The sequence below is a fragment of the Nelumbo nucifera genome, chromosome 8 (genome assembly GCF_055504915.1).
Source record: "Nelumbo nucifera cultivar China Antique chromosome 8, China Antique-T2T, whole genome shotgun sequence".
Lineage (NCBI taxonomy): Eukaryota > Viridiplantae > Streptophyta > Magnoliopsida > Proteales > Nelumbonaceae > Nelumbo > Nelumbo nucifera.
The window spans coordinates 26,237,407-26,350,488 of record NC_142656.1 but is presented as its reverse complement, the minus strand read 5'-3'; the positions used below and the strand labels follow the sequence as shown (position 1 = coordinate 26,350,488).

At 37.4% G+C, this 113,082-nt stretch overlaps 1 protein-coding gene and 1 non-coding gene across 8 annotated transcripts; both read right to left on the bottom strand.

Moving 5' to 3' along the window:
- Positions 1-6,639: 6,639 nt before the first annotated feature.
- Positions 6,640-92,242, bottom strand: UBP26 (ubiquitin-specific protease 26). 7 transcript variants are annotated; one of them, XM_010270136.3, is made up of 18 exons: positions 91,943-92,240; positions 89,764-89,788; positions 89,550-89,684; positions 88,864-89,460; positions 83,197-83,452; positions 73,458-74,182; positions 61,332-61,440; positions 54,337-54,518; positions 42,879-43,163; positions 42,594-42,801; positions 42,163-42,234; positions 24,772-25,005; positions 23,892-24,155; positions 12,934-13,075; positions 12,556-12,641; positions 12,418-12,468; positions 7,057-7,144; positions 6,640-6,875 (listed from the first exon to the last, which is right to left on the bottom strand). In XM_010270136.3, exons 3-16 carry the CDS (start codon positions 89,627-89,629, stop codon positions 12,448-12,450), a joined length of 3,261 nt encoding a protein of 1,086 aa, XP_010268438.1. In that variant the 5' UTR covers positions 89,630-89,684; positions 89,764-89,788; positions 91,943-92,240; the 3' UTR covers positions 6,640-6,875; positions 7,057-7,144; positions 12,418-12,447. The 7 variants fall into 7 exon arrangements, with proteins under 7 accessions (XP_010268438.1, XP_088748869.1, XP_010268437.1 ...); XM_088892743.1 differs by having other exon boundaries at positions 89,550-89,788; XM_010270135.3 differs by lacking the exon at positions 89,764-89,788.
- LOC148789784 (5S ribosomal RNA) lies at positions 61,585-61,703 on the bottom strand. Its single transcript, XR_016079986.1, has one exon. It is a non-coding gene; the product is annotated as a 5S ribosomal RNA (ribosomal RNA).
- Positions 92,243-113,082: the final 20,840 nt, after the last annotated feature.

Below are 113,082 nucleotides of genomic sequence, written 5' to 3'. Positions count from 1 at the left end.
AAAGAGAAAACAGTTGTGAAGAGTGACGACCAGTTGGTTGGAAGCAACCAGAGAATATGGAGAAGAGGTTAATTAGAATAAGCACTTATTTTAGGCCAGAATCACACCAATAAGCATTTATTTGTGTTTGGGAACTAAATGCCTATTCCTAAAAATAAGAACTTATTCAAAAAGTTCATATTTTGAACTTATTTTTAAGTGCTTATTATTTGGACCATTTGGTCTGCCAAATCATTTTTAAAATACCTATATTACCCTTGTTTAATATAAGTGCTTTTTTACTAAATACTCATGAACACTTATTAAGATTAACACTTATTTATCAAATAATCACTTTCAAACAAGCCCTTACTGTGGCGTGTAATAAGTAGGAAGCAAAGAGAGGGATTAGATGAACCGACAACCACCGTTCTCCGGTTCCTACCATGGACAAATAACAAATTACATCAGCAGCTGACCTCCAGTGTTTCAGATGGCCACAAAGGTGCAATATTTGCTAATTTTTTTTTTTTTTTTTTGTACTATACATATTTATATTTATACTCCTTCCAAACTGACCCTATAAAGAAAATAACTAAAAATTACAATAGAGTTTGTTACAGAAGGTAGCTAGTCAAGAAGATGATGCCATCATCCTTCACGACGAGCCTTCAGAAGAGCTTTATACATAGCCATTTATCTGTCACTCCATCTGAAGAAAAAACGTCGCCCACACTAACCCAAATAAGAAAGATCATTATAATAACAAACTAGCAGAGGGGCCCTGCTTCGCAGGGGCTGGAATCGAATCTCCGATCGATCCAGTCCTTAGTAAAAAATTATTGAATCGGCCAATGACCCATTAACCTATGCAGTCAAACCATTGACTCGTTGACCAGTTCAATGATTTTTGGCCATTTTTTAATTTTTTAATCGAAAACCATCCAGGCAACCGGTTTTGTTTTATCCTAATCTTGGTTCCTAGCCAAAAATCATTGAGACGGTCAATAACCCATTGATCCGGGTGGTTGAACCATTGACCCATTCAATGGTTTTTGGTCATTTTTTTAGTTTTTTAATTTTTATTTTCAGAATGGGCCATCCGTTCGAACTGAATAGTCTAACCGTTGACCCGAAAACCGGTGGCCATAACGATTCCATTTTCAGGTTGTATGAGTCACACGCTCAAATGACATAGCACGTATGGTACTGCTTAATGGACCTCACACACTCAATTTTCTGTCTGTAATTTTTGTTGTCATAATGGGTTGTCCATTTTTTTATTTTTTTTAATTGGGAACCGTCCAGGCAACCAATTCCGTTTTACCTCAATCCCAGTCCCTAGCCAAAAACCGTTGAATCGGTCAATGACCCATTGACTTAAGTGGTCGAATCGTCAACCTGTTGACCTGTTCAATGGTTTTTGGCTTTTTTTTATATTTTTTTAATTTTTGTTGTAAGAATGGGTCATCCATTCGAACCAGATAGTCAAATCGTCGACCCAAAAACTGGTGGCCAGAACGGTTCCATTTTCAGGTCGTATGAGTCACACGCTCGAATGACATAACATGTATGATACTGCTCAATGGACCTCATACACTCAATATTTTGTCTGTAATTTTTATTGTTAGAATGGGTCGTCCATTCAAACCGGACGATTGAACCATCGGCCTGAAAACCAATGGCCAGAATGGTTCTGTAAATTTTTTCTTATAATTTTTTATTGTCAGAACGGTCCGCCCATTCGAACCGAACAGTCAAACTATCGATCCAAAAACCGGTGGCCAGAATGGTTCCATTTTTGGGTCGTATGAGTCACATACTCGAATGGCATAACACGTGTGATACAACTTAATGGACCTCACAAACTCAATTTTTTGCCTATAATTTTTGTTGTTAGAACGGACTGTCCGTTCGAACCATCGACACGAAAACCGATGGCCAGAATGGTTTCGTAATTTTTTGCTTGTAATTTTTGTTGCCAAAACGAGCCATCTGTCCGAATCGATGGTCGAACCGTCGGTTGTCAGAACGTTATTAACAACATTTATCAATAATAGTAAGTAACTATACTATTTAATTAAATAATCATTAATGATAGTTTTAATAATATTACTTAGTTATTTTTAATATAACAGTAATTATTAAATTTATGAATGTGATTTATTAACAATACTCATTAAACTAATAATTACCAAAATTAAATTAAAATTAATAGTATTTAGCAGTAATAGTCAGTAATTATAATATTTTATTAAATAATCAATAACAATACTTTTAATAACATTTTAAATTATTTTTAATATAACAATAATTACTAAATTTATTAAAAGTATTTATAATTTTAATTTAAAGTAAATATCTTTTTATTAACTATATTTATAATAACAGTAATTTTTAATTATAATCACTAATTATATATTTATTAAATTACTATAATAATCAGTAATTATTAAAACCAGGTTACTAAATTTATTAATAGTATTTTTTAATAACAATATTTATAATTTTAGTATCATTAATGATAGTTTTAATAATATTACTTAGTTATTTTTAATATAGCAGTAATTATTAAATTTATGAATGTGATTTATTAACAATACTCATTAAATTAAAATTAATAGTATTTAGCAGTAATAGTCAGTAATTATAATATTTTATCAAATAATCAATAACAATACTTTTAATAACATTTTAAATTATTTTTAATATAACAATAATTACTAAATTTATTAAAAGTATTTATAATTTTAATTTAAAGTAAAATTAAAGTAAATATCTTTTTATTAACTATATTTATAATAACAGTAATTGTTAATTATAATCACTAATTATATATTTATTAAATTACTATAATAATCAATAATTATTAAAACCAGGTTTCTAAATTTATTAATAGTAATTTTTAATAACAATATTTATAATTTCAATTTAAAGTAAAATTGAAATAAGTATCTAATTATTAACAATATATAACAGTAGTTATTAATTATAATCACTAATTATATTAATTACTGTAATAATCAATAATTATTATTACAGTAGTTATAATTATTATTATCTATAAGAAATGGGTGCCCGCATGGGATCTACTCGCACAAGTAGATTCCATATCCTGGATGCAGAGAGCACCCATTATATATATATATATATAAAAGATTAAACCATAAAGCTTATATTAGAAGAGATCGTTGTGTTTGGTTGTTCTGGGAATCATAACAGATTGATCATTCAGTTCAATGGATTTTACGGTTGACAGAAATCCCAAACACAACGATTCCCAGAACCATTCCACCATATGTTACACTGCATTTGATCAACTGTCTGATCATATTTTGGGGGAACTGAGCAATTAATTCCCATAAAATGTGAAAGGGTAGCTTGAATAATGGACTGAATTTGTCTTCCTACTACCGAAAGAGCAGAAGCTTTGCAATGACTGAGTTTAGTTTCAAAATTATTTATATTTCTGTTGCAACACAAAGAATTCCCAAATACTAGGTTTGGGATCATGATTTCCCATATGTAATTCTCTTAGGACCTATTTGGTTTGTAAGAATAAAGGTCTGGAATCAGAATCAAAATGGGTCATTTCAATTCAACTGTTTTGTTAGACGAAATCAGAATCTCATTCCTATTCTTGGTGGAATGATATTGCCCATTTGAGGGAATGGCCATTCCCTCTACCTCGGGAATGAAATCCCATCCAAACTAGTTTCAATTCCCATTCCAATCCCTTTTAGACCAAACAGTCTATAGGGATAGATCATTCCAATTCCAACTCCAATTCTAATTGCAAACCAAACAGACCCTTAAACATGTGTTTATGGTAGGACGGGTATTTCTACTGAATAAAATTCCAGATTTCTAATAGTCAATTGGATAAAGATTCCCCAAGGTTACGTAGACACCTTATGTATGCAATGCAATGTCATTCATGCACCTTATAACAATCTAGTGTAACCTGAAACAACAAAGTGTGGGATACCTTATAATAGTTAAGCTCATTGGCAGATTGGAAATCTCGCATCTGTGTTTGTAAAGTGTATTTCCAAACGTCTCTTAAAATTATATTTTCAATACACCTTCCGTTTTCGATACTTTGAACCTTGATTGGAATATTATTTGCATGAGCACATTTGTGTTGGATATTGAGCAATGTTAAAAATCAATCATTTTCACTTGCTTTTGTAGGAAAAAAGGGAAATTTATGGTCTTACTTACACTCAAAGTTTTGTTACTTTTTCTGGTTTTCTAAATGTTTTGTTTCAAACTCCACCTATGCTACACCAAAGGTTCAAAGTATCGGACCATATCGGTCAATACGTATCATATCAAGAGCTTCTTGGTACGCCCCTATAGAGGGTGTATTGGGGTTTCGACCGGTTCAGGGGGTGGACGAGACCTTAAACCAGCCCCTTTGAACCAGATTTAAAAAAAAAAACTAAAAAAAAAGTTATCGATACTGCCCAATACGCCTCTACGGGTGTATTAGGCATATCAATATTTTGAACCTTGTCTATAGCACCCCCCTTGAATTATGGTGATTCCCCCACCTACCACATACGGGTGGATTTAAGCCTCGCCAATAAACCATCAAGCTCAAGCTCGAGGACTTGAGTTCGAATTTGACTCAAGTCAAAAGCTCACAAGTTCAAGCTCGATTGTGAACCAAAAGCTCACAAAACGGGCTGCTTGTTCGAACTAAACGATCAAACTATCAACCTAGAAACCGATGGCCAAAATAATTCCAATTCTGGGTCATTTTTTAAAACATTGTTTTTTGTTATGTATAGGGATGCAAATGGATCATATTGAATTCGAATTAGGGTATATTCGAATCCGATCATACACTGTTCATGATAGATCCGATCCAATCCAATTGAAGATTCGATCGGATCTAAAAGGCAAGGATCTAAATTCAAATCTGATCGGGAAGTTAGATCTCCGGATCTGATTTGATCCGATTCGATTTGTTTTCTTTAAAAATTAATAAATTATTAAAAGAAAAAATATACCAATTTAAATAAAGAAAAACAAAAATTACAAGTATTTTTTAATTATTTTCATCATACATATACATGTTTTTTATAAAAAGTAAATAATATAACAAATTTACAAAAATACAATATAAATAATATATTTATAAATAAATAACATGCATATATGTATTATATGTATATTTATATAAATAACTATACAACATATATCAAATCGGATAGGGGGTGTTCCAAATCCGATCCTAAGATCCGAATATAGGTGATCCAAATTCGACCAAATAGGATCGAAACTCAGATTGAATCATGATCTGATATATTTGCACCCCTAATTATGTATATTATTACAAAATAAAATATTATTTCTTTCATGTTATATAATATTTAATGTTATGTACATTTTTTAATTCAACATGTGTATATTAAATTTTAATTAAATATGTATATATTTTATTAGTTATCTTTTTCATATAAAATTAGTACTCTTGGCAACCTAATTTTTTTTTATTTCTATAAAATAAAATTTTATTTTTCCTTATTAACACCCAAAAATCCAAGGCCCATCCAAGTGACCCAACATTCAATCATTCAATCATTCTGGATTTGAATGTTGTATTTATATAATCAGATCCGATTCAAATTTAACCCCATTCGTATCTAATTAAATTGTAATATTTATTAATTTAAATATATAAATTTTATATAATTATATTTAAAATTATGAAAATATACTATATTATATTATATTATATTATAAAATGAATTTATATATAATAAATTTAGCATGTTATATTTACATTAATTTATTATATATAAAAGTTGAAAAATAATTAACTTTTTTAATTCTCGTACTTTAAAATTTTAAAACAAATATGCATATTATAGGTGAGATGCATGGTCTGGAATCAAAACACATGGTAAGGACTGAAATACACCACACCTTCTAGAACGCCTATAAGGTGTAGTGTAGTTCAATCCACAGTTTAGAACAACTACCTCATTAGGGTGTGAATGTGTGATGTGTTCTCATCCACCTTTTAAAACACCCCATTAATCATTGCTCATCAGGGAAGTTTGATTAACACCAACTTCAAAAATGATTAAATTTATAAGTTTTCATAAAATCCAAAATTGTTAGGGAGAATGACGGTTCAGCCTAGGGTCAGAATTTGTAGGCCTAAAATACTGTTGGGATAGGTGCCAACTCGGAATTGATGACAATTCACGGGCGGGCGTTGGTGCATAGAATGGGTTGTTGACATTATAAATATTTATAGCTTTTGCATTAAAAATCAAAAATCTGCAGTGGGCCTGTTGTCCGTACTTCTCCGAAAATATTATGGGTTATGGGCAGATATTATTGAGGGGATCGTAATCATCGTATCTTCTATTTTACCGTCCTCGCATTCAAGTGACAAGGGTTTTCATGTCACCACACACTTCTGTTTATATACTTGAAACAAGACAATGATCATCCAACTGCCTGTGGTAATCGTAAATAGTTGCACCATCTCTATGCGAGCAAATTAAAAGCTTAGAAGAAACACAGTACTATTGGGCTGAATTTTTGCTTATAATATGTTTGTTGGATTTACTAAAGTCACTCCCCACTTTCCCACACTACCATGATACCAACCTATGCATGATGCGTAACACTGGTTACTGCTAGTTAACAAACGAAGGATTGGAATTTATGTTTCTTGACTATCAGGATACTAAATTAAAAGAAACAACTTTATATGACATAGCTTTCTTATAGTTATTTTCCCCTTTCAAAGGGCAATAAATCCAGTGGGGTTGGAGGAGTGGTTGTTGGGAACTAGTATGGGAACATCCCGTTAATAAGCAACTTCTCAAAAAAAAAAAAACACCCAGAACCAAAAAATGAAGGAAGACCACCTGCAAAAACAAAACAGAAATTTAACATTAAAGAAATGCTGCACTATACTGTGGGGCTGTGGCAAAGAAAACAAGTGATCTGGAACCATAATATCAGCTAGCTAGTTCAAGAAACCCATGCCTTGTATCCAGGCTGCAGCATTTATATATTCTTTCTCAGAATATAGAAGCAGGGCCTTACCAACTACATGTGAAGTATACTGTGTTCCAGATCCCATGCCACAGAAGGATAGATATATCAGCAAAAATTGTGCCTTCTGTCCTGTTCACTGTATACCATGCAGAGTTAGAAAACGTTTGGAATACCAAAGAAGAGATGGTTATTATAGCAATACAATAATATCGAAGATTTGGTCTTAAGTTAGAATTAGAACTCTGCAAATTCTGTATGCTAAAAGAAATTGCAAATGTGAAACTGCAGCAGATGTAAAATTAAACCCACTGGACAGACATTCTCAGGAGAAACAACTGTTACTGGTTCACAATCCATATTGAATTTATCAGTCCAAAGTACTTAAAAGGTGAGCAACACCTATTTTATAGAACCTACCCACACGAAGTGCAAGTCCTACCCATTAATCAATAATCTAGGATATCCTAATTTTTAATCTAAAATATATTGCCTTCAAAGTGAAAATGCCATAAAGAAAATAAATGGAGTTGTCTGGACAAGTTAGGTTCACCTGGTCATTGGGACTACCTCACATGTAAGTTCTACCATGTTAGTCTTATCTCTTATGCCTCAGTTAATGGATAGCAAACAAGCATGTAAATTTGGCCTATTAAGGATGCTAAGCAATGAAAGATATATAAGGAGGAAATGTGATCGTTAAAGAGATAACCAGTGGGATCAAAAGAATAATACGGTGATGCCCCGGATAAGAAAGAATTTCATGTGAACATATACAGGTTGTGAAATCTGGGAACAAGCTAAGGCAACTTATACTGAAGTCTGAACAGAGACTGCACAAATTTCTTAACTTCAAGCCGAGTCATCTGCATATTACTCAACTCTTACCTCTGTCTAGAAGGAGCTAGGCCATTATCAAAGCATTGATTGGAAGAGTGATGAAAATGCTAAAGCTTCATATATGAGCCCCTTCGTTAAGTAGTGAACTTCCCTCAGTTCAGCTGTATGCTCTAGTCCAGTTTGAAAGGAGCTTGATCAATTCTTCTAAAGGGGGGCAGACAATTGCTTTAGCTGGAGGTAGTTTTGGAGCAAAGAAAAGTGGATCTATGAAAGATGATGATAAATATAAACTATGGTGTACACATTGCCACATGATAAGGACACTTCTTGAGAGTTAACTGGGAAGCCTAAATGGGCAGCTAAGAATCAAGATTCTACTAAGAAACCTACTCAGAAGAAGTATAATTTAACAAATGTGGCCTCTCAAGAATCTCAGAATAATAGCTTGACTATTGGTATTTCCCAAGAGCATCCGTCTAGTTCTAACTCTAAGGAGGATATTAACTCTTTCCGTGATCACCTAGACCTGTATGGTAGGACTCTTCAACAAATAAATAACATGGTTCCTACACCTACCTCCTTTGCATCTACATCAGGTAAAAGTTTTGCATTTCATGTGTCTACCCCAGCTCCTGACTCCCCCTTGGATTATTGACTCAGGGACCTCTACTCACCCATATGACAGGTAAGTCTAACTTGTTCCATCTTATACTCTCCTCTCTAGTAGGGATAAAGTGCGATCGACATATGGATATTTTTCCACCATTGTTGGTCAAGGATCCATCTCCCTTCCCTAGGGTCAATCAAATGAGTTAAGTTCATTTGTGGCATACTAGGTTACTTCTCATTTGAGTCTCTAAAATTTTAATTTCCAAGTTATATAATATAAATATGTTTGTCACAGATTTGAAATGTTACACGTCTATTAAGTAAGCATATAGAACAACTTTTCCTCCAAAAAATAAAAGATCCATTTTGCCTTTCCACATTCTGTGTTCTTTGGGAGCCTGTGACTATACCTACTAAATGTGGGCATAAATACTTTATTAGTTTTGTTGACGACTATCAAAGGTATACGTGGAGATAATGCCAAAGAATACTTCAGCCGTGATCTCCCTGATTTCTTTCCTTCTAGCAGGTCTCTTCATTAAAGCTCTAGTGATAGAACACCACAACAAAATAACCAACATCTTGTTGAAGTTGCTCATAGTATGATGCTACATATGAATGTCACAAAGTGGTTTTGGGTTGATGTCTGATTTCCTCTAATTTTTAGGCAACAAACTCTAGGAAGATCAAACGAGACTGATACCTTCATTGAAAATCCCAAAAAATCAGGCAACAACACTGGAAATGATTAGCTTCTTCAACCATTCATGATTTGTTTTATAAACAGAACTAATTTATTAAGGAAAAGAAAGAAAAAACAGGTACCCAAAGGAAATGATAAAATTACAACAAAGTCCAAAACATTTGATTCTTTCCCATCCCTTCTTTGGCAAATGCATTTGAAAAAGAGTTAGCACACCTTTTGGCCAACTGCAACCTCACTTCCATATCCCGAGTCATCTACTTAAAACTTTTTCTTTCATTTATGCAACTCTACACGCCATCATCCTCCTTTTCTAGCCAGCCTATTACCAGTTTTGAATCTCCATCAATTCAATGACCAATCCACTAATGTTTAGCTCCTTAGCCCTTTTTGCACCTTCTAGAACAGCCATAATTTCAGCCTGGAGGACTCCAATTGGGCCTGAAATGACAAGTGACCTAGAATATTCTAGAAGGCCTTATCAGAATGTCTGAACTGTCAAGACCGTAGGGAGGATATTTTCCTAAGGTCAAGTACTAACTTGCCGGGGCCCGTTAGAGAGGAATATTCTTGTAACCACCAAATGATTTGCTTTTGTCTTTGGAACCAAATGGAAGAGCCAGAGCGTTCGGAGGAGGTTTCAGACCTAATGACCCCGGACAAAGAATTAGACCAATTAACAAGACTGGGGGCCCTTGGCATTTCACTATAAGCCCTCACAGGGCTTGAGTCATTCCAAACTACAAGGGTTGAAAGGCCAAACCCTGACCATCCTCATTGACAATGGTAGTTCGTTAAACTTCATCAACAAGGACCTAGCTCAACGGATGGAGTTGGTCATTTATGATGGACCTGCATTCAAGGTTCATGTTGCGGATGGGAACAGGCTGCCGTGTGAAGGGATGTGTAAAAGGATGCCAATATGAATCCAAGACCAAATTCACATTGTATCCTATACCCATTTTCCTTCACTGGGGCTGATGTTTTAGGGGTGGCTTGGCTGCGGCAGTTGGGCCCAGTTCTATGTGACTGGGCCAAGATGACCATGGAGTTAAACAAAGATGACCAATTGAAGTTAGTGAGCCACAGAATAGGCCCAACAGGCCCGGAGGCCCTGGGTGCCTTGACTTTTCACAAAAGTCAAGCATACCAACTTCACATCAACTTTCCCAAATGAAAGTTTTTATACTTTATCTATTCAATGTGCTTGGCGCAGTCATGCAAATAGGATTGTGAGCATTGGCTGATGTTTTAGGGGTGGCTTGGCTGCGGCAGTTGGGCCCAGTTCTATGTGACTGGGCCAAGATGACCATGGAGTTAAACAAAGATGACCAATTGAAGTTAGTGAGCAACAGAATAGGCCCAACAGGCCCGGAGGCCCTGGGTGCCTTGACTTTTCACAAAAGTCAAGCATACCAACTTCACATCAACTTTCCCAAATGAAAGTTTTTATACTTTATCTATTCAATGTGCTTGGCGAAGTCATGCAAATAGGATTGTGAGCATTGCAAATGACAAACTTGTCATCAAAATATTCCCATTGTCTTGAGCTTCTGTCTTTATTCTTCTGTGTAGAGGCTTTCTAAGTCATTTTATGCCTTATATGGGGCTTGGCCATGGGTTCTATAGTGGTGGGAGTGAACTACAGTTAGTTTACATTAAGTCGTTTTTGTACATGGTTTCTGGTAATTTCAAATAAATTGGGCCAACCAAACAGGTAACGAAATGAATTAAATATCAATTGGCATTGTTGAGCCTGGGCTTGTTTCACCTCTTAAACCCCAGAAGTTCTAATAGTTCTTCACAATCCTTTTTCCCATTTCTCTCTTGTTTACTGTTTATTCAATAGACATCTAATGTCACTAGAGTTTGCATGGTGGTTCCTCCAAGGTTTACATTTTTTATTTAAAGGAATATTTTAATGCTATAAAATTTCAACCTGATGGAAGCATTACAAATAATAAAACCTCACTGTGGACTTGCAGAAAATGATAGTGTAAAACTAACCATATATAATGAGCAATGCAAGATCAAAAAAGACGGTGCATATGCAGCCATATAGGATACAATGACAAGAAAAGGCAAGCAACTTTTTCATCTAAATTATATAATTATCAAAAATTCGAAATCCCATTGATAGATAATGGGAAATTTCTTCGGACATGTCAGCAAATTTTGCAGATATGGCAACCACAAGTACCACATCTTCTATCTGAGCTTAGAATTCATTGACTTCCAAATAATTAAATTATTTCAACTTTCATAATTTTATAATAGGAAATACTGATAAAGATGAAAATAGAGTGAGTTCCACCAAGTCAGGAAAGATTTTCTTTATTTAGTCTCTTATAAAACCTAACCCACCCAATTACATTCTACCTACAATCTATGCTGACCCTTCTCAAATGAAACCTAGTTTTTACAAATCCTTAAACTCATTATGTCTAACTGTGCTCACTTCCAGTACCAGATCAGCATGGTTGTCAAGGGATCACCTAGGCACCCTTGGTTGGGTGCATGGCCTGACCACCTTGACTTATAGAAACAAGACACATTTAGACAATAAGCACCCCCAGTAGGCAGTAGGCAACAAAAACCACAAACCAGGCGCTTTATTATATACTATATCAATCATCTATGCTTTGTTTTGAAGTTTTGCTATTGAAATTTAAAAGATCCAAGGGATTTTAGAAGAGAAAAAAGAAAGGGATTTTAAAAGATCCAAGGGAGTTTTCTTTTTCTTTTGTTTTTCTATTCTCTCTCTCTCTCTCTAATGTTAAATGAAACAGCAGCTCCACCCTTGTTCCTTCCCTATTTTATTTACTCTCTATCTTAAAATTTTATCATATAAAATTATAACCTTCTTTAGTAGATAATTTGATATGATATTGCTCTATAAAATAACTATTACATCAGTATTATTTTTGAAAATATTGGAAAATAAATATTTAAAACACTATTGTCTTTTAGATAATGACGATTTGCCATTTTTGAGAGGAAACTTAATTTTATTAATAAGGAGAGTTGCTAATTTTATTCAATAAAATGCTTATCACCTAGGCGCCCCACTGTTGCCTAGAATTGCCTGGACGCCTTTACAACTATGCAGCTCAGCATAGTAATGTCCACCCACAAGCCACACATATCATTCTTTGGCCCTTATTCAACTGTGAACTGACTATGCTAAGATGAAGAATGCCTATCAGACACCAAGCTCTATGAAACCACGAGAAAATTAGGAAAAGAAAATGCCATCTGACCTCCATGTATCAGGTTGAAGCTTTAAGAGACTACTTTTCCTGTATCAATAACTAAAAAGAGTTGGATGTTACAGCCAGACTCGTCTCTTCCAATGTAAACCAAAAGAAGACAGAACAGGAACATTCTTCTTAAATGACCTGAGTTGTGATATTTGATGTCAAAAGAGTTCCTCGAAATCCTGCCTCTGTTTGCTCTACCACCATTTTCCCTTCCGAGAGCTCATCTGCAAAAGCTTAACATTAAGCAAGTATATTGACACATCCAGGAAAAACAATTTTACCGCCCCATTCTATACATGAGGTTCTGAACCAAGAAGGTCCAGATCCCATCAAATGGATAGTCTTGTAGTCAGTCCCCACCGCTTACACAAATGTGTAACATAACATGGGCAAAGATGGATTCTCTCCATCCTAATATGACATTAATAAACAACTAGTTACACACTTACAAAAAAAAAAGGAAAAACAAACACCATAACCTTCCCAAATGTTGATTTGCTTGACATTCAAACTTACCAGCAATATCACGATTCTCATGGACTTCTGAATCTGTCACCCACAGGACATCACCAGAAAATATATTCATGTCAGCTAAAGTAGCTGATTCCCCATCAATAACCCTGGAACCTTTATGAAGTATCTGATTCTCCTTGACAACCTGGAGATATTACCAAGTCAATAAGGTCTTAAGAGGGAAATAAAATTATTAACTTTCCATACCATATAAAATAGACCAAAGGGCACAAAATCTGGGTTCAAAAAGGAAGTGAAACAAAATGGTAAGATTGCCAAGGAATGTAGAGAAATCATTCTGGGGTCTGATTCCACAAATTCCATTTAAGTCAAACTGCAGCAGTTGCATTAACATCATAGCTATCAAGGCAACAGGGGGCACCTTGTTGCCTAGATGCCTAGGTGTCACCTAGATGATGAGTTTTTTCTTCTAACTAAAAGGTAAAAATGTTGTACACTAGGGTAATTCCCTGGGTTTCATAGCGACCAGCAACCATCGTTCACTAGTAATTAGTAACATGTTTTTTTATTAGTAGCATGTAACTTTATTGATTTGAGAAAAGAATTGGATATATTTACAAGAATGATAAAGTGCCAAGCACCCCAATCATCCCAAGTAGGGCTGTAATCGGACCGGATTCAGCTACATCCGCATCCGATCAAATTATTGAACCTTTGAATCCAAATCTGAAATGTCAAACTCAGATCGGATTTAATCCACATTCAACTTATTGTGCTTAAATGGCAAAAAAAAATAAAAAAAAATACTTTTAGCTTATACATGTATAATAAATGTATATAAATATAAAATATTAAACTTATCAGTTATAACTTTATATAATTGTAAATAATATCCATATAAATACACAAGTATATACATAAAATAACTTTTAATCGGATCAGATGGAGTTAAATCTGCATCTGACCCAATTATTAATCAGATCGAAATTCTAACATCCAAATCTGGGATAGTAGGAGTCGGTGCCAAATTGGGTATTGGACTTTTGAAGTCCTTTTTGGATTTTTTTTTTTTTTAAAACTGGACTTTTGAATTTTTGAAGTCCATTAACAGCCCTCTTTATATATCCTTTCCATTTGGATCCCCTCTTTAAATATCCTTTCCATTTGGAATTTTTTGAATTAACCCATCTATGTTGTCCAAAATATCTTCCCTGCCGTGAAGGGAGAATTGATTTTTGCGAAGCTGGATCCACTGCAGAGGAAACATTATTGAATGCAGATAAGGTTTAAAAAAATGTGACCATTGGATTTAATAATGTGAAATTTGTTTATTGGATATTGGAGATTTGTAGTTAACTTGAGAACTTTGTCAGCAATATAACATTTTCTAGAAACTTTCTAATTGCATATGAAACAACCATGCATTCCCAAGATGAAAGGAAAAAAGAATTCTATCCTGAATTAATAGTTTTGTGGTCTGAATATCAAGTCAATATGGGATGAAAAAATCCAGCTTGCTGCAATAAAAGTTAAAGATTCATGATGAGAGGAAAGTAATGCAGCTTTGTTAAAAGCTGCATCCAGACAATGGGATGGTCAATGACAAATTTCTTAACAGGGCACCCTTTTGATATGCATACAATTCTTCAGAAGCTAGAAGCCCAGAGCCAACATTCAACCAAATTTAATATATACATCCAAACTATGAAGTGGTCAAATTTTCTTCTTTGTAGTTTGTTTTCTGTTTCTTCCTTCTATAACTTTCTTTTCAATGGATCTTTCATAATGTGCCAAAAACACTAGAGACCTTAAAGAAACCTCTAAAAATAACATAAAAATTGTACAAGTTACATATTTCAATTCAACTAGACAACCCAACTACTAGAAGTAATTTCCAGAAAAATACCTTTTATACCAAATAAGGCTTTGGTATAGAAACTAAGGACACTCAAGATTACAGTTTCATACAAAGTACCATAAGCAGTACGGATTGCTAATCAGCAGCAGATTAGTGACCCGATGATTTTAGGAGACTCCAAGAATGCTATAAATTGGGCCAAGTATAGGGAATCCACCCCGTGGAAGCTATCTCACCTTCTACTTAGAATCCACAACATCTCCTACACATTGAACTGTAGCTTCAGATGGATTCCTAGAGAGCCGAATCAGTTGGCACTTCGCAGATAGTTTAGCTAGATTTGGTTGGGAAGGGATATTTTGTATAGTGCACATACATTGCCATTTTAATTGTTTGGAGCTACTTTTGTTTACATGGCCCTTTCTTTGTACATCTCTCATGTCAAGGTATTGATTATTGACCTTTTCCTTGTTTGTTGCAAAAGCTTTTTAGTACTCATACTTACCCTATCAGAGATGATAGAAGACTGGCTAGGTGGGAAGGATGGGGAGTTTTATGTTAGTTCCTTTTACAACAAGCTGACTAGGAAACAAGACCAGGAGTACCCTATGAGCCTAATCTGGTACAAATACATTCATTCAAAATTTGCCGCCTTCATCCGGTCTACCTATTTTAATAAGATCTCAGCTAAGGGTAGTCTCTTGAATAGAGGTGTGGGAATTGATTCTACAGAATGTGTTGTTATTACATTGTAAACTTTTTTTGATAAGTAAAAAAGAAAAAGCAAATACAACCTAGAGAGGTGTTGAGGCAACACCTCCCAACAAAGCTAAGGAGAAGTAGGCTCCCAAGTGATGCAGTAGGGCTGGAACAAACTAACACAAGACAGAAAGAAAGAGGAAGAGAGAGTAGAGGGTAGAGAAAGAGAAAAGAGAGAGAAATCCCAAGGAATCACTCCAAGGGGTCCTAGAATCACTCTAGGGTTTGTAGGAATCACTCCATACAGCAAGAGAGCTCTTAAGAAATCTTCATTTGTTCATTCGCCTCAAAAGGAAGAGAATGCATCTATTTATAGAGTGACTTGTGTGGCCCGGAACACTGTTCACCATAATTACAAAAAATGCCACTCTTTGTCTTGTGCATCAAGAAACACAATAACTTTCTATCTACTAATGCAAATAAACTGAAAATTGAAAGACAAGCACTACTAAGCTATAGGAACAAGATTCTATAGCCCAAGTCCACACTGGGCTGGTCAAAATGACGAAAATACCCCTGAACAGATCAGTCCAATTCCCAAGAGTCTTCTCCACGCCAAATCAGAACCTGTTTGTTGGTCTTCTTCTTACGAGAATAGGCCTTATAATGCATAGACCGATCCCCATTATCTCTCCCCGACTTGAAAGAACTCGACCCCGGCAAGTCAAAGGCATGATATTGCTCATAAAGTTCTGGATTAAGATGATACAAATCTTCAACTGTAATCCATGAACATTCTGAAAGAGGTAGATTCTTCCACTTTACAAGAAACTTTTGATAACCCCCACTTACTGTAGAAATCAACTTCTCATCAAGGATGTCTTCAGGCACATTAGTAGGTGGAACCAAAGGTAGCTTAGTAAATCGGACTATGGGACAATCACTATGGCCATGATATGCACTTAGGTCTTCAACATTGAAGATTGGGCTAATTCCCATTTCACTTGGCAGCTCTAGGACATAAGCATTAGAACTGATTTTCTTAGTGATCTTATATGGACCTGCATTCTTGGAGTGAAGCTTCTTATAAAAGACCTTAGGAAAGCGTTCAGGACGTATATGCACCATAACCATATCACCCTCCTGAAAATCAGCTAGGCGCCTATGTAAATCAGCTTTGGCTTTGTATGCATCATTGCTAAGAGCAATCTTGCGCCTAACTTCATCATGGATTTCTCTCATGTGGCAAGCAAAACCTTCAGCCTCTATGCTAGTCCTGGCTTCTTGTGGCAAAGACACTAAATCAATAGGCCTCTTAGGCTGAATTCCAATAACTATCTCAAAGGGACTTCTTCCAGTTGACCTGTTAACTGAACTGTTGTAAGCAAATTCAGCAATAGATAGGATGGGATCCCACCTGGAAGTATGGTCACCAAGTAAGCAACATAGCAAATCACCGAGGCTCCTATTAACTACCTCAGTTTGGCCATCAGTCTGAGGATGGAAAGAAGATGAGAACTTCAGCTTTGTATTGAGGAGTTTCCAAAGTGTCTTCCAAAAGTAACTCATAAACTTAGCATCATGATCAGAAACAATAGTAATAGGAACACCATGTAAACGAACAATTTCCCTAAAGAATAGACTTGCCACATGTGAGGCATCTGAGGTCTTACCGCAAGGAATAAAGTGGACCATTTTTGAGAACCTATCTACCACAACATAAATTGAATCATGACCCCTTATTGTCTTGGGCAGACCTAGGACAAAATCCATAGAGAGATCTTGCCAAGGCTCATGTGGAATTCATAAAGGGGTGCACAACCCTGTATTTTTCTCTCCCTTTTGCCAATTGAAAAATTTTGCATTGTTTGATCACACGATCAACATCAGCCTTAAGGCTAGGCCAATAAAAGCGATCTTCTACCATAGCAATGGTCTTGTCCCGACCAAAATGCCCAGCAATTCCACCTGCATGTAACTCCCATATAACATAATCACGTAATGAAGTGTTAGGAACACACAAGACAGTTCCCTTGAACAAATAACCATCATGGGTAGAAAAGCCAAGATATTCAGATTGTTGTCCAACTTGTAAAGAACTATAAATGATGCTGAAATCCTTGCAACTATTATAATCTTTCTTCAAATGATCGAACCCCACAACCTGTACAAACATAGAATGAAGTATATACACCACTCGGCTCAATGCATCGGCTACTCGATTCTCAGCACCAGCTGTATGCTTAATCACAAAGTTATATTCTGCTAAAAATTCAACCCATTTCTAATGTCGACTACTAAGATGCTTCTGAGATTTGAGATATTTGAGTGCCTCATGATGTGAATACAAAACAAACTCTTGGGAAATTAAATAATGACGCCAATGTCAAAGACATTGCACAACAGCATAGAATTCTTTGTCATATGTAGAGTACTTTTGTCTAGCTTCATTAAGTTTTTCACTGTGAAAAGCTAATAGGATGTCCTTCTTGCATAAGCACACCACCTATTCCAACTTGGGAAGCATCACGAAACACCTCAAAGATTTTTGAAAAGTTGGGCAAATGTAACACTGGGGTCTCAGTCATCCTTTGCTTGATAATCTCAAAGGCTTTAGTTGCAACCTTAGACCAAACAAATTCCCCCTTTTTCATAGCTTTTGTAATTGGTGCCATAATAGTGCTGAAATTCCTTATGAAACGCCTATAAAAAGTAGCCAATCCATGAAAGCTTCTCACTTCATGGATGTTAGTGGGAGTGGGCCAACCAAGTATAGCTTTCACCTTGTTAGGATCAGCCTTAACACCTTCAGAGGATATAACAAATCCTAAAAAGATAACAGTAGGTGTCATGAAAGAGCACTTCTTTAAGTTGATGTAGAGCTTTTCCTGGCGTAAAATTCTCATCACTTGACGTAAATGGGCAAAATGATCATCAAGAGTACGACTATATATAAGAATGTCATCAAAGTAAACAACCAAGAAACGACCAATAAAAGGACGAAGTACCTGAGTCATAACTCCATGAAAGTGCTAGGAGCATTAGTTAAGCCAAAAGGCATAACCAGCCACTCATAGAGGTCATCCTTTGTCTTAAAAGCGGTTTTCCATTCATCTCCAAGTCGAATCCTAATTTGGTGATATCCGCTTCTAAGGTCAATCTTAGAGAAAATTGTAGCTCCGCTCATCATATCCAACATGTCATCTAAGCATGGAATAGGGAACCAGTACTTGATTGTAATCTTGTTGACCGCTCTGCTATCAACGCACATCCTCCATGAGCCATCCTTCTTGGGAGTGAGTAGAGCCGATACAACACATGAGCTGAGACTCTCTCTAATGAAGTCGATCCACTTGCCTCTTCAACTCAGCATGTATCCGGTGTGCAGGCAAATTAGGTAGTTGAGACCCAGGAATCAAGTCTATTGCATGTTGGACATCACGTAGAGGTGGTAATTCATCAGGCAACTCTTCTGGGATCAAATCTGAAAAATCAGCCAGCAAGTCTTCAACTTCTTTTGGCACCTTTGAAATAAGGGCATGTGCTGGTTTATTCACTTCTTTCACTATTAGGGCATAAACAAGGCCTGATTCTTTGCTTTCCTCCTCAAATTGCTTCTTGGACAGCAAAAGAGGTTGCTTCTTTTGTTCAACTACTTGTTTTTTGGCTGAAGCTGCCTTTTGAGGGGTCTTAGTTCGCTTCTTAATCTCATCAGGTGACATAGGTTTCATAACAATTCTCTTTCTATTAAATAGAAAGTAATATGTATTCTCTTTCCCACAATGGTATACATCCCTATCGTAAAGCCATGGTCGGCCTAATAGAATATGTGTAACATTCATAGGAACAACATCACACCAAATATCATCAACATAAGACCCATAGGAAATAGAAACAAGAGCTCTTTGTTCTACCTGAAGTGTCATATTGTTTAACCAAGCAATCTTGTATGGTTGAGGATGAGATTGTGCAACTAGATTGAGCCTTTCAACAGTTGTTGCAGAAACCACATTCATGCTGCTACCACCATCAATTATTATCTTGCAAAGCTTGTCTCCGCTCTTGACAAAGGTGAGGAAGATCGCTGTACGAAGCCAATCTTCTTTCTTTTCTTCTTTAGAGGATGCTAAAATGCGTCTAACAACTCCAACAAGATTGCTGTCATCTCCTTCTTCATGTTCAGACCCTGTGTACTCTTCACCAAGGCCTCCATCATCTTCCACTTGTCCTTCTCACACCCTATGTGTAGATTTTTATTAGGGCATTGAAATGCATAGTGGCCCTTTCCACCACACTTGAAACAAATATTTTCTGTTGTTCCCCTTTTATTAGCATCAATCATGATGTTCTTCCCCTTGTTATCAGCTCCCTGATACTTGGAACCATTAGACTTTACTACAACCACATTATGAGATGTAGGTCTAGTGACTTTACCCTCATCTAAACTTTTACGTGCTGCTGCCTCCCCAACTTGAATACCAAACCTCCTACTATTCACTTGCTCCAAGAGAAAAGAGAGAAATCCCAAGGAATCACGCCAAGGGGTCCTAGAATCACTCTAGGGTTTGTAGGAATCACTCCATACAGCAAGAGAGCTCATAAGAAATCTTCATTTGTTCATTAGCCTCAAAAGGAAGAGAATACATCTATTTATAGAGTGACTTGTGTGGCCCGGAACACTGTTCACCATAATTACAAAAAGTGCCACTCTTTGTCTTGTGCATCAAGAAACACTATAACTTTCTATCTACTAATGCAAATAAACTGAAAATTGAAAGACAAACACTACTAAGCTATAGGAACAAGATGCTATAGCCCAAGTCCACATTGGGCTGATCAAATTGACGAAAATACCCCTGAACAGATCAGTCCAATTCCCAAGAGTCTTCTCCACGCCAAATCAGAACCTGTTTGTTGGCCTTCTTACGAGAATAGGCCTTATAATGCATAGTCAGATCCCCATCACCAAGGCCCAAGGGTTGTTTGCCTTGAAGGGTCGTTGCCCAGCATCAATGGAGAGCTTCTTGAAACAGTGACATCTGTAGAGACTGATTTATGTCTCTTACATCTTTCCTTTTTTGGCTCTTGGGACCACTCTTTTATATTGTAACTTATGTACACTATTTTTTGTTTTATCCTTTCTTATAAGAGAAGGGCACAGCTGTCCTTTCCATAACCTTGTACTCTTTATTATATAAATTGATCATTTCTGGGTGTGTGATTCAAGAGAACACACCCTTTCAATTATCAAAAAAAAAAAGAGAACACACCCTTTCATTCCTAGTTCTTCTTCCCTGATTTGAACCAAGTTAACATGGTATCAAAGCCGGTTTTTTCAACCTGTTCTTGATTGAAATCTGTTTAGGCCTGTGAAATTGACCCATCTACTTCAACTTTGGATCTCATAGGTTGCTGTACTGATCAGTACATCTCTGCTGTTCTTTCTCTGGAAGGTCACCATCAGCTATAGTGTTTCTTCTCTTTCTCAGCTACTTCAAACACTGAAACTTCAGATCTGAAGTCGCCCAGGTCAGATTTATATAGATCTATATTTTAGTTCTGGTTCAGTTTGAAAACTTTGCGTGGCTGTTTTTTTATTGGGTTTTGCTTCCTCCTTGTGGTGTCTGATTAGACACACATATTCCATCAAGTTTTGGTTTCTTTTGGACCTTCGGCTGCTCTACTTTCTTAGTTTTTTTGTTTATTCATTGCTGAAATGGCCATGGAGAAAAGGGATATTCTACCAGTAAAGTTCAAAGGGACAAACTATGCCTTCTGGAAATTCCATTTACAGTTCTATGTTGAGGGAAATGGCCTATGGGGATTTGTGGATGTTTCCACAAAACAACCTGATGAATCTGATTCCAAGGGGCTGAAACAGTGGATGATCAATAATGCCAAAGTAGTGTCTTGGCTTCTTGGCTCCGTTGAAACTGAGATTGCTATTCCAATGAGAAGTTATCGAACTGCTAGAGAGATGTTCACCTATATGGAAAAGGTATACCAATAGTCCAACATCTCTCATCAGTATCAAATTGAGACAGATTTTTTTCTTATAGTCAGGGTGAGAAGAAAATACAAGAGTACTATGTTGGCTTTGTGAATTTGTGGACGAAATATGAATTAGTTCACATGGGTGAAAGCACTTCTGCTTGTTGCATCAAAAATCTGAAAGAACATTTTGATAGGAGGAAGAACATGCATTTTCTGATGCATCTATGACCTAATTATGAAATTGTAAGGTCCAACATTCTCAGTAGGGGCACTCCTCCCACACTTGACACAGTTTTGGGGGAGCTTCTCAAGGAGGAAACTAGACTCATTACTCAATCGACCTTGAGATCGGAATCTAATTCCGGAACAGAGAGCCTTTCTGATAAACAAATCCAAGCCCGAGAAGGACTTGTCCCGAGTACAATGTTATGAATGCAAGGAATATGGACATGTTATCTCATACTGTCGGAAGAAAAATTTTTGTACTTACTGCAAACAACATAGGCATATTATTCCTGAATGTCCTACCCGGCCAGCAAAGGGGAATGGTTCAAGTTTTAAGACGAGTCAACGTAAGGCTTTCCAAACAACAATTGAAGGTGCAGATACAAGGAGTACAACTTCAACAGGAATGGATGAAAATTCTGGAACTCTTACAGAAGAAAGAATGTGGCAGCTAGTATCCTTAGCTATTTCCTCTGCATTTTTAGCCATCAGCCTTTCGGGTGAGTCATTCTATTATTGCTCCTCTCCTAGTCACTTATGGATCATTGATTATGGGGCCTCTAACCATATGACAGGGGCACACACTAGTCAATCCGTTAAACCCAAATCTTTGAATAAACATATTATTAATGCCAATGAGAGAAATTGTACATTGTTGGTTGCTATGATTTGTCTTTGACCACATCTGTCAATTCTTGCTTTCATCTACCTAAAACTTTCTTCGTTCCTAAACTTACAACAAATTTGATCTCAATCGATCAGCTAGTTGAGGAATGGTAACATTGTTTCCTTTTTCCCATGATGGTTGTTTGATACAGGACTAGCGCACTAGGACAGTGAAAGGGAAGGGGCGTAGATTGGGTCGGCTATTTGCCTTGGAATTTGAAAATACATCAGGTCCTTCATCCACAACCTGTTTGCTTACTACATACTACTACCCCTAGTACTGAAATTATTTGCAAAAATAATGTATGGCACTTGTGGCATAGGCAACTTGGTCACTCCTATGCAAATAAACTTGAGTCTTTGTTTCGTGATGGCTTTTTGTCTTCTAAGGTGTAGAGACTGATTTATGTCTCTTACATCTTCTTTCCTTTTTTGGCTCTTGGGACCACACTTTTATGTTGTAACTTATATACACTATTTTTTGTTTTATTCTTTCATGTATGAGAAGGGCACAGCTGTCCTTTCCATAACCTTGTACTCTTTATTATATAAGTTAATCATTTTTGGGCATGTGATTCAAGAGAACACACCCTTTCATTCCTAGTTCTTCTCTGGTTTAAACTAAGTTGACAACATCTACAAGATCTGAAAAAAGAGGAAAGGGTATTTGCAAATGATCCCCAGAGTAGTGTAGTGGACTTTATGGCAGGAGAGGAACTCTAGAATTTTTCAGAACAAAGGCAGCCAACTGGAGGATGTGTGGCAAAAAATTGTGGGCAAATTGTTTTCTTGGTCACCACTCATCAGTTCATATTGCAAGTCCCTTTTTGATATGTATATTGTAAGTGCTGATAGGATAGTGGATTAGTTTCTTGTATTATTCTCCCTGTGTACAGCCTCTAGTTGTAGTATATTGATACAACACTGATCAAGGTCATATTGCAATTCCTTTTTTTTTTTGTGAAAAAGGCAAAGTATAGTATATTGATACAACACTGATCAAGGTCCTTTGAACAAAGACAAAACTGTGCAAGACAACCCACTATATACCCCCAAAAAAATCCACCCTCAAAAAAGAAGATGAAAAAGTATCATTTCTAAATACATTATGGACAGACAACTCTTTAAAGAAGCCTACTGCAGCATTGATCACCACTGCTTCTGAACCCACGTTTGCTCACAAATTCTGCTATTTCTCTTAATGAAATCATAATTTACCTATTCTCAAAAAAAATGTTAAGTTATGCTTATACTTACCCATTTAATTCTTAGAGTTAGTGATGCTTTAGTAAGAGAAACTAAAAGGGCTTGAACTGAAACTATCTTAAGGATTGCAACTATTAAAAACTTAAATGTTCCATTTTCAGCATACAATACCTAGATCAATCAACAAATAAATACTTAAACATCATATCAATAAGCAAAGCATTATGAATATTTTTGGCCATATACTTACCTGTTTTCTCACCACAATTTCATATGAAATTGATGATTAGAAAATAAAATCACGAATAATAACAATTGCTATTTTATCCGAAAAAAAGGAAAAAAAACCTACCCCTAAGGATTCCCATATCATCATTTTCAACTGGTAGATTGATGTGGACCCAGAAACCTTCAAATTTACAGAGTTGCCAAAAGGTGTTTTCCGTGATCGTTTGGAGGTCCGACGATCTGAATCAACAAAAGTAGCAGAAGCTTCTAAAATTGATCTTGGAGCTTCCTTACCACGTACAAGGTATACACATATGTTCTCATTACAATAACTAAGTTTCCGCATTAGCTCACAGCTTTCTCTTTCTCCTATGCAATTCTCGCATATCTACCAAACCATGCAGGATTTGAGAATCAGGAACAAGCAGACAAGGTAAAACCACATTAATTTTTCAGTTGTTTAGGACATCCAAGTGATAAAACTAACATCCACTGGCACAGGAAATATAAGTAATCACTGAGATCTTCTAAAGTTATCAGAAACAATGTCCAATTCAAGATAGTGAAATCGCCCAATTATCTATAGATAAATCAATCCAAACTACTAGATGTAAATGATTGATATCATTTTAGTGAAAATGGTGGTTTTCCATTTGTACTTGTTTTAAAGCAATACAATCATCATATTGTGGACTTTCAGCATTACCTCTGGAAGTCTTAATAATAGGAAGACTGGATTCAGCTTCATCACTTGCTTCATCAAGAGGCATGCTCAGATGTTCGTCTAAAACTGGTACATCTTTGCAAGACCCAGGTAATTTGTTTGACACACAGTTAGGGAACTCAATTTTGGCAGATATACCTTTCTCCTCAGCACAGTTCCACTCTTCACAAAAGAATTTACAGTCATCCTCTATTGCTTTAAAACAAGTACAAATAGAAAACCACCATTTTCACTAAAATGATATCAATCATTTACATTTATTGTAGACTTTCAGAATTACCTCTGGAATAGTCTTAATAATAGGAAGACTGGATTCAGCTTCATCATTTGCTTCATCAAGAGATATGCTCAGATGTTCATCTAAAACTGGTACATCTTTGCAAGACCCAGGTAATTTGTTTGACACACAGTTAGGGAACTCAATTTTGGCAGATATACCTTTCTCCTCAGTACAGTTCCACTCTTCACAAAAGAATTTCCAGTCATCCTCTGTAATAATGGTTAAACCATCTGTCTGTAATCAAATAGAAAACAAAGGTCAATAAAAAAGTATCTTGGATCAAAATAGTAACACAAAAGCCACATTGATACAAAAATCAAACAGTAAAATACTAGATATTTTCCAATTAAGACCAATAACCAATACCCTCTTAGGTAAGTGATTATAGAAGCCTCAAAAGGAACAAAACCTCTCTTTGGAGGACAGTATTGATGGAAGGGTTCAACTATGATACCGGCAATACATTATACAGGAAAAACTTGTAATGTAACCAATCAACCAGTATCACAAAAGTGGTAACCAATCAGGTGGTATTTACCAAAATTCACAGAGGTTCTGATTGGTCAAATCTCTTCTAGCATCATGTCTTTCCAGCAACATGGTAGGGATGGTTTTGGTTAGAGGGCAAGTTGTTTCACATAATTTAATTGGAAAATTTTGGGGCTTTGCTAGTTGCTATACCACTGAAGATGAAAGCATTCAAATCATTAGTAGGGATGGTTTTCAAGAATGGACAAGTTAAAAAGGATGGAGATTCCATCCAACATTTGGATGGATGTTTTCAAGAATGGACAAGTTAACAGGTTAAGAGAATTAAACCATGAAATTCAGTGTAGGCCAGGGTCCCCTGGTCAGTGGTTTTTGACTTGTTTTAATTCTCTTAACCTGTTTAGTGCTCCTTAATCTATAAAAATTATGAACGGCCATGCCTTCAAAATTAATATGGATTTGGTCTTAAAAACATTGCAGAGACCTTTTTTTTTAAAGTAAGGTATTGTATTAATAGTATAAAACAAAATGAGGTTAGCTACAAGGCCTGATGTTATAATAGAGGCCTTCAAGGAGTACTCCATGGATGACATATTGTGGGCATGGGGATAAGTGGCAAGTTCCTTCACAATTAAAGAGAATTATAATGGAGTGGAAGCCTTCAGGAAATAATAGGGTAAAGAGGAATTTTGATGGAAGCTCAATTGGAAATCTGGGACCATCAGGGATTGAGGGTGTATTTAGGAATGCACAAGGCAAGGTGGTGGCTTCATTTTCAGGATCAATTGGTTATGCTGATTCCTTGAAGGCTGAAGTATTGGCATTACTACAAGGCCTAAGGTTAGCTAAGCAAATTGAACTGCAGCATGTAGGAGGGGGACTTGAATATGGTCATCTCTTGGATGTGCAGAAACAACTCAGTAACTTGGATTTATAGGCAAACTTCAAGGGAAATTGAGAAGCTAGCAAGGGAAGTTGGTGCAACATTCAGATGGGTTAAGAGAACCGCTAATGGGATGGCAGATTCCTTGGCTAAACAAGGGGTCCATAGGGAACAATATTTCTGGGCAGCATTATAGAAGGTTAAATACAACATATGGATGGGTGGGTCTTCAGTCTCAGCTCTGTTTGTAATTGTAATCATTAACTCAATTATTAATAAGCCTGTTCATTCTGATAAAAAAATATATAAAACAAAATGAGATGCATTTGTAGCGAACTGCTGGTGGCACATGACAGTATCCTAACCTCAGATCACTTGAAATCCAGAGGCTTACAGTTAACAACTGCTGTTATATGTGCAACCGGGAGGAAGAAACAGTTCTGCATTTGTTCTCATGTAGTGTGGCAAATTCTATTTGGAAGTTCTTCTCCTACCTGTTTGGAGAGAATGCATTTCATCCTTTGGTTCCATCAGAGATTTTCTCCAAATGGCCGAAGATCAGAGGAAGTAAGAAAGCTAAAATTCTGTGGAGCTATATCCCATTCACAGTATGCTGGTCCATCTGGAAAGAAAGAAGCAGAAGGGTTTTCAAGGACAAGGAAAAAACATTGTAATTTTGATCTGTTAGAGAATTTATGGGGTACTCTGGAGTTGAATCCTTGTAATTTTGATTCTTTCACAGTTTGATCTGATCTGTATTTGGTTTGTCAACTTGACAATTCAGCTGTAGTGCAGGTCAAGTTTGAGAGAAAAGCCTCAATATAGTGGAGTCTCAAATCTTATGGAGGAGAAAGGAATAGAAGAAGTCTTGAAGCCAATTCAAAAGGCAGTCTAGAGATGAGAAAGGCACCTGTGCTGACATTGGATACCTATTATTGGATTGAATGATGGCCCACCGGTTTTTGATGCACTAAAGGACTAGAGTTTCTTTTGGGAATCAATTCTGGACTATCTTAAATCAATTTGAAGAATCTGAATAAACAAGGTTGAAGAAAAACTGAAGAGAGGAGAGCTGAGAGTTCGGCAACGAGGGTCTGAGAATGAGAGTTTCGAACCTTCTCTCTCTTAGCACCCCAACACTATTTTATTAAGATATATTTGAATAATTACAAGGAGGCCCTTAGCTGGGCAAGAATTTACAAAGAACTTAATATAGACAGGATGGGCCCAGAATAAGGCCCATTACAGAAAAACATAAATAACAATAAAGATTAAACAACCTATCTACACTCCCCCTCAAGCTAAGCATAGATGTCAATCATGCCAAGCTTGCTGGTATCATGTAGAAGTTTTGCCTTGGGAATGCCTTTGGTGAGAAAATCTGCCAACTGTCCTTCAGATGTGATGAAAGGAAGACACACTTCACCCGAAGAGACCCTTTCCCTAATAAAGTGTCGATCAACTTCAATATGCTTGGTTCTATCATGTTGCACTGGGTTGTGAGCAATGTTGATGGCAGCCTGATTATCACAGTACGACATCATTGGCTTGTCATAGTCAACTCCAAGTTCTTCCATCAAAGATTTTAGCCATAATAATTCAGAAACTCCATGTGCCATGGCCCTGTATTCTGCTTCAATAGAAGACCGAGCAACAACCGATTGTTTCTTGCTTCTCCAAGAAACCACATTACCAGCCACCAAGCTGCAATACCCAGAAGTAGATCTTCTGTCATCAATGTTTCCAGCCCAGTCAACATCGGTGTAGGCTTCAAGTTTCATATGACCATGCTTGGCAAACAGAATACCCTTTCCTGGGGAGACCTTCAAATAACATAGGATTCTCTCTAGTGCTGCCATATGAGTGTCTCGGGGAGCATGCATGAATTGGCTAATGCAACTGACTGCATATGCAATATCTGGCCGAGTCAAGCATAGGTACAAAAGTTTCCCAAGAAGTCTCTGAAAGATTCCTTTGTCTTCTAACAATGTCCCTTCTAAGGCTGAGAGTTGATGACTCATATCAATAGGAGTAGCAACTGGTCTAGCACCCATCTTTCCAGTTTCAGAGAGCAAGTCAAGAACATACTTCCTTTGGGAGATAAGAATCTCATCCTTAGATCGAGCCACTTCTATGCCAAGAAAGTATCTCAATTCCCCCAAATCTTTAATCTCAAACTCTGTATGGAGAAAAGATTTTAGATCATGAATTCCTGAAACATCATTACCAGTCACTACAATATCATCTACATACACAATGAGGTATACTGCCAGAGGTCCACTCCTCTTCAGAAAAAGAGTATGATTGGATTGTCTCTGCAATACCCAGAAGTAGATCTTCTGTCATCAATGTTTCCTGAAACATCATTACCTTTCATATCAGTTCCATACATCCCTGGAGGAAGAGACATATAAACCTCCTCATGTAATTCACCATTCAAAAATGCATTCTTCACATCCAATTGATAAAGGGGCCAGTCAAAGTGAACAGCTAAAGATAAAAGAACCCTCACAGATGTCATCTTGGCAACAGGTGCAAAGGTCTCTAAATAATCAATCCCATATGTCTGTGTATAGCCTTTTGCAACCAGCCTAGCCTTGTACCTTTCAATGGTGCCATCAGCTCGGTATTTGATAGTAAAGAACCACTTGCAACCAACTGGATCCTTCCCTTCAGGCAAATCCACCACTTCCCATGTGTCATTCTTGTGTAGGGCATCGATTTCAGATCTCATAGCATCCCTCCATTCTGGAATCTTAAGAGCTTCTGATACAGACCTGGGAATAGATGAGAAGCAACAAAAGAGAGATAGGCAAAGTATGAAGGTGAAAGCGAACTGTAAGAAAGGTGTTTGAAAATGCAGTGTGCAGTGCACTTCCGTTTTCCTTTCCTAACAGCAATGGGAATATCAAGGTCAGGGAATGATGAATCCAAAGGTGCTGAAACAGTACTTGTTGTCTCTTCTGTGACTGGAAGTGTATGAGGCTCATGTGTTGTAGGAGAAACAACCTACACATTTCTGGATCTTTGCCTTTGATAGACCTTTGGATTGAGGATAGGACGAGGAGGTAGAGTACTGGGACAAAGAGAATGGAACAACTGATCCACCCTTGATACATTTGAAGGAGAAGCAGACACATCAAGAGACTCAACAGGGACAGGAAGAGGAAGAGCAAACACCTGTGACAAATCCTCCCCCTGTGGACAATGTCTTTCTGGAAAGGAACCATAAAAGGGGGAAAGCTCATCAAAGGTGACATCCATTGAGACATACCGATTGCCAGACTTTGGGTCAAAACAACACTAACCCTTCTGTGTGGGGGAATAACCAAGGAATATACACTTTTGAGCTTTGGGTTCAAATTTATGCCTTTGGACACTTGGAACATGTACATAACAAGTGCAGCCAAAGACACGAATAAGAACAGGAAAAAGGTCCTTGTCCGGATGAAGAAGAGTGACCCTGGATGGCATACGGTTTATAAGGTAGGTAGCAGTAAGAACAGCATCAACCCAAAACCTGGTAGGAACATGTGAGGTAAATAAGATACTTCTTGCAACTTCAACAATATGCCTGTTTTTCCTCTCAGCAACCCCATTCTGTTCTGGGGTCCTAGCACATGAGCTTTGATGAATAACCCCCATGTCAGAAAGATAGCAAGATAGGTTTTTCTTAAAGTATTCTTTTGCATTGTTAGATCTGAAGATTTTAATCCTGGTATCAAATTGGGTTAGAACAAATTCATGGAATTGTTTTACAAGTCTTGGAACTTCATCACGGGATTTCATCAGGAATATCCAAGTGAACCGAGAAAAGTCATCAATAAACGGGATAAAATATTTGTAGCCACCCATGGAGGGTAAGTGGTAAGGTCCTCACATATCAAAATGCACAATATTAAAAGGAACAGAAGATCTTTTATTGCTCAAAGGATAATTGTTTCTACAATGCTTTAACAATTCACAAGACTCACAATGAAGACTGAACAAACTAATTCCCTTAAATAGTTCAGGGAATAGATGACTCAAGGCAGAAAAAGACAGATGACCAAAACGACGATGACACAACATAATCCGACTAACAGACTCTGAAGAGACAGATCTGAGAGCAACATTCCCAAGATGATCAGTGCATTGTCCCGGAGTATCAAGCAGGTATATTCCATTCGCCTCATGGCCACTCCCAATCACCTTCTGAAACTCTAGATCCTGAAAAAACACAGTAGGAAGAAAAAAAGGTTACACAACAGTTTAGTGACTTGGTTAAACTACTCATAGACAACAGATTTGTATTTAGTTTAGGTACATGGAGGGCAGAAGGTAGGAACAAGGAATCCGTAGCCTTGATGGTTCCCTTACCAGAGATGGGGGCAAGTGAACCATCAGCTAAAGTGATTTTATCACGTCTAGGAAATAAGTCATATGAAACAAACAAGGTAGACAGATTGGTCATATGGTCAGAAGCACCCGAGTCATCAATCCAAGGGATCTTGAGATTACCTGAAGTGGTAGCATGATTGGCATAAGCCCTTATACCTGAATGAGCAAATGTTGAAGCAGTAGAATTTACTAAAGGGTTGGAAGGAGAGGTTACATCACTCAGTTGACTGATCATCTTCCCAAACTTTTCATATTCTGCTCTCATGGCTGCCAATTGTGCAGAAGCAGACATCTCATCACTTGTCCATGGTGTGCTTCAGCTTCTTGCAGTACTCACATATAACTTCTTTCTTTCCTGTGCCACCAGAAGTTCCCGCATTCTAATAGGCCCTAATTAATGCCAGGAAGAGGAAAGGTCAACAATCAACTAAGGGGGGAAAATAATTAAACAATTAATCACATGAGGGCAATTATAGTTGGAGGGAATAAGGAGAGTCTTGGGGCATTTATGGCTATGTCAGTTATGAAAAAGAAGAGTTTTGGGGCATTTATAACTAGGCCAGCTGGGCATTTATAGAGGGAGTCAGTTATGCTATCAGTAGAGTATAAGAAGGGGCTTTAAGGGATGGGGGTGGTATGTTTTTTCTTTGAGTGAAGAATATTGTGAGTGTTTGGGAGAGCCGGCGGTCTCTCGAAGAACCAACCAACTGTTAATGTTTTCTGCTGAATGAATACTAGTTTCTTTTGTTGATGTTCGAGTGTGTGAACTTTGCTGTGTGTCTGAGAACTGTGTGAAGTTTCTGGGTCATATCAGTGGTATCAGAGAGCGTCTTTCCTCGGCCATGGTGACAGCTAAGGAAGTGGCGTCGCAGGTGGAGGGTTTCGAAGAACGCTTGACTTCTCTGCATTCTGAAGTGGATGGCTTACGTGATGAGATTCAGCGACTCGATCCAGAAAAGATAGCAGCAGGACTTTCGAAGATCTCATCCCTAGAAGGAGGCGTTCAAGACCTGGTAAGACGTTTTGATATGTTGCTTCAGCAACAGACCTTTTCAGCTCCTTTGTCTACAACTGACATTGCTCCTCCTGTAGCCGCATCAAGTCGTGTGGCTGACAAAGGGAAGAGTGCAGCTTTCCCGACGTCTTCTTCAATGTCAGTGCCGGAACATACTTCTGATCCACTTCCTCGGAAGTTGGAGTTGCCTATTTTTGATGGGGAAAATCCAAACGGCTGGCTTTTTTCGCGCGGAGCGCTATTTTGAGATTAATGGCTTGCTTCCGGCGGAACGACTGCGGGTGGTCGTGTTCTGTTTAAAGGGTGATGCTTTGGCGTGGTATTATTGGGAGGATGGTCGGCGACCTTTTCGGAGTTGGGCAGAATTCAAGGAACTCCTCCTTGAACGTTTTCGATTGACTCAAGAGGGTAATTTACAGGAGCAGCTCTTCTCGTTACATCAGTCTTCTACTATTAAGGAATATCGTCGCCAATTCAAGGTGCTCTCCGCTCCCTTACGTGACCTGCCAGAATCAGTCCTTGAAGCAGCCTTTGTTAATGGGTTGCGCCCAGATATCCAGGCCGAACTCCGACAGATGGAACCCGTTGGGCTGATTAGAAAAATGGTTGCAGCCCAGAAAATTGATGAGAAGAATCAAGCCTTATGGGATTATCAATCAGGTTCATTTCCTCATGGGCCCACAACGTCCCCCTCTGGAACCCACTTTAACTCACGGGTTTCGCAAGTGACTACTCCTGTTGTCACCCGACCTGCACGTGCCACAATCCCTCCTTCATCAGCCCCTATTATTAAGGCCCCACCTGCTTTCAAAAAGATGACTGATAAAGAGATGCAGAAGAAACGTGCGAAAGGTCTATGCTTCCGTTGCGACGAGAAATACAGCCCGAGACACCGTTGTGCTCAGAAATCACTTCAGGTTTTAAGGGTTCAAGATGATGTGGAGGAAATTACTTCTGATGCGTCTAATTTGGACTGCACTTCCGGGGACATTGAAATTGCTCTGGCTCCAGAATCAGTCGCGCTTTGTGTTTCGTCTCTTGTTGGGTTGTGTGCGGCAAATTCCCTTAAGGTACGAGGACGCATTTTGTCACGTGAGGTGGTCATATTGGTAGACTCGGGTGCATCCCACAACTTTATCTCTGAAACTTTAGTGGAAGAATTGAAATTACCCCGCACCCCTACACACAAATTTGGAGTTCAGATGGGAAATGGTGAGGAGGTGAGAACTTCCGGAGTCTGTCGTCAAGTTTGCCTCAGGTTTTATGGGTTCAAGATGATGTGGAGGAAATTACTTCTGATGCGTCTAATTTGGACTGCACTTCCGGGGACATTGAAATTGCTCTGGCTCCAGAATCAGTCGCGCTTTGTGTTTCGTCTCTTGTTGGGTTGTGTGCGGAAAATTCCCTTAAGGTACGTGGACGCATTTTGTCACGTGAGGTGGTCATATTGGTAGACTCGGGTGCATCCCACAACTTTATCTCCGAAACTTTAGTAGAAGAATTGAAATTACCCCGCACCCCTACACACGAATTTGGAGTTCAGATGGGAAATGGTGAGGAGGTGAGAACTTTCGGAGTCTGCCGTCAAGTTTGCCTCAACTTAACCGAATTGGATGTCATTGCTGATTTCTTTCCTTTAAAGTTGGGCTCTACGGATGTCATTCTTGGTTTTCCTTGGTTAGCATCCCTCGGGGACTCAGTGATGAATTGGGGCAACATGTCTATGAAGCTCAATTTGGGAGGTGTCCGGGTGAAATTACAAGGCGACCCTTCTCTCTGTTCTTCTCAGGTATCTTTGCATGCTATGATACGTAACTTACAACATGAGGGACAAAACAGGGGTTTTCCACCTGGATATGATTTTGATGCTCATATCCACTATGGGGCTGATGCTTACATTTGTGGAGAAGAGATGGCATTGTTGGAAAGCCTTGAAGAACAAGGAAAACCAAGGTTGAAGCCTCCTTTTCCAGCTAATGCAGGGCTATATGGATGTCCAACAACTATTACAAATGTTGAAACTGTGGTTGTTTCCCCCACCATGTTAAGGTGTGGTCCTGAATGGTTTGCTAGTTTTGGCAGGAAGAACAATTCTGGGACAAAGCTATTCTATGTCTCAGGCCACGTGAATAAGTCTTGTACAAATGAAGAGGAGATGAGTATTCCATTGAAGGAGCTGATAGAAAGGCACTGTGGAGGAGTTAGAAGTGGATGGGATAATTTGCTTGCAGTGATACCAGGGGGTTCTTCTGCTCCACTGATTCCAAAGCACATATGTGATGATGTGTTGATGGATTTTGATGCACTCCAGGCTGTTCAAACGGGTTTAGGGACAGCTACTGTAATTATGATGGACGAGTCAACTGATATTGTGGATGCGATTGCTAGGCTCTCTTACTTCTACAAGCCTGAAAGTTGGGGGCAGTACACACCATGTAGGGAAGGGACAGGATGGCTGTGGAGGATCATGGAGAGGGCTGAAGGTTGGAAACGCGAAGCTGGAGGAAATAGACATGCTTCAAGAGGTGACAAAGCAGACACACCATCTGTGCATTGGGCGATGCTGCTGCTTGGCCTGCGCAGGGACATATCAGTACGCGGTGTGTGTCCATCCACTATGCCTGGAGCTACAGGTTCTTATTCATTGGCTGGGCCTGCCTGATTTTGGAGATTCTTGGGAGCCTTTTGACTTCGAGACCAGTTTCCTCATTTTAACCTTGAGGACAAGGTTAGACTTTGGGCGGCGGGAAATGATAGGCCCCAATTAATGCCAAGAAGAGGAAAGGTCAACAATCAGCTAAGGGGGAAAATAATTGAACAATTAATCACATGAGGGCAATCATAGCTGGAGGGAATAAGGAGAGTCTTGGGGCATTTATAGCTATGTCAGTTATGAATAAGAAGAGTTTTTGGGCATTTATAACTAGGCCAGCCAGGCATTTATAGAGGGAGTCAGTTATGCTATTAGTAGAGTATATGAAGGGGCTTTGGGGGATGGGGGTGGTATGTTTTTTCTTTGAGTGAAGAATATTGTGAGTGTTTGGGAGAGTCGGCGGTCTCTCGAAGAACCGACCAACTGTTAATGTTTTCTGCTGAATGAATACTAGTTTCTTTTGTTGATGTTCGAGTGTGTGAACTTTACTGTGAGTCTGAAAACTGTGTGAAGTTTCTGGGTCATATCACATTCCCTTTAGGTTTAATCCCCATATTGGCAAAGTGATCATTAATATCAGCCCCTTGAACCTGGACAGCCCTTCTGCCCTCTTCACTACTCACCAATGCATAAGCTTGTGACAAAGAGGCACACTCCTTTGAAAGAATATTCTGTTTTGTGATATCATATTCTGGGTTTAGTCTAGTTAAGAACTCAAAAACCCTGTTCCTTTCAACCAATTTTCGATAGGTCTCGGCATCATTGGTGGTGTACGAAGTTACTGCTTCTATTAGATCAGTCTCTTGCCATAGGAACTTCAGGGTTGAGAAATATGCAGCAAGAGGTTTCTCCCCTTGCCTTAAATTCTTTACATCACTTCTCAATTTATATGCCCGGGCCACATTGAGTTTTTGGGAATAGGTTTCTGCAACACTGTCCCAAATTTCTTTTGCTGAATTCATCCATAGGTAGTGTTGACTGATTTGTGGCTGCATTGAGTTCACAAACCACCCAATGACGGATGGATCGTCTTCTGGGGGAGCCTTCTTACTCCCGGAAATGAACTCCCACTTTCCTCTACTACATACATGAATCTTTACTGATTGTGACCATGCCAAATAATTAGTTCCACCTAGTTTAAGTGTGGTCACAATCAATAAGGAATCACTTAGAGTCCCCTGAACCAGTCCATATTCAGCACCACTTTTGTTTTCAAACTCTGAGGAGTACATCATGTAAACACTCCAAATATGATTTCAGATGACTTCTACAAGTATACTAAATGAGATCAAGCAATAACAGAGTTCAGCCGACCACAAGAAGGCAACACACTGAGTTCAGCCTTCAAGAAGTAAACAGAAACTTCTAGGCACTCAGCCGAAGTACCTTTTCAAATCTGGACTTCAAGGTAAATACCACTTGGTATTGCTGAAATAGCCCTTTTTACAAACACAATGTGGGCAATAAAGACAACCCAATGTCAAAAAAGAAAAAAGGCCTCAAGAACAGTTCGTACAGCCCCCCAAAAACAGCCAAGTATAAGTAACAATCCACAGCCTTGTTACAAGGATGTTTCGACAGTTTTGACAGTCCAAGGGGGAGTGAAAAAACAGCCCAGAAATTTCTGGGTTAAACCAGATTCAATGGCAACCGAAAGTAGTACAGAACAACTAGAGTTTTCGGACACTTCAACAGTCCAAACACAGCCGAGAGTAATACAGAACAACCAGAGATTTTCGGACACTTCAACAATCCAAACACAATCGAAAGCAATACAGAACAACCAGAAAACTGAGCACAACTTACAATTCGAGCTTCAAAACAGAACCGAGCTGTTCCCCTTCCCTTTCTTTTCTCTGATTCTTCCTGGCCACCAAACCACTTCTCCAAGAGATTCTAGCCTTGGGCACTTCCAATGACCTCCAAGAATCAGGCAATACGAGCCTAAGCTTCCAGCCCTAGAATATTGAAGTTCGGGTATGCTCTGATACCATGAAGAAAAACTGATGAGAGGAGAGCTGAGAGTTCGGCAATGAGGGTCTGAGAATGAGAGTTTCGAACCTTCTCTCTCTCAGCACCCTTACACTATTTTATTAAGATATATTTGAATAATTACAAGGAGGCCCTTAGTTGGGCAAGAATTTACAAAGAACTAAATATAGACAGGATGGGCCCAGAATAAGGCCCATTACAGAAAAACATAAATAACAAGAAAGAATAAACAACCTATGGGCCATTCGGCCCATCTTCTCTACAAAGGTATTAATATACACTCTTTGAGAGACACTTCCAAATTTTTTCTTGAGTTCCTATACACTCCTTGTAATTAATTTTTCTCTTTACTAATACCATCTTCTGTTTTGATTTGGCTAGCATTTATTTAATTTTTATACAAAAGCCATGAAACAAACACGCCATGAGTTTCTTGTTAACAAATTGATGTTGTCCCTACATCAGTTTGAGGGGGAGGTGAAGAAAACAAGAGAATTTAGAGTCTTCATGTAAATTATTACAATATATCCAGATCTATTTTATCGCTTTCTTGACTTTTGTGTATATTCTATTCCCGAAAGGGTGAAACTGTAATCTCTCCATCTTTGAATATAAAGAATAATATATCTTTGCTTGGGTTCAATAACAAGACAGATTGCCCTTTCCAATTGTGAGCTTCTCTGTTCTTGCTCTTCCAAAACAGTTTACAGGTACCACAAGAACACAACGAATACCCTCAACAGAAAGAGCAATAATAGAAATTCTTTCAGACCCCTCTCCCCAGGATGAAGGCAACAGCAAAACATAGAGTGGATTCAAAAGAAGTGATCTCAATAGTTACACACTGCTTGCCAATGATATGATCCACATGCTTTAACACCTTTTTAGTGGCAGAGCAACCCAGGAAAACTCCCCTATCTTATTTCAGATCTAACCTAGACCTGTAAAGACCCAAAATATGTACTGACACATCTAAAAACACAAAGAGGACTGAATAATGGATACTCATCAAGAGACAAGGACAAAGAAGACATGCTGTCAAGCAACCTAGATGGCATCCAACTGATCAAATAATCAGTTGTAAGAAGTCCTACTTAATACCTGGGGAGAACATTCATAAAATACAATAGCTGCTGAAATACTTCTTAAAAGATGTTTATTTTTCCATTTTCCCACTACAATATATTGGAATTCGGATTAGCTGAACGTGATGGCTGTTCAGCAGGCTGTGGAACCAATGATGAGGTTCCACGCCAGTAATAAATTCATGGGCACAACTGTAAAAGGTGTGGGCCCCATGTATTTAAACACTGGCATGGAACCTTATCATTGGTTCCACAGCCTGCTGAACAGCCATCACGTTCAGCCAAATCTTGCTCATTATATCGAGGAGTGTAAGCACACAAAGTTTGATGAAGAAAGCCTAATTGTATAAACATAACAAGATCCTTTTCAAGTATTCTGTACCATAATCAAATCTGTAAATTTTTGCTCATCTTTCAGACTAAGTATGAATCATGGAATGATTTTCTTTTCAAATTCCAAGAACATCATCCCTTTATTCTAGCATTTACAACCATGAAATACAAGAACAATCATCCAGAAATTTGGAAGAAAAAAAATCAAATACCACCACAAAATAATAATGGAAAAAGGAAAAAGGAGTAATTTTATTATTTTAGAGCAAAAAGATGCTCTACAATGTTTAGATAACTGATAGACATCACACTACAGACTTGACACTGCACCTAGACTTCGGTAGGACTCTGACTCTAACTAACAAGAAACACATTGCCCTAATATTAACAGACGTGACACTTAAGCAACTGACTAGAAGAAAATAAAAACCTTGGCCCTATATTTCATTCAAGAAACACTCCCCAAAATGCTGCAGGCTTCACCCAACCAATAAATATGGGGGACAAGAAGTTCTTGTATGGGCGGAAAATATAGGAAAATAAGAAATCCACAGTCCGCTAAATAATATGAGACCACTTAGGAGTTGAAATATCAAAACCTGTATTTTCTCAATTTTTACACCATAAATTCCAGGAAAAATCTTAATTCCATTAAAAGGACATAAAACATTTGATTAAAAAACTGTAGAATTCTGTTTTATTTTTTATAAATGGTGAAATATCATTAAGACTTAAGAGGGTGAGGAGACCTCAGAAGAAACAAAATATAGAAGCTGAATACAAGAAAAAGGGTAAAGAGAGCATGGGAGCAAGAGATTCCCCACATCAAAAAAGATGAATCAAATATTACAGAATTTCAATCCTTGAGACTTAAGAGGGTGAGGAGACCTCAGAAGAAACAAAATATAGAAGCTGAATACAAGAAAAAGGGTAAAGAGAGCATGGGAGCAAGAGATTCCCCACATCAAAAAAAATGAATCAAATATTACAGAATTTCAATCCTTAAGACTTAAGAGGGTGAGGAGACCTCAGAAGAAACAAAATATAGAAGCTGGAGCTGGATGGAAGAAAAAGGGTAAAGAGAGCATGGGAGCAAAAGATTACCCACATCAAAAAAGATGAATCAAATATTACATATTTGCAATCCTTCTGAAGTGAACAGAGTGGTTCCCTCAAACTTCTTAAGAACCAACACCTAGCACCTGACATTGTTCCTCACATTTCTGCCTTCAAGGGTGGTTCCCTCAACAGTAGCGTTTCTGCCTTCAAATATCCTCATATTTTTTTCCTTTCAATACATACCAATAGATACCTAAAGGAGACAAGTTCCAACTTACCCTCCCTCTGATACTGACCAATGACAAGCCACAAGGACATCAGAGTAGGGAAATCATTGGGCAAACTCACTGTTAATAAATCCTGCTCTATAGAACAGTAGGATCCTTTTCTTCAGAAGCCATTGACCATCTGTAACCATGTTGACATCATTTAGCAGCCTTCTGGCAGCAAGGTTTCTTCTTTCTGTACAACAACTAGGGTTGGCCAACCAGATTGGTTCTGATGGCAACTCAAAACATAAAAACAGACCAAATAGGGAGGTAAAAGATATAAATAAGTATAGAAAAGAGAAGATAAACTAATTTCATTGAGAGAAAGAATCCAAAAGTCTGAGTTGTACTGGTACACCCTCCTATCAGAATAATGAACCAAATAATATGACAGTACAAATTGTTCCAATCAGAAAGGAAATGTGTATTATGAAAACAAATGAGGAACATTTATTTTTGAAGCCAACATTTCCAGATATGGATTAAAAATATATCCACCATAGATTTAGCAATGCAAGGAATGAGGTTGGATTTACAATTAGGATTGATGACTAAGGGATAATACAAAGTGATTATTTCCATTACTATTGTTCAATAATTAATAGTAAAGGAGAGAGCAACGAGAATGTTGTACATAGAATTAAATTGGAGCAGATGAAGTGGAGAGGTCCATCTGGAGTGTTGTGACCAGAGAATATAAATCAGGTTAAAAGATAACTTCAAGTATAAAGCCCGTAATAAGGGGCAAGAGTATAAGAACATAAAAATGAAACATATCTTAACAATAAGCAAAGCCGAAATGCATATGCTGAGATGCATGAATGGCAAATGTAGAAATTATATAATTAAAAATGAGTGTATTGAAGGAGATTTAGAAGTTTCCCTGAGGTTATAAAATGGTCAAAAGCATACTAAGATGGTTTTCAGAGTGCATAAAGACCATATACTGCATTTCTGCACCAATAAGAAGTAAATCAATACAAGTTGAAAGGTCGAGAAAAGCTAAAGATATAGATTGAACTAGTGAAACATTAATGGAAGGCCATGTTTTTTTAAATCAGTTATGTCTCCCCATCACAAGTACATTGAGGTGCTCCTATTGAGGCTAGAGACCCCATAAAGAAAAAACTAAGTTACAACTGAGCCCAGAACATAGATTCCCTAACTGTCCCTTGCTTAGCTAATCCATCAGCAAAGGAGTTAGCAGATCTCTTCACCCAAATGAGCTTGATTTCCATGTCTTTAACCATCCACCTGAACTTTTTCCTTTCATTGCTGTAAGCCCATAACCCAGCCTTGTCTTCTTTCAACCACCCAACTACCACCTCCAAGTCCCCATAAATTACAAGTCTTCTAATGTTCATTTCCTTTGCTCTTTGGACACCTCCCACAACTGCATAGGTTTCAGCTCTGAGAGAATCACTCATCCCAATCGGGCTTGAGAACAAGGCTGAAACAATCCCATTCTCATCCCTAAACACACCCCCAATTCCTGAAAGCCCCAGGTTCCCTCTACTACTACCATCAAAGTTCAGTTTTATAAAACTGGAGGGAGGGGGAAATCCAGGGCACGCTCAGGACTGTTTTCACCTAGGTACACTTAGCAATCTCTCCCCACTTTCTAAACAGATCATCCACTGTAAAGTCTGTGAACAACACTGAAGATTTCAGCCACTGTACCACTCTTACATGAATCAAATCTATCAGGTTTTCAGCCCTTCTCTCCTTTTCGGAGAAAATTCTTAAATTCCTATCTTCCTACAATGACCAGCACACAGCAGCCCTTAGGCATCTCAACATAGTCCTACTCCTACCCCTTTCCAGCATCCACCTGACAAAGTAAGGAGAAAATAGGCTCTGCAAGTTCAGAGGAGGGGTGCAGCTATGCCCAAAAAGGGAAATTGCGCATTCCCAAATAGTTCTTACAAACTGGCATGAAACCAATAGGTGAAACCCACTCTCCCCATCGGCTTTACAGAGAATACACCAGTAAGGGGATAAGCATGTCTTGGGTCTCTTTTTTTTCTTTTTTTTGAAACAGATCACTAATGTTGATTCTTTCCAGAAACGTTTCCCAACAAAAACTCCCTACCTTAGGAGGAATTGGCTTACACCAAATCTCTTTGACAGGGAAAGGAGGGCCAATGGGGCTGGATGGCTGGGTAAGGATTTGAAAGAAAGAGGCACAAGAGAAAGAGCCCGAAGGGGTGGGGGTCCAGATTCTAGTGTCTTCCTTTTTGGGGTACAATAAAACTTTTTCAAGAAGACCAAGGAGAGTCGAAATGCTGTTTGGGTCTGTGTCTCTAACAGCCCTCCTCAACCCCAAATTCCATCCAGTCACAGAGTTTGAAGATGAAGGGACAAGAAAGGATGAAATTGGCTCATTTATCAATTCCGAGAGGGCAAATAATGATGGAAATTGATCCTTCAAAGGAACATTCCCCACCCAAGTTTGTTCCCAAAATTTTATGAGATTTCCTGAGTTTAAATCATACAAGATCAGAGGGGAGAAAACTGGTAACAGATCATCATCCTCACAAGATGATGAGGTTGAGGTGCTCCTATTTCAACCAGGACTGCAGGTTGTGTCAGAGCAACCAAGACATCATCCTCACAATTCCCACAAGACAATGTTCTGCTGCTACAACTCCTGAGGTCTATTGCAGTTACTATCTTAAAGACAAAACCATAGATGTTATTTGGCATTTCTTCCATTTTTTAATTTAAGATTTAGGTCAGTTTGTGGCATATTATAATGTAACTTAATTAATCATTCATTTTGATCTTCAAGAAGTCATTTTTCCACATCTTTAAAAGATACTGCCTCCAATATGGTATTTATATGCATAAAAATATATGTCATAGGCATATAATATAGTATTTACTAACAATGATGCAACCCAGAAGTACTGGACAACAGAAGCTTGAGACACAACCTTCTGTATGCATAAAAGATACTATATTATAGTATTTTTCCACATCTTTAAAAGATACTGCCTCTAATATGGTATTTATATGCATAAAAATATATGTCATAGGCATATAATATAGTATTTACTAACAATGATGCAACCCAGAAGTACTGGACAACAGAAGGTTGAGACACAAAGAGACAGAAGCAAAAACATGTGATCACTTGCATAAGCATAAAGAGCTTTTTTTAAAATCATAATGAGAAGCCTTGCAAGATGAAAGGCAAGAGAGAGAGATAAAGGTTGGCAAGCTATACTTACATTAGACACCCTTTGGACAACAATGCCTCGCTTGTAGGTTAGACTGAGAGGCCTTTCTAGCAAATGTGAATGCTGGCAGGGGAAAAAAAAGTTAAACCATGCATGCAACTTAATAACAAGCACTATCTTTCTTAGTTCAGAGAAGATAATGGAGGTATCAAAGATAGCAATCCAAGTTGAAAAAAACTGGCATCCCCATATCAGATTAATTTCCTAAAAGATTGCTCTAATTTTTTTAGTGTAAATTGCTAGGTGGATCCCATGATGTTTCTTAGCAAGTAGCACAATCATGAACACAAATCCAAGCTCTTAATCAACAATCACTTAAAATCTACAACTCCTGAATTGGAATATTACTATATATCAGTGACCTCATGTTGTCAGCCTATCCAATTTAGCTACTAGTTACTAGGTAGGTGGATCCCACTCACCTTCTCACATTTAAGGGAATCAAGAATGTTGTCCAAGCTTTCAGGTTCAACAGATGCAGAAACATTCTTGCCACTAGCAGTGATATAGGTTCTCCACTTTGTCAGCCATGATGAAGGCAATAAATAATACCTGCAACCTGGAGAAAGTGCAATGTTTTTTCCCAGGACCAACTTCTCATGATTCTGGCGCTGTTTGAGCTTGGCTGCTCTGCAGCATAAACAATAAAGTCAGGCTTCTATACAACAATATTAACAGTACATTACCAAAAAGATGCTCAAAACTACCTAAGACTATCCTCCAAGCATGCCACTTGCGAAAGTTCTGCACTGCATCGAGCACAAACTTCAGAATCCACAGGGAAAGTTGAACAACCCAAAAGATCATCAGGTTTCACTGCATTAGCACTTTCATAGAAGAAAAGCCAGAGGCTCTCAGGAACCAATAAACGCTTTGCCCCGGCAGCTTGTTCTGGCATCAGTAAACCATGAGGGCACCTAATTGAAGCTGTTGGCCCAGCATCTGCTTCACATGGGGAATCAACATTTTTTCTCCGTAACCACTGTAACAACCTGAAAAACATAACTAGAATTTCATATCTTTTGGAAAAGGCATCACACGTTCTAAAACAATGTACATAAATATGAGCCATTAAGCAAGTTAAAAAGAACACAGCGATACATTACCCCAAAGCTTGTGAATGGGACAAGAGATGTAGGTAGGCTGAACACATGAATTGAATTCACTGAGGGGGTGGGGGAGGGGATCTAAAACATCTATTTTGGTATGACATAATCATCATTGATAAAAATAACGAAGTTCCATCTATATGGAACATCTAAGCTTTCTCCCAACTCCCATCTATATGGAATCAGATAGACCAATCCCATTTCTCCATTCCGTTCTGGTTAGTGTTGTATCCACTGTTAAAATATGACTTGTTAGATCATTTCCTACTACTTCAACCCATGTCCTATTTGGTCTGCCCCTAACCCCTTCCAAATGTAACAGAGCAATTCTTATGGATGCAGTAGATGGTCTTCTCAGTACCCAACCAAACTGTTTAGTCCACTTTCCCTCATTTTATAAGTTATCACCTTGGAGATATTTCTATCCATCAAATGAGGATATTTCTGATCTTGTCCTTCCTATTTTCCTAACTAATCAACCTCAAAAATTCAAATTTCATCCACATCATTTTTTTGACATATTGTTTCCTGACTGCCAATGCTTTGCTCTATACAGAATTGTTGGCCTTTAACTGTTTTTATATTTTTTTCCTTTTAGCCCAAGTAGTATTCACCTATACATAAGACTCTTATTGCACCCCTCCATTTTAGCCATCTTGCTCTTTAGGCAACATCCTCCTCAATCTCTCAGATTGACAATTTTTCTTTTAAATTCTCCTAAAATGTCCTTTGCTATTTTCTTTATATAGTTAGTCATTTCAAGCCGCAGATCATTTTCTTCATCTAAATTTCAATTTTCTTCTACCACAATTATGTCTCCAAATTGTGTGCAAGTTTTTACCTAATTCTTGTGCACTTATTTTCTTCTCTCCTTTTCTTCCATTTTTAATGCATACATCTACCACCATTTTTTAAAGGAAATGGTATCTTTCATAGTTTCATAAATTAAAGTATAAAGAATTAGTACAGTGGTCCAGTTCCCAAGAAGATGGAAACTAACCCCAATAGAATTCATTCTTACAATTCAGCCCAAAAGAGTTCACCCCTGGTTACCCCTTGTTTGCTAAAGTATCCGCCAAACTATTTGCAGATCTTCTCACCCATCTAACAGTTACACTTAAGTCCCTTGAAAGACATCTAATTTCCTTCATAGTTTGCCTGTGATTCCAAATCCCAAGCTACCAGTTTGAAGCCACCCCACAACCAGTTTAGAGTCTCCTTTCACTTCAATTTGTTGCAGGTGTGCAGTTGTCTTGTCGATCTCAGCTCCTGTAATAGGGCTAGCACATCAGCTCTTAAAGAGACCCTCTCCAATAGACCCAAAACATAAAACCACAACCTTCCCTTCTTTATGTCTTATTACTCCACCTATGCCCAAAGGACCGCAATTGCTTTGAGAAATCCCATCAAAATTTAGCTTGAAGCTTTGTCCACCACTGCACTCCACTTCCTCCTAAAATCATCAAAGGAAAAGTCCTTGAACAGATCCAAGGATTTTAGCCAATGGACAACCTTGAAAAAGATGCTGTTAATTAACTCTTTGAGTTAGTCCAATCTTGAAAGATGTGGTTATTCCTTTCTTCCTAAACTGCCCCATACATCTACTACCATTAAATTATGTGGTATGGTTAACCTTTCCCCTACAATAACTTCAAAGTCCTATACATCATTCATTCTATTCTCCTAGTGTGAAGAAAAATCTATTTGACATTAATACTATCCAATTATTTCTGGTTTTATGAATTTAATCCAATCTTAAATGTTATTAAATGTTCATCCTTCCTCTTAAAATATATGTTTAATATAGCCAAATCAATAGCCATTGCAAATTCAAAAGGTTGCATCTCCTATTCTATTCCTCCTGCCAAAACTAAATGTTCCATGCACGATATCATATCTTACACTTCTTTGACATGCCCATGTAGATCTCCTATAAAATCCTTTCTTCATTTGGTGTTTCTTGGATTAGTTCTACGAAGTTTTCCCAAAATTGCATTTTAAAATTTTCTTGTAAACCCACTTGAGGTGTGTAAGCACTAGACCTGTTCATGGGTCGGGCCGGGCTTTCACTCCTCATTAGCAGAATGTTTTCAAGCCCGAGCACAAACCCAGCCCGACCAACAGGCCTACAACTTGGGCCCGAGCCCGGCCCTCTTAAAAAGCCCGAAGCCCAACCTAACAATGATTTTTTTCACTTTTATTGAAGATTGCATCCTGAGTTCGCTGATGAGAATGAGTTCGCCGGAGTTCACTGGTGGCGCTGCTGTTCACTGGTGAGAATGAGAACATTGAGAAGATGTAACAGAGAGAGAGAGAGAGAGAGAGAGAGCGTGAATTCACCGCCGCAGTTCACTAGTGGCGTCGATTCCTAAGAAATGAGAATACACGACAGTGCCTGAGCTCGTGTGTCGCCTCTGAGATTGACAATGGTGGCTGCCTGTCTGGGTTTGCGCCGATTCTTGAGTGAGAGTGAGGAGAGAAGATGAAGACTGTTAGAATGCTCAAGTCAGGGGTATTTTGGTCATTCTGGTTTATCCTCTTGAAAGTGAAAGGCCTATTGTATCTGAGTTTAAGTTATGTGTCCCATCTTCTATGAGGGACAAAATAGTCTTTCTTGTAACTCTAAATTTTATGAATAAAATTCAAGTGGGTCGGCTAGGAGAGTGAGATTTTCACATTCTCTCTTCTAGTCTGGCCAAATACTCTTCTTCTCTCCTTCTTCTTCTTTCTCTTTTCTTTCTTCTTTCTTCTTCTCTACTTTGACCTAGAATCAACTAGGGTTTATTCACATGGTATAAGAGCAATAAGGTCTCGTGTTCTCTCTTCTTGCTGCTGTCCTCTTCCTAGGTTCGCTGCCAGCTTCACAGTAGTTCTCATCTTTCAGCTGACCTGATTGGAGATTCGATAAAGGGCTGAAAAAGGAGGAGTCGTTTTGAGGGCCTGGAGGTGAGAATGCCTCTGGCCGGTGTTGTGGTGGTCGTTGAAGTGGTACACTAGACCCTCTATTCAGTGTACGAAGAGGGCTGAACGTAGACAGGAATGAACACTACTGTTGTGTGCTCAAATAATGGACTTGAATGCTATTTTGTGCTTCAAAAAGTTAGTTGTTGTGGAGCTTGGTGAGACTGATATGCATATCAGTCATGTTCTTTGTTTTCTTGCTCATATGTGTGATGAAAGAAGAGTCGTAGACTGCTGAAGTCCACGACAGCAGTGGCGTGGTGGTGGTTGTGTCGTGGTGGCTGACATATCTATGATTCTAAATGCTTAAAAGTGAACTCCTAGACCTTGCGTGTAATCAGTTCTGCAGTATGAAGAACAAGTGTTCGATGAAATGACTGAGTGTTTTTCAGCCTTGGCGTGTTGATGGTAAATGGTCCTGCAGTGTGCAGTCAAGGTGTTTGATGTGTTGACTGAATGATTTCAGCCTTAGTGTGTAGTGTGTAATTTGCAGTTGAAGAAGTTGGAGTTGGTGGTATCATAAGTGAGATAAGTCTTGTGAAGTGTGCGAGGTTGTGGTGTATATTTGAAGGTGAAATAATTAAGATGGCTTCATCTGCAGATGGGAATGACAACAAAACAGGCATCATGCCTTCTCTAGATTATCTAAGTGTTCAAATGACATCCATCAAGTTGAATGGTGAGAATTATGTACCATGGGGAAAATCCGTGGAGGTGTTCTTGAAGGCCAAGAGGAAAGTAAAACATGTGAGAGAGGAGATACCTTCCTCTGATTCCCCTGGGTTCAGTGACTGGGAACAAGAAGATGCACAGATAATGACGTGGCTTTGGAACAGCATGGAACCAAAGATTAGTGTGAACTTCATGTTCCTAGATACAGCCAAAGAAATTTGGGATCATGCTAAGAAGTTGTACTCTGGACAAGACAACACAACTAGGGTATATCAGTTGTACCAAGAGTACTTCAATTTGAAGCAAGGGAGTCAAAGCTTAGAAGAGTACTGTGCAAGTTTGAGGAACATCCGCAATGAGCTCAATGTGTATCACCCTCTAACATCAGATGTCCAGATCAAACATCAGCAACGTGAACAGCTTGATGTGACTAGGTTTCTTGTGAGCTTGAAGGCTGAGTATGAGCCTATCAAAGCACAGATATTGGGGGGATCCGCTTTCCCCTCACTTGAAGAAGTTTTTGCCCGTCTTAAGAGGGCATCCATTGAACCGGTAGAACATTCTTCCTTCTCTGATAGATCTGGTTTGGTAGTGACTAAAGGGAGTGGTTGTGGAAGTAGAAGTGTTGGTGGCAGCAGTGGACCTCCAAGCAACCGTGGTGGACACATGTTTAACCGGGCTAGTGGCCGGACTGGAGGCCGAGAGTCAGGGGGAGGCCGTGGAAAAGGAAAGAGTAATGCTCAGAGAAAGTGTACACATTGTGGCTTAGAGGGGCACACAGTTAATTTCTACTATGATTTGCGTGGTCCACCCAACACTTGGGCTCACCATGCTACGTCTAAGAGTAGTAGCACAGTTACTGAAAGCCAGCAAAATGACCCAACCCCCTCCACATCTGCTTGTGCTTCTGGGCAGTAAATGGTGAGTGTACCACGTGCAGTATATGAGCAGTTCCTTCAAACATCTCAGCAGAACACCGCTACACTTGCCCATTCAGGTATGGTTTGCTTAGCTTCCAAAGCCCCACCCTAGATCATTGACTCCAAAGCCTCGGACCATATGTTTGGGACTCTTGATGTATTTTCTTCCCTTTCTCGCTCCTCCACATCTCAAACAGTTACACTTGCTAATGGTTCTACATCTCCTATCTGTGGTGTTGGTGATGTTGATCTCTCCTCCTTGTCTTTAGCATCTGTTTTATATGTCCCTAAGTTCCCTTTTAATCTTATGTCTATTACCAGATTAACCAAGTCCCTTAATTGTTTTGTAACCTTCCTTCTTCTTATGTGTTTCAGGATCTCAAGACGGGGAAGAAGATTGGTGGAGGGCATGAAGCAGGTGGTTTGTATTACCTTGATGGTGGTGGCCCCCCAGTGGCTTTTCAGTTGTCTCTTACTCCTCTCCAATGGCACTGTAGACTTGGTCATCCCTCTCTCAAGGCTTTGAAGTTGTTGGTTCCTTCCTTGAGTCATCTTTCATCATTAGATTGTGAGTCATGTCAGTTGGAAAAACATCATCAAGTCTCATTTAGTCCAAGAATTGATAGTCGTGTCTCAAGTCCTTTTGCTTTAGTTCATTCTGATGTATGGGGTCCAGTTAAAGTGGTGTCATACAATGGGTTTAAGTATTTTGTAATCTTTGTTGATGACTTTTCAAGGATGACATGGATCTATCTTATGAAAAATCATAGTGAATTGTTCTCTATTTTTCAGAAATTTCATGTTGAAATACGCACACAATTTGGTGTTCATATGAAAATACTTCGCTCCGATAATGCCAAAGAATACATCTCCTCACCATTTCAGCAATACCTAGAACATCATGGAATAATTCATCAAACTTCTTGTGCCTACACCCCGCAACAAAACAGTGTAGCTGAACGGAAAAATAGACATCTTGAAACTGTTCGGTCCTTGATGATCAATATGCATGTCCCAAAGCATTTTTGGAGTGATGTTGTTCTTACATCCTGTTTTCTGATAAATCAGATGCCCATGTCAATCATTGGAAGTCAATCCCCTTTCTCAGTGTTGTTTCCCACTTTGTCTTCATTTCCTCTCACCCCAAGAGTCTTTGGTTGGGTTTGTTTATTGGATATTGGAGATTTGTAGTTAACTTGAGAACTTTGTCAGCAATATAACATTTTCTAGAAACTTTCTAATTGCATATGAAACAACCATGCATTCCCAAGATGAAAGGAAAAAAGAATTCTATCCTGAATTAATAGTTTTGTGGTCTGAATATCAAGTCAATATGGGATGAAAAAATCCAGCTTGCTGCAATAAAAGTTAAAGATTCATGATGAGAGGAAAGTAATGCAGCTTTGTTAAAAGCTGCATCCAGACAATGAGATGGTCAATGACAAATTTCTTAACAGGGCACCCTTTTGATATGCATACAATTCTTCAGAAGCTAGAAGCCCAGAGCCAACATTCAACCAAATTTAATATATACATCCAAACTATGAAGTGGTCAAATTTTCTTCTTTGTAGTTTGTTTTCTGTTTCTTCCTTCTATAACTTTCTTTTCAATGGATCTTTCATAATGTGCCAAAAACACTAGAGACCTTAAAGAAACCTCTAAAAATAACATAAAAATTGTACAAGTTACATATTTCAATTCAACTAGACAACCCAACTACTAGAAGTAATTTCCAGAAAAATACCTTTTATACCAAATAAGGCTTTGGTATAGAAACTAAGGACACTCAAGATTACAGTTTCATACAAAGTACCATAAGCAGTCCGGATTGCTAATCAGCAGCAGATTAGTGACCCGATGATTTTAGGAGACTCCAAGAATGCTATAAATTGGGGCCTGGAGTAGACAAGCTAGATGCTCGAGCTACGAAGTGTATTTTTCTTGGCTACTCGAGCACTCAAAAAGGGTATAAGTGTTATAACCCAAAATTTCATAAATCGTTTGTGTGCTCTGATGTCACCTTCTTTGAATCAATTCCATTTTTCTCAGGTGTCGGGGTCTCTTCTTCTCCCTCTGTGGTTCCTCTTCCTGTACCGGTTGTGGACACTCTTCCCGTAGCTCCCATTCCTATTGCAGATGCACATCATATGCCTGTTACTACAGAGAGGCCGCCAAGTACTCAAGTGTATACCCGCAGAAGTGCTTCGGCCCCTCCTCCACTTCAGCACTTGTCGACAGATCCTGCTACTGCTCCTTCTCCCTTAGATCTTGATCTCCCAATTGCTCTGCGGAAAGGTAAACGTACTTGTACTTCTCATCCCATTTCAGACTATGTTTCCACTACTCACCTTTCTGCTTCTCATTGCAAGTTTATATCATTCCTCTCATCTGTTCCCATTCCCAAGACTGTACAGGAAGCCCTTACCTCCCCAGGGTGACAGCAAGCGATGGAAGAACTCTCTGCTCTACAACATAATCACACGTGGGAACTCACCACTCTTCCTCCTGGTAAGCACACTGTTGGGTGTAAATGGGCCTATACAGTGAAGTATGTTCCTGATGACAGTGTGGAACGATTGAAGGCAAGGTTAGTGGCCAAGGGCTATTCTCGGTTATATGGTGTGGACTATATGGAGACATTCTCTCCTGTGGCTAAAATTGGTTCAATTCGGGTGTTGATTTCATTAGCTACTATGTATGATTGGCCTCTCGTACAACTTGACATCAAAAATGCCTTCCTAAATGGTGACCTTGTTGAGGAGGTGTATATGGAGCAACCACCAGGGTTTGTTGCTCAAGGGGAGGCTAGTAAGGTGTGTAGGCTCAAAAAGGCAATCTATGGACTGAAACAATCTTCACATGCATGGTTTGGCAGGTTCAGGGAAGTGGTGAAGGCCTTTGGGATGAAACAGTGTCAGGTTGATCATTCTGTGTTCAGCTATAACTCAAAGGATGGGAAGATCTTGCTAGTCGTGTATGTGGATGATATTGTCATAACTGGAAGTGACAGCAATGGAATTGATAGGCTGAAAAAATTTTTACAGGACTACTTCAATACGAAAGATCTGGGGAAGCTAAAGTATTTCCTAGGAATAGAGGTTGCGAGGTCAAAACAGGGGATCAACCTATGTCAGAGAAAATATGTTCTTGATCTACTTGAAGAAACAGGGTTGTTAGGTGCTAAACCAATAGAGACTCCTATGGAACTCAATGCCAAGTTACGTGTGGATGCAGGTGAAGAGTTTGATGATCCTGGAAGATACAGAAGGTTGGTGGGAAAGTTGAACTACCTGACCATAACCCGACCAGATATATCATTTGCTGTGAGTGTGGTGAGTCAGTTTATGCAACATCCTCGGGTTCCTCACTGGAAGCTGTTCTGAGAATTGTTAGGTACCTAAAGGGTGCTCCAGGTCGTGGTTTGTCATACCAAAATGGAGGAACTCTTGAGATAGTAGGGTACACAGATGCTGATTGGGCTGGCTCTATATCAGACAGGAGATCAACCACAGGGTATTGTACCTTCCTGGGTGGCAATCATGTAACTTGGAAGAGCAAGAAGCAAACAGTGGTGGCAAGAAGTAGTGCAAAAGCAGAGTACAAGGCTATGGCCCATGCCACATGTGAACTAGTATGGCTGAAGAACTTACTACAGGAGATGGGATTCTCAATTGACAAACCCATGAAACTATACTGTGATAACCAAGCAGTTGTTCACATCTCATCCAATCCCGTCTTCCATGAAAGAACTAAACATATTGAGGTGGATTGTCACTTTGTGAGAGAGAAAGTGATAAGTGGGGTAATTACTACATCTCATGTGAGCTCAAGAAACCAGTGGGCAAATCTCTTCACAAAGGGATTGTCTCAGGGAAGAATAGATTACAGTTGTAACAAGTTGGGACTATATGATATATACTCTCCAGCTTGAGGGGAAGTGTTAGAATGCTCGAGTCAAGGGTATTTTGGTCATTCTGGTTTATCCTCTTGAAAGTGAAAGGTCTATTGTATCTGAGTTTAAGTTGTGTCCAATCTTCTATGAGGGGCAAAATAGTCTTTCTTGTAACTCTAAATTTTATGAATAAAATTCAAGTGGGTCGGCTAAGAGAGTGAGATTTTCACATTCTCTCTTCTAGTCTGGCTGAATACTCTTCTTCTCTCCTTCTTTCTCTTTTCTTTCTTCTTTCTTCTTTCTTCTTCTCTACTTTGACCTAGAATCAATTAGGGCTAAAGAGAAGGAATAAGAAAGGGTACTTATTCGGCTAGGGTTTAGAAATTAGAATAGGTTACACTTGGCCGGGCCGAGCCAAGCTTAGGCTAGGCTTTTGTGGCAAATCTCGAGCCCAGCCCGTAAAATAGTCGAGCTCGGGCTTTTAGGCCCGAGGTCAAGCCCGCAGGCTAAAAACTATGCACAAGCCCATCCGGGGGTCGGGCCGGCCCGTCGGGCTACCTGGCCCATGAACAGGTCTAGTAAGCACTATCATGTTAATATAATTTCCTCACCTAAAACAAGTGTAATGAAAATTATTAAATCTCTCTTCTAACATTTACACTTTCATATTTTAGATCCTGTGGACATGGCACTAAACAAAATAGACTAGCAAAACAGGATTTTTTTTTTTATCAATACCAGTGAAATTTTATTAAGGATTGAGAAATTACATAGCAAAGGAGATAAAAAATCTTAACTCCCTAATACACCAATGTACACCCAAACCGTAAAACAATTACAAAATAGCCCAAAAAATAGAGTTTCTGTTCACACCTTGCCTAGCTAAACCATCTGCCAATGAATTTGCACTTCTCTTTACCCATGTACAACGAACTTCAATGTCCTTAGTCAGCCACTTAAATTTCCTCTTTTCATTGCTGTAATTCCAGAGTTTAGAGTTGTCCTCTTTTAGCCAATTCACCACAATTTCAGAATCACCTTCTATGATCAATTTTTTAATAAGCATGTCCTTAGCCATTTGTACCCCTTCAAGAGCTCCTAGTATCTCAGCCCTCGAGGAATATCCCACCCCAATTGGACCAGAATACATAGCTAACAGATTCCTTTTTTCATCTCTTATCACTCCCCCTATTTCGGAGGGCCCTGGATTGCCCATACTGCTGCCATAAAAATTCAGTTTGGTAAAGCCGTGAGGTGGAGTCCAGCAAGAGCTTCAGCCTTCTTATCTGAAGCTGAATCTGCAATCTCCTTCCAATTTCTTAGCATCTCATCAACTAAGAAATCTGTAAACAATTCCAAAATTTTCAACCATGATTCATGTAGACGACCCCATAATAGTTGGGAACTTGAGATAAGGCTTGAATGATGATGATGATGATGAGATCTCAATTTACTATTATAGTTACTACATTTTTATTATTCACTTCTAGTGTGTACCATAGTTTATACACTTTATAGCCATCAATTTCTTTAGCTTTTTCCTTTCCCATTTGGTTTCATGTATGCATGCAATGTTAATCCTTCTCCTCTTCATTGTGTCAACTAATTACATTGTCTTTCCTGTTAATGTTTCTACATTCCAAGCAACTAAATGAATGTGTTTCTTGGACTAACTTCTTTATATGCCCTCATTCAAAAAGATGTGGGAACCCTTGCCCATTTCTCACCACAATCGAGTTAAGCTGTGGCACATCATTTCCAATGAACACACTAGCATGAATACAAAAAGACAATTCAGATCCATGTTCATAAAAGTTTTGAGAAAGCTAATGTTGGCTGCCAACCAGACACAACCATCCCTTATCCAAGCTTGGGACCATAAATATACAATAGAGCTCAAACTGGTGGAGCTATAAAAATCTGAATGTTATCAAACTACACACACATGCACCTAAATATAAGTAAAATTATATTTTTAACAAATCATATGAGAATTGACAAATGACACACCTTTAAAATGTAGATATAAAAACACAATATAAACATACTAAATGGGAAATCAGTACGGGTATCTATTTACATATCAGATGCAAATCTTTTCAAAGTGAGGCACAACAGTAATAAATAAAAACACAAATCTGAATGAATTTAAAGAAAAAAAGTTAAATGTTTAAGAAAACCTATTAGCTCAAATTAAAACACAAAAGATGATAAGCATAACATATAAAATATATCCAAGGTGAAAATGTGGAACCGAAAGCAAACATATGTGGAATTGTGGGTCATACCTAAGTGTTTTAAGCACTCAACAATTCAAACATGTAAACTTTCAATCTATTTATTTATCTCCTAGCTGCATTACTTCAACTAGCTAGTGCAACATTTCATTATTTTAAAAGTTAATAAGCCATCACCAGTGTACAAATAGAAATCAAAGGAAATTTAGAAGTTGATAAACCATACAAGTATAAAAACACAAAACAGTATACAAAAAATAACCGGAAAGGCATATTTAAAAAATAAAACGGCATGTGGCTGGACTGATAATTAATAACTGATAAAAACAAGATAAAAAAATAAAAAATAAACAATTAAAACTGAGAAGCATACCATGCCCTAGATACATAATACAATGGTCCATCAAAACTCCTTCCAGCAAGTGCAGCCTCTGCAAGTTCCTTCATGGATGCTCTTCGATCCCTGTAGTTATCAGCACTGACCATAGAGTGTGCCCCATCCAGAAGGCAATTGATGCAGTTATCTTTATTGCTCAGTGCTGGGCCCCCATTATACTAGATTCAAAAACATACAAAAAGATAATCAGAAAAAGAATGGTTGGAAGAAAATAATGTAAAACAAAACAAAGCAGCTTCAGAAGAGGGGGCCAAAAGATTGAAAAGTTCAGTAACTGATACAATAATCAATCCGGAAAATACATAGTTATAGTACATTCAACTGCATGCACCTAGCTTCAGGTAAGATGTAGGCCTTCCTTAGTTGATTGCTATTAGAAAGATACTGCCTTAAGTATCTCTGTAAATAAATACCTGCCATGTGAGGAAGTGGAGGACAAAAACCACTAATACTTACAAATGTAAGTTATTAAAGAATTGTAGGTCCCAAGGTATGTACATATACAATCATGACAATCAACTGTAATAAAAAAAAAAAGAGAGAAACCTTAATATCTTATGGAGTTTAAGTCAAGGTTCAAAATGTCGGCACAATACAACCAATACAGGCCATATTGTGTTGGTTTTACATGGGACCAACATATGACACTGTGGGAATAGCCCAGTTTAGATGCCATTACACCAATCTTGGTCTGTATTGGCCATGTTGACCGTGTACCAGGGGTGATCCTAGGCCGGGTTGGACCAGGCCCAGCACCTGTGCATAGTTTACAAGGTGCCAAGACAAGGCTAGGCAACAGGGGAGCGCCTTGTTGCCTAGTCACCTAGACAATGGATTTTTTTTAAGTAAAACCATATATCCAAGGGTAGTTCCCTAGGTTCCATAACCATCTTTCCTTAATAATTATCCACAATTTTCATAAGAGATAAAGAGAAGTATAAATTTCACTTTAAGCCTAGAAAATCAACATTTTACGAGAAGAAAAAGAAGTTGAACCCCTACTTTTGTTATAGGAAAAGAAGAAAAGAAAAAGGTGGAAGAAGAAAATGTGTTGATAAGACAAAATTTTAAGTTATTCCCTTGCTTGGTTCAGGTTTTGAAATCTTTGAGGGTCCAATCAAGGATCAAAATTTCAATATGATACGCCCCGTATCGGGTGTATTGTTATGTATCTATGGGGTCCCAATTAGACCTGTTCATGGGCCGGGCCGGGCCGGGCTCGAGCCGGGCTTTCACTTGTCACTAATGAAAATATACTAGGCCCGAGCCCGAGCCCGGCCCTGATAAAAAGCCCGAAACCCGAGCCCGAAGCCCGACCTAATTGAAAAAAAAAAACAATTTTCCCTATTCAAATTAGAATTAAAAATTCAGATAGTATTTTTTTTCTATTTAAATGAATAATGGGCCTACAAGATGGTATTTTTCCCTTTCTTTTATATTTTAAAACACAATTTTACATTCTTAAATCAAAAAATTTATTCAAATGGACATAATCACATAACTAATTTTAAGTTTAATATTAGGTCGGGCCGAGCCGGGCTCGGGCCGGGCTATTTTGACAAAACCTGAGCCCAGCTCAAATTTATTGTGGGCCGGGCTTTTTGGCCCGAATTTAAGCCCGTGGGCCTATAAGAATGTTCAAGCCCGTCCGGGGGTCGGGCCGGGCCGGGCCGGCCCGTCGGGCCACCCGGCCCATGAACAGGTCTAGTCCCAATACACCTGTTTACAAGTGTTTTAGGGACCCAATTTTTTAAATAATATATATGAATATATTCAAAATGAAATTGAAAACCAAAGAAATAAAAAAATAGGGGGAGTATCGTTATACACAGAGGAGCATTAATACTTTGAACCATGGGTTATACAGCAGTTAGCAATGTTTGTGTTGATTAAACCCTGATAAATAAGAAAATAATAAAAAGTAATTAGTAATATAAACACATAAAATGAATATTCTAGTTTAATAATGTCTATTTTATAATTGTTATGTCAAAAAATTAAGAATATAAAGGTATTTTATACCTGACCTATGCAATTGACCAAATATGAATAGTCCACTTACAAAAATGGTTTCAATTCATGACATGTGACAATGCAAATGGCTCCCCATAGTGGAAACCTGAGATTGAATCCTGCCTGCACCTGGATGAGGAAGGCAGTTGGAGTGATGAAGGAGGAGAAAAACTTCATGGAGGCCAATCAATGGAGAAAGTATCTCAAGGTGGAGACGAAGAACTTTCTGTTGGAAGAACTAAGAATCAAAGGGCAGATTAGCTTGAAGATCAGGGAAGCTAAGCTGACTATGGTGCTGTTGGTAGGACTGAATGTGGTAGAGTGATTCATAGATTTTGTAGTCGCAGCGAGTGCAAAAGGAAAGGACAGATGCTGGAAAGAATTCCTAACAGAGGTGGGTAGGAGGTATGTGGTGGAATGCAGGAAAATCATAAAGGATTCTTCATAACACTTTTAGAGCATTATGACAATGCCAAGAAGCAAATGGTCTGTTTCCCAGAAGGAAGGAAGAGCCAAGGGTGGATTGAAATAGTCAAGGCTCTGAGAGACTTTATGTCTAGAATGAAAATGAAAAAGGAAAAAGGTTTGGAAAAGAAGGTAAGAGAGGATCTCTCGAAGACAGTAGTGAACCTTGAAACCCCCCCCCCCAACCAAATGGCCCCTACCTTGGTGCAAGATGGAAATAGAGCGGCATTACTGATATCGGCGGAAAAAGGAGAGTGGTCCAATAAACTGATTGTTGAAGTCGACAAACCAGGTAGAAGTTGGGAGGAGATTGCTGATTTGGTGACAGAACAGTTGAGGATGACAACCACATATGTATTAACGCCTTTTGATGGGTGCAAAGCTTTGCTTGATCCTCTTGATAACAAGCCAGAAGTTGAGGCTGTGTGTTTGCAAGATAAACTGGGCTCGATGAACATATTCAGGTGGTCTCCTTCATCAAACTCGAAGGGATCCTCAGTAATGGATGGAGTAAAAGTGTGTGTGGTTGGTCTACCTTTCCATCTTTGGAAGGATGTAGTAGCAGAAGCTATCGCAGCACTATGTGGAGCAAGACTGGCTGGTGTTTTTTGGGGAGATCTTAGGTTTGCAGCAATCTTACTAAATGGTGTCAAGCCTGAGAAGATTCCCAGGAAAGTGAACCTGAGAGTTGAAGGAGCTTTCATGGTGGTCTGGTTGACTTCCTCCATTGAAGCTGAAATGTGGAGGGAAGCTCAAAGGGAGGAAGATGGTAAGTTTGAAGAAGAAACCTTACGTGGCAGCAAGGGGTTGGTAAACCTGCAAGGAAGATACAGTTACACAAAAAAGGGCAAGCGAACTTTTGGAAATTCAAAAGCTTTGCCAAAGACGGAAAGTCATAAACGTGATCAACAAGGCATTAGTTGGGTATCTGACAGATCATATGCACTAGCTGTAACAAATGGCGTTAAAGCTTCTTCCTTAAGCACACCTGTTCGACTGAGAAAAAGGTGAGAAGGGGGCAGAAAGTAGGGAAGGTGAAACGTTGGGTCCTTTAAAAATAAATAGGGCCCAATCTCTACCCAATCCAGGCCAGATAATTGTGAGTGGGCCCCCGGTTCTAAAAATTGGGCCAACTAATAGAAGGGACAAAAATCATAGTGGGTCGACCACTGTGGGCCTATCTAAGGTGGAACAGGGGGGACAACATGTTAAAACATTATATTGGTCAAACCTTACCAGCCCATCGAAGAGACCCAAGACAGTTTTAAAAGGTCACATGACCACTGGGTGGCATTGATAGATGGTAAGCACCATCTATCTTCTTCGTTGAGCACAACGGCCCGAAAACCACAAAGCTCGAACCTCACCCATCCTGGAAACTCATTCCATTGGGTTGCGTCAGAAAGATTAAATAGGATGTTGCCGAAAAAATGCAACCCGAGGAGTATCAGGCGAAGTGAATTAGAAGAGAGGAAGCAGTATGATAGCAATGAAAAGGAAGATTCCAGTGATACTGATTCAGACGATACAATAAGCTTAGGGAGCATCAATCTGAGCAGCTCAATGAATGTTTTTGATGAAGTTAGTTTGGGCACAGAGGTACTCTTTCAAGAGAACAATGAAGAACATGATTCACAAAGAGTTGAGGAAGACATTGTGAATTTTTTGGATCGCCCAATCCAATAGCTCAGGAAAAATAGGATATGAGGTCAGTAGGGAAAAATTCTAACACTTTGATCTATAATGTAACACCAGAAGAAGGGCAGCACAGGAAGAATAGTTTAACTGTTAAAGCCAACAGGGTATTGAATCCTACTGTAAACTCTCTAAGGCAAGCTCAATCACAAGGAACAGATTTAGACCTACCTCCTTATGCGAGTCCCTGTCCCTTGAATGATGTCCCATCGGTCTCCAACAACACAGATATGACTGTCCTTTCGGTTTTGGTTACTAATGTGCCTTCTATGCTTGAAACAGATACTACAGCATCCCAAGCGGAAGTTCCAGTTGGTGGGAAGAGAAGGGAGAATGGCAACTCTGAGAGTGAACTGAGAAAGGGAGAAATGGCACCTAGAGAGAGACAGGAGGAGGGATTAGAGAGAATATGGGAGAGGATCTGCGCATTGTTGGAGGAGTATAAAGAGAAGGAAGAGGAATTAGATCAAAGGGAGAGAGCAGTAATTTCTCAAGAGAAGGACTACTACAGAAGTCTCAATTTGGGGGGAGAGATGGCTGAAGCTAATGCATTATCTAGGAAGACTGAGGATAATAATAAAAGGAAAAAGAAAAAGAGATCAGAAGTGGAGAGATTAATTTCAGATATTGAGGGTGACATTGAATTTAGTGGGAGAGGGGAAAGAAGAAAGATTCTGTTGTAAGGTGGAGTCTTTTGGGAAGGGTTTTTTGGAAGAACTGTTCAATGAAAGTCATCAACTACAATGTGTTGTGGAAATATGGTGAGATTCTGGGAGCATGTGTGCGTAGGGGAGACACCTCTTAAAGATCAATTTCCTTCCTTTTCTCCCTTTCTAGATACAAAAACTTAACTGCCTCTTCTTTAGTGTCTTCCATTGGCCCAGGACTTCAGATTAATTGGGATTTGGGGTTCAGACGAGGCCTTAGAGATTCTGAGATGGATTTGGTGTTCAGACGAGGCCTTAGAGATTCTGAGATGGATTTGGTGCGGTCCTTGATTCAGGTTCTCCAAATGGTTTCTTTAGATCCGATTACGGGGAATTCCCGAATTTGGACCCTCTCTTCTTCTAGCTCTTTCAGTTGTGCCTCCTTTTTCAGTGCCCTGGCCCACTCTTCTGTTGCTCCTGCCTCACCCTTCCCTTCTAAAGAAGTGTGGGGAAGACCGGTCCCAACTAGGGTTGGAGCACTTTGTTGGGAAATAGCTTTGGAAAGAATTAATACCTGCGATCTTCTTCAAAGAAAGAAGCCTTTCTGGTGTTTGTCCCCGCACTAGTGTACCCTTTGTAAAGTTGATGGTGAGTCTTGTTCTCATTTACTTATATCCTACCCTTTTATTTCTTCTATTTGGGAGTGGTTTCTCTCTTTATTTGGTTGCAGGTGGACTCCTCCATCATGCATTTGTAGCCTCTTCACCTATGCAGTTGGTTGCCGGATCAAAAAGAGGGGAAAAATCTTGTGGAAGTGTACTAAGGCAGCAGTTTGTTGGACGATTTGGGAGGAAAGGAACCAAAGGATATTTGCTGAAAAAGAAAGAAGTAGGAACACAATTGTAGAAGTAATTTCATTGAGGGTAGCACAATGGGTAAAAACAATGAATCTCTTTGAGGATGTTTCAATAGAGACCATCATGTATAATTGGCAGGAGATAGCTGTCTCGGCTCCCAGTAGCCTGAATGTCTTTCCGACGTGGATCCCTCCGGTGGAAGGCTTTATCAAACTCAACTTTGATGGGAGCAGTGAAGGAAACCCAGGGCCATTAGGGGTTGGTGGTGTGTTCAGAATAGAGGCAGGTTCAGTTATAGCTCTTTTTTTTGGACCATTGGAGTTGGAGACTCTTTGAGAGCATAGATTCAGGCCCTCCTGGAGGGGGTAAAAAGGGCTAAGGAGTTGAATATAAATAAGTTGATTATTGAAGGTGATTCGCAAGTGGTAATTGGTTGGATAGAGAAGGCAAACAACGGGTTAAGAGTTTACATTAATGAAAAAAGGCATTTCAAGTGGCTAACCCAAGGAATGGATGTGAGTGTCTGGTGGGTTAAAAGATGTGCTAATTCATTTGCAAATACTTTGGCCAAACAGGGGGTGGGAAGAAGTCATTTGTTTTGGGCTACTATGTAATCTTATTGTTGGGGGGTGGTAAGAGGGTTTACCTCCCCCCACCTTTGTAATTTAATTTTTTTATAATTTAATGAAAGTTTCCTGTTACTGATCAAAAAAAAAAAAAAAAGAGAAACCGGACATAGTGTTGATACAGGAAACCAAGTTGGCAGAATTGGATAGAAGGTAGGTCAGAAGTGTATGGAGATCAAGAAGATTTTTGAGGTGATTCTATTCAGTGTCCCCCAATTCCTACAGAAAGGCCCTTACGGACGTGGCTATGGAAGTTTCATAAAGCAGATTTTTGATTAAGTAGTGAGGGGAATCCAAGTCCTTCAGGTGAGGAGTATTTAGGGACAAGGAAGGAAGAGTTATTGCTCTTTTTTTGTGTCCAATTGATGAAGGCGGCTCTTTGAGAGCTGAAATAATGGCTGTGTTGGAAGGAGTGCAAAAGGCCAAGGAATTGCATAACCACAAATTGATTATTGATGTAGATTCCAAAATGGCTATAAATCGGTTGCAATAAGGGGAGGATGTAGGTTGGTGGGGCTGCATCTATGAGAAAAGGAGGATTAGAGCATTGTTACAAGACATGGAAGTCATCATACAATGCATGAAAAGAGATGCTAATTCATTTTCCAACAGGAAAACAGAAACTATCCAGAAATAACAAGATATACAAACTAATTAAACATTAGTACCTTCAAGAGTAACTTGTTCCAAGCATTAGTTGACAACCGCTTCATGGCACCAACTTTTGAGACAGGAACTCCTCCGTGCAAGCACTGAATGGAGGTGTTATCAAGCACACTGCAATAGATTACAAATTAAGAAATGAAGCCTTTTCTTAATAATTTCAGAACTCTATTCATCATAGGAAAGCATACTACAGTAAAAACAATATTTCTTCACACATTGCAGTTCCTCTTTTTTCTTTTTGAAGCAAATAAAATTGGGGTGCAACAAGAGAACTTCCTAGGAGGTCACCCATCCTAGTACTACTCTCGCCCAAGCACGCTTAACTTCGGAGTTCTGATGGGATCCGGTGCATTAGTGCTGGTATGATCGCACCCACATTGCAATTCCTCTTGGACCTCGGCATTATGAAAAGTTATTATTTTTAAAAGTTATTACTATGATTGATATTCCTTGATAACCTGTAAGCTCATCTGTTCTTAGCAATATTAACATGATTAACAGCCCATAGCTATCCTTCAATGACCCAACACCTTCTAAGAAACCCTCTGATCACCAATTGTCTCTATAGGATCCAGGAGTGAAAGCTTACCTCGTACATTATTAACAGTCTCTACTTCCTACCCCTTTGTGCAGTGGATCCTCTTGCCTAATAGAATAAGAATAGAGAAGAGTGGTGTTCTTGGGGGAAACTCGCAGCACAAGATGGGCAATCAAGATTAGATAAGTGGAGAGAGAAACAGAGTTCTTGGATGGAGCTATAGCATCCCTAGTTCACAGGATTTCTTGATAGGGCACAGTATACAGAAAGGTGACCGTGAATGAAAATTGCAAGCAGAGAAGAGGAGATATGAGACAGTGAAGAAGGAAAATATAAAAGGTACATTCTTAATCTAACTCAGTTTTTCAAGAGTAACAAGAAAATGGTGTTCATCCTGGATGGAAGATCTCAGAAGGGTGGGTTCAACTCTCCTCCCTGCTGCAGGTGCTAGAATTCTGTAATAGAAACACAAACCAAAGAAACGAGTGCAGTGGGAATCACAGCAGAAGATAAGAAATAATGGTGAAACCAATAGATATAGTTTCAGATACACTAGTGTTCCTGTGATGTTGATAGACAGTGGCAACCCTGAATGGAAAGATACTTTGGTTGTGATGACCAAGCAAGAAGTGAACAACTCAAGTTAAATGGAAGAACTTATCGAGGAGAATTGAATATCAAGGAGGTGATAAGCTTGAAGTTTAAACCTTCCAAGGATGGGAGTGCTCTAATTTTTATGAAGGCCATTACCCAATGTTGGTCCCAGCTATCTGGGGTCTTGGGACGGGTGGACTTGATACAGTCTCGGACTGTATGGTTGAATCAAGCACAGAATCTGTTGTACTTGTACATGTCTTACTAGTTATCTCACATGGCCATGAAAAGCAAGAAGAACACTACAGGCAGTAATAAACATCTATCACTATCTTCCTCAAGGGCAGCTGAAGTGAAAGGCAACCAGGGAACTTCATAGCTACAGTGGAATCCATTCTCCAATTCAAACTCGATCAGCAATGAAAAACCAAGTTATCACTAGTACAGGTACGAAAAGAAAAGAAGAGAATGACAAATGGAAACAAGGATTCAGGCTGAGTAAGTTACGGTAAAAGGGATGAAAAAAGTATAAATGGCAAATCAAGTATGGGCAGAACAAGGCCAGAAAATGAGAAAAGGGATATGGCACTCAATGCAAAAGAAACAGTAGCTGTCTTTTTAATGAAGAACTCATGGACAATGATGAGGAAAATGCAGATGATGGTATAAGTGAGACTAATGGTGCGAAAGGGGTCTCTGGGTCACAGGAAGGAATATCTGTTGAGAACCCAACAAGGGAAATTATCCACAGCATAGAGCCGTAGGCCAGTAAAGGCAGGGTGTCCACATGAGGGAAGAGAGACTCCATTCAGTGCAGGACAAAGAAATAGAGATCCCATTCAGTGCTCCTGGAACTCTCTCGATAAGCAACAGACATAGTGCAGTACAGGAGGATAAAAAATAGCCAGACCAGCTCCAAAGAGTTCAAAGTTCTAACAAAGACAAACAAAAAAGAAAGAACAGAGATACCAACATAAAAAGGAAATCAAGTGTTACCAAATCCTGCTTCTTCATCCAGCTAATTGAAGTTTGGCATTCCCTTTCCACCTCCACATTTTTAAATTCTTTAATTTTCATCAATTCCAAACCTTGAAGACCTTCAGTTCTGCTCTTTGACAACTACCAAAACCAATAGGCCCAGAAAAGCTTAGCAAGATACATCCATTATGATCTCTGAGCACACCTACAATACCTGAATTACCTGGGTTTCCAAGGCTGCAGCCATCAAAATTCAGTTTTGAGTTTATCTACTGCTGGAGCACACCAATTGACCTCCCTCTTTGCTTTACTTACCTGAAAGTCAACCACAGATTTCCATTCCTTTGACAAATCATTTAGGGACACACCTTTGAAACCATCACACCAAGGCCCAGTGGGCAGCTCTGATCATAGTTAATTCAATCAGCTCCTCCACACTGCTTTCCTTGTCCTCAAAAATTCCGGTCTTCCTTTCTTGCCATATACTCCATAGCACAGAGCTTCTAACACATTGGCACAAAATCTTATCTCTTTGTGCAGCAATTCTCCCAGTTTGTACTAAACAGATCTTTGATTTCTGATGGAGGCATCCAGATATGCCCCAAAGGAGAGAGAAAAAAATGGGTGTGCTAAACAGCTCTTTGATTCTGATAGGGTTGTTGGTCATGTTACAGAAGAAGAGCTGGTTCGAGGGAGCTCACCTTCCTGAAATAGACGAGAGAGAGAGAGAGAGAGAGGAAAAGAAGAGAAGAGGAGAGACGAGAGAAACTCAGAACTATTTCATTCATGCCACTCAATTGATTGCTATAGATATATATAACTGCCGATAGTGGCTTGTAACAACCCAATCGGGGCCTGTAACAACCCAACAAACTCTGCTCAGATCTCTGGACGTGGACAGCGCGTGTAAACAAATCTCAGAGGAGGTGCTGCTCGCCTGAGTCGTGGGGTGTGCTGACCTGGGTCCGAAGTGTCCTGGGCCTGGGCCTGCTTCTGGGCCGGTCCTAACATCCCCTTCCCCATCAAGAACGGCCTTGTCCTCAAGGTTGGTGGTGGGGAACTGCTTCTGTAACTGGTCAAAATCTTCCCAAGTAGCATCCTCCTGTGGCAGCCCCTTCCAAACGACCAAGATTTGTTTGTGAACCTTGCTGCCCTTCTTCACCCAATGGATGTCCTTAACATGCTGTGGTTGAAACACTATTTCTCCAGCCTCCGTGAACAGCGGAAGTGTGGGACTGGTAACACCGGAGGAAGATAGACAAGGCTTCAGGAGGCTAACATGGAATATGGGGTGCAACTGGCACTCTGCAGGGAGGTTCAGTCGGTAGGCAACAGCCCCAATGTGTGGCCCAAAGTACCAGGGAGAAAATTTCTAGGTCGACCTTCCTGCTAGGGACGCCTGCCTGTATGGTTGGAGTTTCAAGTATACCCAATCCCCAACTGAAAACTCCAATTCTCGGTGCTTCCTATCATAAGCTATCTTCATACGCTGCTGGGCCTGCTGAAGATGGAACTTGAGGGTCTTAAGTATCTGGTCCCTTGCTGAAAGCTGGCTTTCAACTTCAGCAACTGATGTTGTTCCCTTTTCATATGGTAGGATAGATGGAGGGTCACACCCATAGAGCACTTTGAAAGGGGTGGTTCCTGCTGATACCTGGAATGTAGTGTTATACCAGAACTCGGCCCACGGTAACCATTGAGCCCACTGTTTGGGCTTATCTCCCACAAAACACCGCAAATAGGTCTCCAAACATCGGTTGGCTACCTCCGACTGCCCGTCCGTCTGTGGATGATAACTGGTCGAGTGATGTAGGTGCACCCCTTGAGCGGTGAAGTAAGCTTGCCACAAAGAACTCATAAAGATGGAATCCCGGTCTGTCAAGATGGAGAGGAGAGTTCCATGGAGTCTGGCCACCTCCCGAATGTAAGCTTGAGCCGCAGTGGACGCTGAATAAGGTCTGGAGAGGGCAATGAAGTGTGCATACTTACTCAGCCTATCCACAACCACCAGCACTACTGACTTCCCTTGAGAGGTGGGGAGCCCGATTATGAAGTCCATAGTGACTTCTTCCCAAACTCTTTCCGGTATGGGTAGGGGTTGCAATAGTCCCGTCAATGCCTGTGTGTTATACTTTTGCTGTTGGCAAGTAGCACATCTCGCTACATACTCCTGCACCATGCGCTTCATGCCTTTCCAATAATAGTGCGAGGCCAAACGCTTATAGGTACGAAGAGGCCCTGAATGTCCTCCTTGTGCTGAGTCGTGAAAGAGTCGTAGTAACTCCTGGTGATGGTTGGATATGTCAGAAATCAACATTCTCCCCCTGTAAAGGAGAACATCACCCTTCACAGTGTACCTATCGGTGAGAGCTGGTTCCTTAAGAACTTGGGACCGAATTTGGGCTAGGTGAGTGTCATCGTGGGCTTCCTGCCTTAACTGGTCCATCGGGGTATAAGTTGGCTGTGACACCGCAATGATGTGAAGGTCTTCCACCCGTGGGAGTGCGTCGGCAACAGCATTAGAAGGTCCCAGGTTGTACTCAATGCTAAAGTCATAGCCCAGTAACTTGTAGGCCCACCTTTGCTGGTCAGGGCCCAGAATTCTTTGCTCCAGCAGATGCTTGATGCTGTGGTGGTCTGTGCGCACAATGAATCTTCAGCCCAGGAGGAATGCCCTCCACTTCTGCACTGACAACGCGATTGCCAATGAGTTCTTTCTGATATGTGGACTTGGCTTGGGCCTGGGGAGAGAGGGCCTTTCTGTAGAAGGCCAATGGTCGGCCCTACTGCATTAAGACTGCACCTACCCCTTTGCCTGAGGCATCCGCTTCAACCACAAATTCTAATGTGAAATCGAGAAGAGCCAACGTTGGAGGTGTGGTCAACAGCCTTCTTAAGTAACTGGAAGGCTTCATCAGCTTTTTGATTCCACTCAAATGCATGCTTCTTCAGTAGGCCGGTAAGTGGTGCCGCCAGGACTCCATAATCTTTAATGAAGCGGCGATAGTACCTAGTAAGCCCAAGGAACCCCCTGAGGGCCCGTGGGGAGTTGAGCCTAGCCCATGCAACCATGCAAGCAATCTTCTCTGGATCTGTATGCACCCGGCCATCGGAGATGAATGCCCTAAGTAAGTTAATCTGGGTCTACCCGAAGGAGCACTTGGAAGGTTTCGCAAGTAGCTGATGGCGGCATAGTAAGCTTAATGTACACTGCAAATGGTCCAAGTGAGCGGCCCAGTTTGAGCTGTAAACAAGTATATCATCAAAGAATACAAGCACAAATACCCGTAGATAAGGATTAAAAATCTCATTCATGAGTCTTTGAAATGTCGATGGTGCATTAGTTAAACCAAAGGGCATCATTAGGAATTCAAAATGCCCATGCGGTGTCTGGATTGCCGTCTTATGTATGTCATCCGGGTGCACTCGGATCTGGTGGTAACCCAATCGCAGATCCAGCTAGGAGAAATATTTGGCCTTGCCCAGCTCATCAAATAGCTCTTCAATATGAGGGATTGGATACCGATCTTTGACAGCGATAATGTTCAAAGCTCTATAATCAACACAAAATCTCCAGCTTCCATCCTTATTTTTTACCAAAATGACAGGGGATGAAAATGGGCTGCTACTGGGCTGGACAAAGCCCTTTTTTTTATGAATGATAAGAAATTTATTAATTCAAAAGCAGATTTAGAGTGAGTTCATACAACATCCCAGGGAGAGGCGCGAGCTGCAGCCCCTCCTTGAATCTTACAAGTAAACTAGGAAAGAAAAGAAAGAATCACAACTGAGCCCAAAACAATTCTTCCCTATTTACCCCTTGCTTAGCTAACACATCTGACAAAGTATTTGCTGATCTCCCCACCCACTGTACAGTGACCAACATATTCCTTGTCAACCAACTAAATTTCTTCATTTCATTCTTGTAACGCCACATAGCCTCTTCAGGATTTTTCAACCAACCCACCACCACTTTGGAATCCCCCTCGATTGTTAGGTGTTGTACTCCCAGCTGGTTTGCAAATTGCACCCCTTGTACAGCAACTAAAAGTTCTGCCCTGATGGAGTCCCCAATTCCCAAGGGACCTGAGTAGAGCAACAAAATCTCTCCCTTCTCATTTCTCAAAGCACCCCCCATTCCGGATAATCCCGGATTACCCATGCTACTTCCATCAAAGTTCAACTTCAGTGAGCCTTCGGATGGAGGAGACCAGCTTGTAATTGATTTGTCCTTTAGAGATGAACACCTCGCTACTGCTGACCAATTTCTCCAAAGGTCATTAAAGGAGAATTGATGAAAGATTTCCAAGGTCTTCAGCCAAGGTATTGCCCTATTTAACACACAGTCTTTCAATTCCTGACTGCTCCTTTCCTTTTCTTGAAAAATTCTAATATTCCTTTCTTCCCAAAGAGTCCAAATCAAGGCAGCACGAGCACATCTCCACATAATTCTCCCTATTGTTGTAGGCCAATAAAAGGTATAATGGTTGAAGAGCATGTAAACTTCTGCTGGTAGACCCAACTACTCCCAAACAACGAAAGTAGCCAAGCCCAAAGGTCTGCAGAAAAGGGGCAAGATATTAATAGGTGGTAACAATCCTCACTGTGAGCTCTACAAAGGATACACCAATTAGGAGAAATACAGAGGAAAGGTCTTCTCTTTTGTAGGTTATCTAGAGCGTTTACTTTCCCATGGAATACTTCCCAACAAAACGCCATAATTTTTTGGGGAACTGGCTTGCACCAAATTTCTTTTGACGAAAAGGGTTGGTGAGTAGAAAGTTGAGAGATGGACTTGAAGAAATAAGCACAAGTGAAGGTTCCATTAGGTCTAGGAGTCCATACCCTCTTATCTGGCTTGGAGGGATCCAAACAAACCTGATTAAGACAACCAAGCAAAACAGAAAGAGATTCAATTTCATCATCCCCAAGTCCTCTACGAAACCCAAAATCCCAAGTAGGATCTAAGGGTGTTGTGAATGGCCTTCCAAGGTGCTGCTAGGTTAGCTTGCCTTGATACACCAGCATCCCATCCATTCTCTGACCTCCCATAAATGCTTCCCACCACCTCATGCCACAATCTCTCTCTTTCCAATGGCCATCACCACAACCATTTCCCTAACAGAGCTTGATTTTTTCTAGTTACCCTCCCAAGTCCCAAACCCCCCTCTTCTTTACTTCTGCACACAACTTCCCAATTAACCAAGTGATCCTTTTTTTCTTGTCCCGGCTCCCATAAGAAATCTCTCATCAACTTCTCCAGTTTCCTAGCTTCCCTAACTGGTATCCTAAAAACAGACAAAAAATAGGTAGGTAAGTTAGCCAAGGTAGCTCTTATTAGGGTAATTCTCCCAACTAAAGAGAAATAATTCCTCTTCCATGAGGCTAATCTCTTCTCAAACTTTTCTATCACTGGGGTCCAAAATCTACTCTCCCTAGGATTTGCCCCTAAAGGAAGCCCTAAATATGGCATAGGCCAAGTAGAGGTGGAACACTCAAGACACTCTGCAATAGCCTCGACCTCCCCTACCTCCAAATTTATACCCGCTATGCAGATCCTTTCCATCTTTGCCCGTTGGTAATGGGGGTAACAGTAGGGTCTGACGTTGGCAGGTGAGGCTCCCGGTTGTATGGGAATCTTATGATCATGGGCTCGTGGGGCGGAAAGGGTAATGAGCTCTTGGAAGATGTCAACATAAGTTTGGAGTAACAGTTGAAGCTGTTGTGTTTGTTTCGGGCTGAAGTTCTCAGTTTCGAAAGAAACAGCCGTGGGCCCAAGTGGCATTGAGCCCATACTCATTAGTAATGAGGTGGCATCGTACTGGCATTGTTTGAATATAGCAAACAAATCTTCTACTGTTATGGGCTGACTCTTAACCCCTTTCAAGGTATAGGTGCGACCCTCTTGTGAAAATTGCATGGTCAGCTCGGCCCAGTTACAAACCACAGGGCCCAAAAGCTGCAACCATTGTATTCCTAGGACCACGTCTGCTCCGGAAAATTCTAAGGGGTGCAAGTCTACCCTGAAAGTATACCCTTGAACCTTGAGTTCGACTGACTTGCATTTCCCGTCACAGGTAATTTGTTGATCGTTGGCCACATTGACTGCAAACATCGAGACTGCCTCAATCATCAGTCCTAGTTGTCGGGCTAACTCGGAGGTTATAAAATTTAAGAAACTCCAACTGTCAATCAAGATGGACACCTTCCTTCCTGAGATCTAGCCGTGAACCCGCATTGTTCGGGGGACCTGATATCCGGACAGAGCCTTTAAGGAAATAACACAGTATTCAACTTTAGGAACCACCTCCATCTGTTGAACCTCAGTGTCTTCGAGGGGTGGGTCAGGGTCACCTTCTCCATCAACTTGCAGAAGGTAGACATGTTGGGCCTTGCATTTGTGCCCTGCGACAAAATTTTCGTCGCAATTATAGCACAAGCCTTTTTCTCTTCGAGCCTGCATCTCTGTCCACGATAGCTTCCGGTAGGGTAAGGTCAGTGAGCCAGTTTTCTGGGTAGGCAAAATGGGCTTGGCAGTGGTGATCACCGCATTGGTAGGGGTTGGAAGTACGGGGCCCAGATTGCGCTCAGTTTTCAGGTAGGGGTTCCTCTATAATGGGCCCGTTGGAGGCCCTGCAAACCTTCCCAATTTCTTGAGCCGATCCAGCCTTTCTTCTTGTAATTTGGCTATACCAATAGCCGCAACCAATGTAGTTGGTTGCATGGTATTTACTTCAATTCTGATATCATCCCTCAATCACCCTATGAAACAACCCACTAGAGCAACCTCCGACCAACCATGAACTCTCGTGGCCAACCGCTCAAACTCGTTTTGGTATTCCCTTACCGTTCCCGTTTGCCTTACTCTAGAGAGGGACTCATTGAAGTTCTAATAGCCAGAGGGTCCGAACCTCACTCGTAGAGCCTCAGTGAGATCCAACCAGGTGGTTTGGGGATGGATCTTCCGGTACCACTGGTACCACATAATTGCTTCGCCATCCATGTGAATGGCAGCAATGGGAACTCTTTGCTCAATAGGGGTCTCATGAAATTCAAAATACCTCTCAGCCCGGTATATCCAGGGAACAGAGTCATCACTTGAATACAGAGGGATGTCGATCTTGGCGGCCTTGACAGGGAAGACTCCACCTCATCGGCTTCCGCGGCTACTACTGGATCCCTTGACCTCTGAAGCTCTGGGTGCCGTTGACAGTCGTTCACACTGACCAACCAATGTTGAGAGTGTTTCCTTGATGTCTCTCAACTCGTTGGTGGTCTGCCGCACTTCCCCTTCGATCCGGTCAATCCTCTCCTCAGCCGCCGCCGTTCTAGCCGTCAGCATGGAAGCTAGGCTCTGATACCAAATGATAGGGTTGTTGGTTGTGTTACAGAAGAAGAGCTGGTACGAGGGAGCTCACCCTCCTGAAATGGACGAGAGAGAGAGAGAGGAAGAGAAGAGAAGAGGAGAGACGAGAGACGAGAAACGAGAGAAACTCATAACTATTTCATTCATGCCACTCAATTGATTGCTACAGATATTTATAGCTGTCGATAGTAGCTTGTAACAACCCAATCGTGACCTGTAACAACCGAACAAACTCTGCTCAGATCTCTAGACGTGGACGATGCGTGTAAACAAATCTCAGAGGAGGTGTTGCTCGCCTGAGTCATGGGGTGTGCTGACCTGGGTCCGAAGTGTCTTGGGCTTGGGCCTGGCTCTCCATAACTGGGCCTGCTTCTGGGCCGGTCCTAACAGATTCTGTAGATCCATCTCTTTCGTCTCAATCCACTAATGAAGTCCCTGAAATTAGAGGCATTAAGGTTTTGTTTGATGTTCCTGTCAGTAATTCTCCTAGTCATGCTTTTGCATATTAGTCTCAATCCCAACCAAATACTTCATACACTGTGTCTACAACTACTCTAAATGTGGGAGAGGAGGAATGAGAGGTAGGGAATGGCTATGAAGCAAGGTACAAAATCACTATTTTGAGCTTATTAAAAGTGAGCATGATCTAAAATGTACACATATTTCCTAATATTTTCATGATATTTCCATTTCCATGCATACTGACACAAAATATTACTAGAATCAACATATTCCCAGTGAAATCTACCAGTGCCATGTTGAGTGCACAAGATGGTAGTATAACATAAGCAGGCAACAACACCATAGATACATGAGTAGCAAGTTCACTTACTTCTGTGATAGGAAACGATGATGTGGCCAACAAAAACCATTCATCTGACATGGAACCCACTAGATTGACCCAACATTCAATGTCACATTCCATATCGGTCCTTCTTTACCATTGACATGATAGTTCTATTAATTATAACATGAAAAGCCCATCCCAAATCAGGGAAAAAAAAAGCACAAGAGACGGCATATTGCTATGCCCCATTATATGCTTGACTTCCTTATGTTATAGACCCCATCCCCAGGTCTGAGGCTCCCCAAACCAGATCTAATCTTGTGATTCCATTCCTAGCCAGAGAATCAGCTTGACTATTGGCAGATCTTGGAGTCCATTTGAATGAGCAGTTCAAATAATGTGTTAATGTATTTGCCTTTCTAATGAGATGTCTAAAAGTAAAAGGTGAAGATTCAGAAGAAGAAAACAGGAAATTGCAGCCTGATAATCATTCCATATCAGCCCTATACCCAAACATGTATTGCACATTTTCCAAATTGATAATAGTCGTCCATGCTTTCAATCTTCAACATAGAGGTTTCTATAGAGGAGGCTCTATTTTTAACATATGACTAGGTCTTTGAGGCCAAAAATATTTTCAAGGAATGAAGAGTGGGGAAAAGAACAAGGCAACATTTTCTTAAAACCAAATTTGTCAGTTGATGATTTCCATGTTGCTCAAGGGAACTTAGCAAATGAACTGACCATAAAACCAATTCCCTATAAACACATGTACATATTAGTGGAATTTTGGATGACAATCATAGTGAAAACAAAACCAAACTTCTGCCTTCCATGAAAACTGTACTGGCAATGAATTATAGAACCATGATGTATTGGTCTTATCCAGACACTCAATAACCCAGCCAGCAACCTACTAATGTCTCATTTCCTAAGAAAACTGCTGAGCAACTGATTATGAAGTATGTCCCTTAAAGCTTAAACCATACATGGAGACCATAACATACTGACATGAAATGCAACTCACAATGCATAATAGTAATGAACTGTGGAAAGGAAGAACCTAAGGATTTCATCCAATACATGGAGAACACAGAAAGAAGTGATCAAAAAGGGCATGGGAAGGTCCTTCATCAAAAAAAAAGTCATGGATAGGTCCTTTGACAGCATTCATAAAAAGTGACCTGTTGTTGCAAGTTCAAGGGCTAGAAGGGGTAGGGATAGACCAAACAGGACATGGATCAAAGTAGTAAGAAATTATTAAAGACATAATAATTTAACAATGGATATTGCATTAAACAGAACGGAAGGGTGAAAAAGGATCCATGTCGCCAACCCCATATAGTTGGGATGAGGCTTGGATGATGACAATGATGATGATGACACAGAGCACAGAGGAACACCTTCTATCATTGAGACAGCATCCCCATTGTAAGCAAACTAACAAACTTGTGATTTAAAGAAGCCAATCTCCATTATCCTGTCAATTTCCCAATGACCCAAGCACTGCAGTATTTCATAAGCCACCCTCAGTGAGGAAAAGGAAAATGCAGATAAACGGTTGGAAAGTCTCAGTTCCCTCCAAAAAGATGTAAAAAAGACCAACTTGGTTCTCACTCAAGTTCAGAAAACAAGTCTGTGAAAGATACTTGATTGTGCTATTTGACAGATTGTAAAAATACCATGTTTATGAAAGTTGAAATTTCTAAAAAGAAGTGAAACAAAAAAGAAAAGAAAAGATAACCATTGACAAGTAGAAGTGTCCATCAACCAACGAAGTACATAAATGTGCATGCTAAGAAAATCATAAAAATTCTTCAGATGGTCCAAAAAAGAAGCAATAGAATAGCAAACTCAATACTTACGGAGGAGTAATGCTATCAGCCCACTGACGGAGCCAATCTGTTGAGATCCAAAAGTATGACTCCTCAAGTGGATGCACAGGGACTTCAGAAAGAACTGATCTTACTTCTTGTCTCCGTTCTGTAATATTCTCCACCTCCTTTTCTTTCTTCAACTTGTATTGTTGGCAAGTGTCATCGTATGATTCGTTTAATTCTTTTATCTCTTCAAGAAGATGGAATGGAGGACAATAATTATTACTTTCATAAACTAGCTTTTCAGGTGTTTCCATATTGCTGGAGCCACAGCCTGTGAGTTGCATGTTATCAACCTTCTGAATGGTTCTACGCTTATACATGAGCATATATGCATCAGCTGATGAAAACATCTGTACATCACCAGTGTTTATAAGATTTCCATTAACCGTGGAGTCTTTTTCTCCAGTGCAAGATGACTGCACAAGTGGCTCATTCCAAACAGGTTTAGCAGTGGAGGATGAGGATCCTTCCCCAAATGGGTGATCACCCAACATGGAGACATGCTCATCATCAAATTCCCACCACTGCCCAGTATGCTCATCCTTTATGTGTGCAACATAATGGCCACTGTTGACAGCATTTCCCTTGTGAATCAGTACAGCTGACAGGTCATATATCAGCTCCAACAGAGAGGGCTCAGATAACCGCCGTCCCATATCAAGCTCTCTAGGAAAGCTGAATAGAGAAGTTATTTTCTTCTTCGTTGTAGTCTACATTTTAAGAAAAAAAAAGAGTTGGAAAATGTAAGATGACCATAATCACAAGGATAGATGGTGGATAAAGATATTCTGCATTGACAAAGACCTTATACAAACAGGAATAACAAAAAAGGAGATACAACAGGGAGGTCCCCCCATATTTTTTGAAAAGTTGAGAGGTCCATAATGAGCCTTAAAAAATGCCAATAACAAGGTCATATAGTAACACCCAGTGTACTTGGCAGCAGGATAATGTCCTTTATAAATCCTTTATATAATTAATTATTTACAACCTCCTTCTGAGTTTTCTCCTTTCTTTTCCTTCCTTTGTTGTTCTGTAGCAAATGTTTTCCTCCACTCTCCAACCGTCAAATGTCCATAACAATTTTAAAAGCCATACATGTCAAGATGTCAAGTGGCATATAGAAATTGGACTTGGACCCATTGCTCAATTGATTGAAAGAAATTTACTGCAAGTCTGCAACCATAAAATCTTGTGTTTGGGTCTCATTTACTGCCACAAAAAGGGAAAAAGTAATAGAAAAAAAAAAAGTTGTAATTGATTTTTTTTTAAAAGTGTGATTTTATCTTATAAAAGGGAGAAGTTCCCTTCAAAATGTGTACAATAGTATAAGTATATACTTTATGTACAAAAACCAACTTTATAAAGCATAATCACTGTCTTCAATAATCTGTTGCCAATTGTTGCAGTGCCTGTAGTGAAAACAAGCAATGTCTTTATAGGATTTTGTCCAAAAAAACAAGTTGCAATTGATTAATCATCAAAAAGTTACACATAATGGCTTAGAGTTTGGCAAGGCTATGAAATTGAATGAAAGCCGGCTAGCTCCGCCTCCAAGGTCCGATGACACATCACTCTTCATGTGGACAGCCAATGTAGTATGGCTAGAAAAAGTTTAGAAAAATGGAAGAAATGTGAGAGGTGGTTAGGAAGAAGAAGAATAGGAGATAATGCACCAAGGCAGGATGGTCTCACCATGGATTTTATCAAAAAGGATGTGATTAAAGGTTTTCCACTCTCACTTGAATACCACATCTAAGAGAAGCCTAAATGCAAACTCTGCTATTCTGATTCCCAAAGTAAGGGAGGTATTCAAAGGATTTCAAACCTAATTAGCCTTATGGAAGGAAGAACAGCAAAATGGGATGGCAGACACATTGGCTAAACAAGGGACTACAAGACAACAAATTTTTTTGGCGAAAATCTGAAGTTTCTTGTGGTGGTAATCTCTCCACCTTGATGTAATTCCTTCCAAGGATCAAAGTATCGGTATTGGGTATCGTATCAGACAACTTGGATACGGATACAAATACGGAGATACACAAACGCATGGATGCGGACAAAAAATATAGAAACGCTTGGATACACTAGGAAAATGCACAGAAATTCCATAAATATATTAATAATATTAAGTTTAACATCAAAAAAATTATAAATAATATATAAATACATAGGAGCTTTATATTTTAATGGTATATAGGAAGAAATATAATACAACTAATATAGAGAGATGCATAGATCTTATGCAATTTTATTGATAGTGCATCAATCAAGAATCTAAGACATATATATATATATGCTTAGAAATTAATACATTACCAAAGTCATTATTATTTTATTTTCTATTAAAATCCAATGCACAAAACATATGCAACCATTCTATTTGAATTACTATATCAATATTTCTATTTTACTAATTTTATTTTTTAATATTAACAAAAAAAAATAATTCTCAAATAAATAAGTTATTTTCATTTCTAAAAAATAAATATGTTATTATAAAATGTAAAGTAAAGTATTAATTAATAATTTATAAAGTATATAATCTTAACTTAAAATATACCAAATCTATTGAAATTTTAAAGATATATATCATATTAAAATTCATAAATTTTAATTACTAAAATAATTATTCCATAATTAATATTTTATTTTATAAAATTTCTAAAATACAAAATTATTTTATTTGTATGTAAATGTAGATTAGTGGAATTGAGCAATTCAATTTATGTTATATTCTCAAATATTTTGTAAATAATATTTTTATTTTTTTAAATAGTAAAGACATTATTATTTAATGCAAATTAAAATATTAATCAATAATTTATAAAAAATTGAATATATATATATAATGTGCAAATTTATAAATTTTAAGTATTAAAATAATTATTCTACTAATAATAATTTTATTTGTATAAATTTCTTGAAATTAAAAATCAAACTTTGGTATATATGTAGATTTGATAAATTATTTATTCCATTGTTCATAAAATACAAATTTTAAAAATTATTCTTTTAATTTATAGTTGGAATTGTTGATATATATATTATTTATTTGGGTTGTATGTAGACTACTAGACGTTAATGTAATAAATATTAATGTGTTTCTTTTTTTATCAAAAAGTTGTAAGTGGCTTGGTGGTTGAAGAGACATGCTCTTGGTTCGTTTCGTAAGGTTAGTTCTATGTTCGAATCACGCGAGCCTCAACCTTTTTAAGTGAGATATGGTTTATACGATGGCATGGACGCGGACGCACGATACGCTGTTGTGTCGGTGCGTATTGGATTGTATCGCTCGATACTATACGATACGCGTCGATACAATACCGTATCGGACGGATATGCACAATAGGAAAAGTATGTATCCAGTCGTGACGTATCCTGTGCCAGTCAGGTCCGATTCCGATATGATACACCCCATATCGGGCGTACCGTATCGATATTTTAATCCTTGATTCCTTCTTTTTTATGCATAATAAAATTTTTCTTCATTGATCAAAAAAAATTGTGTTATGGGAGATTCACAGAATTTTTGCAACAAGTGCTGCCAATTTGCTCGGGGAAAGTGCTTCTGTCTCTCATATTTGTTTTTGAAGAGTAGAAGAATTTTATTAAAAAAAAGTGAGTACAATCTGATTGGGTGTCAAGGTGACACACCAGTACAATTAATCCAAATGAAAAGGATCCACATTACAAGCTCGAATCTTAAGAAAATCCCACAAGTTTTCCACCAAATCTGAGTTGTTAATTTGCTCAAAATCTGGGATCCAATATAAAAGGTGGTTTTGTCCCAAGGAAGCAGATTCTTGATGGTGCTTTTGGCTAATGAAATTATTGATTCAAAAATTAGATTGGGTAAGCGGGTATTATCTGCAAGTTGGACTCAGCGAAAGCATATCACCATGTATTGGCAGTTTCTGGACTATTTGTTGGGTAAAATGAACTTTAGTTGGAAATGACATTGTTGGATGAAACTTCATTTATCTACTTCAAAGTTCCCTTCCTTATGAATGGGGATCCAAAAGGTTTATTTGAAAATCATAGAAGCATGCGATAGAGGGATCCTCTCTCCACTCTCCCTTTTACTTGTGTCATGGAAGCTCTCCAAAAGTGAACCAGCAAAAGCAAGGTAGTTGAAGAGTCTTTGGAATTTAGGTAGGGAGCAGAGAAAGTCAACTTTCTTTTTCTTTCTTTTTTTTTTATCAATAACTGTAACTTTCATTAAAAAGATAAAGAAAAAAGACTACAAAACAGATGGAGATAAAACAGCTTTTTTTTTTTTTGATGAATGAAAATAATTTATTAAATCAGAATATAAGGCAATACAGGAAACCCATGAAGAGGCACGAGCTGTTACCTCTTGTTTTTTTATAAAACAGCTTATGTCCAAGCACATAAAGACAAATTTACAATTGAGCACAATACATTTGATTTCTCTCAACCCCTTGTTTTTTCCAAAGCGACAGCCATACTGTTAGCTGTCCTTTAGACACAAAGAAATCTCACATTCATTTCCCTAGAAACCCATTTAATCTTCTTTAATTCATTTTAGTACATCCATAAGCCATCTCCCTTGTTTTGTAGCCACTTGATCACCAATTGGGAATCACCTTCTACAATCAGCTTGAGCACACCATTTCCTTTCCTTTGACTATTCCTTCCACAGCTGCCATTACTTCAGCCTTCAAACAATCCCCAATACCAAAGACCTAAGAAGAGTGCCACTACATGACCTGGCTCATTTCTGAATATGCCTCCAATACCTGAAGGGCCTGGGACCCCCCTACTACTGCCATCAAAATTCAGTTTTATGTATCCCTCATCCAGTGGCATCCATGACATGTTCAATCTGAATTTCGGAGGTGAAGAACCACCCACCTCCCTCCCTCCCCTCCCTCGCTCCCTCTCAAGGAAAATTCTTGCATTTTTCTCCTCCCAAAGAATCTAAGTTACTGCAGCTCTTATACACCTCTACATGGTCATACCTCTCTTCTTTAGACAGACAAAAAATGTGGAAGCATATAGGTTTGACAAGTTGGATGGAGAAATCCACGTGCAACCAAAGCAAGAAGCCAAACCCAAATACCAGTAGCAAGTGGGCAAGATATTAGTAAATGAAAGAAGGATTCTCCATTAGCCTTACAAAGGACAAGCCAATGAGGAGATAAAGACGATTGAGGTCTCCCTTTCTAATAGCAAGTCACAGGTGTTAATTTTCTCATGGTAAACCTCCCAATTGAAGGCTCCCATTCTAGGTAGAATTGGTTTACACCATATCTCTTTCACTGGAAAGTGTTGTAGAGGGGTCAAAGGATAGGTTAGAGCCTTAAAAAAAGAGCCATACGAGAAGGAACCCCAAAAAGAGAGAAGTCAACTTTCTTCGATTTGCCAATGATAATATCTTTCTCCTAGAGGTCTCTCAAACACAGTTAATACACCTTTATGGGGCTTTGCAGTGGTTTGAGGTGGTTTTGGCCTCAAGAAAAATCTTAAGAAGAGCTCTATCATTCCAATGGAGAAGGTGGGAAGGACAGAGGAGTTGGCAACAGTTGCGAGTTGTGGCGGGTCTTTTTTAATATTCTTTTTTAGAAAAGGTAAAGTATATTTTTTTGATATCTTCTGAAAAGGTAAAGTATATTGATTCATGTAAATGAGATAATTACATCTGTATACTAATATGGCTGTATACAAATGTACTCCAAGTAGGTACAGCTATCAAGTATGTTCAAAAATAACATCAAAGTCAAAGAAAGCCGTAAATGAAATGTCCTTGAATATAGGATTGACAGCTATCCATGACCAAAGAGTGCCTATTATCTTGCTCTTAAGTATCTCAATAAAGCAAGCTTTGTTGTGGAAGATACAATCATTTCTTTCCTTCCAAACCAACCAAATGATTGCAGATGGGACAGATTTCTTTAGCTTCCTGCTCCTTTTGCTAAGGCCCTTTAACTGCCAGCTCCAAAAAAGCATCCTCAGGCTTCTGGGTCAACACCAGCTCAGATTAAAAGCCTTTAAAAAGGAGTACCAGATCTCATAAGTAGCTAGGCAGTGACTATTGCTTCCCTCATACTGGAACAGAGCACACAACTTGCATTAGCTCCTCAAGATCAAATCTTATAATATCCCAACAGTCTTGATAAAAAGCCATCAAGAAACCATCTGGACCTGAACCTTTTGGTCTCTCCATAGAGAAGATTGCTTCTTCCACTTTTTGAACCTCGAACTTTTTCTCCAATTCATCCATCAACACCCTATTACCAACCTGGCACTCCAACACTTGCAAACTACCTCTCGCTCTACCCAAACTATCATAGACGAATTTAAAGTGGTCCATAAAGACTTTGTATATATCATCCCCACTTGTTAAAGTTGATCCATTCCATTCCAACCTAGAGTCACCAAAACATGGAAAACCTCATATTACCATCCCCTTCCTTCCTTAAGCCACCAGCACCTTGATTTTTGTCTCCAACTCATCTCCTCCCTTCTCAAGTTCTCTTCTAATTCATGTTTTAACTGCCATCTTTCCTCTCTCCCTTCCACCCCCATCCCTTTTTCATCTTCATCTACTCCTATATCCTATGGGCAATCCATTCTTTTGTCTCACCACTAGCCTATTAATTCATCCAATCCCTCCACCTCCAACCAGGGGTGCCCAAACCAAAAACGAGATGGTTTTATTTTGATGCCTCCACAATCCAACATCAAAAGAGTATATAACCTAACAAAGGTCTAGGAATTGACTCTTGAGTGACTCCAGGGCACATGTACTCCTAGTAAACTAGGATGAAAAATCTATCCAAACTTACCAAAGTTGAACTCTCTCTTGATTATTCTTGATTATTTGTATGGGTAAAGCCCACTTCGTCCAGAGGAAGGTCAACCATTTCCCACCTTTGAACAAAGTCGGCAAAACTTCTCATGCCTGTTGTAATCCGATGCCTTCTACTTCTCTAATTTACAAATCCGGTGACATTAAAGCCACTCCCAATGCACCAAGGGTAGTTCCATGTCAATCTTACCCTGCCCAGCCCCATCCATAGTTGCTCCCTTAAAGCATTATCATTTGGTCTATGACCATCACCATCCTAACTGAAAACTAGAGGTCCTCAAAGAGACTTCTCAAAAGAACTGAAATGGAGAACATACCTACCTCTTTTGCCAATCGGATGGAACTTCTGTGACACCTAAATAATTACCGTTCCACTTCTAGTGTTCATGGATGGATTAAAGACATAATCGTTTGGCTGAGGCCCTCAAACTCTTCTAATTAATCTGGCATTAAAAGACTACAGCTTCATCTTCTACAACATCAGGGTTTCTAGATTCCACCTCTTTAGAAAGCCACATGTAGCAGTTCTCCTACCCAATCCCAAACCTCTAATATTCCAGTTTATAATCTTCAAGTTCTCCATTTATCTAAAGATAAAAGGTCTTTCCTTTCCTGATGCTCCTTAGAGTGCTCCTCACATTATCATTTAAACCCCAGGCCAACCCAAACAACTCCGCTACTATGTGCCCATTCTTGCCCTTTTCCATGAGAGTCCTCTACTATATGACAAACAGCAATGCCTTTCTTTATTCATCAAAAAAAACGGCAATGCCTTTCTTTCTTTCTCAAACACTTCTAAAAAATTGCAAAAACTCCAAGTCCAAAGCTTCAAACATTCCAGGAGAGTCCTCTACTAAAGGTTGCTATGACTTTTTTTTCTAGCAATCTCTTCCTTAAAGCTTTTCCCTTGAATGAATCTCCACTTCTAGCAATCTCTTCCAATCTAATGTATGACCAAATGGTCACCAAAAACATCGATTGGCCAGCTACAATGTTGATCATCTAAGGGGCAAAGCTCTCAAATGGACCTTAATCCTTACCCACACCATCAACCCAGTCTGTCCTCCATCAGAACTAAATTCAATGAAACCTCCAGAAAAGTCATTGACGCTTCTAAATACTTCTTTGCTCCAACAATTCAAAGGCGGGTTGAAAATTCTTATCCACATTAACTCTGGAATGTTGTCATGGCCAACTAGTGCCTCCCTTGATATAAAGTAGCGTTTTAGGTTCATTAGCACTCATCAATAGTCTCTCGACAGGCAAGATTTGAGAAAATGGACCCTCTCATCCACCTCTTCAAGGTCCACTTCTAGGAAGAAGATGATTAGCTTTGCCATGATGTAGATTCTTCTCCATCTCTAGCCTATATACAAACCCTCAGGATAACCTCCCCTTCCGGCTTAATTTAGTCACTTACCATTGGGATGGTTTGCTCTGTTGAACTCCATCTTCTGGGAGCTCCATCTTCTTTTTTTTATAAGAGAGCTCCATCTTCTCCCATAATCTTCATTTCTGAGATAACAATCCCATTGATATCTAGACCCCTCTGGGGATTGCAAATCATTGGCATTGATCAAAATAGTCTTGTTATGTTTAATCTCCCTACAAAATATTTGGATTGTCAATGTCCCTAGGAGTCAAATTCACCTCATAGTAATTTGGGACCCAATAGCTGAATGTGTTAAAAGAAAGTTTGCTTCTTGGAAGGGTGATTTGGGGCTCAAAAACGTAAGCATTTCAATAAAGCAATTTTAAACAAATGGCATTAGCAGATCAACACCTAAAGGGGAAGTGATTAGTGGTCTCCAATAGAAGCAAGATTTGGGCTGAAAGAAGGAAGATGGGACCCTAGCATGGTTCTCGCTACATATGGCTGTCCTGTGTGGAGAAAGATTGAGAAAACTTTTGACTTCTTTAGTCCATTGAAGGAGGTTTTGCAAACACTTTTGTTGTGGCTGAAACTACAAAAATTTTAACCCAAAGGCCTGTTGCATAGATAGAAGTTGTAGGTGGGAAAAATATGACTACTTCACAGATAAATCTTGTGTGGCATCCCAAGCCGAGGTGCCCAGAAAGGTAACTTTCATGTTAATGACAGTACATGTAAATAAGTGTCCTACGAAGTAAAATTTTGTAAGAAAAGATAATGGGCATTTCACCTTGGGGTTGCACATTTTGAAGTCATTCCCATGAAATTCGTTGATCATCTATTTGTCTATTGCACCATCAGTTCAAAGATCTGGTGCTTTTTTCTTAGATGCCTGAGTGTTGACTGTTGACTGGATATTCCCAAGATGGCAGGTATTTGGGTCGTCTAAACCAGAAAGGGAGAATGATCCCAAGAGCCATACAGAAGCACATTCAAGGAGATACGGAAGCTAACAAGGGGAATGATGGTGGATCATGCCCAGATACACAAATCAGCAAACACTTCAGCTGATGCACTATCCAAACAAGGAGTAAATAGAGATCACTTATCTTGGAAAGGATTAGGAACTGGAATGAAATCCGAAAACTTTTGTCTAGTGGCAGTAACCATGTACATAATTTATTCTTTCATATAATCAAGAAAGTTACCAGTTACCAGTAAACCATCAAAAAATGAAGAGCAATTTCAGAATATTTTTAAAGTTCAACAAAGAAAGGAAGATGAATTTCTTAGAAATTTGGCATCTTTGGTGTTTTCTCGGTTATCGGTAGAAGAGACATTCGGAAATGTCCAAGTTTCTCTTTGTGGATGAGCAATCTATCACTGTATAGTTTTTGGGATCTTCTCCCCTGCATCTTTTCAAGTTTCTCTTCAATGATAAACTTTTCTCAAAAAAAAAGGTTCAAGATAATGGCAACAGAATGGAAAACAAATATGTAAATAAATCTCTTAAATACCTTAGGAAGGAAAACATAACGCTTTAGCTGAAAATTAAGAACATAAGGAAGTGTGCGCAGTTTAATACAACGGGTTGCATTAACTCGCTCCCCACAAGACTCACAAAAATATTGATTATCACCCTTCAGCTCTTCCACGCTTAGGTAATCATCAAGACTCTCATTCAAATTTTTCATATCCTTGATATTTAACTCAAGCTCATAGAAGTCTTCCATCTTTGATGAAGCTTCAGAATCTCTTCCACACATTGAGCACCTGCAAAATACCAAAACAAAATAAAATAAAAAATGGTGCCCAAATTACTTTGAGAGGTTGTCTTCAACAGTAGGATGTACTGAAGGAGCAAGATGCAATGGTGCATCTTAAACACCTACTCCATAGGGATATAAAGAGGGGAAAATAACAATAGTATGAAGAACAAGCCAGAAACTGACTAAAAAATATGATTTATTTATATTAAGAGAGATTTAATGGAGAAATATACTCTTTTCACAAAGATCCAAATGAAACTTCCATCTTCCCAAAATGCTGTTCCAAAAATTTAAAAACAGCGTTCAGTTCGGTATCCAAATACAATAAATGGTGTTGATACATCTTAGATGAAACATAACCGAAAGAGACTGGGAAAGTAGATATGGATGGTGTAAATAGAAGACTCATGACTTGGAAGCCATGTCATAGAAAAAAGATAATGTGCTGTCAAGTCATTTACAGGTAAAGAAGTTTCTTGGAGAGAGGCTGGCTTCAAATGTTAACCAATCTGAGATAGAAGAGGATTACCTTAATGGCAAGGATACAAGAGTGCTGGGTTGGTTGACATTAACACCTCAATAATGGAAAGGATACAAGGACTGAAATCAATGAAATCCATTCTTGCTTCTTTTCCACCTCCATCCAACCACTAGGTATCAGCTTTGTTAAATTAGGCTTTTTGTCTTCAACCCCATTCCCTGTAGGCTGAATATTGTTGCAGGCTTGCAGTTTGCTGGGCTCAGATTCCTATTAGCAATATTAATGCTCTTTTACTGAATGCAGATGGGTATGGATCTAAAAATCCTTTGGGTGGGGAGTAGAAGAAAGATCAAATAAGAAAGAATTTGGGAGTTGTGCAGGTAAACAATCCATCATGTGACCTTTGGCTTGGAGACCAACCTCTTAGCTTGCAATTCCCTAATCTCTATGCTCTGTCAAACCTAATGGCTGAACCTATAGCAAGGGTAGCTACACCCTCAAAATCTGGGTTAAACTGGGATTTAGGGTTTAGAAGGGGTTTGAGAGATAATGAGTTTGATTCTCTACCTGTCCTTTTGTCAATGTTGGAAGTTGTTTACCTGGACCAAAATAGCTGTGACAATAGAATTTGGCATCCAGCTTTAGATAGTTTATTTTCCTGTTCTTTCCTCAACATACTTGCCCAGTCGGCTAGTGTGGAGGTAAACTTTCCCCTAAGAGAAATATGGTGTAAACCAATTCCTCCTAAAGCACAAGCTCTTTGCAGGGAGATGTTTCTAGGGAAGGTAAACACTTGTGACATGCTACAGAAAAAAAAAAATGCCAAACATGTGCCTTTCTCCTCATGTGTGTGTTCTCTGCAAGGCTTGTGGTGAAACCCTCTCTCACTTACTGCTCTCCTGCTCATTTGTTTCTTATATGTGGGACTATTTCTGTTCTCTTTTTGGATGCAGATGAATTCTCCCACAAGACATAGCGAGTCTCTTCAACCCAACCTTCCTAAGGCAACAAAAGAAAAGGGGAAGATGCATGTAGAAGACAGTACATACTGCTGTAGTTTGGTCTATTTGGGAAGAGAGAAATCAGAGGATTTGCAATGAAAAAAGTATATCCTTAGAGGTGATTGAAGCCATCAAAATCTGATCGGTACATTGGGTCAAAACATTGGAATTGTTCAAAGGTATTCCCACGGATGACTACTTAAGAAATTGGACAGAAGTGGCACTCTCAGAACCACATAGAAAAACTATAAGAGTGGAGTGTAAACTACCAGGGGTAAATAAACTGACACTAAACTTCGATAGGAGTTCATTTGGCAACACAGGAAGAGCAGGAGTAGGGGGAGTCTTTCGAGACCATCATGGAGTAGTGTTGGCCAAGACCAATTGGGTTTGCAGACTCGATTCAAGCTGAATCAAAGGCTCTATGGCAAGGACTGAAGCTTGCTGAACAGTTAGGGGCAAGAGAGCTGGAAATTGAAGGAGACTCATTTCTGATTATAACATGGGCAAAGCAAATTGAGTCAGCACCTTCGAAGCTAAGATTCACTTTTAGACAGATTGAACAACTTGCAAAGAGATTTAACTCTACTTTCAATTGGGTTAAAAGGGAAGCTAATGGGTTGGCAGATACATTAACCAAGCAGGGAGCTAATAGACCATCCTTATTTTGGGCATTATTGTAAACTACTTTGTTTTGGGAAGTATTGCATCTTAAATTCAGATTTAAATCAATAAATGGATTCCTTTGCTGATCAAAAAGAAAAAAAAAAGTGATCCATCATGTGACCTGGTTTGGGAGTTTTTTTTTCAGGAAAAGCAGAAAAATTCATCCATGGAGTGTGACAGGCTATCATTCATCTGCCATACATCAACAACCCTTGTTGGTCAGGACAATTGGGAGAAGGGTGAAGAGATGGGAAGGGTTGCAGGAAAAAATTGGGTTACCAGTCAACTAGGGCTTGAGAACAGAGAGAAGATTGGAGTTCACTTGGGTAATCCAATTGAATCTGAAATACTTTCAAATGGACAGAGGTGGAAATACTTGTATGATTATATCCACAGAAATAAGACCTACTCTATAGAAGTGAACTGATCTGAGATCAAGGAGAGCAATCCAGTAGAAAGGGAGGTTAGCTGGAATATGATGGGTTACAGAATGTATTAAAAAGAATGGCGATCAAAGAATTGTTGACAAAAATAAAACCACAGACCATGTTTATGCAAAAGAATGAATTGAAAACTAACAACAGCAATAGGTGAGGAGAATTTTGGTGCCAGTGAGAAACGTTGAACTCTTTTTATCTTCTTTTGGAACTTAAAGAGGAAATGTTAACAATATGGGGTGAAGGATGATATGACTGTTTAGAGAAGTTGGTGTAAGCTTTATCTGTGTCTATTAGATTAGAAGAAGATAGTTTTAAATGTTATTTATTAGATTAGAAAAAGCAGATAATTTCAAGTGAAGTTAGCTAAATTTATGGTTTTGTTTCTCATGGCGAAATGAATCAAATTTTCAGATGAAATTTATTACTAAGAGCCTTTTGGGACCACACTTGGTGTGGGTGGTCACTTTAATTCAATGCAGTTTTGCAATAAGAAGAATGTAGGAGTCACTAGGATTACTCAAAGCATGAGGATGCTTGGAGAATTTGTAAATGTTTTTTTGTTGGTAACTGTTGGAGAAATATGAACCTTCCCCCTTCTGAATGCCAACCATACTTGGTCTAATATGATAGACAGACCCCATTTGTTGTACGCTGGACAGATTTCTTATTAGTTATTGGTGTCGGACAAAACATTTACCAGACACAACACTGGATATTACATGGATACTTCTTAATGAGCTCTATAGCACCAACACATTTCAAATTTGTAATTCATCAAAAAAACACTTAAAAAATATGAACCAGTACGTGTCAGAAATTTAATTAAATTTGCCAAGACATAGGTCTTGAGAAATGACATTTAGCTTCAAAACTAGATAGAAAAGCATGATATGAAATAACATCATAGTCTTGAGAGTCATATCCCAGTCTCCTGTGTCTCTGTCCTTTATCTGAATCTGAGCATCATAGTATTACTATTTTAGAAGAATACAGCAATTGGCTCTCCCCAAACCTATCTTCTAATCAATGTCTATTTATGAAGCTGTTTGGAATCATGGCATAATGGTGTTGTGGAACCATTACGCCACCACATAAGTGCTACATAGGTGTTTAGCCTCCAACGGCCAGAAAACTATTTGGAATGGGTGGTTTCTGGTGCAAACAATTGTCGAACAGTCATGCAAGGTAAACCATGCAGGTACCTACCCAGGTGTCGGGACCTCACCCCTGCTCATGTGGCATCTGACGTGGCAGCCATAAGCTGTGATTCAATATGTCATGGCCATTTGTTACAAGTTTTCACTAAATGTCATGTTTCTTGTGATTCCAAGAATCATAAGAGGGCTATGAGTGAGGAACCTAAGTCACTGCTCCAAGTTCAGTGTTAAGCTCATTGAAGAAGGCAAGAAGAAACTTTCTATGGGACGGATGAAACGATGAGAAGAAATTTCATCTAATGGTGTGGAAGCAGGTATGTATGCCAAAAAAGAAGGGAGCATGGGTATCAAACCCCTATTGGGTATGTAATTATGGTGATATGCAGTGGAAAAGAATGACTTGCAGAGGAATGTAATCAGGAGTAAATACAGCAGTGATGAATATGTTTGGTCAACAGGTTGAACTCATATGGTACAAGTATATGGAAAGGGGTAATGAAAATCCAAGATGAGTTCTCTCAGTTCAAGGCCTTTAAAGTTGGTAATGGTGAGCATACATCTTTCAAGAAGAATAAATAGTGTGGCTTAAGACCATTAAGGTCCTCTTTCCACAATATTTACAGGCTGGCAGTAAACAAAGAAGCTTCCATAAGACAGTGCTATGATATAATAGTGAGGGAGGAGTCTAGGCCCCAGGAATGAGGAGATATGTCCATACTGGGACCTCAAGGAGATGACCCTTCTGCTAAAATCAAATTTCTGGAGTGAAGGTTGGCCCAACTCCAGAAATTCTTGTCTCCGCAGAATCAAAGAGGTGGAAAGGGGGGGAGGAGACAGTTTGGAAAAGAAATGTTACTGTCGATGTTGAGCCGGAAAATGAAGGTGAGGTTACAAAAGATAGTCTCACGAATGAAGATTGAAGGGGGACATTTCAGGAAGGGGTTTTTGATGTGGGTCGGTTGTCGGTTTGGTGATCCTTGTTTCATTGAGGACCTTTATGGGTGTGTTCAGGGTATTTGCTTGGCTATGGTTGGGTTTAATTGTTTGTAAGCTGTGGGTTCTTCAGTTTATTTTGGGTATATGGGGGTGCTTTTGCTCTTTGGTGATGATACCTTACCACCTCTGTTGCATTTCATCCCCATATTATTTTAATAAATTTTTTCGTTATCCTTCAAAAAAATCCCAAGACCAGTTCCTGGGGTCATTATACATATCACTTACTGGAGTGACATCCATAAAGAGCGCCACCTTCTAAGTTTGAGGTGTCATGCTAAAAGTTGTACAAGACAAAGACACCTGTTTTGTCTTGTACAATTTAGAAATGATTGGCATGATCAGTTTTAGTAATGTTAAGTTCTTGGGCTGGCAAGCGTGAAAACATGGGTTTGAGTCTGAGGGCAGTCACTCTGTGCCAAAAAGAAACAAAAGAAAAGCCATAGATTAGGACCATACCCAGTCTACCCCTCCCAAGACCCCTCATAGCTGACACTAACATTGGGTAATGTCCTTTTTTGCTGGCATGATCAGTTTTAGAGAAAGAAAATGAAACAGTGACATCATAAAAGTTGCACCACGATATTTACCAAACAAAAAATGGCAACAAGAAAAATAGGAATAAAAATTATCAAAAAAAATCCTGGTAAACTATTAGGTTAGACAGAGCAGCTTACCGAGTAACATTTGACACACTTCCACGAAAAAGATCCTGAACAATTGTTCTTGCTTTAGAAATTTTGGAGTGCCTTAGAGACCGTTCCAGCAAAGAAAGAAGTAAGGTGAGGAATTCATGGCTATCCTGCTGAACACCATTGTCCAACTCCAAAGTCTTAATAAAAGGAGCTGAATCAATAACAGCCATTTTGCTGGAATGCAACTGTGCAAAAAGTCGTGCAAGTTGATGCAACACAGGTTGTTTCTTCAAAAGATCTAGTTCAATAGAGAAAACACCTCTCCTGAATGCTGTGTTCATGTAAAGGCACTGAAGGATACTATTAGCGTAGCAGGTAGCACCTAGGTTTGTTAAGCCTGCAGGTGATTCATTGGAGACACGAAGATCCTTGCAAGGATCTGGACCAAGAGAAAGGACAATATCTGACATCTTTTGCCATAAGCCAGATTTCCTGGTTCCACCAGAAGGCGGAACCAACCCACAAAAGCAATTCGGATTGTCCTTCGTATTTATACGGCACCCTTGACAAACAGGCTTCCAGATCATATATAGTTGGTGAATATCATCTTCGGTTATCTCACCCGTTAAATGAATTTTCCTAAAAATTGATAAAAAGAAAATATTATAATTATGGACTACTAAGAAGATTAAATGTAGTGCATGTTTTCATGAAAGGAGAAATGCTACCTCAAGATTTCAGATGAAAATCCTTCATTGTTGTCAGGTTTGTGCCTCTTATTTTTACTGCGGGTGGTTGGTCTACTCATTTTTTCACCAACTGAACATCAATGACTGGATTCTGTTTTACGTCCTTCATTTAAACTGAACGAGAGCAACAATTTATATCAGAGGATTAATATGATCAATGCCTGTCATTTGTCATAGAGAAAAGATATCCCACCATTGATGCACCACGCAAGTACTAACTGTTACACATAATAATAACACATACAAATAAACATGGTGAAATCTGCCAAAATGAAGAACAGAAAAGCATACAGTGAAAATTTAAAACATAAACATAAGCTCATAAAAACAAACCAAAATTACAAGGAACAATCTGAAATAAACAAAGTAATGGATATTCACATATGGAAACAGCACTGTTCTCCTCATGTCCTTTTTTATCAATAATCAGAAATTTTCATTAATGGATATGAATCATGTAGGTGGGGAGAGATAAACTCTCCCCCAAAGAAATACAAGATTACAATGAGACCAAAATAAATGATTTCTTCCCAACCCTTGTTTAGAAAGAGCATCTGCAAAGGAATTATCACATCTTTTTACCCACTGCAATCTCACCTCCACGCCTTGAGTCAACCTCTTGAAAAGTCTTCATTCATTGGTGTAAGTCCACATAATCTTCCTTTCCCAGACATCCTATTACAACCTTAGAGTCTCCTTCAATGATCAACCTGTTAACATTTAGTTCTTTAGCCCTTTTCACACCCTCCATCAAAGACAAAATTTCTGCTCTCAGCGAGTCCCCATGATCAATTGGGCAGGACATAGCTATAACTGAGCCTTCCTCCATTCTAAAAACTTCACCAATCCCTAAAGGTCCATTGCTACCTTCACTGCTACCATCAAAGTTTAGCTTGATGAAACCAACACAAGGCAGAGACCATAAATGTTGCATAATATTTCTGCTTAGAGTAGAAGCTGCCACTTCCTGCCAATTATTCAGTAGAGGCTGCCACACTTTCATTGGCAATAAGGATTTGATCAATAATTTGCTTATTCATGACAAAAGCTCCTTGATTTGGAGAAATAATGATAAGAAGCACAGACTTAATTCTCTGAGACAACACCTTTGCAATGATTTTGTCCACACTATTTACCAAGCTAATGGACCTAAATTCCTTAGGATTTTGTACATGTGTTCTCCTCATGTCCTTCAACAAGATAATTTTGTATATCCTGAATTACCAAATGATGAAGCCAACTCATATGAATTCAAGTATCATGGTATTCATCATTCTTGAGAGGCAACCAGAAAGGCAAAGCAAAAGAACAATGAATTACAGGAAATGCTAACCAATCAACACAAGCTCCATTTATTTGATCCTTAAACTAAACAAATAAAATTTGGCACTACAGCAGGTCATCTTCATTGTGAGCTGGGCGTAAACAAATAAGTGAAATGAAAACAGAGAAGGCAAGAAGGATCTCAACTAAATTTAATTATTCTTAAACACGTGTTACCAACATCTACATGCATTGGGAAAGTAGAGATTCTTAGTTAAGATGAAAGATGTAAAAAATTAAGAAAAAAAAAACTAAATTTTAAGTTTGATTTTCACAAAGTAAAGGAAAAGAAACGATAATAAGCATACGAAATATTAGAATATGTTCTTAGAGTCGAACAGGAAGCATTAGGCATAAGACTTTCTTCAACGTTGGTGTTTTCTTGATCGATTTCCTCAACCTCCGCTTAGCTTCTAATAGTAATAAAGAGGGGAAGGGAAAGAGTACAGTTAAAACATTTCCTCCAACAGACGTATTAGCTAAGAGTAAGACAGAAAAAATTTGCTATTAGCAGGAATCCAGTACAGATAAATAAAAAAAAATAGAGAACTATTCGATAGTCTAAAACCACTGGTAGCGGCAAATGAGACAGGAAGGGAACTCTAGTGCCCCACCAGAACATCACGGAGAACGACTCACGTTCCTCTCAAGATTCAAGAGAGATATTAAAGCATTTGTTAATTCTAACAAGTACAACAATCCAACGAGAAAACAGCCCCATTTTGTCGAATTCATCCCCAAATTTTCCCGAAATGCAGAAGGGAGACGAAAGTCGAAACCAAGCCCCGCCTGCATTCGAGGCTAAACAACCTCCAAACGAAACCCAGAAAAAAAAAATCGCTGCAATAAAACCTAATTTTGTTGCACAAATGGCTGGTAAAACCAAAACGGGAAAAAATCAGAAGAAAGCAGATATATATTTGAAAGACAAACCTATCAAAAATTCTTATTCCTTCCGGAACAATTCTCTATGGAAAGCGGGGGAAACAAAAAAGAAAAACAAAACTGAAAGATGAAGAATGGGAAAATCAAAAAGACAAACAACTCACCAAGATGCTTGAACAACGTGAACAATTGAAGTTGCTAGGGTTCTTCTGCAAAAGCCTGTTTTAACTTTTAACCTTGCATCTCACGAAAGAGGACGGCGATTCTTCCTGAGGTCAAGCGAGCACATCGAAGGAGTCCACAACCGGGAAATCCTTACTCCTTAGGTGGTGTTTGTCATGGCTGCTGTTTTTGGAAAGAAGTTCGAGTCGTCTACAGTTTTACCGTACTGGATTTCATGTAAGGAATGAAATCATTGTAGCTGGCTGCAATGAGATAGAACCAGACCAGAGGATGACCCCCGTACTAAGTACGGAGTAGCTACACCTACAATATATACTATTTTGTTTAAATTTTCGATAATAAAATATAAACTAGGTTTAATTCTTGAATGAAGCATAATATACCGGCTTTGTTAAGATCAATTCAGGTAGAGTAGCCTTATAACATTCGTAAGTCCAACCCAACCAATATTTTTAGCCTATGCATTGTTAGATTAATTTTCTTTAATTTGTATTAAAGTTTATTAATTTTTATTGTTATTAGATAAATATGTTAATTTTTATTATTTAAATGGAATTTAAGTAGATTTTAATTTTTATTAATAAATTATTATATTATATTGATTTTTTACTAATTAAGCAAAAATTAATTTTTTTGACAATTTAATTAAGAAAAACTTAATTTAAAATATATTTAATGTTTATATCTTTTGAGCAAGATACATTATTAATATCCATTGTCCACTCATTGCTTGGTCCCTTAATGACCTATTGACCTCGGTATTGAAACTTGAAAGACTTTAGATAATAGTTGTAATAATGAGTTGTCTAATCAATTTATTCATCTTTGCCACAAGTATGTTAAAACTTAAAATGGGTCAAATTATATTGAATGGAATTGGCAAAGAATATTAAGGGCTTAAATGGATTTTCTAAACCAAACCATTTAGACCATGGGCTCTCTTTTCAATCGCCAAGATTTGTTAGTATGCTCTAAGAATCTTTGATAAAATAGGATTGTAATTACAATATGTTTTAATTTGGTTATATTTAGGGCAAATTTCTTAAAGTACCCTTATAATTTAGCTAACTAACTAACTCTACCCTTAATGTTTACATATTGTCTTAAAATACTTCCAAGCTTTTAAACAATTCTCTAAACCTCTCTTGTCGTTAACTTTCCGTCACATGTGATATCACTTAATTGATATATTTTCTAAAAATTCTTAAGTTACCCTTTATGACATCATGATAAAGAGCTATAAATGCTTACGGATGCATTTATGGAAGTCCTCTCATTTTAGATTGGTGAAGCTGAAATTTGATCTTTAATGTTATTAGTAAGTGTGCCTTCTTTGCACATAGTAATTCTAGATGATGATGATAATAATAGTAATAATAATGTATCCAAATTTTTTTATATTTTTTATTATTAATTGAATGCGGATTGTAAATACAAAATTCGATTACATGAATGTCTCATCCAAATATGTGGTAATTGGATTGAATTGTGAAGTTTCAAGTATCATTTATAAGCCTATTTGTTTGGATAAATTCTTCCTTTTGTAAATTTAATCTTTTTGTGTATCTTTTTTTTATTCATTTATAAAAAATATGTAGTATTTAAATAGATGGAATCAAATGGAGTGAAAAATAGTAGTTCAATTTACAATTTAAACCCCATAAATAAATATGGACTAAATTCAAAACTAAGTATTTTAGTAAAAAAAAAAAGTTCCACAATCTTATTCATATTTTTAATAGTAGTGTAAATTATAGATGTGCTCAATATTTTCTATAACTTCTTTGCATTTGCGTGTGTAAAAATAATTCTAATATGCCACACTTACTTTTGGTTTAATATGATAAATATATGATATTGTACATGTGCCTAAATGTTTTTTTGCACAATTTATGTTTTCTTTTCTTTTTTGTATTTTTTATATTTTATTAAATTTTATTATTTATTTATGACATTAAAAGTTAACATGTTTGACCCAAAATTTGAACTATTAGTCTTTGCCAAAATGTAAATAATTTTATTTTTGGTCATTTCTAAATTATGCATTTCATTTTCATAACCAATAAAAATAATTCTTATTTATTACACTTATTCCTTTAATTTGATTAATAAAAATATTATAAATGTGTCTAATTTTTCAACATTTTTTGTAAGTGTATATGTTTATGTATATTTTAAAACTTTTATTATCTAACTATCACTTCGTAGGTTGATCGATTTGATTCGGATGTTTTAGTTGCTTAGCCACCACTTGGATTAAAAATGGTTTTGTTTTTTAGTCAATTTTAAAATATATAGATTTATATTGTTAAAAATATTAACACAAATCAAATTTAACAAGGGAAAATAGGAATTAATAATTTAAGTATAAGACTTAATGAGAGGGGATTAAATGAGGTGAAAAGTAATAATTGAAGTTACATTTTCAACCTTTAACATTAGAGATTAACTAAATACACAATTATGGGCATTTTAGTGACCATCAAAGTTGTAATAAAATGGCTTTTATACCCTTTCTCAAACAAAGAAGTAGATGGTAATTTTAGTCCAAAGAAGGTTTCACATTGCATTAACACTTTTATATATACTATAGATAGATATAGATATTGTCTCTCCCAAAAATTATAGATAACCATCAGCATTCTCCATTATTTTCTCTGACCTTTAGGTCACTAAGATGCCATGGTCACCATCTGAAAAAGGCTCCGGTGGGTTATGGGAAACAAAGACAAAGCACTTGTAGGTGTTATTCTATTGTTGGAGGAATCTATGGAAATCCAAACACATGGTGAAGGAAGTTACTTTAGATTCTTACTCACCCTTTCAAATCTAGCAATGACCATTCTATTAATTCCAGGCTAGCTTCAAGATTCTATAAATCTTTTTTTCAATTTTCTGCTATTTTCTTAATTACATATACATAGTATAGTTTTAGAAAAATTCAAAACAGCTTTGTATATAAAAATACATTCGTCATTGGCTGCCATTATAGCTGTTAAGGCAACCAAAGCTTGTAGCTCTTGGCTAATCTTTCTTTGGTAACTGCTCTTGATTCGTTTATGCATTATTGTTGAAGCTTAATCAATCGCTATTGCCTTGAATTTGTTTGGTGTAGGTCTGGTGCTTTAATTTCATTTAGCAAACCTAAGCACTCACCTACACCAATTGAGTTCAGTCCCTCAACGAAGCAGCTTGTCTAGTTTTCTTATTGAGTTTCTCCCATAATTCGGTTTGCAAAGAAGCGGGCACACAAATGTTTATGCAAATCTACTTGTAAATCCCCCTAAACCTAAAACCATAAGAGAAGGTATGTGAAGGAAGAGAACAGAGGCAAAGCATATGCAAGTGTTATTCTATGGTTGATGGAGGAATATGTAGAAATCCAAACACATAGTGAAGAGAATGGAGTTACTTCAAATTCTTATTCACCCATTCAAATCCAACAAAAGTCCATTCTATTAATTCCAGTCTAACTTCAAGATTCTAGAATTATCTTTTTCAGTTTTTTGTTATTTTCTTGATCACATACAATGATTTTAGAAACCTACAAGTCTTTTTTTCAGTTCATTGGATCCATTAAAGCTGAATGCTGATTTGTTCAATCTTACATTTTTAGATCGTAGATTTCTATAATGCAACAGCTAAAGATGGACAAGTGGATGAAAAGATATAGGACGGTTACATTTGTAGAACACGCATCTTTGTCTCTAATTAGCACATTTCCATTTAGAAAGAAAAATCTACATGCATGTTCTCAACCGTTCTTGAAAATTTTCATCTTAGGTGTTATTCTGAAAATTTGAAGAATAGTGGATGATAAATTTGACATTTCATTTTTTTTCTATTTGTATTTAACGACAATGTGCATTGTCAAAAACTTAGGGGTACTTTAAAACAATATATAAACAATAAGGGTAGAGTTAGACAATTAGCTAAACCATAAGGGTAGTTTAAGAAATTTGCCCATATTTTTATCATAGAACAAGCAAAGAAAAACAAAATGGCAAACTAACCATCACTTTCCAAATAAAACTTACAGGAATTTGTAATGAAAGACAATTCTAAGTAGTTTAATTGCTATTGAAGTTGACCATATAAGGATGTAAGAAACTAAAAAATTCAATTAGTAAACATGTATGCGATTGGACAATACTACCATAAATGATTAAGAAAATTTTGAATTCATAAAAAGGCAATCCAAACTTTGTTTTGAAGTTTTGTAAAATACAATTTTATTAAGAGGATACAATCTAATTCTCACCTTTTTGATAGCAAATTAAAATTGGGCCATTGCAATAAAAAAAATCAATATTACCATCCATGAAACCAAAAGGCAAAGTGGCATGATTCCATGTCTAGCCTTTCTACTCTTTTGATCTTTTTATCTTTCTCTCTCCAAGTCTTTTGCATTTGTTATTTTTTTTTTTTCATTTTAATTTTGTAATCCACCCGTTGCAAAGCTTTGAAAAATATATGAGAATAGGTGTAGGTCTTGTAATTAAGTTAGAAAATTTGATTTAAAATTTTAAATTGGGAAATTGAAAGTGGTAGAGCTTTTTGTTTCCTTGATAGAGTGGTTACCGCCCATATCTATGAAAAGTGGTAGAGCTTTTCATACATGATTTCATGTATGTGGACAAACCACTTTACCTAGAGTGGTTACCGCCCATATCTATGAAAAATCACATTTGATTAGAATCTTTTATTTGAATTAAAAAACTATCATTAGAAGTGCTCATTGGAAGTCATGTTATTCCCACTTTCTTCTAGTGTAAATGCTTTTGTGAATTAAGCGTCAATAATAACATATTGAATTTAGTATAGACATGTGTTAGTGCTGAATCGGGTTTCTCTTTCTCAATCTATCTCCTCCCCCCCTCTCTCTTTCTTTATGTTGTGTTTGGTTACAGTGTAATTTTTATTTGTATTATTTAGTACAAATGCATGGGAGTGCAAATGAAAAAAAATGCAAATTCTCATTTAATTTTGTTTTGATTTAATTTTATTATGTTTTATGTCTTAATTTACTTCATTTGTATTGCAATCAAACAAAATAATATAAATTTTAAAACGAAAATTAAGTCAGAATTTACACTTAAATCAATTGCATTGCCACAATTTTGTATTAATGCTAATTCATTTGCATTGCAACCAAACATAGCCTTATGGGTTTCTACTTGTCTTAAGTTGGTATTTTATCCACTAAAAGTTATCATTCTTTTTGTGAATGTGTGCTTACCTGCTCTCATGTTCTTGAAATTAGGTAGGCAAATGTTTAAATTAAAGGATTTTTTTTAATTAAAAATTTTCACCTCTTAGATTCTCTTTTTTGAATAAATAGGATGCCACTTGATTGTTGAACCAATATAAATCTCTACACCAATAATAAAATACATAGAACTCACAACCATTCAACATCTCACTGTAGTCTAATCCAATTTAGAGCACAAAGTCTAGAATACATTTCTTATGACATGTTTGGGTGGTTAAAATATGGGGAAAGAATTCGAGTGATTGCTTATGTGTTCCAATTTTATATATGGATTAAAATATTTATTTATTTTTTAATGCATATGTTTTGAATGAGTTTTTAATCCAAGTATTTCCTAAATTCTATATCTAATAATATAAATGACTCCAACCCACATCTAGGTCCCATGTGTATATAACACTAATATATTCATTCATAATCATTTAGTTACTTATCCATTCTACACTTGTTCAAAGAATATAATTAGAGAGAAAAGTATTACATCCAATATTCTCGAATGAACCCAATATACAATTACCCTCTTTCAATATATGTTTAATTCTAATTTTAACCTCACTTGGTTCAATCCATAATGTACCATAGATAATATTGAACATTCCATATCTAACAAGGTGAATTATTGCCAAAGTATTAATATTAACTAAAATTTATAAATCTAACAATAACATGCACACCATCTCATCTGTAAAAGTTCTCATCAATGCTTGAATGATTAGTGGAAGACTAAACTGCCACCTAATTACTAAAGGCCTCAAAGCATGATTCTTTAAGCTTTGAAAAAACCCCATTATGTTTTGTGGAAAGAAAAAACAAGAACTTACAACCTTACATATAAGTTGAAATTACAATAGGAATTTGTATTAATTAACTTTGAAAAATTACAGGTCTAAATGAATGATGAATGATTGTCATTCTTAAAATTTCAATTATGAGGGTTTGTTCGCTTCCTCTTAACTCTTATATCTTAAGAGGAATCTTTTAACTTTAAGAGAAAAATAGTTGTTCGTTTCCTCTTATCCCTTATCTCTTAAAGTACAATCATAAAACTTTTTGTTTTCCAATGATACCCCAAAAAGACAAACAAAAACTCTCATATATGGAGTCAAAATGGATATTTGATAATTTTCAGAATTCATAATTCAGAACAATATTCTTTACATTCAGAGTTCAAAGGAAATAAAAGTTCACTAATACCAATACACCTCTTAATTTAATTATAGCACTTTCAAATGTCATAATTCAGAACAAACGAATAAACCCTGATTGCAATAGTGACTTTAATTACTTGTAAATGAATCAGTCCTAGGGCTATTACAAATGAGCTCCAAATCTGAAACCTAACTCAACATCTGATTCAATTAAGATTTAAGTCTAATTAAATTTATAATATATAGCTTATATTTTATATAATGTACAATAACAAATTTGACATTTCATATGATATAGTGTTTAATTTTCTTTATTTTAAAGAAAATATAAAACATATTGGGTTATATGTTAAATTAATCCAAGTTTGGTAGGATATATAATTAAAATTCCTAAATCCAATTGGAATTACATGGTTCACATTCTATGCATGTTAGTGCAAATCTTCCTATAGTATAACCAAATTAGGCTTGGATGGAATGCTTGATATAAAAGCAATACCTTCATTGAAAACTGAGCAAAGATGACACCAACACCCCTAACTCTTGCTATAGATTTTATGGAAATAGAACTAGACCCCTTCAACTTAATTTGGAAATATAGAACCACCTTTCTTATTGCTAAAGTGGCATTCGGATATCATGTATCACAACTTCTGTAGATGGAGTGATATAGGGTAGATAACATAAAACTAAAGCTAATAGAAAAGACAATTCCAAACATATGCTACCCTGCTTTTTCTTCATCATAACCATTGGAGTCAATGTTTTCTCCATACACTATTGGGTATAATTTATTATTGAGCTAATGATGATTTATAGCAGTCGTTGGAATCAGTGCTTTCTCCATACACTATCATGAACAAATGAATAGTCATAAAATCATTGAACAATTGTATTTTATGTCAACTTGCTTCAAATTTTACCCTTATAAATTCATTGAATATAGTTATATTTTTATGTCAATTTCAATTTATAATTCAAATCCATGATAGTTGACCTTAATGTTATGGCTTATGGATGAAATTTGAATTTTTAGTTGTATTAATGTATTATATTAACTCTAAGAGCAAATATTATATGTTATATTAATTTAATTATTATGATTATTATAATTGTTAGGGTGAAGCCAAAGGAACCAGGTACAGCATCCTAGAAAGACCCAAAATGAGTTAATTATTTTTTCTCGATGCTTACATTAGTGAGGTTAATAAAGTTAGAAGATTATAAGGATATTTACAAAAAGAATCTTTGACCATCATAAAAGAAACAATCAGGAAAGAATTTTAATACATATTTTCAATAGAAACAACTTAAGAAATGGTATGACTATATTAAAGAAAAATACCAAGCATGGATTTAAATGATTAACACTACTACGAGTGGATTTGACCCAATAAGTGGAACAATGAATTGGACTAACAACCAATTGGAAGATTACTTTAAGGTAAAATCCAAAATATAATATTAGCTTATTGTTATGATAATGGGTGGTGTTGTAACAATCATTTTATTTGAAACTTGAAACACCCAAAGTAATTATTTTTAAAAACCAAGGCTTGGAATCCAAGAAGAATGCAAAACATTATATGATGGAACTTGTGCAATAGAGGAAGTGGGATGAGGTCTAGCTACAAAAGGTCCACACCTAATACTGAAAGAACTACTATAACTTGTGACTCTTCTTCAGATGATCATCAATTAAAAGGTAAGCCCACCTACCCTAGTGAGGAAGTGTTACTTTTAACACAACAATAGGGGTGAACAAAAAAACAAACAAAAAGAAGAAAAGAAAAACCGAACCAACCAAAATCGAATAAAAAATTTGGTTAACCAAATGGGCCGATTGGGTTTTGGTTTAACATTTAAAAAAAAAATGGAGGTACCAATTCAGTTTCAATTAACCAAAATAGAAAATTGACGGTTAACCGAATCGACCGGTATACATATATTTATATATATATTTTATGTATATTTATATATATTATACATTTTATATTTTCTAATACATTATGAAATAATAAATATAAATATAATATATTATTTATCATTTAAAATATAATATTATATATTTCTAGTATTTTAATATATATTTATATATTTTTCTATAATAAATATTGTAAATAATAAAAACCAAAAAATTGATGAACCAAACCAGTTAACCGGTTGTCTTCGGTTTGGTTTCGGTTCTGATTTTTCAAAAATTGATAACCCCATCCGGTTTCAAAAAGTAGCCAACGATTCGGTTAACAAAACCATGAACACCCCTACACATCGAGACCCCCAAGAAAAAACCAAAGAAAAATCAATATGTAATAAAGCAAATATCTTGGATCATTGACAAGCTAAAAATCATATATAGTCGGCTTTTTATGGGTGAATGCATGATGAAATTAGACGAAATTGGATGAAATCATTTTAATCCACCTATTGCAAGTCATCTTTATTGTTTTCTACTAATATAGACACCGGTAAAGAATGGTTGTAGTGGTGTAAGACAATAAATGAATTAGTAATGATCAAAGATTAAAATATCGATACGATACATCTAATATTAGGTGTATCATATCGGTATCGGTCAAATACAAGTGTATTTTATTAATCGTTCATATTGGATGAATATGGATGCATATCGGCCTGTATCGCATTGTATCGGTCGTTACGAATCAATATTGGCTGATATGTACGATACGTATTACGTCTTTCAGCTTTCTCAAAAAATGTGAATGAGGTTATTCAAACGTAGTTCACCTAACATGTTTAGAACTCGCTGCGATCCTAAATCACTAAAACACACTTCATTTCGTGATATAAAGTGAAATAAAATAAATTTTATTAACCTTTTATTTTCACATGTAGTTTAAATAAAAAACACTTATATTTAACAACTCTAACTAAAAATTAAAAAAATAATATTTAAAAATAGTATTTTATAAACTAATAAAATAAATAATGTATCAAATCTACATTCATATAAAAAATATGATTTTTACTAACAAGAAATTTATATAAATAGAATATTAATAATAAAATAATTATTTTAATACTTAAAATTTATAAATTTTCACATGATATAAATCTTAAAATTTTTATATACTTTTACTAGTTATTAACTAATATTTTAATTTACATTAACAAGTCATAACAACATACTTATTATTTACAAAAAAATATTATATACAAAGTATTGAAGAATATAATATTAAATTGAATCTATCAAATCTACTAATTTACATTTATTTTAAAAAATGATTTTTTATTTCATAAAATTTATAGAAATAAATATATTAATAATGAAATAATTATTTTAGTAATTAAAAACTATTAATTTTTATATGATATGTATCTTAGAAATTTTATCAAATTTGATATACTTTAAGTTAAGGTTTTATTTTTACAAATTATTAATTGATATTTTATATTGCACTTGAAAATTTAATATTTAGTTGACTTTTTTCTTAATGTTAATAAATTAAAATAGTAAAATAAAAAATAATTGATATAATAATTAAAATATAATAGGATGCACGTCTAGTGTCTTAGATTTTTTATTGATGCAATATAAATAAAATTATGTATCTTGGTACATTAATTGTAATATATTTCTTCATATATATTCTTAATATTTATATTTTTTATGAATTTATATACTATTTTGTGATCATTTTGATTTTAAATTTAGTGTTGTTAATGTATTTATGAAATTTGTATATATTTCCCTAATATATCCATATGTTTCCATTTTTTATTCGTATTTATGCGTTTTCAAAGTGTATCTGTATCTGAGGTATTTGATACAATACCCGATACCGATACTTTAATCCTTGGTAATGCCTATGTTGTTAGAACTGCTCTCTAAACAGAAGTGATGATAGGAATTGCGGTTATTTTTTGGATGATAACATGTTAAAATTATTATTTTTTGGATGATGTTGTTTTATTAAGTTGAAATATACTATTATTTTTTAGATGTTGGAATTTTGGTTGATTTTTGTGTTAGAGATGATTGTTGATATGTTAGGACCTTTGTTGTGTTTCAATTTATTGATGATTTATTATTCATGAATGATTATTATGTGATGACTTGTGTTTGATAAATGTAATGTACATGAATTTTACAAAGCCTGATGTTGACTAATGAAATGGAGAAAACATTATTAGTCACTATTTTGATATTATTATTATTATTATTATTTCATTAAATGAAACAATAATGTACAATTTGGAGTTAGTAGATATTGAATATGCACTTAATTGCGTGCATATATAAAAAAAATATTAGTAGTGACAAATCGCCAAGCAAAGGAATCTTATGAGATTGTCTATGAATGTATATTCTCTTTCGTGTAAACATTTCCACGATAAGAATTTATCAAAAAATAGTCGTTTTATCTTGTTTGAAGAAAAAAATGGCTCTTATATGTCACAACAAATGATTCTTCATCATTAAGTGTAGATTTTAACACTCTCTTGATGCTATTCATAAATATTTTCATAAAGTATTAAAAGTTATGATGTCATTTGCTCAAGAGATGATTGTTTTGATCGTTTAAAATCCTAACTTAGATATTGTAGGCCAATACAAAATGTTATAACACATATTTAAGATAAAAAAAAATGTTTATAAATTGTTACATTGTAGGTATCATGATGATGTTATATTAACTATATTTCATTATCTTTGCAAGGGAGCAGTTGGTGTTCTTGATGGTGTTCTTATGCGTGTCATTGTTCATTCGGATAAGTAAATACCGTATAGGGGCGAGAAGGAAAAAGGTTGTTACCAAAATGTATTAGTAGTGTGACTTTAATTTGGTGTTCCCCTTTGTATTTACTGAATGAGAAGAGACCGTACATGATTTGCAGGTGCTTAACCAATTTGCATATAACCCAAATAAATTTCCATTTTGTCCTCTAGGTAAGAAATAGGTAAGAAATGAAAATAGATTATAAAATGATATAATAAAACACAACATAACATATGTATAAGTTTCACGTTTTTAATTATTTACTTTTTTGTTGTGTAGATAAGTACTACCTTTGTGATGATGCATATAAGCACACCCGTTTCTTTATGATCCCATATTGCAATGTATGGTATTGGGCGATAGATTTTTATCATGCTCGTAGTAGGATAAAAGAAGTATTTAACCAATCTTATACAAAGATTAAGAATGTTATTGATATGGCATTTGGGGTTTTAAAAGCACGTTTTTTCACACTTCCCATTGAGTGACATGATGTCCAAATTGAAGGTAATAATGAGGCCGATGATATGAAGAGATAGCATAAACACTATTCCATGATTGATTTGATATTCAATTAAGATGCTATACGAAGCTATTTTCTTTGTTTATATTGTTGTATTTGCTTGTGAATGTTTCTTTTCATATTTTTCCACCAAGGCCTTTGTTACCGAAATATGCGTAGGGTATTCAAACAAATTTTATTGTCTAAATACTTATGAAGTTGTGTTCATTAAAATTTTACAAGTAATATTTGCTATTGGATTACGTTGATTCCGATAATTTGGTTGATGCATTTTTATTCATACTTTTAATAGTGACTTATTTTTTTAATATTTTTAATCATATTATTGAAATTATTATTATTATTCTATATTATTATTATCATTATCATTATCATTTATCTATGTATTTTTATTACTACTATATGATATTTTTAATGTTTTAAGTTTTATTATTATTATTTTTATAAATATCTTATATTTTTTTACCTTTTTATTGTTTTACCTTTTTTATATTGTTTTAATATTTGCAAATCTATTTATAATATTTTATTTTAATTTTATATTATTTTTTAATAATATTATGTGATTTTTTATTACCATTATTATTGTCTTTTTTAATAATTTTTGTCTTTTCTAGAATCTAATAATAGATAACACAACAAATTGCGTCATGATGATTACTAGGCTATAACAAGACAAAAATTAAGAAGTAATAGTTTTATGATTCATTTAAAGAGATGGAAGTAAAATGTGGGCCAAGGAGTGAGTTTGGTGGCAAACATAAGCTATCTAACAAAATTAGCAAACATAGGCCAATGAGTGAGTTTGGCCTATCATTTTTTAATATATCTATGTCCTTCTTGACAATGTCAACTTAGCTCACAAGTAAGGGGAATTTGGAGTTTCAGACAATATTTCTAATTTTACCACAGGGGGGGGGGGGTAATCCAATGTTTGCTGCTCCCCCCAAGTGTGTAAGTTCCTAAACTAGTTCATTTGAAAGTCTGATTTTATGTTATTCTAGATTTTACCATAAATAGTGTGTAAGCATTAACACTTGGTTTGTTGAAAGCTAGGAGAGCCCCAAAAATGAACGAGGAAGGGATAATGGAAGAAACTCCAAGCATGGACTCTAAAGGGGAAAACCTAATTGGAAGAACACATTAATTTGTACAGTCTTCAGCAAGAAAGCAATGAACCATAATAGAGCAAATAATATGTTGATGAAAGCTTGATGATCATTGTCAACATTGAAGATAAGTGATCCTATCAAAGATTAGTTCCTCATTTTTTTTCCAATAGATGGGAGTTTCGAAGTTTTGTTGGTAAAGGACCATGGTTCTTCATGAATCATGCAATATTATGCCGTAAGTATGAACAAGTTTTATGCATAGCAAAAATTAGTCTCAAGCATTGTCAATTGTATATGTAGATTCATGGATTACCTATGGACAAAAGGACGAAATCAATGGCAAAGCAATTCAATAGCATGGCAAGAGAAATTATTAAAGTCCATAAACATTGACCAGACTAGCCATGGAAAGACTACCTAAGAATCTAGAATCAGGTTGATGTTCGTCAAACCATCAAAATAGGGTATCCACTAAGAAGGAAGAATAAACAAGCATTATGGATTACTTTCATATATGAGAGATTGCCAACATGCTATTACCAATGTAAGCATTTGGGTCATGATGAGATGCTTTGCATGGAAAAGCAATCACCAACAAGTGGGGACGAAGAGAGTGGCGATATGGAGGAACAAAACAGTGATAAAATAGAGGGGAAAAGGTATTCTCCATATACAAAGCAAATTTGTGGCAAAAAAAAAAAAAAAGAAAATCAGCTTTGGTTAGCAAAGGAAATGGAGAATTTCCATCAGAACAATGATGACCAGAGCATTAGAGAAGAAGTAATAGGAACGAAGAAAAAGGGCATGATCATGACAGGAGTATGGAATTTGGCGATGACATAATTAGACACGACCGAACTCCCAGAGAAAACACGTCTTGAGCTAGTATATGACGATTGCGATTCAAATAATCCTCATCATACCATTACCATCACTAGACCTGAGGTAGGGCAGACAAAGGTGGTAATAGACGTTGGACTAGAATAGGACATGGGTATAAATGGGTACCACCAAACAGCTACACAGAATCAACAGATAGCGCTGCATAGAATCAAACCTTAGCAGGTAATGTTCCCACTCTCATAGTTGAACAACTAAAATATGCTCCATTGTCATTTTAGAATATTGGGGGACAACGAAATGGTGGAAGCTCATCTAGTACCTAGAACCCAATGCCTATTATAAGTATATTTAACCCAACTTTCCATGCCTAATTTACCCAAGCCCAAACTTCTGTCACTTGGTAAAAAATAATAGACCAAAGGCTCTTAGCCTAGAAAAGGCCAAGTATACAACAGTTCGAAGGAAGCCCAAAGAAGGCAAAGTGGAGTGGGTCAAGTAATTTAAATCAAAATAGTTAAACAACAAAGGCCCAATAGATACAGTTGGAAGAAAGAAGAATAGAGGTGAAAGGTAAAAAGAAAATGACCTCTGTCCCAATAGGGTTGAAAACCAACATTAGATCCTTCATGCAAGATGCAAGGAAGTTGTTTATGAAAACTTCTGATGAATGGAGATTGGTGGTCCCGTAATGACAACGGGACGACTGGGAGCAATGAAAACCTTTGCTTGGAATTGCCAATGCTTGGAGCAGGCTTTGGCAATTCGTACTCTACAAGATCATCTTAGATCCTTCAGCCCAACCCGATCTTTTTGATGGAGACAAAAGTGAGTTTTGAGAGGCTTGCAAGATAATTACAGAGATGGGGTTGTGATGATTATATAGCAATGGAGCCAATTGAAATATCCGAAGGATTGACCGTAGTTTGGAAGACAGGTATACAAGTAGTTACACACCATGTTACAGATAGTGTGATTGACATGGAAGTAAACTTCTCCCAGTTGGGGGTTACTTGGAACTATTCCTTCGTTTATGGACATCCTAGGAGAGAGTTTCAGCATTATGTATGGCTGATAGAGTTCATAACCCGTGGTTGCTAATAGGTGATCTGAATGCAATTACAGATATTGAGGAGAAAATGGGGGGGGGGGGGTAGAAGGAAAGTTGATATACACATTTGGGCTTTTAAATTAATAATAGAGGATTGTGGTTTGTTGGAAGTTTAGAGCCATGGAAACTCTTTCACTTGGTTTAACAAACCACAAAGAGGAGGCTTAATTCAAGAATGTTTAGACAAATGTTTAGGGGGGCGTTTGATAAAACTTTTTAGAGGTTCTGTGTCCGAAAAACTTACTTTTTAGACACTAGAGTCGTTTGGTGTTATTTCTGAAAATGGGTCTGAATCTCATATTCAGATCTGAATTTTAAAGCTCATGGGCCGACACTTAACGTGCTCAGAGCGAGCCGAAAGTTGAAAATACCCCCCAAGAAACATGGAAATGACGTGATTTTGCCCCTGTTAACCCCAAAACCTAACATTTTCCTCCATTTGCATTTTCTCTTTGGAAGAGCATCCTTATGACCGCCACTTGTCTCTTTTGAAGATCGCCGCTCGTCTCAACTGAAGATCGTTGTTCGTCTCGTCGAAGGTATCCTCCTCCTCCTCCTCCTCTTCTTCTTCTTCAAATGGTTGTTTATAGGGTTCATATATTCTTCTTCAAACGACTCTTTATTTTTAACAAATGCCAACTTACAGTTGTTCTAATCTTTATGTTTATTTTGATTTTGATTCTAATCTTTATGTTTATAGTTTTTCTTCTTCAAACGACTGCACTTCAAACAACTCTTTATGTTTATTTTGATTTTGATTTGTTTAATTACAATTGTTTACAGTTGTTATAATCTCCAAACCATTGATGAATTTGGTTATCATTCTTTTCGGTTGTATGTTTATGGTTTTTTCATTCATCATAACTCACCATGAACTCTGAGCCCAACCCAACTTTAAACCACTTTTTTTATTTGAAATCCATTTTATCTATTACTTTTAAGAGTAAAATGTATATGCATATTGTTCTAGAAAATCCCATGGGAGTAATTATTATTATTTTATTAATTTTTAAAATTATTTTAATTTTATGCGTAAATTATTAATTATTAATCTTTAAAAAATATTTTATTTTTTATGTAAATTATTAATTACTAATTATTTTTTATTTGTCATTAGTTATTTTTATTAATTTTAATTGTGTTATTTTTTAATTATTATTATTAATAAGTAATTAGTTTTTTAAAATTATTTTAATTTTTATTTGTGTAAATTACTAATTATTAATAATTTTGATGAATTATTAATTAATAGTTAATAATTATTTCAATTTTTATTAAGTATTAATTATGTAAATATTTTTTAGTCATTAATTATTTTTTAATTATCAATTATTTTAATTTTTTATGTATTAATTACTTTAATATTTTTATTAGTCATCAATTATTTTAATAATTTTAATTTTGTTATTTATTATTTTCTATCCATATTATTTCATAAATTATTTGATTTGAAATAGTGAAAATTGAACTCAAAATTATCAAATAGTCTGTTCTAGGGGGTAGAGTAGTAAAATTAAGGAACTTTTGATGCTGAATGGTTGATCCGACACATACAACCTTATCTATTAGTATCATCTAAATAGTAGAGAAGCACCATAGCTCTTTTCAAATTCAGACATTTTTAATATCTTTTTAACTTTTTAGATTTCAGATTTATCAAATGCCACCTTAGTCAACATGGATCGGAGAATGATGTACCTAGAGTCAATAGTGTTCAATGAAACAATCATGGGCTCAGATCATGGGCCAATTGTCCTATACTTCTTTCCGCACAGGTGGAAAGGTTTTAGACAATTTAGATTTGAAGCCGACTGGATATCTCATCCAAATTGTGAGCGAGTTAATAGTGACTCATGGAACTAATCCCAAGAAGCTAATGCATTTCAACGTTTGGTGTGTTTGTTAAGCAACTGCAGATAAGTTATCGAAGTTGGAACAAAAACGGGCAACATTCGAGTCAAAAATCCAAAATCTTAAAGACTAAATCAGGAAAATCCAAAACAGTCATCCATTCGAGGCAAATTGGAGGAAAGAAAAAGAACTTAAGAGAGAGTTAAATATAGAATTGGAAAGAAAGGAAATTCTATGGGGGCAGAAGTGGAGGATTGCCTAGTTGAAAGAGGGTGACCGGAACACAAGGTTCTTCCATAGATTCGTAATCCTTCGTTGACAGCAAAATAGAATTTACAGGATTAAAAATGCAGTTGATGAGTGGGTACAGGAGGAAACTTGGATTATTGAGGTAATTCCAAAGTTTTTTGATTATCCCAGATTGACCATCCTCTCCAACACGAAGAAGTCCAAGCTATAGCCTTTGCGGTAGGAGCAACAAGGCCCCAGGCCTGGCTGGCTTTCTAGGGCTGTTCTTTCGGAGGTTTTGGAACATAGTGGGGGAGCAAGTAAGCATAGTAGTTCAGACTTGGTTGAACACAGGTATGGTTCTTAATAGTGTTAGCTTTACTAGTATTGTGTTGATCCCGAAATGTAAACAACCTCAGTCGATGAACCAGTACAGATCAACAAGCCTTACTAATGTATCCTACAGAGTTCTAGCAAAGTGTATGGTTAATCGTCTGAAAGGAATACTGCCCACCTTAGTTGAACAGTCACAATGTGCATTTCTCAAAGACCGGCTTTTCTTAGATAATATCATGGTAGCTCATGAAGCTTTTCATTCATCACTTGAATAAAAGTCCCACAGGAAATCCTACTTCAAAGCCTATGATAAGCTTGAATGGCCTTTCTTAATGAAGGTACTTGAGATGATAGGGTTTAGTGAGCATTGGAGACATCTTATCTATAGTTGTTTATCAATAGTGGAATTCACCTTTAATATAAACGACACCCAAAGAGGTAGGACTAAAACTTCTAGGGGCTGCGTCAAGGAGACCCACTGTCCCATTATTTGTTTATTTATTCTGGGTGCCCAAGTGCTGGTGTCTACGATTAACAAATCCATTGTGCACGAGATATTGTTGGTTTAAAGACGAGGAGAGATGGACCAGTACTATCCCACATCTTCTATGCAGATGACTGTATTTTGTTCCTAAAGGCTGATGTGGCAAATGCAGTGGCTACTCAAAAACTACTAGAGAACTTTTGTAATGTCTTTGGACAGTTAATAAATTTTAAGAAATCTGAAATCATTTTCAACAGGAACACCCCTTGGAAATTCAGGAAAATTATTAGTAAAATTCTTTAAATGATGATTGGAAAAAAGGCCCAAGACATCTCGGCCTTCCTACTTAAATTGGCCGAAACAAGAGAGCAGTGTTCTATAAGGTGAAAGAAAATATTGTTGAGAAGTTTAAGGGCTAGAAGCATAAGTCACTTACTCAGGCGGGGAGAGAGGTGCTGGTCAAAGCAAATTCTATAGCTGCTCCAATGTTCTATATGAGCCACTTTAAATTACCTTTTACACTTTGTAAGGAGCTGAATTCCCCCTTTGAAAAATTTATTTGGGGTCAAAGGGAGGATGAGAACAAAATTATATGGATAGATTGGCAGAGACTTTGTGAAGCAAAAGTCAAAAGTCATAGGGGTTTGGTATTCAGAGATCTCAAAACCTTTTACTTGGCTCTTTGGGGTAAAATGGCATGGAGACTACTATAAAATGCCGATTCCATTTGGGGTAAAATTCTGAAATCTCTTTATTTTCCAATTCAAAGTCTTTTAGACTCTAAAACAGGCTCAAATGCTTCTTGGGGTTGGTGAAGCCTTCATTATGGTTTAGAGCTGGTGAAGAAGGATTTAATTTGGAGAGTAGGAAATGGAAGATCTATATATAAGAGTGTGGAGGACCCATGGATCCTTGGTAATCCTCTCTTCTCTATAAACTCAACAAAACGCCCGGATTGCGATGTAGAATTTGTAAGTGATCTGGTATTAACCAATACACGAAGATGGAATCAGAAGAGATTACAACTACTTACAGAAGAAGAAGTCAGGTTGATATCTTGCATCCTGTTGACAATATGGTAGGCCTTAATGGGAACCACGCTGCCGGAGGTTTTACAGAAAAGTCTACTTTTATGGAATGAAGTGATGAAACTTAATAGACGAACCGAGCAAACCATCCTACAACAACCCAATAACATGTTAGATCACTTAGATGGGAAGCTCCTTCCCCTGGCAACATCAACGGAAGGCTCCGTCCTAGATTCTGAATTGTGGGCTATCAGACTAAGTTGCTTGGAGTTAGAAAAATGGAGTTATCCAAGCATTCAAGTTGCTTCGAATTCTAAGCAAGTTGTCAACTTGGTGCTCTCTGTTGATTTTTATTCTTTTTCTCCCTTGTACCCTCTGGTTCGGGACATTAAGCTGCTTTCTATAGATCGTCAAAACGTGTAGCTTATCCATACCTCTCATCTCGCAAATGGTCTCTTGCCCACAATTTAGCGGGATTAGCCAAAAACTCTAGGAACTCCTTGTCTTATCCTGATTCTATCTCCTGGTTTGAGCCTTTTTGGCATTTGGTGTATAAGGACTTCCGTCCTCCTTGATTTTTTCTTTCAAAGTTGATAAAAAGAAAAGAAAAGAAAAGAAAACACCCCTCCTACTTCTTTCACCTATAATTATCTGAGTGCAGTTACAAAATTTATCAGATAGTTGCTAAGGGTTGCAAAAACTAGATCATGTCTACTCCATTTTGTCACCTAGCTATGTCTACCATCAACGCTCTTCCCATACAAAACTTCTAGATGCTTGGTAAAGTTACCCAAATACATAAGAAAGTTACTCAAAATGTTGTTACCTGTCTCACTAGCCAAATCAAAACAAAAGAAGAAATAAATAGATGTTTTCTCAATACTAGACCAAGGAATTGAAGAAGTGGGATTTTTTTTTTTCTTCCCTTTGGTTTATATATTGAATTACACATGTTTGACACCCAATACCGATTGCTACAAACTCACAATAGAATAGACCTTCCAACATAGAAAAAAAAGCAAGAAGCTTTTCTTCCAAAACCTAAGCTTGGGTAACCTACAGGGTAGTGCATAAAATCAATTGGCCATATATAAGGCCGATGTATATAATTGCTCTTTAAAAGTGCCCAACTAGAACAAGTCACCTTCAAATAGAGATGGTATTCCTTAAATCATCTAAGGTACCCTCGAGTTTGGCATGATAAGAAATGGTAATAAATAGTATGAAGGGAGCAACACAAACTCAAATTTATCCATAATAAATTGACAATTACAAGAACAAAACTTAGTTTTGCAATTGGATTTGAAGACCTTGGATTTGAATTTTAATCCTAATGGACTCGAATCAGATTTGGATTTAATTTGAGCATGATTTAATTTTAAAATACAAAAAATAAAAGTTAATTACTTTTCAACTTTTGTATATAATAAATTAATATAAATATAACATGTTGAATTTATTATATATATAGTTATATAAAAAATATATTTTTATAGTTGTAAATATAATCATATAAAATTTATATTCTAAAATCAATAAATATTATAATATAATCAGATTTGGATTTTATTCTGATCAGGTGGAGTTAAATCCAAATCCGACCTAATTATTAATTGGATGCAAATTACAAAATTTGAATTTGATTTGATTACATAAATACATCATTCGAATATGAGATAATCAAATCGGGTGCAGTCAAATCCAGATCTGATATGATTATTAATTGGATGTTGATTGCAAAATCAAAATTTGGTTTAGTTACCTAAAAAAATCATTTGAATCTGAGATAATCAGATCGGGTCACAAATTTTTTGGAATCATTGGCTGGGCTAGATAGGAATCCAAATATTATGTTATCCTAATATGATATCTCCAAATCCTTTCAACTACAAAAAGAATAGGTAACTTTTGCAATTAGAAGTTCATAGAAAAACAAAAAACAATAAGCCACACAATCTCTTTTAGTTTGGATATTGTAGAAGTAATAGTAAAACAAATAGTTTCATCATGACACCCCAAAAATCAACCCCATGGTATATAGAACCAATTTAAGACAAATGTTGCCAACTCAATTCTCCAGGATTGTATATAGTAGTATATAGAACCAATTTAACCTAGAAAACATATAGAACCAAACTAACATAAATTACGTGGTTTATTATGTAGAATGGAGTAGTTGAACCAATCGAGCAACTTGTCCATTCACTTGATCATTCCATCGACTTCTTTCAAGTCATGAAAACAATAATTTAAGCACTAGATGTGTTGTTCCATTCAACGATTGAAGTTGCTCTTAAGTTTGGAGTTGCATTTATGAGACCTTTTGTTCTGAATTCCTACTTGGACGATAGATTCTTTGTTTGAAGTGTTTTTTAGCCTTTTAAATGAGTGAGTTTTCTAATTGAACGACGGGAGGTGTGATTTAGTACGAGATTCAGACCAA

Excerpts from the sequence above, each read along its gene's own strand:
- UBP26 (XM_088892743.1), bottom strand. The coding sequence starts at position 89,629 with ATGAGTAGACCAACCACCCGCAGTAAAAATAAGAGGCACAAACCTGAC. Across the intron at positions 89,461-89,549 it reads TTTTCATCTGAAATCTTGAG|GAAAATTCATTTAACGGGTG; the intron begins GTAGCATTTCTC and ends ATCAATTTTTAG. Across the intron at positions 61,441-73,457 it reads GCTGATAGCATTACTCCTCC|TGTGCTTGATAACACCTCCA; the intron begins GTAAGTATTGAG and ends AATCTATTGCAG.